The sequence below is a fragment of the Akebia trifoliata genome, chromosome 8 (assembly GCF_017979445.1).
Source record: "Akebia trifoliata isolate Shusen 1 chromosome 8, ASM1797944v1, whole genome shotgun sequence".
In the NCBI taxonomy this organism is placed as follows: domain Eukaryota; kingdom Viridiplantae; phylum Streptophyta; class Magnoliopsida; order Ranunculales; family Lardizabalaceae; genus Akebia; species Akebia trifoliata.
The window spans coordinates 37,676,813-37,820,991 of NC_141382.1; the positions used below are offsets into that span (position 1 = coordinate 37,676,813).

Sequence of the window (144,179 nt, forward strand, 5' to 3'; positions counted from 1 at the left end):
GCCACGTGTTTGCAATTGGGCTTTAGAGGCCCGTTGGCGACTTTTATTGAAATTCGGTATTTTTGGTTTCAGGAGCGAAGCGGTGAAGGTAGGGGTACACCAAGTCTTTTAGGTGGGCTCACTAGGCCCTTAGGGTGTTTTAGCATCTCCCAAATCGATCAAAATATCGCATTTCATTGATTTGGGTCTTTGAGGCCCGTTGGCGACCTTTGTTGAAAAATCGGTATTTTTGGTTTCGAGAGCGGAGCGGTGAAGGTAGGGGTACACCAAATCTTTTTGGTGGGCCCAGTAGGCCCTTAGGGGGTTTTAGTATCTCCTAAATCGATCAAAATTTCGCATTTCATTGATTTGAGCCTTTTTGTTGAAAAATTGATATTTTTGGGCCCTTTCGAGTGAGGGCCCATTTAAATTGGGGTGTGTACAGTTAGTACCATCCAACTGAATCCAATTCAATTGTTTACATAGTCAACGAGTGAATTTTGAAGTTCAACCAACTTATTTTAAAATCAAGATGAATAAGAATCATGAACAAGTGTTTCATTTCTCTATCATTATAGACAATCCAAACCGATAAACTATTCATACCAAAAGCGTCATATCCATTGATAAGTTGTGAAGACTTTAGCCATAGGTAATCCCTTTATCATCCCATTCCCATCAAATAATTAAAGTATTCATTAAATTGTGAAACATCACCTTGTCATAATGTGATGTGCTTCCAATTCCAATTAAAAAAAAACCCATCCAATGGTATTTAACATCCAGAAAACTGCCAAATAAAAAGCATCCCAAGTCGAATATTGACACATGCAATCAAACACGTGTCAACATCCGCGAGCACATTATCATCTAAATAATTTTTTATAATCCCTCACATCTAAAATCTTTAAAAGAACATATCATTAAAAAAAGAGGGAAAATTACTTAAAGGACCCTCATAGAGGGACTTCTTTCTTAATAGTCCCTAAGTTTTCGACGGTGGCTCGACAAGACATTTAGTGAACTTTTCTTTTTCTAAATGGTCCCTCAACCCCATTCCCTCCATTTTCCTTATTTGAAATACCTAAACTACCATTTTTTCATATTCTTCACATAATTAGGTTTTCCAAAGGCAATTGCGATCATTCCGACGATCTTTGATCACGAATGACGAATGACGAATGACGAATGACGAATGATATTCTTTTCATTTTGAACATCTAGATGTATTTTTTTTCGATGATTTATAAAAAATAATAATTAAAGAACGCAGTTGAGATTTGAATATTTTTTATGATTACATCGTAACTTTTGATTTGCAACCATAATTTATTCATTTTTTTTATATTTCAAGGAGATTTATCAAGTATTGAAGTTGAAAAAATGAAAAATCTTGTTCTTATTACAACGTCGAGTTCACCACTTTTTATTTAATTATTGTTGAGTTCGACAATATTTTCATAAGAAAGAACACCATCGAACTTGACGATAATTAAATAAAAAGTGTTGAACTTGATGTTGTAATGTGAACTAGATTTTTCATTTTTTCTGTTTTTTCAACTTTGATTCTTGTAAATCTCCTCGAAATACCCAACAAAGCATAAATTATTGTTGCAAATCAAAAATTACGATGTAATCATATAAAAAATCGAATCTCAATTTCATTCTTCAATTTTTTTATATTTATAAATCATCAAAATAAATTAAAAAAATATGTCTAGATGGTTCAAAATTAAAAGAATATCATTCTTCATTCATGATTCGTTGAAAATGATCACAATCGTCATTGGAAAATCTAACTATACGAAGAAGATGAGAAATAGGTAGTTTGAGTATTTCAAATACCTTTTACATGTGAGATGATTGAGGGACTCTTAAGAGAAGAAAATTTTACTAAATGGACTATTAAGAGATCCCCCAAAACTTAGGGATTAATTAAAAAAAATCCCTTCATTAGGGTCCTTTTAAGTAATTTCCCCTTTAAAAAAAAAGACAAATTGTAGGCAATTATCCTAGATTTTCCTCTCACTTATCCGGTGAAGAGGATCAATTGCATGTCCCACCAACATGACAAAGCAATCAAACCCACAGTCGAGATCAGGTTTAAATAAAAGGTAGAAGAAGAAGAAGAAGAAGAAGAAGAAGAAGAAGAAGAAGAAGAAGATTAAAATGATGATGAATTCGATCCAAACCACCCTTCATCATCACCCCCACTTTTCATTCCTTCCAAATCCATCATCTAGAAATCACACTAAACCTCTCCTTTTCAAGGTCGATCAATATGCAACAACAACAACCCTCGCAACTACCATTCTTAATAGTTGGAGGAAGAAGAAGAACAACAATGGGTTGTTCTTGTTGTGCGCTTCGAGTGAGAGTGCAGGAGTGGAAGTCGAATACAACGACAACAACCCAGAAGAGATCATTTCTGGAGAATGGCCAGAGAATTTCTCTCTTCTCAATTACGATGATTTGAGAGCTTATCTTGAACCAGAGATCTTCAAAGATAAGGTAAATAAATGAATAACCCTAAAAATCCTTTTTTTTTGTTTTGTTTTTTATATTAATTAATTTAGGGCAGATGGAACCTTCTGCACTGTTGGGGGAGGTGATGTCAACTTTGATTCGGACAGCAACTGTTGATCAAACTGTGGAAGAGATCAGTCCTCACTTTGAATTTGTTTCTGGACTTCCTGTTATTGATGGAAATTTCAAATGCATTGGGGTTGTATCTAAGAAAGACAAACTGAGAGCTCCAAATGGGGTTAGTTCTCTCACTTTCTTTATCTGTATCTTCTCTAATTGCAAAGCAATCATGCTAAGCTAGTTTGGATTCGGCAATTATTCGGCTTGCAGTCAGTTTATGTTTAATTTGGATAAATCTGGAAAAGTTTCAGAAAAATTGAGGAAATTTACAAATAATTGTTTTGGGCAGAATAGGAGATTGGGCGGGGGGGGGGGGGGGGGGGGGGGGGAGTTGTCAAGTCGCAATTAATTTGTCAATTTAATTGGCTGGTCCCTCATTCAAATAACTTCTTCAAATTTTCTGAAAAATTCACTGAACTTTGTGACAGTGATTGGAGTCCGTTTTGAATCATTTGGAAACTGCAAGATCTTTTACATGGTTTTTTTTAAATGTTAATCTTGAAATTTATCCCAAGCTGAGTTGAATTATCTTGAAATTGTTTTTGATGAGTAAGCTGGAGTTGAGCCCACTAGTCCACCACCTCATAGCTGCTTTGCAATGTGTCAAACCAACTGACTGACTGAGCTATGGTTCAAAGCCTCAAATTATCTTGAAATTTCTCCCAAGCCAAGTTGAATTGAACATAAATCTGTGAACTACATGAAAGGGATTGAGCAAGACCTGTTCCATTTCACAACTCCCCCCCCCCCCCACCACCCCTTGCCCAAGGAGGATGGAGGGAAAATGTTCCTTCCACGAGTAGCTATAGTGAGAAGCGTATTCCTTTTAGTGTGCAAGAGAGGGCTGAATAGAGTGGCATTATGGAAGCATAGTTTTCTATCTTTTTTTCTGATAAGCAAAAGATTTTATTAATAATAAAGAATAAAAGGGAAGTGGTCAAGGCATCCACCCCCACCAAGCATACAAGAAAACCAAAGAAAATAGATAACTCTGTTGAGTTTAGTCCCACATCGGAAACAAATTGCCTTGTCTCTCTCCTTATAAGCTCCTAGGCCTCTCCACTCATTGCCAATTGGTTTTGAGTGGGACCCCCAAATTTATCATGGTATCAAAGCGGGCTTTTCTCTCCTCCACGTCACCTAGTTCATATCTCCACGTGCTTTGGCCTAGTCCGGCCCACATGTGCTGGGCGTGTTGAGTTTAGTCCCACATCGGACACATATTGCCTTGTCTCTCTCCTTATAAGCTTCTGTGCCTCTTCACTCATTGCCAATTGGTTATGAGTTGGACCTCCAAATTTATCAAACTCATGCATCACAAAAAAGATTGTTCCCATTTGAATAAGTCTTCAAAAAAATACTCTTCTAAATTCCTTAAAACTCTTGCTCCAATATAACAAGAGACCTAGGATGGATATGAGAACCTCCTAAAAAGAATGCTTATTCCCTTCAAAGACCTTGCTGTTTTTCTTCAGCCAAATGCCCTAACACACAACAACGGGTATTGACCATAGGAATTTTTTTTCTTGAGAGAAATTGCTTTCAGCTGCCAGCTTTGAAATAAGGCTAATAGAGATGAAGGAAAGCACCCAGAAACTCTGAATAGTGAAAGAGTATAAATCCAAACATATCTTGAAAGGGATTATGAATAAGAATGTGGTTTTCCCACTCGGTTTGCACAGAAAACGGGAATTAACTAAAGGAATAACCCTAACCATGAAATTGTCTATTGCATTAAATTTCCCAAGGGAAGCTAACCAAATGAAAAATGAGAGCTTTGATGGAATTTTCTTATCTTGGATTGGGTACTTTTGAGGTGTATATAAATGTATTAGACCATTTTAAGTAGTGAATGAAGAATTTGGCATTTTCGTGGAAGTTCCCATCTCCTTGAATAGATTGATTTTCTTCCCTATTTCTTATCTATTTATCTTTTTGGTAGCATGGGATGTAACTCTATTTATTTTGCTGCCATACTTCTTTTTGGAGGATAGAAGACTTGTTATGTGTGCTTAAATGATTTGATGGTGTTTGCAGAAGTATTATCATGGACAAATGAGCTTTTTTTTCATCACATCCGTTATCTTGAATTTGTGACAAATCTCGCATCAAGGGTTTGAAGTTTATGTTTTGAGTGTGACTAGAGAGCATCAGATCTAGTTTACACAATTGCACAGAAAGAAACACTAAAAAAATATTAAAGTATTATCTATACAAAAACATGTTATAATATTTTAATAAATTTAGACTATGAGTTGTTGGACTATCAACAAGTTATGTAAATGACGCATGTTTCCAAACTTCATTTATTCTAACAGATTCTCTTATCAACATGTTATCCTAATAGTTGATAAACATAGGCCATGCCTAAGCCCTGATCTAAGTAATCAGTTCCTAGTCTTAAAGTGTCTCTTCTTATCTTCATCCACTTCAACAACTGGCAGTGGATATGAGAACCTCCTAAAAAGAATATTAGAGAGGTTTACCTTGGGTCTATAGACTTTGAAGTTTTGCAATGGGTTCCATTGAAGATTTTGAATATTGGAGAGGTTTACCTTGGGTCTATAGACTTTGAAGTTTTGCAATGGGTTCCATGGAAGATTTTGAATATTAGAGAAGTTTTATTGGGTCTGTCAAGGGATGGGGGAAGTACTACAGGGCATGTGGAGAAGTATGAGCTAGTAGGATACATGGTTTGTTAGGGGCTCTTCAATGTGATGGGTTTTTTGAATGGAAATTTTATGAGTACTCATGAAAGCTTGTGAGTCTGAAGCCTATGCGATGTGGTATGCAAGTTAGGATCAATTAGAGGGGTACACCTCTAAACAGGGAGGAAAATTTTTGAAACAATCCAAAGAGGTGATTGGCCTAGCTTGTAGGCAGATTTATGATGGAAAATTAGTATAAGGTAGTCGTAGAAGGGGGATCTTCAATGCGATTAGATTCTCTTATGAGAAAGAAGGGAGAAGCAAAATGACCAACATGAGAAATTTTTAGACTTTATTGATAGGAGCTTACTCATGGATCTTGGGGGTTTCAAGCCTACTTCCAAGTTCTAACCTGCAAGAAAATCCAGTGTTACGTGAATTGAACATATTCTTGTTTTTTAGTAGCTGAGAGGAGCACTTTCCCAATTTAGTTCAGGTTGCAATTCTGATACCCATATGAAACCATGTTCTTTTGATTATTGGTTGCAGGTATGCGTTTCACCTTTGTTCCCTGTTAAGATTAAAAAATATGTTGCTTCATGTACCAAAATTCTCTTGGATGATGGTGGAGTGGTGGAATTTATTTCATTTTGATGGTAGAGCTCTTACAAGTTTTGTAGAAAGCTCACAGCTGTTGGGAAGAAGCTAAAGCTTATGGGGAGATTGAAGATGTCTTTGAGCAGATGAACTCATAGACATATTAGAAAGTCTTTTTAGTTCATTCTCTTTTATATACAGAAGAATGCGTAGAGTTGTTATCTATTTTTTCAAACAAATATGTTGTACCTTCACATTTCAGTCCCGCCTAAATGTTACATTGACTTGAGTTTACCATACCCAATTTTTCACCATGAGTATGTGTGCACCCATGTAATGGGTGTGGATATTTGTTTTTCACGCATGTAATGAGTGTATAAATTTGGCTTGAAGCATTTCTTTGCTAAATTTTGTATTCTTCACACTTGTTCCATACCTTAAATGCTTATAACATGAACTAACACATTCTTCATGGTGCCGGACATGAAATATTAATTGAAATCTCAAGATTGATGCTTCAATCTGTTTCTGCCTTGCCAGTAGACAAAATGACTACTTCTGTTTCACATTTCAATTACACATTAGCACAAAGCATCTAGTGCAATCTTTCAATAAATTTCAATGGTATCATACAAAGGCTAATCTTTCTCTATATAGCTCCACAAAAGTGCACAGACACAGGCAAGTACACGGAAACTATTGCGCAAACACTGACAATAGTAATAGTAGTTTATTGTGATTTTTTTTTTATAAGCATATTTTTCTGTGATTTCACATTGTGATGTTGGACATAGAGGCTGTTCTGCGAACTAGGTGTTATTTTTCACATTCCCTTTATGGTCCAATCCCTGAATTTAATTACTAATTTAAGTGTATGTATGAGTTAATTGCAGTTGAAGTCGAAGGTGGGTGAAATCATGTCATCCCCTGCCATCACGCTGTCACCGGACAAGACAGTTTTGGGTAATGTTTTAGAATAAACATTTTTAAATATGACATCACTTGAGGCTGAATCGACATTACCAAGACTGAAGCAGAACGTTGTCGTTTTTGGGACTATTGCAGATGCTGCAGTGTTGATGCTCAAGGAGAAATTCCACAGGATCCCAATTGTGAATGAAGGTGGACAGGTTGTAGGTGAGTTTTCTCATTAGGAGTGCAACTATTTTTAGGTTAATTTTGACACACCTATTTTTGGTGTATCTTTGAGTACCCCTTCGGGTTTTCAAAATGATGACATACCCCTTTGACCAGTATCTTCTTTGGGGGGGGGGGGGGGGAATGTCAAGGGCTTTGGCATGAGGTTGAAGATGAGGGTAGTTTTCTTTAGCCCATTGCAAAGATCGTCGGTTGTTAAGTGAGGTATGCCTTCAGTTTGGAAACCCAGTTAGGTATATCAAGAATCGATAAGGTAGGTCTTTTTTGAAGGTTTAATTAGATTGGTATGGCTTATAATGAATGAATGTTGCAACAGGGATAGTAGCTCGCACCGACATTTTTAAAGCGTTGGAAGGCCTTCCATCATGAGCTCTTCTTTGTCATTCCTGTTTTGAAGGTATGCTTCTGTTTCTTAGCCTTGTAAATTAGATGGAGTTTGCGAGTAACGGTGAGGTTTAATCAGGATCAAAGATTTTCCTTTTTTTCCTTAATCAATAGTAGTTATGCTTGGGAGGGGAAGGAGGATTAACTGTTCTGCAGTTGTAAGTGTGTGAACCAACAATAAAGTGTGCTATCAACTGTTCTTGTTCCTTAATGTTACAGAGCTCGTTTGAGTTGTCTTGTGATGTTAATGAGTGTGTTAAAAACATGATGCCTATCACAGCAAGATAAAATCATTAGAACCCATTTATCAAAATAATAAAAATAAAAAAATGACTCGTTGTAGAAATGAAAAAAATGTTAAAAAACCAGAAATTGTGCCTATCACAGCAAGATAAAATCATTAGAACCCATTTATCAAAATAATAAAAATAAAAAATTGACTCATTGTAGAAATGAAAAAAAAAAATGTTTAAAAACCAGAAATTGTGTTCAGGTGGAGATGGAATGAGCTAGCAAATAATAAAAATAAATAAATAAAAAATCTTATAATGAGTTTTTCTAATTCATTATTTCATTATAAATGGAGAGTGATTTTACATATATAAAAACATATGAAAAATAAAAAACAATAGGGTTAAAAATTGGAGAAAAATCTTCAAAAACTTTTTTTTTTCTGGTTTTAAGAGAAGAATATGCAAATACTGAATCTATTTGAAAATGAATTAATTATATAATTTAATATAGGAAATTTACAAAAATGGAGAGAAAAGTGCAAAAATCACAAATACGAAACAGATAAAGTAAACAAATGAAAATGACAATAATACCCTAATTTATATTTTGATCTTAAGGATTTGAACTTAGACTAAGATAAGTAGGGATACAAATAAAAAACAGTGAAAATTGAGAAAATCTTGAAATAATGAGTATTTCATGAGTTATATAAGCAGTTAATAGATGGTAGACACTGGAATTTGTTTGTTGATCCTCTATGAAATTGTAAAATGTTTAGCCTCATATACTCTAAATTCAACCAATAAGAAGAATCCACAGATAAAGAACATTCATGTTTTGAATATTTTTAAGACTAGTGATAATCTGACGATCCCTCCCTGGCCTGCCAGTTACAGAGTCATAAATCTTTTTCTTTTGTAGCCCGAAGCAAAGGACCTATGGTTCTATGATGGGGGCGTCTAAAAAAAGAGTGTCAGATTATCACAACTCATCTTTTAATCCTCAGAAGTTTTCAAAAGAAATGTTGATGCTACAAGTTTTAAATGCTTATTGATTTTATCACTTGCGGGTTTGGATAGTTTTCATGGTTTTAGGAGAGAGAAGCATCCTAAATGGTAGTCTTGTGGCTTTCAACTCAACAAAAAAAAAAAAAAATTTGAAGAAAGAAACAAGTTATCTTTCAATATTTTGCCTAATTTTTCGTTTTTAAAGAAAATTAAAAGTTGAAGACATAAAATTTGTGTATGAGATTGGTTGATCCTGAGCTGAGGTAAATCGGATTCAATCTTAATTGACTTAATACGTTTGCAACCAAAGTTAATATTTCAATGTTAGGAGCGGGAGCATCTTTTAAATTTAGAAATTGAAATATATTATTTAAAATCGAAGAAAATCAACTATTTTGTGATTGTGAGTGTGATTGAATCGGGAGAGGGAGAGGTCTCTCAGTCTCACACACAGAGTAGAATCAACTCATTGGGAGTCATTTATGTGTATCTTGTCTTTGATCAAATTCACGTGGATTCCATCAGCCATTAATTTAAAAAAAAAAAAAAAAAAGACTGGCAAGATTCTCTCTTAATCCAAAGACTTTCCTGTTATTTTTGACTTGTAAAGATTTAGGTCGGCTGACTGAACGTTCTGTACTGGACATGGGTCTGGTTTCACTTTCACATCAAGTTCCAAGATCAATTATGCATGGGATGGACGGTTCTACTTTATGAAAATGGGCTCAAAAGCAGATTGATCCTTTTTAAAGAGTGTTTCAGAAATTTGGCCATTTTGATCTTCAAGTCAATAGGGCCATATAGATAGATAGAGGGGCTCCTACTTCACTTCACATTGGAAAGCTCACTCCATGCCTTGTGAGTCACTTTTTTTTTTTTTTTTTTTTTTACTTGCTCGAGTCACAAATCACACTCAAAATAGTCCCAATAATAAGCTATATATGGGTTTTTAGATATTTAAATCGGGCTCACCTTGACCTCCTACAACATAGACTTGGGTTTTCGTTAATAAAGTCTATAGTCCAATATTATGATATTGTGGGCTCACATTAAACAAAAATGGGTCAGCACATGATTGAGTTAACCAACCCATAAAATGAGTTACTTCAATAACTAAATAGTTTAGCATGGAGTCTACTTCCAAAGACACAAGTTTGGGTTTGATTGGGTTCATAATTTTTTTTTTCAGAAGTAGCAAGATTAAAATGGGATCAATTTGATTTTAGATCAATTAATTAAAGTTCATTAAGTTAGCAGCATCATTGGAAATTTATAAATATCAAAGCCTAGATTGTTAGTGGGGATCCTAGATTATTGTCTAAAGAATAAGCAAAGCTTCTTAACACAATACTCTTAGAGAAGATCAAACTCATAATAAGTACCCTTCAAGAGATAAAAGTGAGAAGTTGGAAGAGAAGAAAATCCACAAAAAACCACTATAGAACATCAAGTGCTGGAAATCATTCTCTATGGAAAGTATTATCATCTTCAACCTATAGAACGTGAAGTTTAGAGGGAAGAAATGCCAAAGCAAAACTTCCAGAAAAGATCTAGTATTAGAAACTTTTTTCTAGAAGTTGAAAAGTCGTCATCAACTGATAAAGTGCAAACCACATAAGGGACGAAAAGTCCACACCATCTTTTGGCAACAATGAGATCCGTTAAATCGACCCTAGTCATTTTCTTCAATATTTGATTGTTAGTCCAAAGAAAACATTCCATTGAGCAAGTATAACTGAGTACCTATAATAACAACACTACTATTTTTATCAAATCAACCAAAATCATTTATTTTCTTACCTCGTGCATTTGAAGGTACTGAATTTCACTGTGAGTAATCTTGTAATCCAATTGCACATCTTAGTCGTCTTTTTTTCGAATGTGTACGAACCAAATGAGATTCTTTTAGAAAAGCGTTTAATTCAATTAAATGTTTTTATGTCTCAGTCCTACTGCATGATCCCTGAGACATATATTCACCATGGTGAGTCACAAAGCAAGTAGACACATTTGGAGGGGAAGAGACCCACCACACAATTAGTCCCAGATAAAAGCATCATGAAGTGTTGAGAGCGGGAGTGTCATTCAAAAAAAAAAACTATTTTGTGAGATTCCAGAGCAAGAGTGGTATGATGGGTAGAAGATTCCTACTATACAAAACAAAGTAACTTGGAGCGAAAGCACGAGTATCATCCTCATCAACAATAACAACAAAATATTCCAAAAACCAAACTGCAAGGATTGGCTCTATTTGTTGTCACTTGTGGTAAATGAATATCAACCCACTCTTCTTTACATCAAAGACAAGTTTTGAAACCAAAGAACTTGGTTGAAGAGACAAACTTCTTGTATAAATACTGATAACTGATTATAATTAATTACTTGAAAGCCATTTTGGCATTAGAGGAAGATGAGTACAAGAGTGAGGATGCAGAGAAGCTAGTATTATTGCTTTGTGGATATGAGCACCGCATCATCGTGGTAGAGGAAGATGTTGGGCCATTGTTCTCTTGGCATTCGGTTGTTGGTGACCCTTTGAGGAGTGCATCCACCTTGGCATACTCCTCTCTCTCTTGCCTGATCTCTTTGAGCATGGCCGCGACATCTTTCATTGTTGGTCTGTCATCGGGGGACGGATTGACACATAGTAATGCCACACCAAGTGCTTGTCTCATCTCTTGCATTTCCGACTCTGGTCGAGCCCGAAGACTCGGATCGAGCACCTCTATTCCTCCTCTCCTCTGCCTCACCCAGTCCACTACGTGGAGCCCATTGGGTATTGTTGGATCGATCGGTTGCTTTCCTGTCAACACTTCCAATACAACAACACCATAGCTATAAACGTCGCTCTTCTCTGTGATCTTCATCATGTATCCATACTCTACAAACAACAATGACCCCAACAAACATTGAAAATGTAGTTCTATTAGTTCGTAAAATTCAAATCAAGTAAAATGATGACATGGTTTAAAGTTTTGTACTGTCTTTGAATGTCTCGGCCAAGACTTGAATGAAACATTGAATGTTTTGGATTGTCTCAAATACGTCCCAAATGTCTTGCCTCAAGACGAATCTGCTATTCTCAAGCTTAATTCTTAATCTTAAAAACACATAACATAAGTAAATAGAAAACAAACCAGGAGCAATGTATCCATAAGACCCAGCGACGGTGTTGGAGGAGCGAGCGAAATCTCCATCATCGACGAGCTTGGCCAACCCAAAATCAGCAATATAAGGCTCAAATTCAAGACCAATAAGGATGTTATTGGCCTTGATATCCCTATGAACAATGGGAGGAGCACAATCATGGTGTAGGTAAGCCAGACCTTGTGCAGCGCCAAGCACAATCTGGTACCTCAAGTCCCATTCCAAGCAACTACCACTCCTCTCATGTAGGAGACTACCCAAGCTCCCATTCGGCATGTAATCGTACATTAGGAGTCTCGTGCTCCGATTCCAACAACAACCCAAGAACCTAACGATGTTCTTGTGACGAATAGAACCAAGGGTTTTCACCTCGGCCGAAAAAGAATCACGAACACCTCCCACACCAAATTCATCGTCGCCATTGTTTGTGGTAGACATTGCTGTTGGCCATAGTTTCTTCACTGCAATTACTTCACCGTTCTCCATGTCAGCACGATAAACCATGCCAGAGCACCCTTTCCCGATCACATTAGCATCAACTAAGCATCTAAGCACATGTTCTACCGAGAAGTTTAGCTTCTGAAATGGAGTAAATTGCCAAGGCCACGAGTCCCCTCCTCCCATCTCGGAATCAGCGTCGTGTTTAATGACTCTCCGTGCTCTAATCACTGCCATTGTACCCAAAATTACCAGCGCCACCGTTAAAGTAATCAACAATGCAATTGCTAGCTTCACTTTCCGTGACCTCCTAAGGTTTTCTCTATTTTTGTTCGATAATTCCATTCCAGCAACGTCACTCAAGAAACATGATTCTTTCCCCCAAGAGCACAAATCTTTATTGCCTTCTAGCTCTCTTGCTGATAACTGATGGAACAATTTATTGTCTGGAAGATAACCAGTGAAATTGTTGTAAGAAATGTTCAAAGAGACCAAGTTATCTAAGTCAGAAAATGGTGTGAGATCTCCTTCGAGTGTGTTGTGTGAGAGGTCCAACACAGAGAGCTTGTTAAGGGAAGAAATTTGGGGTGGCATCGGTCCAGTGAGGGCATTACCACTCAAATTGAGAGCAATATCAAGAGCTTCCATCCGACACAACTCAGCTGGAATGACACCGGATAGTCCATTACTGCTTAGATCTAGCAATTGGAGACTTGAACAGAGTCCAAGCGACGTGGGTATCGATCCAGTGAAGGAATTCCCATTTAGAATAAGCTTATTCAATGATACAAGTCTGCCGAAGCTCGCTGGGATCCGACCCATGAAACGATTTGTCGAAAGATCTAAGACTTGCAATCCAGTTAGAGAAGATAGTGAATCAGGCAGAGACCCATGAAGGGTATTGTTACTGAGATTCACCATTTGTAATTCTGTGCAACTCCCAATCTCATCAGGCACCAAACCAACAAGACGATTCGATGAAATGTCAAGGAAATTAAGGTTCCTAAGACCCCCAATTTCCATTGGAATCTCTCCTCCAATCCTATTGTCACCGAGCCTCAACCGAACCAAAGAGCTACAATTTCCAACTTCTGGTGGGATTGAACCTGAGATATCGTTGGAAATCAAGAGAAGCTTTGTTAAATTTTGCAATTGAAATAATCCGGGAGGTATACTTCCTGTGAGTGAATTGTGAGACAAATCCAAAGCTTGAAGATTACTACAATCGGCTAATGTTGAAGGAATGCTTCCTTCAAGTTGGTTCTGCCAAGCGAAAAAAACTGTCAACTTCACCAACATTCCAATCTCCATTCCAATCAAACCCGAAATCTGATTAGTATCGAGCTGCAATTGTAACAAATTTGTGGCATTGTAAAGAACAGAAGGTATCGATCCGGAGATGTTATTGTTACTAAGCATTAGTCCTTCGAGCTCCGAAAGTTTTCCAAACGACCAAGGTATAGTTCCAGACAAAGAATTCAAGGAAAGATCAATCATTTTCAATTTACTACAATTCCCAATCTCCTCTGGAACAGACCCAACTAATGAATTCTCCCAAAGTAACAATTTTTCGAGGTTTCGAAGCTTACCGAGCTCGATTGGAATCTCCCCAGATAGACTATTTTCATATAGATAAAGATTCACAAGCTTTGAACAATTTCCAATCTCGTTTGGAATCTCACCTGAAATCATCGCAGTATAGATAGATAATGTCTGTAAATTACTAAGTTTACCAAATGAAGTTGGCAAAGAACCAGAAACCTTAGTATCTGCTAAACCCAACACAGTGAGTTCTCGACATTCGCCAATTTCGTCTGGGATATTTCCAACTATATCCTTATTGCCTCCGGCGCGAAGAACTTGAAGATTTGAGAGTTTACCCAATGTTGATGGCAAGTTTCCACCAAGTCGATTATCGAAGATTAAGAGATTCTTGAGGCTGATACAATTACCAAGCTCAGCTGGGATTTTTCCAGTGAGTTGGTTTGAATTAAGAATCAAATCTTGGAGATGTCCAAGGTTTCCAATACTAGTTGGAATAGTTCCAACAAGAGTATTGGAGCTAAGATTGATAATTTGAAGAGATGGGCAGTAACCAATATCAGTGGGGATAATGCCAGTAAGATTTGCATCAGAGATGATAAGTGTTTGAAGTGAGAGAAAGGAAGAAAGATTTGAAGGAAAGGGTAGAGTAAGTTGGACAGATTGAATGTTGATTTGGGTTACAAAGGCTTGAGCAGAGCAAGTTATGTAAGTCCAGTTACATGGGTTTGGGTCTAAGTGATTCCAGTTCATGAAAGAAGGAGAAGGAGAAGGAGAGGTGAGAAGCCATGAAAGAAGAGTGTGAGCTTCATGGTTTGATGGTTCAACTGGTTTGATTGATAGAAGTAAAAGAAGAAGTATGAGAGGAAAAAGAGGTAAGAGAAGGAGGTGATGAAGGTTGTAAGATTGCCTCGACATTGGTATCGAAAATTACCTCAAATCCCAACTCTCTCTTCTCGAGTTTGCATTGGGTCTCCTCCCCTTGTGTTTCTCTCTATCTCTATCTCTCTCTATTTCTCAGTGTTTCTCTCTCTTTCTCTCTCTTCTCTCCTTCCTTGGACTGCTCTAGTGCTTGCTTCATTAGTTAGCAAAAGAAAGAATAGACACAAAAGGAAGAGGGACAAATATTTTAAGGAAAAAAAAAAAAAAAACTACACCACCGCTTCTCTAACAGTGGGTTTCTGCTCTGTTTTCAAAAAAAAAAAATTTCTAACCATCAAGATTTTGTAGTCTAGGGAGTTGGATAGTTATCACACTTTAGGTCTCATTTCTCCAATTCTGTCTCCCAAGTATTAAGAACCTACTTCCAAATTTTGGAAATCGATTCTTTAGAATAATAAAAAAAATGTGAGTTCATCATAAGGGTGTCAATGGGTTCTAGATACCATGATTGCTTGATGTATCTGAAACTGATAAGTTGATTTTGGGTTTGAACTTAATTATATTTTGGTCCGGTTTTGATAGTCATTTTAGGGATCCATAAAGAATCGGGTCTCCTTCAGATACCGCCGATAGTGAATTTGTTTTACGTGTAACTTTTTATAAGGACCTTAAGTAGTCTACCTAAACATTAACTAATGAGGTAGGTAGAAGTAAATTTACTTTAGCTAAAGTTAGAATCTAAAGAGATTGTGGAGCTGATTCTACTTTCTCTTGCACAAATGTTCATTTATATTTCTTATTCATTTTCAATCTCCATTAAAAATGAAGACTCTAGATGCTAATTTGATGAGGTTTTCTTTTCAAAGATCTAATATATACTTGAAGAATTCATTGTTGGTATCATCTATAAAGTGAGGAATTACTTGTTAGTTTATATATATGAGGGACATTTGGCTCACAATCTTATTCTAATAAAAGTTTTGTTCTATGTAACTTAAAAGTTTTATATTGGACTGATTTTTTGTGAGGATGATATCTATGGTGAGAAGATCATCCTATAAAAAATCAGCTCATTCCAAAATTTCTAGCCCCATGTTTACAAGTCAAAGAATGTGGACCGTCCATTTTTTAAACCACTTTTGATGGATATAAATCATTCTCACCAAAAATCAGCACATTCCAAAACTTCTAGCCTATGTAAGACAAAACAGATAGGGCAAATAGTAAATTGTTGAACATGACCCAATGGGTAATGGATATTTATCAGGATCAATTTTGACTCCGAGAGTTTTATCGAAACCGATTTGTGGACATCCTTAGTTTGTCAACACTAGTGTGTAATAGTAAAAAAATTAAAATGTGATTGAAATTATATAATTCATTTGAAACTTCCAATATTGGTGATACTAGTTAAAATTTAGGGTAAGAGGAAGGTAACCAAAGATATGGACATGAGATGAGTAAAAATATGTGAGCTCTATTTCAATGCACAAATAAGTTAACTAAAACTAGTCTTCCTAATTTCTTAGAGTTATTGTCATTTTTAAGTCATGAAATAGATGATTTTGCCATTTCAGTAAAAGATGTTAAATAATAATGAGTAGGTAAACCAAAGAAGACAACTAATGGCCAAATAAGAAAGCTAAAAATGTATATAGGTATGTATTTAGGTCCCAAGACACTCCCAGTCAGATATTTGTTAACTTAAGAATGTCATCCGGTCATTCCTACCCAGATAACAATAACAAAGCATCATCCCAAAGATTTGGGGTGGGTTAAAGAGTCATGATAATCTAACTCCCCCATGTGACATACTTAAAAATACTCTCCTGGCTTGAGCATGTGCTAGAATCATAGATTTTATGTCTCAAGATACACATCTGTACATCCCCATACATATGTGATGTTGTGTATCCCGAGAAAAATGATCTATAATTCTAGCACATGCAACATCAGAAGAGTATTTTGAGAATGCCATGTGGGGGAGTCAAAAAATCATTACTCTTAATTGAATTAATAATTTTCTTCCATTTTACTTTGTTTAGAGTCAAGTCTTCTATTGGTCAAAGTGAATCTACAATTTTCTTCATCCATGTTGAATCTTCCTCTCTTTTAAGCGTCTTCAACTTGAATATTTTCTCTAATTCAAAGAATTTTGATAAATCGACAACAGCTAAAAAAAAAAAATTCCATTCTAAGTCCATCAAATGGTTATAAATTATTATTTAGATTTTGTAAAGTACCACTTGGGAAATAGAGTTGGATAACTACCCAAGTTCTTAATAACAGGATACAAATTATTTTATCTTTTAATATAAAATAAAATTTAGGTTGTTAGATTGCGCCACGCATAAGAGCCAGAGACACCATGTGTCCGTGCATTGTTTTCCTCAACAAATTTATTCTTACTTTATTATAGAAATCATTATCTGTTTTAATTTTAAAATATATTTTTTTCAGAGGTTCGGCTTTTGCTACCACACCCATGACCCAACACCACTGCCCCCACCCCTGTTATGGTTAAATGTATAAACTATAAAGTATTTGCACTTGTTAGGTCGCAGAACTGAGACATTATTTATTAAGAGAGCCGCTATTAGCACCCCAACTTTTACTTATTACATTCATATTAAAAGGAAAGAAAATAGGGCGTATTACCATTTCGTGTACTGAATATGACAAAATTTCAAGTTTCGTACATTATTCATATTAATTCTGAAAACATGCATGAATCTTTTTTCAACAAATTCGTTGGTAGGCATTTTTAATTTAAAGTGACGAACTCGCTAATAAATTACCAACGAATTCGTCATTAAAAAATAAGGATATTTTGTCTTTAAATTTACTTTCAAATTTGTCACTTAAAATTAAGGATATTTTAACTTTAAATTTACCAACGAATTCATCACTTTAAATTAAAAATATCTACCAATGAATTCATTGGAAAATGATTCATGCATGTTTTAGGAATTAAACTGAATAATATATTGAAATTAGATTTGGACGTAAGTTGCGCACATTTTGAAAAAAAAATCCCAAGAAAATAAATGAATAATTGAAATTAAGTAAAAGTTGGGGTGCCAATAGAAGTTCTCTCATTTTTTTCTTTTCTTTCCGTTAGATTTATATTTGTAAGGTTTAAGAGTTCAAGTGAGTCTAATCATAATTTTAAACAACAATTGAAATTGTATGAACTAAGTGTTATAATATTTTGTAATGTGGAGATTATAATTTGAGCCCAAACTACACAATTTTTGAAGAGTGTTTTAATCTTTAATTTGGGTATGATAAATAATTTAACAAATTGGAGTGTAATAAGTAAAAATTAGGGGGCCAAAACATGATGGAACCAACTCATTGATCCACTTCAGCAAATCATTTGACCAAGTCAATTCCATAATGCACTCTACCAACTTATTTGATTATGTAAAATATTCTTGTGGGAGCAAAATATAAATAATTTATTTATGTTAAAATATTAAAAATTAATTTTAAAATATTTAGAAATTTCAATTAACTCATTTGAGTTGACTCATAAGTTTTTGACATGCCATGACTCTCGTCAAGTTGAAACTTTGTCGAGATGACTTTACTTGATAGGACTCCAAGGTGACCCACCCCCACAACTCGATGAAATCAACCAATTGAATTAACTCAGCATATCTTCGAATGCAAATTGATAATACTCTTGTGAAAAAAAAAAAAATATATATATATATATATATTTTACAAAGTGGATCAACGAGTGTAATATATATTATAATATTAAAAATTAATTTTTAAACATTTTTAATTGAGTCCAAATTATTTGCATCCAAGGTGGATGATTGAAACCCTCCTCCCACACCTCAATACATGCCACACATGTAAAAATGGAAGGAAATTGTGAAAATATCTCCTCTTCACAATTTCCTTCCATTGTGGCTTGTGTGGTATGTATTGAGGTGTGGCGGGAGGGTTTCAATCCTCCACCTTGAGTGTATAGGATCTGAACTCTTTTTAAATTTAATATATTTTTATTTGATTCATAAGTTTTCGCCATGACAAGGATCCATAGATGTTTAAGTTGAATTTTAAAACTATGGTTAGAACAAAGGGTAAAAGTGTCCTGCTAATATCATAAGAAATTACAAAAATACTCTTCTATATTTTTGGGGTGGATGACATGCTTCTTGAAAATTAATGAAATCACATTTATAGCAAGTCTTTCGACTTCATCTACTATAATTCACTAATAAAAAGAATGCTGAAATTACTTTAATTTCCTTTTATGTTTTCAAATTGATGACATGCCCCTATAAAATATAATTAACTAATGAAAACTGATGAAATTCTTATGCTATGTCTCTCTTGCTTCACGCAAAGTTCATCATTCAAGTCGACGACTCAGACAAGTCAAATAAAAATATATTAAACCTTTTTTTATTAGTAAAAATATATATTAAACTTATAAATATTTAAAATATATATTTTTAGAATTAATATGTAAAAAAAAAAAATCTTTTATGTTGTCTACAAAAATACAAAATATAATTCAATAACTCATTCAAATGTTTTAATAGGCCTAGTAATTATTCGAATTGAATCGATCAATTTGATGGGTTGACTCAAAGAATTAATTCCATTAACATTCGGGATCAAATCAGCTCGAAACCCAATCGAATCAACTCGAAAAGTTATAAAACTATGGTGTCAACTTTATTAAGAGATATATTTAAGTGTGGGACCCAAGTAATACAATGGGTCTTAAGTGTGCAAGTAGGGTTTGGTTGATGGAAGAATAATTAAAGATTTGTAAGGGAGAGTGGGGTGGGGCTTTAACAACATATCCCAGATTTTGAGGCTAAACCACATGGTGAGATTCCATTTTACACATCTATTTACCTATTTTTATTAGCCAGAGCAAATCAAACCAAACCAAACCAAAACCCTTTCTTCACAATTAATTAATTTATATTTATAATGATGGTTGGGTAATATTGTATGTGTGTATTTGATTCCATGTAGATTAGATATATATAGGTCACTTCAACAACTACTTTTACCCTACAAAGCCGCAAACAAGACCAAAATCAAAAGCTAAGCGGCGCTGCCTCATAGCCCTTATTTCTAGGGTTTGTGACATTGGGAGACACACCATCCTACTGGAATCTAGTCACGTTGTGTCTGTTTCAAAAAGTCCAATTAAAACCCATTAATGTATTCTATGTGGCCTTTCTCATTTCAAATATCTGAGTATTATATGTTATTTGTGATAGTGATCCAAAGTTTATGAAAGAATGGCTATTTAATAAGGTGTCATGTGACTTCTCCATTTAAACAACTATTTGTGGAAGAAGCTCTTTGACCCCAGACCACACCCACATCTTTCTCTCTCTCCCTCTCTAAACAAACGTTTGGAAGAAGCTCTTTGACTGAAACCACAACTCATTTTTACATTAGAGTTTGGTTTTAGTCCTCCTAACTTTGAGATTAAATGGGGGGTTAAAAAAAAGATAATAAAATTAAAAAATTATTATTTAAAAAAAAATTAAAATATATATAATTGAAAAAGATATTCTAGAAAAACGAATAAAAGAGGGAAGTCAATAAAATTTAGGATTTTTTTTTTTTTTAAAGATATAATAAAATTAAAATGGTCAAACTTAAACCCGTAGCTTAGTTGGTTTGATACATTGCAAAACAACTTTGAGGGTTCAAGTCGAGTTTACCAATAAAAAAAAGTTGAAATTGTTTTCACGATGATTTTTTTTTTTTTTAATGTGGGATAAAGATTGAGACAAAGAGGATAGGAGGGAGGGAAGGTACAATTGTTCAATTTTACTACATATATATGGGTTAGACTTCGAGTGACCCATGATTTAAGAATGACTCCTGAAAAAATACATAATCCCAACCATTTAAACATAAACTCCAATGGTTAGAAATTATACTTAGGACAAGTATCATTGAGATACATATTATTAAGATACATATAAATCTTGATCAGTAGATTTCATGTTTATTGATTGGGATCACATGTTTTTGCATGAGTCATTCTTCATTAGTCATCTAATCCCCACCCTTAATGGTAAAAGTTGATGGTCCACGATTTTTCAAATTATAAATTGTCGTTACAAGTTTCATAATAGAGATCATCCTCACGAAAAATCAGCTCTTTCCAAAACTTTTAGTCCATATAAGATAAAATATTTTTACTGAGACTTTGGCAACCGAATGCTATATATATAGGGTCCCGTTCACCACCCTACGCTTTACCAAACGTGTTTTGTCCTACATAGGTTAGAAGTTTTGGAATGGGCTGATTTTTTGTGAGGATGATCTTTACCGTAGAGATCATCCTCACAAAAAATCAGCCCATTCCAAAACTTCTAACCCCATAAAAAATGATTTACAAAAAATGGACGGTCCACGAAACTTGTAAACATGACGCTAGAAATTTCGGAATGGGCTGATTTTTTATGAGGGGGATCTTCTAATCGTAGAGATCATCCTCACCAAAAATCAGCCCATTCCAAAACTTCTAACCCATATAGGACAACACGTTTGGTAAAACATAGGGTAAAGTGTAGGGTGTTGAACATTTCCCATATATATATATGGGAAATGTTCAGCAACAAACATTTTGGCAACACATTTTTCAAAACATGGGTTAGAGGTTTTGGAATGGGCAGAATTTTGGTGAGGATGATCTCTACGGTGAGGAGATCATCATCACCAAAAATCAGCCCATTCCAAAACTTCTAACCCCATCAAAAATGATTTACAAAAAATGGACGGTCCACGATTTTTCAACTTGTAAACTGAGGCTAGAAGTTTTGGAATGGGCTGATTTTTGGTGAGGATGATCTCCTCACCGTAGAGATCATCCTTACCAAAAATCAGCCCATTCCAAAACCTCTAACCCATGTTTTGAAAAATGTTTTGCCAAAATGTTTGTTGCTGAAAGGGACCCATATATATATATATATATGTATAGTTTACAAAAAATGGACGGTCCACGATTTTTCAACTTGTAAACATGGGTTAGAAGTTTTGGAATGAGCTGATTTTTGGTGAGGATGATCTCCTCACCGTAGAGATCATCCTCACCAAAAATCAGCTCATTCCAAAACTTCTAACTCATGTTTTGAAAAACGTTTTGCCAAAAAGTTGGCCCTTGAACGAGACCCATATATATATATAGGGAAATGTTCAGCAACAAACATTTTGACAAACATTTTGGCAAAACATTTTTCAAAATATGGGTTAGAGGTTTTGGAATGGGCTGATTTTTGGTGAGGATGATCTCTATGGTGAGGAGATCACCCTCTCCAAAAATCAGCCCATTCCAAAACTTCTAACTCATGTTTTGAAAAACGTTTTGCCAAAAAGTTGGCCCTTGAACGAGACCCATATATATATATAGGGAAATGTTCAGCAACAAACATTTTGACAAACATTTTGGCAAAACATTTTTCAAAATATGGGTTAGAGGTTTTGGAATGGGCTGATTTTTGGTGAGGATGATCTCTATGGTGAGGAGATCACCCTCTCCAAAAATCAGCCCATTCCAAAACTTCTAGCCCTATGTTTACAAGTTAAAAAATCGTGGACCGTCCATTTTTTGTAAACCATTTTTGATGGGTTAGAAGTTTTAGAATGGGCTGATTTTTGGTGATGATGATCTCCTCACCATAGAGATCATCCTCACCAAAAATCAGCCCATTCCAAAACCTCTAACCCATATTTTGAAAAATGTTTTGCCAAAATGTTTGTCAAAATGTTTGTTGCTGAACATTTCCCTATATATATATATGGGTCTCGTTCAAGGGCCAACTTTTTGGCAAAACGTTTTTCAAAACATGAGTTAGAAGTTTTGGAATGAGCTGATTTTTGGTGAGGATGATCTCTACGGTGAGGAGATCATCCTCACCAAAAATCAGCTCATTCCAAAACTTCTAACCCATGTTTACAAGTTGAAAAATCGTGGACCGTCCATTTTTTGTAAACTATACATATATATATATATATATATATGGGTCCCTTTCAGCAACAAACATTTTGGCAAAACATTTTTCAAAACATGGGTTAGAGGTTTTGGAATGGGCTGATTTTTGGTAAGGATGATCTCTACGGTGAGGAGATCATCCTCACCAAAAATCAGCCCATTCCAAAACTTCTAACTCATGTGTTTGAAAAATGTTTTGCCAAAAAGTTGGCCATTGAATGCCACCATATATATATATAGGGTCAGGTTCAAACGACAACCATTTCAACACACATATAGACAATGCGTTTTGTCTTATATGGGCAAAAATGTTTGGAATGGGCTGATTTTTTGTGAGGATGATCTCTGTGGTGAGGAGATCATCCTTGCCAAAAATCAGCTCATTATGAAACTTCTAGACCGTCCAATTTTTGTTGAAAAATTATAGGCCGTCCAATTTTTGTAAATCAATTTTGATGGGGTTACAAGTTTTGGAATGTGATGATTTTTTGCCAGGATGATCCCCTCATCACAGAGATCATCCTCACAAAAAATCAGCTCATTCCAAACATTTTTGCCCATATAAGACAAACACGTTGTCTATATGTGTGTCGCAATGTGTGTTGCAGGAACCCGACCCACATATATATATATGGGAAATGTTCAGCACCCTAAGTTTTACCACACACTTTAACAAACGTTTTTTGTCCTACATGGGTTAGAAGTTTTGGAATGAGCTGATTTTTGGTGAGGATGATCTCTATGATTAGAAGATCATCCTCCCCAAAAATCAGCCCATTCCGAAATGTTTAGCCCCATGTTTACACGTTGAAAAATCGTGGACCGTCCATTTTTTGTAAATCAATTTTGATGGGGTTAGAAGTTTTGGAATGAGCTGATTTTTGGTGAGGATGATCTCCTCACCATAGAGATCATCCTCCCCAAAAATTAGCTCATTTCGAAACTTCTAACCCATATAAGACAAAACGTGTTTGTTAAAGTGTGTGGTAAAACTTAGGGTGCCGAACGGGACCCTATATATATATATATATGGGTCAGGTTCAAACAACAACCATTTCAGCACACATATAGACAACGTGTTTTGTCTTATATGGACAAAAATGTTTGGAATGGGCTGATTTTTTTGTGAGGATGATCTCTGTGGTGAGGAGATCATCCTTGCCAAAAATCAGCTCATTATGAAACTTCTAGACCGTCCAATTTTTGTTGAAAAATTATAGATCGTCCAATTTTTGTAAATCAATTTTGATGGGGTTACAAGTTTCGGAATGGGATGATTTTTTGCGAGGATGATCCCCTCATCACAGAGATCATCCTTACAAAAAATCAGCCCATTCCAAATATTTTTGCCCATATAAGACAAACACGTTGTCTATATGTGTGTCGCAATGTACGTCACAGGAACCTGACCCTATATATATATATATATAGGGTCAGGTTCCTCACACACATAAAGCTACTCATAAAGCTACAATGTTTTTGTCTTATATGGTCAAAAAAGTTCGAAATGGGCTGATTTTTTGTGAGGATGATCTCTATGGTGAGGGGATCATCCATGCAAAAAATCATCCCATTCCAAAACTTCTAACCCCATCAAAAATGGTTTACAAAAATTGGATGGTTTAAAATTTTTCAACTTTTAAACATGGGGCTAGAAATTTCATAATCCGCTGATTTTTGGCAAGGATGATCTCTTCACCATAGAGATCATCCTCACAAAAAAATCAGCCCATTCCAAATATTTTTGCCCATATATATATATATATATATACATATAGGGAAATGTTCAACACCCTAAGTTTTACCACACACTTTAACAAACGTTTTTTGTCCTACATGGGTTAGAAGTTTTGGAATGAGCTGATTTTTGGTGAGGATGATCTCTATGATTAGAAGATCATCCTCCCCAAAAATCAGCCCATTCCGAAATGTTTAGCCCCATGTTTACACGTTGAAAAATCGTGGACCGTCCATTTTTTGTAAATCAATTTTGATGGGGTTAGAAGTTTTGGAATGAGCTGATTTTTGGTGAGGATGATCTCCTCACCATAGAGATCATCCTCCCCAAAAATTAGCTCATTTCGAAACTTCTAACCCATGTAAGACAAAACGTGTTTGTTAAAGTGTGTGGTAAAACTTAGGGTGCCGAACGGGACCCTATATATATATATATATATGGGTCAGGTTCAAACAACAACCATTTCAGCACACATATAGACAACGTGTTTTGTCTTATATGGACAAAAATGTTTGGAATGGGCTGATTTTTTTGTGAGGATGATCTCTGTGGTGAGGAGATCATCCTTGCCAAAAATCAGCTCATTATGAAACTTCTAGACCGTCCAATTTTTGTTGAAAAATTATAGATCGTCCAATTTTTGTAAATCAATTTTGATGGGGTTACAAGTTTCGGAATGGGATGATTTTTTGCGAGGATGATCCCCTCATCACAGAGATCATCCTTACAAAAAATCAGCCCATTCCAAATATTTTTGCCCATATAAGACAAACACGTTGTCTATATGTGTGTCGCAATGTACGTCACAGGAACCTGACCCTATATATATATATAGGGTCAGGTTCCTCACACACATAAAGCTACTCATAAAGCTACAATGTTTTTGTCTTATATGGTCAAAAAAGTTCGAAATGGGCTGATTTTTTGTGAGGATGATCTCTATGGTGAGGGGATCATCCATGCAAAAAATCATCCCATTCCAAAACTTCTAACCCCATCAAAATGGTTTACAAAAATTGGATGGTTTAAAATTTTTCAACTTTTAAACATGGGGCTAGAAATTTCATAATCCGCTGATTTTTGGCAAGGATGATCTCTTCACCATAGAGATCATCCTCACAAAAAAATCAGCCCATTCCAAATATTTTTGCCCATATATATATATATATATATATATACATATAGGGAAATGTTCAACACCCTAAGTTTTACCACACACTTTAACAAACGTTTTTTGTCCTACATGGGTTAGAAGTTTTGGAATGAGCTGATTTTTGGTGAGGATGATCTCTATGATTAGAAGATCATCCTCCCCAAAAATCAGCCCATTCCGAAATGTTTAGCCCCATGTTTACACGTTGAAAAATCGTGGACCGTCCATTTTTTGTAAATCAATTTTGATGGGGTTAGAAGTTTTGGAATGAGCTGATTTTTGGTGAGGATGATCTCCTCACCATAGAGATCATCCTCACCAAAAATCAGCTCATTTCGAAACTTCTAACCCATGTAAGACAAAACGCGTTTGTTAAAGTGTGTGGTAAAACTTAGGGTGCCGAACGGGACCCATACATATATATTGTTTGACATGCAAGGGGTCAATAGTTAATGATGGTGAAGGTAAGTTCAACAGGATTTGAACCTAAGACATAGGATCAACTCTCCTCAAGCTTTTACGAGTTAGCTAAGGGGCACCGTTTGTGTGTGTATATATACATACATGATCCCAACCCTTTAAATGTAAAATCCAATGGTAATGGTCGTCATCCTCTTAGCTAAGTGGTAAAAGCTTGAGGAGAGATGATCTTATGTCTTAGGTTCCAAATCCTGTTGAACTCACCTTCACCATCATTAACCACTGACCCCTTGTCTGCCTCCTGTTCAGCACCAAACATTTTCGCCAACATTTTAGTCAACCATTTTTGTCCTACATGGGTTAGAAGTTTTGGAATGGCCTGATTTTTGGTGAGGATGATCTCCTCACCGTAGAGATCATCTTCACCAAAAATCAGCCCATTCCAAACCTTCTAGCCCCATGTTTACAAGTTGAAAAATCGTGGTTTGTCCATTTTTTGTAAACCATTTTTGATGGGGTTAGAAGTTTTGGAATGGCCTGATTTTTGGTGATGATGATCTCCTCACTGTAGAGATCATCCTCACCAAAAATCAGTCAATTTCAAAACTTCTAACCCATGTTTTGAAAAATGTTTTGCCAAAATGTTTGATGTATATATATATATAGGATGGTGTTATTACAACCCCTATTACGACTCATATTGTGACACATCGTTTGTCTTATATGGGCAAAAATATTAGGAATGGGCTGATTTTTTGTGAGGATGATCTCTGTGATGAGGGAATCATCCTGGCAAAAAATCATCCCATTCCAAAACTTCTAACCCCATCAAAATTGATTTACAAAAATTGGACGGTCTAAAATTTTTCAACTTGTAAACATGGGGCTAGAAGTTTCATAATGAGCTGATTTTTGGCAAGAATGATCTCCTCACCATAAAGATCATCCTCACAAAAAATCAGCCCATTCCAAACATTTTTGCCCATATAAGATAAAACGGTGTGTCGCAATGTGAGTCGTAATAGGGGTATACGGAACCCGACCCATATATATATATAGGGTGTATTTGGAGGTCCTAAAGAAAGCCAAACATTTTTTCTATGCATGGGTTAGAAGTTTCATAATGGGCTGATATTTTGTGAGGGTGATCTCTATGATGAGGAGATCAATCTCACTAAAAATCAGCCCATTCCAAAGCTTCTAACCTACTCAAAAGTGATTTATAAAAATTGGACGGTCTACAATTCTTCAACTTGTAAACTAGGGTTATAAGTTTTTGAATGAGCTGATTTTGGTGAGGATGATCTCTTCATCATAGAGATTATCTTCACAAAAAATCAGCCCATTCTGAAATTTCTAACTCTTAGTTTCAAAAATATTTGGCACAATGTTTGACTCTCTTTAGGGACTCCGAACTCTTTCCTATAAAAAAAATACATGATCTCAACCCTTTAAATGCAAAATCCAATGATAATGTTCACAATCCTTGTCAATCCTTGAAGTTTCACAATCCTTGATTTTTCTAAAAATACTTTTGAAAACTATTTATTATTTTATCTTTTAGCATAAAAAGTAAATGCTAGTTCATGGAATATAGATTAAGTTAAAAAGAACATTTTTATTCTAATCAAAGGCTTTTAAAACAGATGGCCACTGGCCTCTCAAATTTTGAATCCAAATATAATGATTAGAATAATATCTTTTTTAGAGTTCTTAGAACTTCATGTTCTACATCTATGTAGCACCTTATGATGTTTTTGGGTATCACATGGACATGTACATCCATGGGCCAAAGGACCATTTATCTATATACACCACATGCCCATGTTGCCCCCAAAGGGGTGATGATGCCACATTAAAGTGGAGTATAAAATTGTAACGTCTATGAAATAAATATTAGGCGAAAGCGTGCAACAAACAAAACGAACAACGAGCAAGAAATTAAATGCAAATGACATCAAGAAAAATAGAAGACACAATTTACGTGGTTCGACAAGATGCCTACATCCATGAGTAACGATGATCAATCCACTATCTTCAATGAGATTTTTACAAAGTTCATATAAAATTATAGTCCCTTGTTATACCTCTCTCTCTCTCTCTCTGATAGCAGAAAACAGGTCGGATAAAAACCCAAATCAAATGGGTCCAAATTTTTGGCCTTGGACGCAATTAATCGGATCAAATGGGTCATTAACAGATCATTTAAGAATCTGGATTGAATTCATGAAAATTCTCTAACAATAAAGACAATTTTTACCTTTATATTTGAATTTGAATTTGATAGCTTAATAATGACCGTCCATTTTCAAAGTCTTTGATCAGGTAGAAGAGAATTTAAACTTTTTGTTTTCTTTGAATCTAATCTGGCTTAAAGTGACAGCCCACAAGACCCAAGTGACGACCTCTGTCCGAGCTCTGCATGATCCTTCAAAGTTCAGCCCATACATCAAGGATTAAATTTCAACAAATACGGAGTTTAGAACAAGTCAATTACGAAATTTTGAGATAACATTAAAATGACTGATTGAACCATCTTATAATATTTTTTGATCGGTTAGAAATATTGGAATAAACTGATCTTCTATTAGAACTAAATGTATGATAAAGGGATCATCCTCATAAGAAATATGTTCCTGAGTCGATCAATGCAAATTTCTTGTCATTGAGATAAACATGAACTAAGATGAGAAATTAAGAACATGTAGCTATGTATATTTTTGCTATGATGGCACAACTCTCTGATTTTTTTTAGTTATAATTAACCATCCAACTTCTAGAGATTAGTCCGTACATCCCTCGATCTTCGAAAGATGCTATTGCTTTTCTTTTCTTTGGACTTCATGTTTTATCACTCGAGAAGCTCTTTCTTAAGTTCATAAGTATGTAAAATGATCAATCTTTGGTTCAGAGGGCCCACAACCTATGATGATCATGGACCACTGGGATTACACCTGTTTTCACAAATCATGTAGACCCAAACATTTTTAGAGGTCCCACATACTTAACATGTTTCAGTCAAAAAGGAAAATCACTTGTACTTTGAGAGTACTTCTAAACTCCAAATAGAACTTAATGAACACTGTCACCAAATAATCAATGTCCCAATCACAATTTTTATAGAAATGATATGAAGATGAATGATTTCCATTGAAGCACTTTAGTTGAAACCAGAGCTGCACCAAACGAGCCCTAATTTCTCATAGATGACAATCCACATTGGTATAAAAAATTGTTCTGCAGTCTGCATTTGAAGTCCAAAGAAGCCACTTAGCAAAAAAACAAAAAAGTCTTAAGAAGTCTTCCAGAACTAAAAATTCTCCCCTATTTATAGAAGACATTGTGTGCATTAACTTTGGCTACTTTGAACTCATGGGTTTAACGGATTACACGATTCGCCTAAAGGCTATATAACCCAATCTCTCATTGATTGACTTTCACAATTAAACTTCTTTTCTTAAGCCTATTTATGTCATAATGCATCGAGACACGCAATAGGGCAGTTCTACTGTACACACACCACACTTCTGTAAATTCAAGCACTTTGAACTGCAATATTGACTTTCCTAACAACAGCTTTTCCTTGGAAAGGACATGTTGCATTAAAGAAAATTAAAGCAAGAATTAGAATACAACTCTGCAGCATAGCAATCTCCAGTTCAGAATATTTGTCCCTAATCCATTTACTACAAACAATAAGCATTGTGATCCTCCGTGACGATATAACATTTGGATCTTCAATTATCCATACGAGAGAAGAGAACAAGACAAGTGCTGCTCATAGAATTAGAGTTAAAATGACTAAATAGGAGGCGTGCTTCCAGAGTGCTATGTGACCAGATCAAAGGGTTATTTTATTAGTCTGCAAGGCTGGGCATGCTTAGTGAACAAGAATGTCGTGAGACTAATAAATACGTTCATAATTAGCATATCTAAGATGAAGATGTTCAGAAAGATAACTAGAAAATGAAAGAAAAAAAAAATAGAACAAAAGAACTGTGATAACAAACCCATGAGAAGATATGTGTAAATGAGGGCTCAAAAACACTAGGGAAAAGCCAAAACAGAAACGGATTGTGTTAGATAAAAAAAAACTTGAAAAGATTGGCACAATGGAAAATATGACTCTAGAGAGGATAGAATGGATGAACATAATTAATTGTCTTTGGCAATCACATATGTTTTTTTTATTGGTTTGGCAATCCCACATACTTGGTACAAAGCTGTTGACCAAATAAGAAGTGTTGGAGACTTTGTAAGAAAAGATGAATAATGTATTTTCCATGTTACAAAGCAGTTTATGTGTACATAATCAATTTTGAGCAAAACAATGACCATTTGTTGTTCAACATGCACAGTAAGACACCTAAAGGAACCAAGAGGGAAAAAGTACAATAAAAAATGAAGCACCTGTTACTGAATAATACATATTCATACACGCCGCATGAAATCCTTAGCTGCCTATGAATAGTTAAAATGAACTCAAGCTGGTAATTGGAGCTTTTCATTGTTCTTCCAGCTGCAAGTCATAACAGAGGAAAGTAAGCTAAACCATTTAGGCAAAAATTCACAAATGTTTGCATCCATTTCTATTAATACAATCACTTACCTATGGAAGTAATAATAGAAAAAATCAGCATAAAGTAATGTCTGAAGGAGCCCTGACATCCAAGCTGCAACAACAAAATAGCCATAAAATGTAGATGAAAATTATAACATGATAAAAGAATCGGAGAAAGCAAGTGATTGCTACTCAGATAGATGAGAAAATGAGTTTCCACTTAACAAAGTAGCAATGGTCCAGAAAGGATATACAAGCTGTGTCCCCCCAACCTCTCCCTGTACTGTAAGTTTCAACCAAATAACCCTCTGCCAAGGTGGCAAAAAGAATCATGTTTCTCACATGAAAGGAAGGGGCATATTTTTTATTTTTTATTTTATTGTCAACAATGTCCATGGCGCAGTCGATAATCCTGAACTAAAACTTGCCACATGGAGAGTGGGTTAAGTAATAACAGATGTTGAGTCCTTTTGGGCTGCCACCTCGTCTGAAATGTGTCAGACTGTGGAAACTTCTCTCATCTGTAAATGCCTGCAAGAGAGAGAGAGAGAGATGTACTTATCCAATGGACATAGTGCTCCTCGGTAAAGTAGCGATAAATCCAGTTGAGAATGTATACTGATCGGTACGCACTGTGTCAAACAGGGAAAAATTAATTACACTGAATTGTTAAATTTGAAACTTTGAGAAAGGAAAACAGAGAGTACATGGATAATACGTGTATAATCAACACAAAAATGAAGAAATTCTACAATGGTAAGAGAGATTGGATTTTGTGATCCGGCAAATATGGTACAAGCAAAAGAGATCATCATCCTTGCCCTTCCAGCATTATATTCTGTTAAAAGCCATCTCTATAAGCAAGAGATGAATGACAACAATTACTAATATCAGAATCTACTGAAAACAGAAGGATTCAGTTATTTATTCGCCATTCACACAGTTTCAAAAGGGCTTTAACATGCCAAGACATTAACAAATTTCCTACTGCTAACTTTGAACTTCTAAAATTTAAATTAGTATGAGATGATTTTAGACAAATCTGAATGTAGGAACATGGTTTGATCAGCAGACCCCAAACTCAGGATAAAGCTTTGAGGATGATTAAGTTTTGAGTTGAATGAGAATTAAATTTGGGCTTAGACCCATAGCTAATAAGTTGGTTTGACACTTGCAAAGCAACTTTGAGGTCATGGGTTCAAGTCCAGTTTACCCATAAAAAAAGGAATTAAATTAGTAAAAGGGAAGTTAATCTTAGTTATTGCAGATAATCACTGTTTACGAGAATAATATCAATAAACCTGGAGCAAATGCAGCTATGATGGATTCTTTGAAAGTAAAAAAATTTATAAGATGGCAGTAGGATCAACATGCTTTATGGGGCTCAACATCAGGCAATCAAAAACAAGTTCATAGATTGTGTAGCAGTGATAAGATGCTGAGAAGGATGAGAGACTAAACAACATAAAATAACGAATGAACACAATCGTGAAAGTGTAAGCAATAAACTAAGAAGCAGTCCATTGAGATGATTTTTTACTATTTTCTTAATGCCTTTAATGAAAAATCCACAAATGATTAGTAAATAGATGGTAAAAATAATCTTATTGATATACTGTGACAAAGAAAAAAAAACTCAAGAGGTACACAGTGAATATAATATGTTGAACAATAAGCACCTGCAACATGCACATTACAGAAGTGAGATCAAGGTTTAAAATTTCGTTTGGATGTAGGCATCAAAATTTGGATATTTGCAGCTATTGCAATTCTTTTCTTTACACATATACAGAACTAACTTCGGGATTGGGCACAGTGTTTTGGACTGGTCAAGACTCAGGAGAAAAAATGAAACGGTCTTAACCAAAACATTCAATCTTTTGGAGTCAATGTTTCATTCCGCTCTCGGCAGAAACATTCCAAAATGGCATGAAGCTTTGAACCAAGAGTGAGTTCAATCTCAAGACTTACCACAATATTTTTCTTTAATAAACATCATAAGTTGCTAAAAAATACAAACTAAAAGGAGACCATAAGAACAAAAATGTAGTCATAGTTTGGCAATGCAAAGAATATGAGTAGAGTTTAAGCTTAGTATGCTTATAAGTTATAACTATGCAACTTGATAGAAATTGCATATTAGATTTATGTTAACGGTCAAAAATTGTATTCTAACTAGCTTAAGAGATTAAAATCTCATAAGAATGCAACCTTTATCCTAAGGAGTAAATATCAGTAAATTTACTCAAATTCTTCATCCCCCAAAAACTATTGAAAGCGGTGTAGTCAAGGCGAGCGCCTTGGTGCACCTGAAGGTGGGGTGGACAGGAGGCACCTTAATATATTTGAGGTATACTAAGGCACACACCTTGACTGCACCTCAGTCAAGGTGCAGGGCGCACCAAGCGCACGCCTCATTAAAAATCGAATAAAATATATGTATCTTGTTTAAATAAGACATCAATTTTAGATTTGATTGCATAATCCTAACATACAAAAAAGATTTATTTGAAATATATAATTTTTTATCATTAAAAATGTAAAATATCTAGAACCCATTCTTCACTATTTTATTCTTTTAATAATGTTATAATTATATTATAATTTTATTGTGCCTTGCTTCACTCAAATGTTGATCGGTATCCAGAATATGCTTTTCTGGTACCTAATAAACCATGAAAAAGACAAGGTTTCCGATTAATAATCTGAGAATTACTGAAATGGACGTACAAACATCATCACATTTATATTTCCCGAAAACATTGTTAAAATGTTAATTTAAGAAGTAATAAATGATGTTTGTTATTTTCCATAGAACCGTAATCGAAACGAGAAGGAATGATACAAAAAGCTAGGTCAAAAAAATCAGAAAATGCAAAATTCACATTTTTTCTAAAAGCAATATTGAAGACATGGGCTTCTGCGCAGGGTTCATAAAACGAGCATAACTTTCTGCATCAATGTTGAAATTAAACAAACTTGGATTCATTTGAAACACAACGAAGATATCTACAAGTTTGATGAAGAAACCGAAATCAGAAAATGTGAGATGATATGTGTCACGCCCCAAAAACTCAACCCAAGTCCCCATGATTCCCAAGTTGGATCCAGAGGCATGATATATAACTCATATCCTGATAATCAATAAATAGACGTAAATGACAAATAAATAACTATATGTCATACTTGATCATTGCCCAACAAAACAGATATGTTTCATCAATTATCAGCATACTTGACATATACATAAAATAGTAACGACATAATAATGTGTTTGTAGTTATATAAGAAAACGATAGCGAAAAACTTAAACCTAACTCTAGTTCAAGACTCATTAGTAGCAATCATGCTCCTCTCCTAGAAGGTAGGATTGATCATCTATAAATCCATGGTATTGAACCTCTTTGGAAGGATCACCTAAACAGTGCATCTGAAATTTGTGATGTCGTAGGCGTGAATAATAGGGGAATTACCCAGAAAGGGGATCTTACAATTCTAAATAATAGTACCCTACATGCAGTTTAAACATTCTAAGTATTCGTAAATCATGCATGTTTGATATTCAGCATATAATTGAATAACTATATCATAAAACCTAGTAAAAAATTGAAACACAATTAAAAATCTAAAAACCAATTATTCATAATATAACATCAAATAATATAGTACTATAATAGAGAGTTGAGGGTCACAACTGATGTGACCATCTCAATCAAGATACAATTATTTTAATACTTCACCAGTGTGGAACCCCACCGTTAGTTCTTGATTCTATGCTCAGCCTCTGCCACAATTTGGGCAATTGTTTTCCGGCTTAGGTTGGTCGTTAATCAAGGCCTTAAGAAACGTGTCAAATCAAGTAGGTCATTCTTTCTTTACTACTTTAAACTATTAATAATCATTAACTAGCTATCTTCATCTATGCCAATCTGGTGTGCATGCGATCCTTAGTAATCTCTATCAATTATACAACTATCTACATCTTGTTCTCTATTAAAGATAGAAAGGAAATTCCCAAATTCTTGATGTGATATTGTGTTCTTATGCATCCCATAATGCATAAGAACTCAAGTAACTCAACTGTTATCCTAGAATAATACATTATTCCAAAAATGCCACAACACGTTATTTTTTATAAGTTTTCACAGTCTCTTTAATAAATCACTAAAATATTACATATAGATATTTGTTTTCTTTTCAAAATGATCTGAAAGTAAACATACACGTGTCTTAAATACCCAGTCCACTCTTAAATGTACAGCCTCATCTATCTTTTCTTTTTCTTCTTTCAATGTGTGAAGTTAAGAAAAAAAATCAGCTAAAATACAACTTTAGATATTACAAAAATATCTAGATATTACTAAAAATTCTAATTCTATTAGAATTTTCTAGCGACTTTGGTCAATTTGACTTAGTCAAAATTGGTTAACCAAACTTCGACCAGGTTGACTTAACTTGAGTCAACAATGATTGACTTGGTCAACCTTAGTTGACTTGGTTAATATATATTTTTTTGGACATTACAACCTCCCCACCTAAAACAATTGTCCTCGAAATTAAGAATATACCTTATTGATGAATAATTCTGAATATCGAGTCTGTATACCTGATTCCTTTTCCCAAATTGATTCTTCCACATTATGATGTTTCCAAAGTATTTTTACTAAAGGAATAACTCGTGATCGCAATATTTTCTCTTTTCTACTAATGATCTATACTAGCCCTTCTTCATAAGATATATCTTCCTCTACCATGTCAACTAAGATTAACCGAGTCAATCATTGTTAACTCAAGTTAAGTCAACCTGGTCAAACTTTGGTCACCCAGTTTTGACTAAGTCAAACTGACTAAAGTCCTTTTTGCTAGAAAATTATAATAAAATTAGAATTTTTAGTGATATCTAGATATTTTGGTAAATATCTAGATATTTTGATAATATCTATAATTCTGTTTTAGCTTATTTTTTTCCTCAACTTCACATATTGAAAAAAAAAATAGAAGAGAAAAGAAAGAAAAAGAAAAGAGAGACAAGGCTGTATATTTAAGAGTGGACCGAGTATTTAAGACACGTGCATGTTTTACTTTCAATACATTTTCAAAAGAAAACAAATACATATATGTAGTATTTTAGTGATTTATTAAAGAGAATGTGAAAACCTTAAAAAATAACATGTTATAACATTTCAAGAACGATGTGTTATTCTAGGATAACAGTTACGTTGTTTGAGTTCTTATGTATTATGGAATACATAAGAACATAACATCACAACAGGAATCCAAGAATTTCCTTTCTATCTTTAATAGAGAATAAAATGTAAATAGTTGTATAATTGATAGAGATTATCAAGGATCACATGCACACCAGATTGACATAGATGAAGATGGCTAGTTAATGATCATTAATAGTCTAAAGTAGTTAAGAAAGAATGACCTACTTGATTTGGCCCGTTTCTTAAGGCCTTGGTCAACGGCCAACCTGAACTGAAAAACAGTTACCCAAATTGTGGCAGAAACTAACCATAGAATCAGGAACTAACAGTAGGGTTCCACATTGGTGAAGTATTTGAATAATCGTATCTTGATTGAGATGTTCACATCAGTCGTGACCCTCAACTCTTTATTATAGTACTATATTATTTGATGTTATATTATGAATATTTGTTTTCAAATTTTTAATTGTGTTTCAATTTTCTACTAGATTTTATGATATCGATGTTCAATTATATATTGAATAACAAGTTTTACGAATTCCTAGAATGTTTAAACTACAAGTAGGGTGTTATTATTTAGAATTGTAAGATCCCCTATTGGGTAACTCCTCTATTACTCACCCCTACGACATCACAAATTTCAGGCATACCTGATTTAGGTGATATTTTTTAAGAGACTCAATATCATGGCCTTATAAATGATCAGTCAAAGCTTTCAGGAAAGGAGCATAGGTACAAATAATAAGTCTTGAACTAGAGTTAGGTTTAAGTCTTCCGCTGTCATTTTCTTATGTAACTACGAACACAGTATTATGTCGTTACTATTTTATGTATATGTCAAGTGTGTTGATGTTTGACGATACATATCTATTTTATTGGGCAATGATCAGGTATGACAAATAATTATTTATTTTTCGTTTACGTATATTTATTGATTATCATGATATGAGTTATATATCATGCTTCTGGATTCAACTTGGGAATCGTGAGGATTTTTGTTGAGTTTTTGAGGCGTGACAATATGAGATAATTGAGTCATGGCATGGCTGGACTAGATCGAGTAAAAACCTTTGGGCTATTGTATTATTGTTGTAAAAGTTCTTTAGGGCTTCATACTCATGTAACCCCAAACTCAAGTCCATTATTAAGCCCAAGGTCTAGTCAAAACCTAAGAGACCATTGACCAATGCACTCCACCCCATCCCATTTTCTCCCACCTTCTAATTCTCAAAAAAGGAGTTGGGAGAATTCCACTAGCTTAAGGAGTTGATTCCAATTCAATTCCATTCTCTAAAGGGGGGGGGAGGAATAAGGAGTTGAGCTCCAATTGTGGGAGAATGGGAGGTTGAGTTCATGTTAGTTCCATGAGGAGTTGAGCCCCATCTTCTTAGTTTTTCAGTCAAGTTGTAAAGAAGAGAAGACATCATGAAGTTGTACATTGAAGATTGAAGATTAATCAAGCTTCTTTCTCATCTCCATCTCTTCTCTCTTTTATTTTCTTTTATGGTTTACGATTAATTACAATGACCTCCGGCTAGACCCTTACTGTCTAGGAAATTGAGGAAGTCGTGAGCGAGTATCCGGTTAGCTTAGTGTTTTTAATTATGTCCTAAGATAATTCGTTGAATAATAGATTCCACTTCGTTAAATTCTTGTTGATTAAAATTATGATTAAGTAATTTTCCTTATTCCCCATAACACATCGTGATCTTTCATTCTTGGGTTAAGTCCCTTTATGATTGATGCTCGAAATGATGGAGAATCATTGAGAATTTACTTCGTTATAATAGTTTTCCTTATTCTCCGTAACACATCGTGATCTTTCATCCTTGGGTTAAATCCATGTATGATTGATGCTTGAAATGATGGAGAATCATTCAAAATGATAACTCGAGAAGAGAAGGAAATCTTGGATTTGGATTCCAGACTCACAGACTTTTGGACTTGAATTCTTTACTTTCCAGGTTAAGAGTCACTAATGCGATCTTAACCTGAGTAATAAAAGGACATAAACTAAAATACTATGCTAACTAATATTCGTCTCATGGTAGATTCAATCCCATAGACACCTTTACTTCCTGTTTTTACTTGTTTTCATTTATTGTATTTACTTTCTGTCTTCATCCGCTTATTTACTTTCTTGTCTTTAAATTCTGTATTTAATTTCTTAGTTGTAAAATTTCAAAAACACAAAAAATTGGTTTGTGACTTACTTGCTCTTTAAGTTGAAGTTTTCGCTTAAGTTTGAAACCCGCCTCCATGTGGATGATCCCTACTTGCCAAAACAAGTAGTGTTCTTAATATATTTGTCTCAATCATCAGCAATCAAAGTTGTATCTCAATATACCATGCAAGCAGGCATGCACCTCACCTGCACCTTGCGCCTCAGGCACCAGGAGGCCTTTTCGCCTTAAGTGCATCTTTCACCCTTAATTACATTGATTGAAAGCAATTCCAGGAGTGTACTATGTCATGATGCTAGATTTTCTATAAAAAAAATTTGGGTGGTTAGAAAATCTAGTATTAAGATCTTTGTCGAGGGTGAAAACTCTTGGAGACCCAATTTGAGTCTGAGCTCTATTGAATCACTCTTATCTTTTTTTATTTTCCCAAATTTACAAGAGGGACACTCCAACAACCTTCAAAAGGTGGAACCCTTTGTGTCTAGAATCCTTCTTTGGTCTAATTTTGGACAAATAAAATAAACAATTTTAAATCTTATAGATCACGAATCAAAAGGAAAAAAAAACCAATGATCTATCAGCACAATTGAGCAATGAACATAGTTCAATAATAAGGGGACAAATTATAAAATTATTGATATAACATTATAGACATATAGAGATAGAGAACAACTTTAGTGATACACATTAATATTAAAGTGCGTTGCAATACAACGAAAAGAAACAAAGGATAGATGGCCAATAAGACTATTGAATTCGCTAGGATAATGTTTAAATCAGTAAATCATGAAACAAGAATTTGAAAATAGTTGTTCACCAGAGAAGAAAAACAAATTGTCTTGTAAAGTTGCCAATATTCGTAGTCTGCTGCAAGAACACCAGTTGAGGAAGTATGGAAACAGCCTCCAAACATATATATATTGTTTTAGCGATGCACATCAATATTAAAGAGCATTACAATACCACGAGAAGAAACAAAGGACAGGGTACCAATAAGACAATTGACTTCGCTAGGATAATGCTCAAGTCAGTAAATCTATCAAACAATAATTGGAAGATAGTATCTTACCCAAGAAGGAGAACATATTGTCCTGTCAAGTTGTCAATATTCCTAGTCCGCTGCAACAATACCAGTTGAGGAAGTATGGCAACAGCCTCTAAATACAAAGAAAATGTCCACATCACCTGTTCCATCGCATTGGGAACAGGTGAGTATGATGGAGAAACAGTGGTTAAAAACAATGAGGCGAGAATTATCACGCTGATTGAGTAGCGTCAGATAAAACTGAATGACAACATTCAAAATGAATAAAACACGAGCATAAGTAGCCAGTAACGACTCAAACAGAAGACATGGACACACCTCCTTAAAAGTGAACTTTTCGTTAATTACTAGTGCCAAAAGTAGGCACGGCAGTATGAGAAAATGATGGCGAAAGGTGTCTTGTTCTTTATCATAAGATCTACGAACAATCTTGTGGCGTCTCATGTACCAAAGAATAGAGAACGAGCTTCCCAAGAATATCAACTTCATCATGGTATTATACAGTGAGACAAAATCGGTAAAAATATCCAAGTACCGCGTAGCAAAAACAAGAGCATAGAGTTCTTGAGTCTTCAAAGAAATGCCTGCTTACAATCAAGGATGCTGAATGTCACGCATTATAAACAAGTTGCATCATAAACTGCTTATTAAAGCCATGGGAAAACCACAAGAGAAAAGGAAATTACGAGTTACAATAGAATCAAAAGATATCATGCACAATGAAACAGCAACCAAAAATGAGCTTGAAAGACAATGGTACATAACATGAGATAGTTATCAAAAGAAATAGCAGTGACAAAGCTGCATGGTTTTAAAAATTCTAACCATAGGAAAGCAAGGTTTGCATTAGATCAAAGTAACCATCAATTGCCATCCATGAAAGTCTTTTACTTCCCAAAAATGGGATATTTGCTAGATTGTGATTCAAAACCTAGCCAGTGCCGTCTCCCCCGAGTTGGTTACTACTGATGCTACGGATTTTAATTCTTATAAATATTGGATCAAAAGGTGAGCTGGATATGAGGAGAAATTGTAAACTAAGTCTGGAGTGCAAACTAGTTTCAGGAAGGATGCTAAGGTCCTTTACTAAACCATTATAATGATTGTCCATTGTGGACTTTCGATACAAGGGAAGACAAGAAACTCAGGCTGGGAAGGTGCAGAGAAAGGCTAAGCAAGAGAACCCAACAAAAACTGAAGGGATGGCAAGGAATGTATGTCTCTTCATCTCATGATATGTCATTAATTATCCCACTGGTATCAGAGTCGGCCAGTTTCGATCCTAGCTTCTTTTCATTTATGTTCCATGGCATCCAATGATCAGGATTACATTTCATTTCTCTGCCAGCAGAAACATGGGATGAGATCGGATAATCCAGATTTATCTACTTTAAATAGTTCCCTGTTTTCAAGATCCAACTCCACAAAAACACTATCTGAATCACTAAAAAAAATGTGTTAGAACAAAAACCATTCCAAAAATTTAGAGAAATCCTTCAATTGTTTAATTAGCATATCTCTATACATATAGTGATCGAGGAAGATGTATCTGAAATCCTCTCACAAATCACAATGCCAAAATCCTGTCAGTACCTGTCCTGAATCAAGAAAGTCTGTAGAACCCTCTTCACAAAGGGAATGCTGTGTCATCACATTGGGCATCCCAAGGTCAAATTATTCCACTTGTCAGGATTGTAGACATAACTCATTCAAGGATGCACTCCTAAGTCCTAGAAGCAGTAAATGCCCCACTGTACAAAGAGCATGCTCTAAATGCGTCCAAATGTCTTCCTTGCACTCAATGGGAACCAACTCAATCAAATGCTGATGCTGCAGATGACGACCAAGGGATTTGACACGATCCCTAACTCGTTTAATATTTGTTTCACATGGAAGATTTGATACAAACTCCTTAATACCATCCTATAAAAATGGAAAAAAGTTTATCCCCACCAAAATAAGGTCATTTAGAATGAACCCCCACTTTTTGGTCAATATAAGAGATACCCCCCCCCATGTTTTCAAACTGATGACATGCCCCCCTTAACCTAGGTTTTGTCAGAGGCTGATAGAAAATGATCTATTTAAACCTAAAGCAAAAAAAAAAACTCTGAATTTCTTCCAAAAAATCTTTCATTGTCAAATTATTGAATTTCATCTTCAATCGCATCTTCCATTTTAAACTAATGAACCTCATCTTCAGCCCGTGTTCTTTGATATATTGTAATGACTTGAAAATCCTAAAATGTATCTCTAGGAAAGAATTTTAGATCCGTGCATTGATTTAAAAGTATAGATTCTTAATTTTAAATTTTGAGGAAAATTAACTTCACCAATAGATTTAGAAGGATCGAGAAACATACTTTAGCCTATAAGCACGCCTAAATCTGAAGTCGATTGAAAAAGTTATCAAATCCTCGAATTTCGAATTAGATATTTTCCCAATAGGTAAACGACACCTTAGAGACGTAATTTGAGGAAACTGATCATACCATTAGATTCGTGTCGAAAAATCACCTGAAATAGAGTATAAGTTTATCCAATTCAACATTTGGGAAAAACAATTGCCAAAATGACAAGTATGTCCCAACTTAAGTTATATAAATATCTAAATTCTATTAGAAAAATCAGATTTTTCTTATTCTCCTCTCCAAACAAATCTCAACCCTTTTCCTTCAATATTTGAAACTCAGATCTACGTCAAACGAGAACGATCCGAGCTTAGGCACAAGAAAGAAAGTTGTTCCTCTCGCCGAGGGTTACGCGTGGACGCAAAGAAATCCGATTTTCGCCGGAAAAAAATTTTAGAGATTGGCCGGAGGCGATTTTTAAGTCCATTCAACCGTTGAAAATAACTTGAAGTAGGTTGCCTTCTCTTCTACCTTCTAGTTATGCGATAATTTCATAGAAAATCCATATGATTGTTGATAAATCGATCGTTTCATTAAGTTTATACATATTTGAACGATTTGAATCATGTTTGCATGCTTATTTATGATTGATTTTAGTTCATTTGATGTAATATAAGCATTTTATAGTTGGTATAATATTTGGATCGATTTTGGTCAAGTTTCGACGAAAAATCAGCAATTCGGAAAAGTATCCGAATGTTGAGTTTGGTTCTAATTTTTTTTTTTCTTGCTTTCATATAGTATGTATACCCATTTCCTACCTTTATTTTATTAAAAACAATTAAGTATTACTTTAAGTTCTTTAATAAATAAATAAATAGTTCGTTTTCAATTTCGACTTTGAAAAATCATTTTTCAACACTTAGTTAAATTTTCATAGATTTTCAGCTTTTATGTCTTATGGTTTTATCTTTGTTTTCGAGTCTCTCGACTCAACCAAAACCATCAAATGGAATTTGGTTGATGCTTTATGGATTTCGAATTACTTTAAAGTAAAATTACTTTAATAGATATGTAGGAAATTAGATGATAGATGATCGATTTAATTGATGGATGGATAGAGAGAACGTATGTTTTAACTGATTGATAGGACAGTGCCTCCAGTTCTACGTAGTGGCCATGCCACGTAAAACGTGATAGATAGATGAGGGACGAGATGGTTGATGGATGGAAATGACAGATACTGTCACTGGAGGGCACTACCAGATTTTGTTTGTATTTTCGATTAAAGAAGATATATTATATATAAAATAAATTATTTTGTTTTACCAGTAAACGTTTTGTAGAAAACCCATAAAGAGTGACGCGTGCTGTGTAGCGGCGCGGAGTCAATCTAAGATAACACTAGATGTCCTATGCTCTTCGGTAGTATGGGTACCTTAGAGCATTACAGCTTATGAAATCCGAGAATTTTTCCTACTTATTTCCTGGTGAACGTTGTGTGTAAAGGCGGTCTCTGTTTAGTGTAGAGCTAGGCGGGGTTCACATGCATTGCCTCTTGATAGGCTTAGACGCGAGGGGTTTCCTGGGCTAGTTAGTGATCACTTTTAGTCTGTAGTCGTCAAACGGTCGACCTCACCGTTAGTTGAACTCAGTATTGGGTTCTTGGTCAACGGCCAGTCTGAGCCAGATAAATGGTCATCCAAATGTGGTATGCTAGACCGGCCACAAAATCAGATCTATACCGATGGGATTCCACATCGGAGGTTAAGTTTGGAATATCGTATTGCCATAGCCGAGGCGGTTGGTTATATCGGCGTGTTCCTCTGCTCTCTATCGATTACCACGCCGTGTTCTTATTATGTATCTTTTTCTTATTTTGTAATGATTGATAGATGTTTTCATTTAAAAAATGCACATTACTTAAATGATTGAAAATGATAAATTGAAAAGTTATTATAACTGTTTTACTGAGTATGCTTAACACATTTATGTATGTTACGTTATGAAAACTTGCATGTTAATTGTTCTGATGATACTCGTGCATGTATGACTCGCTGTTAAAAACAGCGTTCATCCTGCTGCGTAACATTCCCTTGTTACTCACCCTATCCTTCCCCTTTCAGATTATTCAGTTATTGAAGAGCCGTTCTTTGAGGAGTTTTTTGAGGAGGTCCTCGAGGAAGAACAAATTGATGTCTTGCCACCATCGTGTCTTTGAGGATTAGTAGGGAATCCTAGTGGTTTTTGTTTGTAGATAAGAAATATGTTAGTTTAGAAATTTTTGTAACCTGATGAATTATGAGATTTCGGATATTGACTTATATCAGTGTTTGTCGATTTCTTCCGCTTGCTCTAGACTCTCGTATAGATGTTAGTCAAATGTTTATTCTGCTGCGTATATTTTCTTTTCATAAGTATTATTGTTTGTGAATGTTCTATCAGGTTGTGCGATTGACTATCTCACACCTCGAAATTCTGACTAATGAATCATAGGGATTCGTGTTGGGATACTTAAACGAGATCATCCTTCTGCTCCTATCTTGTTCTTGGGGTTTGAAGGTTAAAGGAGATAGAACCTCAAGGTCAAAGGAAGAAGGTAAAAAATATTCAATCTTCAAGTTTTTAAACTATAGGCTAACTATTTCTTACCTATTCAATCTCTTCTTCAATGTCATGTACAAACCCTAGATTTTTAAACCCAAATTTCCTTCGTTCTTCAAAATACCCTATGTTGTTCTTGCAAGTTGGAGGTTGAGAAAGATAGGATCTTAAGCTTGAAGAAGAGGGTAAAAAAACTTGTTGAAGATGATAGGTTTTGGAGAGAAAATTCATATGGTATGGGGAGAAAATCATGCATCATCCTAGCCAAAATTTGCCCAATCTAAAACTTCTCAACCCATAAACATTGGATTACACTTTGAAGCATGTTCTGCACCTTCTATTTCAACATCACAACATCACAGACCCATGTACAAACTTTGGTTCAACGAAAGTGTTGACCGGGCTGGTATCTCATAGCAGATGTGGGTCAAAGGGGGCATGTCATAAGTTTGAAAAAACTGGGGGGTATCTCTAATATTGACCAAAAGGTTTGGGGGGGGGGGGGGGGGGTAATGTCTAAATCACCAAAAACAAAAAATAAAATTCCTACTCCAATCCTCCCATCCAATGCGACTTTCCATGGCCTGGTCCTCTAAGGAGATCCAAAGGGGAGAGCTAATGACGCCTCTAAAGTTAAACCTGAGTAAAAAATCTGACTCATCATTTTTTAAATTTTTTTATAGGCAAAATCGGATTTTATTGGGAGAAAAAGGGAGAATAGTGGCCAAGTAGGCCACTCTCCAAGTTTACAAAAAATATTTACAAAAAGGAAAAAACAAAAACAAGAGCACCAAATAACAGAAGGCCACAAGGATGGCGAGTCACATTACCACTACTGTCAAGCTCTCTCCACTGTGAAATTTTCAAACATAGAATAATGGAGCTAAAGGCCCCGCTACAAGATTATATTTTTCCAACAAGAAAGAAAAAAGTTCCTCTAAAATCCTTGTAGATCCTGGTCCAATAGAAAATCAGCCCCATGATGGATGTCAAGACTTCATGCAAAGGATGTCCCTTCCTTTAAAGATCCTGCTATTCAGCTCCAACAAATACCCCCAACATGCAACAAACAGGATTAGAGGCGATAGGATTCTCTTCTTGAGCAACTTTTCATTCAAATGTCAACATTGGAATAATGCCAGACTTGAAGATGGAAACACCAAGACATTTGGAATAAAGAAAGAAAATGTGACCACACCTCTTGAGAAAAAGAACAATGGATGAGGATGTCGTTGGCCGATTCACCGCTTGAAGATGGCACACAGGAAAGTGCCTCAATATCAGCAGCAGCATAGGAAATCCCATATCCAAATCTTGGGGAAAAAAAACAGGAGGCTCGTCACCTATCATGTAGAGCAATGGTGCGAATTCTGCCGAAGGAAGCAGCACCAGTGACAATCCCTACAGATCTATAAGAACATCAGAAGTACCATCTCCAATCATCTATCAACAATGTACCCCCTCAAATCCAAGGTGACAACAATGGCTAAGAGAATTCTCATAGCCAACTCTCCATGAGATCCGAGAAAGGATTGGCAGTTGGCACACTAGGGAAACTATCTTAATCAATACAAAGTGGTGAACAAAAGCTCAACTTTTCAACACTATTTCCTTCTAGCCAAGACATTCTTTCTCATCTAAAATGCTCATGATAAGCTTCCCGTAGATTCTCAAATTGAAGTTGTAGCACATCAAAAAAGATGCTAACCTACACAAATCCAAAGCTTTTGAATCTTTAACCACATAACAACAATAACCTTGTAAGAAAATAGAGCATAAAAACTGTTCCAATTAACAGATCTGGAACAAATAAATTAATAATCAGCATTGCAAAAGCAGGATACCAGTTAACGTAACTGTAAAATTCGTTTTCCATAATTAATACTAATTCACGGAAACACGATTGGTGTCCGTATTTCAATCTAGGGTTTAAATTTCAAGACAATGCAGCTGAGGATCAATCAAGAACAACCAGTAATTTGAGAAACAAAGCATCCATTAAAAATTTAAAATTAAAAAATCAAAAAATAAAATAAAATAAACCTATAATTCATGAAGAATTAAGTACCAGCGCAGGATTTGATGGTGTGGATCTTGAGAAGCAAGACGAGAACACTGGCGAGATGGGTCATATCTCCTGCTAATCTGAAAATATTCATCTTTGATTGATAGATAGATCGATCGATCAGAAATGTAAATGTTTCTCGGAAACAGATAGATTTCCTCTCCAATCGATCTGATCAACAAAGGGGGAAGATAATGTTTTTTATTATTATTATTCAAAATTTCAGGTTTTCTTTTTCTTCTTATTTCCAGAACGAGACGTAATTACCACTAACCAGGTTCCGTTCTTGCCTCTGCGATCAGAGTTTTGCTGTTTAATAACACTCCGTTCTAAGCAGTTGATCCAATGGAACGACGCCACGTATAATAAAATAGAATTGGATCTACATCTCTACACACGTGTCGTATTAATGGAAAACATCTTATTTCGGATTTTTGTTTGCTTTTTGCCATGTCGGATGGGATCATGGCTTCATGGAATTACTTACTTCGTGTAATGAGGATTCAGGAATAGGGCAACCTGACAGGTGGTGTGAACTGTCAAGCACGTGATTTAACCGAGATGACTCGGGCGAGATATTTTATATGGATCGTTCATCACATTGAGTCGTCCCCAATGACTCGGAAGAAATATTTGAAAAAAAAATGGGTCTAACATATGAAAACATGGTCCATCAAATATGTTATGGGTTTTTAGTGAACCCTTACATCTTATCCAAAGATTGAAATATCCTTCAATTTTGTCAGGTTAGTAACAAACAATGGCATTTTTTTTAATGAAAAAACGCATTTATAACCCATCTTGCATTCTGATGATTAAAAAACGTGATTTTTTTCATTTGAAACAAAAAGCACCATTTTATTCCTATTTACTTCACATTTTCAAAAAAAAATAAATTAAACAATTTTCTTATTTTTTTCAATGTGAGATTTAATACATAATAGAATGTGGTGACTCATAATGTAAAATATGGGATTTGATGAAAATAACTTGATTTTATGGATCAAATGACATATGAAAAAAACATATGTAAAAATTACTTCACATTTTCAAAAAAAAAATAAATTAAACAATTTCTTATTTTTTTCAATGTGAGATTTAATACATAATAGAATTTGGTGACTCATAAATGTAAAAATATGGGATTTGATGAAAATAACTTGATTTATGGATCAAATGACATATGAAAAAACATATGTAAAAACAATGCAACATTAATAAATTTTCAAAATATGGGTTAGAAGTTTCAGATTGAGCTGATTTTTTGTGAGGATGATCTCTATGATGGGAAGATCATCTGGAAAAAAAAAAATCAATCCAATCTGAAACTTCTAACCCCATTAAAAGTGATTTAGAATATGAATCGTCAATTTTTTACCAATAATTTGTAAATCACTTTTGATGGATTTAGAAGTTTCAGATTGAACTGCTTTTTTGTGAGGATGATCTTCTCATCATAATGACCATCCTTGCAAAAAATCAGTTCAATCCAAAACCTCTAACCCATATTTTGAAAACGCATTGTTTTTAAATATGTCTCATGAACTGCCTCCTATATATATCATTATTTTTATATATTTTTTATCTTTTATTTTTATCAATTTTTTTCCCATTTTCAATGTTTTTTTTTCGAATTTTTTCCTTGTCATATTAAACTTGTACTCCGACTTTACGAATATGATTGTTACCTAGGCCTAAAATCTAGTACGTAGCAGATGGTACAAACAGTTTTAAACAAAACTTCTCATTAAAGCTTACTTCATTGTTTTTACACATGTCATGTTTTTCTCTTTTTTTTTTTTTTGATAAGTTAAATTTTATTGAAAATAGGACAAGATGTCCACAAAGGAGAATACAACTAACAAGCAAAGAGAACAACAAAAAGATTAACTTCGAATTACATACTCCCATCTAAATAGAAAATCTTCAAAAAACATACCCTTAAACTCCTTAAATTGCTTACACCATAGGAATAACAACCCAAGAATACTATATATAAACTTTTGCACGATTACTCCTTTCCCTTCAAAAGTCCGCACGTTCATTTCTTTCTACAAATCCCAAAAAATTGCAAAGGGAGTAAACTTCCACAAAATCTTCTATCTGCCAAAATAAGAAGGGGCCTTCCAACTAAAAATGAGAGAGATAACCGAACTCAAAAGACACCACTATACCTTAAACAAGGATAGGAAATGAGACCAAATGTCAAAGGAAATCTCGCAATGAATAAGAATATGATCCACAGACTCACTACTCGATTTGCACAAGCAACAAAAATCAATTAAGATGAGACTTTTACGCCTAAAAGAGTTAATCGTTAGAAGTTTATTCAAAATAACCTACCATATGAAAAAGGACACATTAGTGGGAACCTTGGAGTTCCAAATCAAAGAAGAGGGAAAACAAACTTTGTTGTTATGTTCAAGAATTGAATAGAAAGACTTGATAGACAAACAGTCATCTTTATTGTCTTTCTAAATTCGACGACCCTCCTTATCCAGTAAAGTACCCATGGAGGCAAACAATTATGACATAGAGATAGCGTCCTCAAATTTTCAATCATTTAATCTTTTTCTAAGACCAAGATCCCATGGTATACTCTCCAAAAAAAAATCCCATGGTTCACCCCTCTAGTTAAGAACCAAGAAGGTAGAGACATGCATTATATGGGTTAAACCTTTCAGAATAAGTTCATTTTTGGTGAGAATGATCTCTATAATAAGTAGATCATCCTCACCAAAAATCAGCCCATTTCGCATCGTCTAACCCCATCAAAACAAGTTCAAAAATCATAAATAATCCATCTTTTGTAAACTAGTTTTGAGGGAGTTAGAGTTTTAGAATGGACTGATTTTTGGTCAGGATGATCAATTCATCATAGAGATCATCCTCACAAAAAATTAGCTTATTCTGAAACTTTTAACCCATATAAGACAAAATAAATTGACTATGTGTGGGTTGTCCTTATTATTTCGTGGGGTGCTTTTATAAGTAACCTTAAACAAATCTAGCATGTAAAGAGAAGATTTGAAATGGGTTAATACCATCAAAAAATGGGTTTAATGGAGTTTTCGAAAATAAATAAAAAATTTACAAGTTTCATGGCGGGTTATGAAAATCTGAAATGGATCTAATGAGTTGCAAGGAGAGTTCTAAAATTTGAAATATTGCAAGTTTTGCGGTGGTTATGAACACAATAGAGATGAGAATTGTGAGTTCTGACTTACTTCTAGTTTCAGCAATAGAGAAGAATGTAGGAAAGTGATTAGAGTTGTTGAAATCAAAGGTTGGAGAAGACGTTGATTCTTGATTGAAGTGACACTGGTTCTTGATCAAAGTTCAACCTGAACTCTCAAGTTTCAAATTTGTGCCAACAATAGAGAAAACGACTAATTCAAGTTTAATTTTCAATGGGGATAAGTCATGTAAATTATCAAAATATTGTGGGGCAAAATGGTACATGCACAAAGCCAGCCATTCTCCATGATTGTAGAAGTATAAAACTTTAGTAGTAGGAAATAAATAATTCAATAACATTCAAAGCTAATAAACAAATTAGTGTTATAAAAATTTCCAACAAATTCATTTGATCGTTCTTTGCACTAATTTAGTACTCCCATGTTATATGAATTTGGAACAGATTTAGATGCCTTCACGCCTAAATCAGAGGCATAATAATTATCTCTTTGGTTTTCATCCATCCATTTGTTTATATTTTGTCATTTTTCTTCTTTTAATTTGATAGTAGTATATGGTCTAAGTAGTTGTATTCTGAGATATGTAAGGTCATTATATGACTTAAATTGTAGATAGGCGACTCAGATTAAGAGTATAAATGTAATAAAAATATGGAAAAATTATAAAAAAAAAATTTATTTCACATAAAAAAGTTATTTCACAAAAAAAATCAAATTTATTTGAAATTAACAAAAGGATAATAAATCGGCCATTGAATAGCTGGTTGTTGTCTCTCTCCTTTTTCAATTATTTAAAAAAAAATCGAATTTAAAAAAAAAAATTAGGTCATTGAATAACCAGTTGTCTTTTTCTCTCCTTTTCTCTCTCTTAATTATTTAAAAAAATTGATTTGTTTAAAAAAAGGTCATTGAATGACCGGTTGTTTTCTCTCTCCTATTTTTCTCTCTCCACTTTCTCTCTCTTGATTATTTTTAAAAAAATCAAGTTAAAAAAAAAATTCATTAAACAGTCGATTTTTTTTCTCTCTTGAAAAGAGTAATTACAAATAAACCATTAAAAAACTTATGCCGTTCCACATGCCACCTTTTAGTTAATTAAAATTAATATTGTACTTCTAGGATTAGACATAAACACAGTTCAAAGAGCAATTATAATAGTTATAATCGCTACATAGGTTTTTATGATTCATTCTAAATCAATGTTATTGGAATATCTGAGACGACTAAGATAATAAGCTCTCTATATATCAAGAAATATTTAACAAGATTTACATATTTGGGAGAGGTGTTTAACATGAATAAGTAGGTGGAACATGTAAAACATGTCTTATATATTTAGGTTGCATTCTAAACCTTGATACGTTTACTCCTATAATTTAAAGTAAATAACGATAACATTAAACCAAGCAAATACTTAATATAAAATCATAGAAATTTTATTGGCACATCAACTTTTACTTACAACACACCAATCATTTTGAAATTATACAATTATTTACCTTAGATTGGTGTGAAATAAATAAAAGTTGGTGTGTTAATATAATCTATCTAATATAATATGATGCATCGAGGTCAAAACACAATGTTCTTACAATATATCAAATGGGTCTTAGAAAATCTATTAATGAACCATTTAAATGGTATATTTTATCTTAGATTTCATTCTCCTTTTAACTCATACTAAATTTATTAATATGGAATAACAGACATGTCTCCCTACCTTAATAGTTAGATTTTGCCTTTAACATTTAAATCGACATTTTTTTTGTCATAAATGATTATGAGGGCATAATTATGTTTGACAACAAGGACCAATAAGATGCATCCACGTAACCACTAAAGCAAGGCAAGACTGAGTCGGAAGTGACATGTGTCTCATCCTTAAATCAATAGAATCATTCGATGGGTGAGTAGTTTAGCAACTAAAAAATTCATCAATCATCTTAGATAATTCTTTGAGAGGACTTAGCCTGAGTGACAAGTCTAAGAATTTGAAGCACTCAATTTAACATGACTTAGAGCTTTTGTGCAAATTACATAATTAGTAATAGAATAAAGACAGACCTTAAACGAAAAGTTTTCTACGATCTACATGATCTGTATTAGAGTGAAATTCTCAAACCAAATTAGAAGAAGATTAGCAAAATAAATAAAAAATAGAAATTCATCACGAAATCAATAATATAAAGACCACAAGATCCGAATCCAAGTAGAATTTTAGAATATGTGCAAGATTTTCAAAAAATGAGTTACTAGGACTCTAGGAATTTATAAATACATGTACCAACACACAGGAAAAAGGCTTTTGTCTCATGCCCTAATTCAGTCTTTCTAATTTTTTTTCCTACCAATTTGATTGTTATAGGGTCTTAATCTTAAAAATTCTCACATATTTGAATTATAATCCAAGAAGGAGATCGTCCTCGAGAAATGAGTCTGGGAGTGAGATAATTTATTTTTACCTATAGTGAAGAAATCACTTTTTTAAGTGATTAAAATTTTAAAGATAAGATATAATGAAATTAAAAATTTTACAATTCAATAATAGAAAAAAAATATTATGCGGGTACATTGAAATAAACTTTTATTTTTGGTATCATACTCTAAATGATTCCCATAAGGGGATCCATAACTCTAGAGGTGGGATGGATTGTCTCCAAAGCGAAGTCGTGGTTTGTTTTACATGAAGACATGAACAAGTGCATAAACCAATGACTTAAGAATTGTCAAATCAACAAATTCATAAACCAAAAAGTTTTTCCAAGGGCCCAATTCCAAATCACATTGGATACTAAGGGGTTTCGCTTCTTTCTTTTTTCTCTATTAGGTAGGAAAAAAAAATTGAATGGTTCAAATCAAAAATTCATAAGATCCAATTCCAACCACTTGGACACTAAGGGGTTTCTCTTCTTTCTTTTTTTCTCTATTTATGTAGGAGAAAAAAAATTGAATGGTCAAATCAACAAGTTCATAAAGATCCAATTCCAAACCACGTTGGACACTGATGGGTTTCTCTTCTTTCTTTTTTTCTCTATTTATGTAGGAAAAAGAAACTGAATGGTCAAATCAATAATACATAGACCAAAGAGTTTTTCCAATAGTCCAACTCCAAACCACGTTGGACACTAAGATGTTTCTTTTTTTTAATTTTTTCTCTATTTATGTAGGAGAAGAGAAACTGAATGGTCAAATCAACAAGTGCATAGACCAAAGGGTTTTTCCAAGGGTCCAACTCCAAACCACATTAGACATTAAAATGTTTCTCTTCTTTAATTTTTTTTTTCTATTTATGTAATATAATAAAAGAATTGTCAACTCAATACTAAGTTAAAAAATCAAAGGGTTTTTCTAAGGATCCAATCCAAACACGTTAGACTAAGATGTTTCTCTTAATAAAAGAATTGTCAACTCAATACTAAGTTAAAAAATCAAAGGGTTTTTCTAAGGATCCAATTCCAAACCACGTTAGACTAAGATGTTTCTCTTCTTTAATTTTTTCTCTATTTATGTAATAGAAAAAAAAAATTGTCAAATCAATATTAAGTTAAAAGATCAAAGGATTTTTCCAAGGGTCCAACTCCAAATCACGTTGGACACTAAGATGTTTCTCTTCTTTAAAATTTTCAATTTGACTATTACGTAGCCGTTTTTTAGTCATTTTTTTACCGTTATACTATATATATATATATATCTCATTATTTTACTTCGGGATTTTTCTTTTTTACTCTTTTGATTCTCTAATAATTCTTCATATTTTTATTCTCTTACAATTTACATCGAATATGATCAAGAGCAATTATTTATCGATATGACAGTTCTGTTGAAAGTATCACACATATTGGTGGAAATACACAATTTTATCAACTTCATCAAAAATTACATATGCGGAATTAAAGGCTCTTATTATTTCAATCTGCAATATTCAACGATAATTTTCAATAAGGTCAGTTATCAATTTAGATAATAAAATTTTTTTAATTGATATTTTTGGTTAAGGAACTTGAAAATATATATTAAATTATAATCAAAATTCCCAAATACAATTATTTTTGTGATACAACATGAAAATTTTGTAATGTATCAATTAAATTATGGTCAAGGTGAGCCTATTTCTTTAAATCAATATCAAAATACTGATATTGACCATAATATTACATACAATACAATTCAATGTAATGTTGTAACACAAAATAATTTTGAGAGTGATGTAGATGAATTTTTTGATAACAATTTGAGTTCGTCATCCGACGATGATGAAAATATATTAAATATTTATATTGGTAAAATTTTTAATAATGTAATTGAATTAAGAAAACATATAATTTCTTTAGCTATTACTCATAATTTTAGAATAAAATATGTTATTAATAATAAATAAAAAGTTATAGTTAGTATTGATTTGACCACTTTTTTCTTCTATTACATAAATAGAAAAAAAAACATCTTAGTGGCCAACGTGATTTGGAGTTGGACCCTTAGAAAAACCCTTTGGTCTTTTAACTTAGTATTGATTCGACCATTCTTTTCTTCTATTATATAAATAGAAAAAAATTAAAGAAAAGAAACATCTTAGTGTCCAACGTGGTTTGGAGTTGGACCCTTGGAAAAATCCTTTAATATTTTAACTTAATATTGATTTGACAATTCTTTTCTTCTATTACATAAATAAAGAAAAAATTAAAAAAGAGAAACATCTTATTCCGTGGTTTGGAGTTGGACCATTAGAAAAACCCTTTGATTTTTAACTTAGTATTGATTTGACAATTTTTTTTTCTATTACATAAATAGAGAAAAAATTAAATAAGATAAACATCTTAGTGTCCAACGTGGTTTGGAGTTGGACCCTTAGAAAAATCCTTTGGTCTATGCACTTATTGCTTTGACCATTCAGTTTCTCTTCTTTTACATAAATAGAGAAAAAATTAAAGAAGAGAAATATCTTAGTATCCAACGTGGTTTGGAGTTGGACCTTTGAAAAAATCTTTTGGTCTATGCACTTATTGATTTGACCATTCAGTTTTTATTTTTCTACATAAATAAAGAAAAAAAATAAAAGAAACCCCTCAGTATCCAACGTGGTTTGGAGTTAGACCTTTAGAAAACCCTTTTGGTCTATGAATTTGTTGATTTGATCATTCAGTTTCTCTTCTCTTACATAAATAGAGAAAAAAAAGAAGAGAAACCCCTTAGTGTCCAATGTGATTGGAGTTAAATCCTTGGAAAAATCCTTTGGCCTATGAACTTGTTGATTTGACAATTCTTACATTTTTCCTAATATTTTAATCACATATGCTTGACCTCATCGAAACGATTTTCAATATAAATTTTGCCCTCCTTTATTTTTGTTATATCACACTCATTTTTCTTTTGGAGACAACTCATTTTATTGGTCTATGCACTTGTTCATGTCTTTGTAGAAGTTATTGGTCTATACACTTGTTCATGTCTTCATGTAAAACAAACCACGACTCCGCTTTGAAGACAACTCATCTCACCTCTAAAGTTATGGATCCTCTTATGGGAATCATCTAGAGTATGATACCAAAAGTAGAAGTTCATTTCAATGTACCCGCACAATATTTTTTTTCTAGTATTGAATTGTAAAATTTTTAATTTCATTATATCTTATCTTTGAAATTTTAATCACTTAAAAAATTGATTTCTTCACTATAGGTAAAATAAATTATCTCACCCTAGACTCATTTCTCGAGGACGATCTCCTTCTTATTTTCTGATTCAAATATGTGAAATTTTTTAAGATTAAGACTCTATAACAATCAAATTGGTAGGAAAAAAAATTAGAGAGACTGAATTAGGGCATGAGATAAAAGCCTTTTTCCTGTGTGTTGGTATATGTATTTATAGATTCCTAGAGTCTTAATAACTCATTTTTTGAAAATCTTGCACATATTCCAAAATTTTACTTGGATTAGGATCTTGTGGTCTTTATATTATTGATTTCGTGATGAATTTCTATTTTTTATTTATTTTGCTAATCTTCGTCTAATTTAGTTTGATAATTTAACTCTAATACAGATCATGTAGATCCTAGGAAACTTTTCGTTTAAGGTCTGTCTTTATTCTTTTACTAATTATGTAATTTGCACAAAAACTTTAGGTCATGTTAAATCGAATGTTTCAAATTCTTACACTTGTCACTTAGGCTAAGTCCTCTCAAAGAATTATCTAAGATGATTGATGAATGTTTTAGTTGCTAAACTACTCACCCATCGAATGATTCTACTGACTTTAAGGATGAGACACATGTCACTTCTGACTCAATCTTGCATTGCTTTAGTGGTTACGTGGATGCATCTTATTGGTCTTCGTCATCAAACATAATTATGCCCTTGTAATCACTTATGATCAAAAAGTGTCGATTAAAATGTTAAAGGCAAAATCTAACTATCAAGGTAGAGAAACATGTCTGTTATTCCATATTAATAAATTTAGTATGAGTTAAAAGGAGAATGAAATACAAGACAAAACACAACATTTAAATGGTTCATTAATAGATTTTCTAAGACCCATTTGATATATTTTAAGAACATTGTGTTTTGACCTCGATGCATCATATTATATTAGATAGATTATATTAACACACTAACTTTTACTTATTTCACACTAATCTAAGGTAAACAATTGTATAATTTCAAAATGATTGGTGTGTTGTAAGTAAAAGTTGATGTGCCAATAAAATTTCTTTGATTTTATATTAAGTATTTGCTTGGTTTAAAGTTAGCGTTATTTACTTTAAATTATAGGAGTAAACGTATCAAGATTTAGAATGCAACCTAAATATATAAGACATGTTTTACATGTTCCACGTGTTTATTCATGTTAAGCACTTCTCCCAAACATGTAACTCTCGTTAAATGTTTCTTGATATATAGAGAGTTTGTTATCTTTGTTGTCTCAGGTGTTCCAATAACATTGATGTAGGATGAATCATAAAAACCTATATAGCGATTATAGCTATTATAAATGCTCTTTGACTGTGTTTATATCACAAATTAATCTTATAAGTACAATATTAATTTTAATTAACTAGAAGGTGGCATGTGGAACAGCATAAGTTTTTTAAGAGTTTATTTGTAATTATTCTTTTCAAGAGAGAGAAAAAATTAGCTACTTCATGATTTTTTTTTTTAAATTCGATTTTTTTTTAAATTCGATTTTTTTTAAATAATCTAGAGAGAGAAAGTGGAGAAAGAGAAAAAGGAGAAGAGAAAACAACCGGTCATTCAATGATATTTAAAAAAAATCAATTTTTTTAAAATAATTAAGAGAGAGAAAGTAGAGAGAGAAAGAGGAGAGAGAAACACAACCATTCAATGACCTGTTTTTTTAAAAAAATAGATTTTTTTTAAATAATTAAAAGAAGAGAGGGACAACAACTGACCATTCAATGGCCGATTTATTATCATTTTGCTAATTTCAAATAAATTTGATTTTTTTTGTGAAATAACTTTTTTATTCAGTTTTTTTTTATAATTTTTCCTAAAAATATTGTTGCAATAGCAACGACGACAAATGCGGTAGCTGCAACTATTATTGCTATCAAACAATTACTAGATATGCATATAAAATCACATATTAACAGAAAAGAAGATATCAAAATGTATATGGATTTGATATTGTATAATGAACACAACTGTCGAGTTAACCTATGAATAGTTATTGAGTCATTACAACGTCTATGTGCTTTGATTAGATCTCAAGATATCATGAGTGGTGCCAAAAATTGTAGGGTAGAGAAGATGATGTTGATGTTTTTACACTTGATTGGTTATAATATACATCATAGGGTGTTGGAGGCTTGATTCAACTGATCTCGAGAGATAATTGGTCGTCAATTCAATCAAATTTTAAATTGTGTACTTAAATTGTATAAGTTTCTTATGGAAGATCATGAAAGCGCATTGTATAAAGATGACAACCCGATAGAAATTAGTAGTGACCCTCGATATGTGTCATATTTCAAGGTAAGTTTTTATAGGGCATTTTTATAATCTTATCAAATTAAGAATATTCTTATACATATTCCAATTTTTTTTAGAATTGTGGTGGGGGGGCATTAGATGAAACACACATTGTTGCTATCATTCTAGAAGAAGATCTAGATAGATTTCGGGGTAGGAAGGGTCAGACAACACAAAATGTCTTGGCGCCATGCTCATTCGACTTAAAATTTACATACATCATTATTGGATGGGAAGGATCTACACATGATCAACGGACATTAAATGATTCTCGTATGCAAAGAAAATCATTCACATTTCCTTTTTATTAGTTTGAATATTTCAATAAAAAAAATTAGAAGTTTTTAACTTTACACATTAAAACTTAAAAGCTAAAAATGATGCATGCATTCTAGTAGAAAAATATTATCTCATTGATGTGTGTTGTACCAACAAACTAGAATTTCTTGTCTCGAATCATAACACACATGATCACATTAGCGAGTATAGAAGATGCACTCAAACAAATTATAAAAAATTGTTTAACAAAAGACATGCACAACATAAAAAAATAATTGAAAGAGTATTCAAAATTGTCAAGAAGAGGTAGTTGCTGTTATCTTCACAATCTTATTACCCATTACGAATGCAAGTGAAGATAACAATTGTTTGTTTCATACTGAGCAATCACATAATGGGGCCGAATGATCCACTTCTATCAAAAGTAGATAAAGAGATTCAAAACTCGGTTAATAATGCAACAGTCAAATCGAGTATTGAAATCTACCTCAAAAATTTGTGTGCAGAACATGGATCCTGATTCTTGTTTTGGAGTTGCCATCTAGTTTAGGTCTAGGAACCATAAAATGATTCCGAATGAAATTCGTATCGATTTATGATAGAGATAATTGGTAAGGAGTCAAGTTACGAGCATCGGAAGGTGTTAGGCACCGAGCCCGTCCAATCAAGATGATAGGTCTCAACTACGATCCAAGACTATCTTATGGTCAATGGAAGAAGACTAAAAGTTAAGCTTAAAGTCAAATTAAGGAGACTAAAGTCAAAGTCAAACCTAAGGTCAACTAGAGAGACTATGGTCAAAATCAAACCTAAAGTCATCTAGGAGAAACTAGAGTCAAGTCAAGACTTAAAAAAATCAAATTAAATTAAAGAAAAACTACGAAAAAGAATAACAAAAGCAAAGAAAAATTTTTGTTTTTATTGCGGTCGGGCCTAAGATAATTTCTCAAGTTGTCTATGTACCCCAGATTCTCAAGATTAGACCAAACGTAATTCAAAAAAATGCTCAATCTGAGAATTTTATGAAAAATTGCCGAACTCTTTGAGTTGACTCGGCATCTTTGAATTTTGACAAAAAATTAACTTCTTTTTGAAAAAAATATTTTAATTTTTTTATTTCTTTTCTAATTTATTTTTATTTTTTTGAAATCTGTGATGCATCGAGTTGAATCAATTAAATTTTTTAATTTTTTTTTTTAAATAAATGAAAAAATGTATCTTGAAAGTTCGATTGCTACGATTCCTTCAGAAAATTTGTCAATTGATTCGGGCTTGAATGAGCATGAAAATCGTTGCTGAATATCAAAATTTACCTCAACTTCACGGAAATTGAATGTGAGATATGCCATTGGAAAGCTATGCGTGTCTAGTTTCTAATAGCAAAGGCGTTTGTGAACCGAAATTTTGTAAAAGAAAATATACGCTTTAATTAAAAGGTATCGGATTGCCTTAGATTTCATTTTGAATTTTACCTTAACTTTACAGAAAAATCTGTACCAATTGTTGAAGAGTTGAGAGCCTTGTGATTTATTGTTGAAAATATCGTCATGTCTAGTTTCTAACGCAAAAAATGACTTGTGGGTTCAATTTTTTTAGAGAAAATTACTCACATTTGACTAAAATGCATCGAACTGTCAAGAAAAGCGTGAACGGATGTAACGCTACTTTGGCTCAATTATGGGGATTATATGGCTATTGTAAAACCTATGTGAATGATCTGTTTCAATTCGTTAAAAATGTGAGATGAATAGGGTATTGGGGCTGCGAAAAGACAAATGGAAATAAGGATTTTGGGTTGCAAGAAAATGTGGATAAAGCTCTAACAGTGAAGAGAAAAATGATGTGAGGTTTTTAATGGAATGGGAGTGTGTGAGGTCTAGTTCATAATAATGAAGTGGATAAGGTGTTATTATAGTAAAGATGGTGATAATGAGAGCGAGAAGAAGACGAGGGTGAAGAGGATGAAGTCGAAAGGGGCTATTGTGGGTTAATGAAGAAGAAAGTGAAGGTCAAAAGGGGAGGTGCGTGATAACTGAACCAGTGAGGGAAAATTTATTATTTTGTGGGTACAAAATTGAATGGGGAAGTGCTATTTTGAGAGCAAAATGAAGGTGATGGTGGTGGGTGCTAAATTGAAGTAAACTTGATAAAGATGGTGAAAAAACAATGATGATTGTAGGACAATTGAAAACGAGATTATAGGAATGTCGTCACCGCATCTAATGTTTGTTGGGGTGCTTTATTACAATCCAAGGTTAGTATTAAGTACTTTTACATATGTTAGTGAGATTATTACCCAAATAATTATTCGAATCAATTTGTACTTTATGCGTGATATTTCATAATGGAAAGAAAAAATTCAAACAATTTCGAGAGTGTGGGTTGAGGTGGGACTTTGATAAACTTTTCATTATCATGGGCAATCATAAAGCAAGTGGAGGTTCAACCATTGATGAGATAGATATAGATAAATATGATGGATTTGATGAATTGCCTAATATTAATATATCTTTCGAGGATCTGGACTTGAATGATATTGAAGAAAGTGTTATCATGTCCACTAGTTATGAAAACAAAAAAGCTCCGTCTTCTATACAAAAGATGAAGCATGAAAAAAAAAATAAAGAACATTAAAGAAGTAAGAGTTATCATCATCAATCTAACTGTATGCCTCAAAGAGATTAGGGAGACAGTTGATCTTCTTATCATTGGTAAGAAACTCTATCTTGTGATACAGTGAGGCATACCTTAGGAAGGCATACTATATTATTAGGAAGGATCAATATGAAATTGAAGTGTTTATGGTGGAGAATATGGGGTATAGACTACAAAAATTAGATGAATTATGAGAATAAATAAGAGATATTTAGTTGGTTTATGATGAAGATTTGTTTTTTTGTTGTTGAATTCATGTGTGTTGAACTTAAAACAATTATTGAATATGTGTGTTAAACTTGTGGTTGGTTGGTTACTTTGATTATAATCAATGCTATATATTTGTTGAAACACTTGAATGAGTAGACTAATGTTATTTACGTTTTATAATATTGTGAATGATTTATATATTCTTCGAAACACGAGAAAAAAATTATAATTTTTTAGGGGATATGCTGCTGAATTTTTATTTTTTTAATATTAATAATTTTGTAACTTATATGTTATATTTTGACAACAAAAATTAAATAAACATGATAATAATGAAAACAATTATATATTGACTTTTTTTGTGGGTTTTAGGTGTTAGATTATTGGATAAATTTAAAAAAAAAAATTATGTTTTCTTTTTTAAATTATGTTTTTTTGTTTTTGCCTTCAATGTGCAACCAAACAACTACACAATTTAAGATGTTATAAAAATGAGTCTACCAAGTATTGCAATCACAAACAATCATGAAACACATGAAATGCAAAAGACATGAAATACAAAGTTTTGTGTGTTTTCCTACTTTTAGTGGGATACCAAACCGAGCCTTAATGTAAAAAACATTGAACTTGTAATTTCTTGATTGAGATTTAAGATCAACAATGAATTCTTCTAGCAAATCAAAGTTTTGAGAAGAAAATCTTAGAAAATTAGAGCGTGGAACATTTATTTGTAGTTGAAATTGAATAAGAATGTAGAATATGAATGAAATTTCACTTAGATGGAATGTAAAAAAAAAAAAAATTAAGGACTTTACATTCTATTTATATTTTAATTTTAATTTTAATTAAAAATATTTACTTCAAGATACCTTTTGATCAATATTTTATTTGTTATATTAAATAGTTTATTAGTAAGATGGCCTTTACTCAATCTTATTGCGTCCCTAATATGACTAGGCAGAATCAGATCTTAAATGATCAAGTTCATGATCAATTTCGGTTACATTGGATAATTTTATGGGCGTTTGGTTGCACAATGCAAACGAAAAATTCGCATGGACTACCTAAGTTCTTAAGAAATTTCAACAAATGATTGGCGGCACAAAATGTGTGACTCCAACTTATGCATATGGAAATTATAAAAATAACCCTTATAAAATTAATTAATCAAATTATAAAAACACTCTTAGTATTTATTATAACAAAATGCACATAAATTTACAAAAATACCCCTCGTAAAAATATATTAAATTATATATTAAAATTATAAAAATACCCCCTCATAAATGGAAATTACAAATAATCCCTTTGAAGAACATCCTTGATTTTTTTTTCTATCCAAAACTCTCCTATCTTTGACTTTCCTAAAATCTATTCTTATGTCGAGTTTTGAATTTTATTTTTAGAATTGATGCATTTGAGCCTCTTAGAGTACTTGCTAATCCTCATGGCACTTGTAGTCCCCTCCCTCACACATACCAGGTAGGACTGCAACTTGGGCAGATTGGACTGGTGGGGATCAACCCATGCCCAACCCAAATTTGACAAACACCAACCAGTGCACTTGCCCAACCTGACCTCGGGTATGAAATGCTCAACCCGAACCCTACTCAAGTCGGATTAATATTTTTCTTATTAATACTAGGTAATTTAGTATTGGTAAGAGTTTATATAAAGATAAATGGCACGTAAAAGAACTTAAAATTTACAATTATTTTTTCCTAAAAATGTGTTTCAGAAGTTTATAAACATAAAATTATAAGTAAATTTAAAGAGAGAAGAAAAATGATAACATTAGTTAAAATAATTATTATTTTTATACTAATAATCATGATTTTTAATAAAAGAAAAACAATTAAAATTATAATATAATCATTGTATGACAATATAGAATTACACTTAAAATAAAGCATTAATAACAAAGATTGATTATTTATCTAATAAAAATAATCACACATTAGTTTTGATACATATTGAAATATGAATTATGAGTGAAAGAAACCAAGATAAGAAATATTTTTAAATTATAATCATATTAAGTTCGGGTTCGGGTAAATTGGGTTGGCCAATATCCATGCCGCGCCCAACCTGGTTTGGGTCGGGTATTTTTGTTGCTGCCCGAACCCAAGGCCGAACCCAAGCTAATTATGCCCATACATGACCCAAGATCGGGTTCAACTCAACGGGTTTGGATTTGGCCTGCTCAAATCCAACCCTTGGGGGCTCAGGATTTGAAAGTTGAAGTGGATAAAATCTTAAGGTTGAAGATGAAAGTGAGAACTTTTATTAAAGGGATTAAAGATGATCGGTTCAGGTAGAAAAATCAAGGGTTTTTAATAAGTGGTTGAAGCTAAGAGCATTTAGGTTAGAGAATTTACCAATGAATCGTGATAAAATGACTCCTCCACATGGCATACTCCATCAACCCCTCCTGATGTGACATGTACTAGAATCCTAGATCTATACTCCTTCGGATACACAATTGCACTTTTTATGGGGATGTGCAGTTGTGTATCCCAAAGAGTACAGATCAACACTTCTCACACGTGGTCACCTCAGGGGAGTCGATTGAGTATGCCACGTGGGGAGTCATTTTATCATTATGCTTCACCAATTAATGGGCAACTTCTATATAAAATGAGTCATGATAATCTGACCACCCCACGTGGCAACTCAATCGACTACCTGACGTGTAATTTTATCATATTTGGCCCATTTGTGGACCGGGCCAAACCCATTTTAACTATTTTTATTGTATCAAAAGCATACCAAATAATAATAAATTAATCAAAATGATATTTTATTATTAGATTTGACAAAATTAATAGCATTCTATACAATAATATTTTATGGACACCATTATTAATTTATAAAAAAAATTATTATGTAATATATTTTAATATGATATAACAGGTCAGGCCGTCCAATGGGTCTACATTTAGAATCCAAAACCCTCCCTATAATAAAATGGGCTCAGCTTGGCTTGATAACTAAATGGACTAAATTACTAAATTCAAACTTGGTCCATGACGGAAGGACCAGATCGGGTCAAAACCCAGTCCATTGATAGCCCTAACATTGGTGTTCAAACAACCATGTTTATTCTCGAGATACAAATCTTATACAATCGAGGAAAATAAATAGTTTGGGTCATTGTAATCCGTTTCGTAGAGTAGAAAAGAAGGGTAGTGTTAAAGGCACCCCAATTATTACTAAGAGCACTACACACCGTAGTCAAATTTTTTTTTTTTTTGGTCTTATATAAGGTAAAAGTTTCTAACCCCGTCAAAACAAGTTGAAGAATCTTAAATCGTCAATTTCTTTTGTAAATCACTTTTAATGGGATTATAAAATTTGGAATGAGCTGATTTTTGGTGAGGATGGTTTCCTCACTACATATAGATCAGCCTCACGAAAAATCATATATTATGAAACTTTTAAGTCGTCATATAAGAAAAAAAAATTGGTTAGGATGTGTGGGTGTCCTTGGTAATAATTGGGGTGCCTTTAACATTAAAAAAAAAAAAAAAAAAGGCTGATTCAGTAATATTTGCAAAATAAATAACTATTTTAGTAATTTCGTCTTTTATGTTCCCAAGACAAACAATATTTCGTATGGAGGCTAACGAACTGAAACCGCCACTGACGCCCATTATGTTCGAATACGGAATCGAATATTCCTTACTTCTGCAAGAATATTTTTTCTTGTAAAATCCTACTCATTTTCTTTCTCTCTCCATTTGTCGAACAACTTTGGAAACTCTAGAGCTCCAGTAGATTTCTCCACAAATGGCGAATTTGTTCTCTAATTGTGCTTTATTGGGAATAATTTGTGCTTGGATAAGCTTCTTCTGGATCGTTAATGGCGACATTCAAACAACGCTTGATGGACCATTCGATCCTGTAACTGTTCCTTTCGATGATAGCTTTCGTGGACACGCTGTTGATTTGCCAGAAACCGATTCTCGAGTACGAAGGAGAGTTAAAGGTTTTGAGCCAGAGCAAATCTCCGTTACTCTCTCCGTCTCTCACGATTCTGTTTGGATCTCTTGGATTACAGGTCTTCTTCTCTTCTTCTTTTAAGCTCTTTTTTTTAATTTTTTTAATTTTTTATTAGAGTTTTTTTTTTTTAATTTCTTCCTTTTCTTTGAATTTGGATATTATTAAATGAGAATAGCGTTCCATCAAGATCCATTTCATGATCTTATCTAGCTAACTAGTTGGACTTTTAGAAGATCAAAAATACATGGAATGACAATTGGAGGAATTTTTTTGGGGGTGGGGGTTTACCAAAACGGATATGAACTTTGTAAAAATTACAGAATCGGTATGAAAATAATCATAAAAACGGGTATATACCTGTTTTGTAAACAGTTTGTTTATTCTAGGGTACGCTATACCCGTCATGGTTTTTAAACTCGGTATCACGTCTGGTCTCATTCAGCTCCGATACCAAGTTACTCGGACGATAAGTCTCGTCTCGTTAGACATTGAGACAATGGTTTTTAACCATTAAAAAATCTGAAAAATTCTGAAAAAATTCATAAATAATTCCTACAAAAAAATATATAATTAAAAAAAATCGATTTCGGAGTGAAAGAATTGAGGGTTGAGGCTTTAACTCGTTTGTATCGATTAACTCGGACGAGATTTTCAAAATCTCGTCCAATACGTCTCGTTTAATTCGCGAGTTAAACCATTACTGCACTGTCTCGTTTGTATTCCCAAGATAATCGAAAATATCGTCGTCTTATCTCACGATACGCGGTCGTCTCATAACTCTTTGTGAGTTGGTCTCATTGGGCTCAAATACCGAGTTAACTCGGTATTAGAGCTGAACGAGACCAACTCACAAAGTCATTTTTTTTACCGAGTTTTATGACTCACGTGTAATTTTTTGATTTGTCTCACAAGATGTCTCAAACGTATCGGAAAACTCGTCCGAGACGACTCGGTATCAGAGCTGAACGAGACGGGACGAGATACCGAGTTTAAAAACCATGCCGTGTATAAATGCTTGTTACACTGGAAAATGTGGAAAGTGAAATCCCACGACACCACTGGGATTCCACTTTCCGAAATCCATTCTCACTCATCCCTTATTCCCCTGTCATTTTAGTTCCATGCTTATCTTCCTCTCTATTAAATATCTTTTTACCACATTTGACTACCCTTACTACTTAGTAAGATTTGAAATCCTACTAAGAGTCTTTGGGCCTACGTGGATAACCACATCGACAATCCAACACAACAGCCTTCTAGAAGATATCATGGAAATTTTCAGATTAATTTTATTTTAGAGAATCATATTTATTTTAGCTTGATCCAAGGTGTTGAAAATGGATGACTACCGGATTCAAAAACTTAAAATTAAAATTGAACATTGAAAAACAACTTTTTTCTGAATGGTTTTTCAAAGTTCTTAGAATTTTGGTATTGGATCATGCCTTTGGATGCCATAAGGTGATGCAGCCAATAAACTTTTCTTACTAAGCAAGGAACGTATTTTTCTTTCTCTCTCATATCTAGCAAACTTAGAGATCTTTGCCTTCCTCAGTTATGAACTCTTTCTCTCTCCCCCATGAATAACTCCATTAATCTCTCTTAAATATATTTTTATCCTTTGTTTTTCTTCTTTTTTTTTTTTCACTTTCTTTTGCAAAGATTTATTTGGTCTACTTTTGAATGACATAACAACAAAGGAAATTGAATTGGAAACACAATGATGTGATTCTAGGTTGGAGGGATTTTTATGTTTTTTTTTTTGGTAATTTCGAAAGTATTGAAATCACATTTTTGTATTTGTTCCAAATAGTTTAAAGAATATATCATAGTTTAAGAAGCTACATAGTACATCATACTTACGGCTACTGTTACTTAAATCAAATTTGAGTTTACAAGGTCAACCAATTTTTTTTTTTTTAAATTCAAAAAATGCTTTTTACCTTTTATTTCATTTATTTGTTTTCAATTTTTTTATTTATTATCCATATTCTATTTTGATTTTTCTATAATTATTATACACAAGAACAATTACTTTGTAACGTAAAGTTGCAATATCTAAATATCTAAACAGATCTTTTATGGGATCCATTTTATTTTATACTACAAAACAAATTTTTATTTACGTTTTTGTACTAAGATAGTTTTTAGATATTTATTTTGGGATTTAGTATCTTGGATTTGAAATATTGATAAAAAAACAGACTTGCATCAGTGTTAGACAAACAACGTGAAACCTAAACCCATCTTAAGATTAATGTCAAACAAACAACATACAAACTAATCTGGCTCAGGGTTTACCACCACAGGATCATCAGTAATCCAGGTGAAAAAAAAAACTCTGTTTTTCGATTAGTTAACATTTGAAAATAGTATTAGTGCAAAACTACCTAATTTTTTCTTGCTTTTCTAAACATTTGACCTTTATCTGTGGGGTTGAATTTGCAGGAGAGTTCCAAATAGGGGATGACATAAAGCCATTAAATCCTGAAACTGTCAACAGTGTTGTTCGTTATGGGAAGTTAAGATATCCATTAAATCATGAAGCTAAGGGATATTCTCTTGTTTACAACCAACTATATCCTTTCAAAGGTCTACAGAATTACACTTCGGGCATTATACACCATGTTCGTCTCACAGGTATGTTTAGTTGGCTTTATAGTACATCTTCTATGCAGCATAGTATTTGCAAAAAATTTAGACTTTCTTTATAATAGTTGTAGTGTTCTGTTAGAGGTTTTAAATTGCAGGGAAAATTTTCAAAAGAAAATCTGATTTGGGGTCGGCTATATAAATCTTGTTCCTCCATTCCAGTATGTCCAAAGCCAAGTCTTATGTTATTGAGAGTGAGTTCATATCTTCTTTCACTATCTCCATTCACTTTTTTTTGTCTTCCACTCTCTATTGAAGTTGAAGGACCTAAAAGAGCAAGCGGAAGATCCAAAAGAAAGTGGTCAGAGATAGTGAAAGTAAATAAGAACTCACTCTCAAAAACATAAGTTGTTGTTGCGATTTGAAATGGTTACAGATCTTATCATTTTGAAAAATTTAGAATGATTTAGTTTTTTTTATTAGAGTGAACATATGCCAAATATTGGTCCTTGGTGGCTATAACCCCAATTTATATTTGATGTGGACCTACAGTTGCTCATGGCCAAGTTATAAGAGAACAACACAAAATCCGAAAGAATTACGAAGATACTTAGGGTTCTGGTAATTGAGACAAGACCAAACGGAAAACAGCCCCAAAATCTCAAAATGATGATCCATCTCATCAAACAATAGCAAGTGGAACATACAGTGGATTTCTTTCAAAATGAATAAATACCAGTTTCTCCCTCTTTGTTTTTCAATCTTTTAGTTCATTTATGGCTTACATTTGACTTCTATATCTGTTGGTTGAAATGTATCTTGAAGTGTTTACGTTGTATTCAAAAATCAAAAATTAGGTCTTCTAGATATATCCCCTTAGTGATGCTAAGGTATTATTTGGAGTTTTGAGTTGTTATCTTGACATTTTGATCCAGGATGTTGATCCTGTCTGACCATAAACTAAGAGCAGTTAGTTCTTTTGACAATGGTGCAGCACTTCATTCAGGACAAAGACATCTATAACTAGATTTTTTTTAAGTTGCTAATAGCAACTTCTCTCTCATGTAACTATTGGGTAGATGGCATTTGACTTTGACTTGGGTCGGCATTTCAGAACTTAGTTACTTAAAATTACAAATAAATGTTAACTCGCTATAGTATTAATCAATAAGTTCCTATATTCAAGCAGTTCTTATCTACCCAAGAGTTACTAGAATTTCTCTTTTAATGTGAGAACTTAACTACCTGAAGTTGGAATTTATCTTCAAGAAGGAATAAGGATCCCTATGAAAGTAAGAACGGCGGATATACACCCTCCACTAATCAAACAAAATAAGTAAATTTAATGACGTGAGACTTTTATAATAGCTAGAATGTAGACCTCTTGGATTCAATGAAACGCGGTAACCTAGACATCTAGTTTAGAGTAAGAATCTTGTTGTGCCATCGTACATAAATTCTTCTTCATAGTGCAAGGTAAATTCATAAGATAGGGTTGACAAAATGCGGGGAGACACATATAGATTGCTTAGCAAATAAAGATGACTGAATTTATGTTTTTACAATGCTTCTATGAACGACAGCTTTGTATCATTATTTACGAAGAAGTTCTATTTATACCACTTCTAGCTGATGAGTCTACAACATGAGTTACACTTCTCTATGTTTCAGCCCCTAATTAACTCTCTTATGTCATGTGGTAGTCTCCAAAGGACTTTATGTAGCCATGCACAAGCACAATTCTGTTCAAAGAATCACCCACAACCTCTGTTGGTTAATATAAGTTAACTATGAGAAGGATATTTCTCTCTTAGACCTGTTGGTTAATCAGTCTTAAGTTTTTTAGATTTTAGTTAATTATTTGTCTCCTCACTTGTATGAACTTGTAGATTTGAAGCCTAAAACACTGTATTACTATCGTTGTGGAGATCCTGCTATACCAGCCATGAGCAATATCCATTATTTCAAGACCATGCCGGTTTCTGGTCCAGGGAGCTATCCCAAAAGAATTGCAGTGGTAGGAGATCTGGGTCTTACATACAACATGACTTCAACAATTAATCACTTGATTTGTAACAAACCGGATCTTATTCTATTGATTGGTGATGTAACTTACGCGAATCTGTATCTCACTAATGGAACTGGGTCCGACTGCTATTCTTGCTCCTTTTCAGAAACTCCTATTCATGAAACCTACCAGCCTCGTTGGGATTACTGGGGAAGGTGAAAACGACACTCCTTGGCACTCTTTTTTTTTTTTTTTTTTTTGTATGGTCGTCTTTTCTTTTGATGACGGATAATTGTCTCAGGTTTATGGAGCCTTTGGTGTCAAAAGTTCCAATAATGGTGGTAGAAGGGAACCATGAGATAGAACCACAGGCTGAAAACCAGACATTTGTAGCGTATAGTTCACGATTTGCATTCCCAGCTGAAGAAAGTGGGTCTTCATCTACCTTCTATTATTCCTTCAATGCAGGGGGAATACATTTCATAATGCTTGGTGCCTACATTTCCTACTACAAATCAGGTAATTTCATGAGATCTTACTTTCTTACTTTTCAATTTCTCTATCTTCTTGTCCTTGTTCAGTGAACAATGTTCTATCAACCCTAACCGTCATATTATCAGTATGCCATTTATTTATGGTAACAGGAATTTTTAAAAGTATCTTAATGAACTCCCATTACAAGGTTGTTGTAGATGGTGCAAAATGAATCTGTCCTGTATGCCACATGGATTGATAATGAATGAGTTGGTGAAAACACAATCAGCATGGGGAGACAGAGTATGTAGGCTTGGAGGCTAAGGGATGATCACAATCCATCTAATCGTGCATTCTACATCCTTTATCTAAGAATGGGTCACTGAATAAGAGGGGCATTTTAATAATTTCAATCTATTTGCCAGTACAAGAGAATGTTAGGGCACCAAACAAAGAGGGAGCTCATTTTCTAACCCTAACCCTCATGTCCTCTCTCACATGGGAGACCCTCCTCTCTCTCTCTCTCTCTTCCTCTCATGGAGCTTCTCTTCCATGCCCATTGTTTCACTCCCCTTGACTAGTGAGAAAGGCCACAAACAGCAATTTCTTGGTTAAGCTGGATCCACCTCACCCTTACTCTCTTCACACACTTAGTTAAAGCCTTTTCTACTTTCTACCAAAAATAGTAATGTTGGATGCAACTGCTCAAATTTGTACTTTCAGGAATTTTGGGGAGCAGATATTTCAGCAAAGAAAAACATTTAACGCTTGTTAAAATCCCATACCATAGTCACTTCAACTCATTGATCCCCAGATACTTTATCACATCAACTCATTGATCCCCTAAATCATATCGGAGTCCTAACCATCTCATTGATAGTTATAACTGACATGGATAAAAACCGAATGTTTGAAAGTGGGGCAAGGGTCCATACATGAGGTCAGCCCTGATCCAGGGTGATGTTTCATTGACCAGATGGTACTGATGGATGAGCAATGGGGAATGCATAAGCTTTGGCTTTAGGCACATAATCTTTAATGCTTGATGGATGTCATAGTATCCTCACAGGATATAATTAGCTGGAGATGTTCAAGTACAATTTCATTACTCTAGTCCATTGCTAGAACAACCATAGATCTGTTTCATAATTATAATTGACACTTATAACTGACAGTGTGATTAATAAATACCTGTAACATCATCTCATCATCATACTTGATAGGAATATAGGGGATTGAGGTTCGCGGGATTCAAATATTACAAGTAAAGATTATATGGGGATTTTAGTTGCTGAACCATGGGTAAATTTCCCGTCACAGGAGATCAGTACAAGTGGCTCGAGCAAGACTTGGCTAATGTGGACAGATCGGTAACTCCATGGCTGGTAGCAACTTGGCACCCACCTTGGTACAACTCCTACAATGCCCATTATAGAGAAGCAGAGTGTATGAGGGTGGAGGTGGAAGAGTTACTCTATTCTTATGGTGTTGACATAGTCTTCAATGGACATGTAAGTGAACAACACTACTAATAAGATGTTCATCGTTTTTTCTTTTCTAATCAATATTTAATAATAACATGATCCAGTTTCAATGATTTATTTTGATTTCTGGAATTTCATGTCATTTTCACGTAACTGGAGTTACTTTGATCAAGTTCTTATTCTCCATTGTCTCAAACTCCTCATCAATGGGATATCTGTCAAAGACACTTCGATGTTCAAGTTAGAGGCAAAACTATATTATTTCTTTATAAATCTTCAATGAATCAAATTCTTTCTTAGGTCTGTTGCCATTTCAATCTGACTACTGTTTATCTTGGCCAGTTCCCTTTTCTCAATGTCCACTCTTAGGAACCGTCATCCACCTCGGGGTCTTTGATATTGGGCCTTGATTTTCTCAATCTATATATCTGTATAAATCATACTAATCTTGTGATAACATGTGTCAGACAATATTGTTTACAAGTGTACATGTAATTATGGTCTATGGAACTTCACTAATACTGCAAATTATCTATTCTACATGTATTTAAAGTTGGTTGTTGTGTTCATTTGGAAACATATTATCAGGTTCATGCCTATGAGAGGTCGAATAGAGTTTATAACTACTCGTTGGATCCCTGTGGTCCTGTTTATATAACGGTTGGAGATGGAGGTAACCGAGAGAAGATGGCAATTAAACATGCTGATGAACCGGGCAACTGTCCTGAACCAGGGACCACACCGGATGAATACATGGGTGGCTTCTGCGCAACGAATTTTACGTCAGGCCCAGCTGCGGGTAAGTTCTGTTGGGACCGACAACCTGATTACAGTGCATACAGAGAAAGTAGCTTTGGCCATGGCATCCTGGAGGTACTCTCATCCTCTCCCCATCTTTCTATTATTGATTGGCCCAATAATTGTCAAATTGATTGGACGCTGCTTCAATTCAGTTGGACCGATTAAATCTATTAAAAAAATCTGAAGATAATAATGTGATTTCTTCTAAATCACTTTCTTCTATTTAAAATATATATATATATATTTGCTTTTATCTACTAATTACTAACCATTAACTTTTGCTTTTAAAAAAGAAAAGGAAAAAGAAAAAGAAAGTTCGTTAGTAAGTGCACTTTCCATAAAATTGAAATTATAGCCTTGCCAAAAGATGAAATTATTAAAATAGGTAGGTAGGTATTTTACTGAAATCACTTAACCAACCATTTTTTAGTGTTTACAAAAATTGGCTATATAGCTGATTTTGTAATTTTTTATTTATGAGAACGGTTATATGATATCAATTTGATGAATTTACCTTTATGCCCTTGAGTTGAGTATTGGTTTATAGGAAGAGTAAATAAGTAAATAGCAAATGTGACCATACAATATATGTAATATTTTGGTAAAAAATAAATAATCACAAAATCGGGTATATGACAATTTATGTAGCAATCTTCTCAAAATTCTAATCTTTGGAACAAATTTTTTATTTTTTTAATTTTGTATTATAAAACTGTTCACAAAACAAGCACTGGTTCTATAAAAACAAGCAGTTTCTTTTAAAGACCCCAGTATGATTTGAACCAAACCGACTTTATTACAAAATCGGTCTGCCTGTTGGACCATCAGTTAGGTCAGATTCCTAGAACAATGATTTAGGCTGCAACAGCTCAAGAAAACTAATAGGATTACAAAACTTATGGTTTATATTTGAAATGCAGGTGAAGAATGAGACATATGCCCTATGGACATGGCACAGGAATCAGGACCTGTACAATAGCCCTGGAGATCAGATTTACATAGTGAGGCAACCAGATAGATGCCCAACCCAGCCAAAGGTGATTAAGCCTTGGAAAGTACGACGAAGACGAAGCCCAATAATTTTCTAAGGGCTAATGTAAATAATACTTCATAACATTTAGAAATGAATATCATTGGAAAGATTTCAACACGACCTTTCTAATTGAAACGTTTCTCTTAAGTATTGCCACAGAGACCGTTGATTGGAAGTTATAGTGTTCATAAAAATTGAAATCATATATATTATTTTTTATTGTTGTAAATTTAGACGACTTAAGGAAAACCTAATTCATCAAAGACTTGGTACAATCTATTTTACGCACCATAGTTACTCTTTTTTTAGCATCGACAGTTGGGTTTGGCTATTTTCATGGACACTGATATTACTTTTGGGTCAGGCTTGGTATGTAGCAAATCATCTGTATTAACAACTCATTTGCACTACAAATGTTTTACGGTGCTACTTGTTGGTCATTGGAAAATTTTCTGCAAATTCCTTCCATCTGCTTGATTGGATTTTGCAATGCAACAATTTTTATGGTGAATTCTTGTTAAAATGAAGCACAGGAAAATTTTTAACTGATACAACCTCGTATTGTCAAAAATTCGTTCTCTTAACTTTTCATATCTTGCTTTTTAAGGTTTGAAGGTTGAAAGAGGTAGATTCTTGCGGTTGAAGAAGAGAGAGTACAAATATTTGCCATAAGCTTGAGGGGGAAAAAAAAAAAAGACTTTTGGAGGGGGAAAAATCAAAGGGTCTCTTTGGCAAAGAGGTTTCAATGAGGGAAAATAGTTCATTTTTAACGATTTGTATGTCAAAATTCAATATTGAGTTGCATCACTCATAGGTCATAGCCCTTCGATCCTCCATCGAATGAGACCAAAGTTAGTGTTTTTGAAGAAAATTGTAGAGATGGGAGAGTCGGATCATCTCGTTGAAGAACTAAAGGCAGGCATATTGAATGTTAATTCGCTCATGTACTGGCCAACGTAGGAACCCAACAATTTCAATTTGATGAATTTTGTCATGAGAGTTGATGAACCAAATAGTGATATATAACATATTTTTTGAGAAATTCAACTATGCCTTTCATATTTCTTCTTCTTCCCATCAACCAAATTTTCTTCTCAAAGACATCTTCAAATACTTGTTCCTCCTATTAAAAAAAGAAAAAAAACATTATATTTGTAATTGTAATTTGCATACTTGAATTATATGAATTTGGTTGTATGTTGTTAAATCTTCTATGAAAGAACCAAATCAAGAACAATGTCATCAATTTGAAAACTTTGGGGGTATCTCTAATTTTCACCAAAACCACAAGAAACAAATTCAAATTACCTAAAAATATAATCAAAGAGAAACATAAGAATATTGTTTTGAGAATTTAGAAAATATCAAGAATTTGTAAAATAAAGCCATTGCAGAGAGGACAGTTCTTCCTACTAACCCAAAGCTCTCTAGAACAAATCCTACAGAAAGTGTGCCCACACGGAACGAACGCAGCTCCCTTGTGTCTCACCATACACACGCAACACACGTACTCCTCTTTCCGTCGTCCTCCTACTCCTACCCCATTATTCCTGTCCTCCCCATCCTCTGTCTCCACCAATGTGGGACCCACCACTACTCTTTCCTGACTCCTGTCAGTCTCCTCCAACAACGCCATTAACGATACTCTCATCGGCTCCACCACCTCCGCTGCCGTTGTAGAAGAAATCGAATTTAACGACGACGACCCGTCTGGCTCGGCTGCTAATGCGGCTGAGAGTGAGAGCCGCATCACGACCGGTTCGACCAGGTTTTCTGCTGTTGCTACACCTGAATCGGAATCGGGTTCGGGTTCTGGTTCAAGAATTTCCTCAACATTTGCAGTGGAAATTGAGTCTGAATTCGTGATTATTGGTTCGGAATTTCGATTGGAGGGACCAGCAAGGAATGGGCGAGAGATCTGGACTCTATGACGGAGGAGATCCTTCAAGGATTTCCAGCTTTTCTTGTTGTTTTGGGCGCTAGATTCTTCATCGTTGATGATGTCAATTAGGGTTCTGCTGGTTTGAATTGGTGGTGTCCTTGTGCTTTCGCAACTAAGGATCGCACCTAGGGTTAATCCCGCTAGGGTTTCTCGACCTCGATCGTCTTCTTCTCTGATTCTCAAAAGATCGCGAAGGTTCGTTGCGTTAATAAGTGAGATCTGATCCGCTAGAGTCAACCTCCGATGACCAGCTTCCATGCTTAGGCAGGCAAAATCTTTAACAAAATCGGAGAAACAGGAACCGATTTCAAGAATCCAACATGAAATTACAGCACAAATCTTCAAATTAACAGAGGGAAATTGACGAAAACCTCCCGAAATCGTGTAAGAGAACGGTTTCTTAGGTTTTCTCACCAGATCTGACTTATTTCAGCCATAAATTTGCAGATTATTGTCAGATCGACAGAGAAAGATTCAAATTTCAAAGAGAAAGATCTAACCTCTCTCTCACCCTTGGTTTTTGTTCGAAGAGAGAGAAATTGAGAGAATTTCCTGGTTTTGAAATCGGATCGAATCGATTGGGGTATCGATCCATAAGCCGACAAACGAGAGAATCTTTAGGAGACCTTGGTGAAACATAAGTAACAAGGGTTTCCTACTTGCCTTGCCTTGAATTTTTATTAAGAAAGAAAATAAAACAAAAGATTAAGCTTTCAATTACTTACCTTAATCTGAAAGTTAACTCCTTAATCAACATCAACATTACAAGTGTCCAATAAATTACTACTATATGTATATTCCGACAGGAATCCTATGTCCTCTTCACCAATCATAATTTTTTTATTGTTAATAATTATATATTTTTAAATAAATAATGATAATAATATATATATATATATATATATATATTATATTTTACACTTTTGTTTCCCATCGATGATGTTAAGAGGGTTCTTTTATTTAATAAGAATAAAAATAAGAAAAAACCTGCAAACGATTTTGGAACTAATCGAACGTTCCATTATCCAAGTGATCACTTTTTAACCAAATAAATTTGCTATTATGTGTTCATCTGCTTTGGTTATTGTTGCATCTATATAAATAGAAATGTTTGTTTCAATATGAAAATGATCTTGATAGCATTGTACTGATCACTGCATCATATATCATTGTATCACTAATTTCCAATTGATTATCATAACCAAGGGTAGGAGGGAAAGGAGGCAGGTGTAGCATCGTAGTGACCAATGCATATTGTAACTATAGTATTGTAGTGGTAGCTTAATGTGTATCATATATTGTCGAAGATCACTAATTTTCAATCGTCATCGTAACATTACTGTACTACCATTATTGGAAACATGATTGTTTTCACCATTGACTTAGCTTTAATTCCCATTAAAAGTAGGCTTACCCACTGGCAACACAAAAACATAATTAGCGGGTGCTAGCTACCTTATTTTGGCAATGTCTTTAGGTGGTGATGTGATAGACCTAGGTTCAATTCCCTCCAACACCGACTTACTAAATTATTAAAAACATACTTAAAGATAAAATAAATTAGAGAAAATGAAAAAGAAAAAAATAATGGTACGGCGCTTATGATAAGATGTTTTGTCTACTCTTCTAAGAGACATGGCCATGACTACTCATTCACCTAACATCCATTCAAGTACAAGTGCTCATAACATGTTGACATGGATGACTTCTCTTCGCAGGATGATTACTTCCATCATTGTTTTTGTGTTCTTCTCATCAAGATCCCAAGCTTTCTCCTCCTTATTTTACAATCATTATTAGACACCATTAACTCATTTCAGGTGGCCTATGGTGAGAACATCTCTTACTTGGCATCTTCTTATCCTACTTGACAATCAATGTGAGCAAATTCCTTATTTGCACTATTACATTTTGGTGACTCCATTGGAGAGATGATTTATAGTAAGGATGAAAACAACTGAAAGAACTTGATTTTTAGGTGGTATCAGAGAAATTGAGGAGCACCATAGAAGCAATGTTCCTATAGTCATCTAGGGGACTTTAAACTCAAATGGCACTATCATCTTTGTGAGTCGAGGATACCACATGAAAATTCACGCAAAGCAACAAGCAAATCCTTGTGTTCTTGGAAGTAGTATAGCCTATAGTCTATATACCCAAGCAACACCTTTGCAACCAACAATAGAAGAGAGACTTAACCACAATGGGCGTAGAATGTCTCTGTGACTCATATATGGCACGTGAACAAACAACCCTAGAATGAGCTACAATATTCGATTTGGTGCATCATCTTTGCCCAAAAACTTGCAAGAAAGTGTGGTCAAACAAACTCTAGCATAACCATTGTTCACCTTACCCATTTGAGCTACAATGACTATCATACACAAAAGGGTAAAATTTTCACCAAGAGTCATGATAAATTGACATTCTTTGTATGCTCTATGATGTGGCAGATGTTAGAATTCAATATCATGTGCCCCATTGACCTTATGGTTTGGTGTTTTAATTGCACAAGGATTCTATAATAATAATATATGTCAATATTGAAAAGGATTCACAATATCGTTGGACTTAGAAAGTATTATTTTAAAGTTAGTAGGAAACCTTGATGGATAGGAATCTTACTAAAAGGAAAACTCTAGGCCCTAAATCTTTATCTATAAAAGAGGATCGGCAACCCCATAATGTTGAGTGAAAAATGCACATAAGAAAGAGAATTTTGAAATCGTGACATCCATCAATCACTAAACCCTAGTGATCCATATAGAGAGGGAGAATGTGAGTCTAGAACTAAAGGAATTAAACGATAGGGGTTCGAGCACTTTGTCAAACACGTGGATTGTAAAGGCACACCTCCAACGTTTATTAATCAATGATTTGATTATGGCACAAGATAAGTACCCTAACTTAATTCTTAATTACATGAATAGTATTCTTAAGATATATGATTGATTTTAGATCCTATTAGAAATTATAGTTGAAAAGTTATGTTAAAGATTTGTATGCTTGAAATTTTACATGTGGTATTAGAGTCTTATGTTTCTTGAATCTACATATCTTGGTTATAGACTATTTATGCATGATGGTTACCATGAGTTAAATTATTTTTTCATTTTTTTTCTCTTTGATTCTATTATATATATAACTATGATTGCGTTTCGATTTTAATGATCGATCTCAGATTTTTGTTTATGAGTTCATAATATTGATCTATGATTTTTTATTTTGAGTTTATAATAGTGATCTCAGATTATCGATTTTGAGTTCATAATATTGATCTAAGATTTTTTATTTTAAGTTCATAAAATTGATGTCAACTTCTCGATTTTGAGTTCATAGTATTAATATAAGATTTTTGTTTTTGAGTTCGTAATATTGAACTAAGATTTTCGATTTTGAATTCATAATATTGATCTTAGATTTTTGGTTTTGGGTTTATAATATTGATTTAAGATTTTTGAGTTCATAATATGAATCTAAGATTTTCGATTTTGACTTCATAACATTGATCTCAGATTTTTGGTTTTGGGATCATAATATTGATCTAAGATTTTCAATTATGAGTTCAAAACATTGATTTCAGATTTTCAATTTTGGGTTCATAATATTGATCTAATATTTTCAACTTGGAGTTCATAATATTAATTCAAAATTTTAGTTTTGAGTTCATCATATTGATATCAAATTTTCGACTTTGAGTTCATCATATTGATCTCGATTTTCGATTTATTAAACATACTTTCAATTTCAGATTTTCGATTATGAGTTTATCATATTGATATCAGATTTTCAATTTTGAGTTCATCATATTGATCTCAGATTTTCAATTTTGAATTCATCACATTGATCTCGATTTTCAGTCTAATAGTTCATACTATTGGTTTCAATTTTTTGGTTTATAGTTTATACTATTAATTTCTAGATTTTTGTTTTTGATGGTTTCCTATTAGATTCCAGATTTTGCTTTGAAATCATGCCTAATAGATAACATATTACGATTATGTTGTTTTGAATAAGTTAATTGTAAGAATGTTAATTATTGTTAATTGTCATTGTGGAATGTTTCTTGATCAATAAGTTTTCATAATAAAAGTTTTGTGCAATGTTATTGTTTTTGGAACTTTTGAAAATAATCCAAAGATCTAGTTAGATGTATATAAATTCTATTAATTTTGTAATCATCAAAGTAACCTGAATTAGTAAAATTTATGAAATGTCTAATTACATTGGATTTGGTTGTCGGGACGACATTAAAGAACAATAATATTTATAATTGGAGACTCAATTAGGTAAATAGGATTAATTCAAAGGAAAATTTCATTTAACTAATTGAAATCTAGGTAAGGTAATATAATTTATATGAATTTAATAGAACAACAATTGGATATCCAAAGATAACAAAACTGACTGAATAAATTATGTAAATTATATTAATCTTATAGGATAAATAAATTAATCATTACCCTAAAACGAGTGAACAATAAATATGTTTAGTTTAACCCAAAGGGTAAATTTATGTGATATTAATGAGTTCATCATTATTAAATAAAACTCAAAGCACTTCTTAAAGCATTATCATTATTCTATTTCAGTTTTCAGTTTATTGTATTTTTATGCATTTACCGTTCTAATATTTACCTAATCCAATTCTTCGATATGAACATATCCAATTTACTCTAGGTGTTCATGATCTTGACCTAACATTCATTTCTACAAAACCTGTAGACCTCACTAAGAGCAGTACGATAGAGCAAGAGAACTTGTTTTTCACTTGGAAAATATCAAATATGTTTAGATTGATGTTTATAAAGGTGGTGATCGCTAACAACATCAAGACATCCCTACCTCCGATTGACAGTGCATAGGAGTATTTGAAGAATATAGAAGAAAAATTTAAGTTTGTTGATAAATTATTTACAAGCACTCTGATAGTTGAGTTGATGACTATGAAGTACAATGGGACGCGAGGAATACAAGATCATATCCTCAACATAACAAATAAAACTGTAAAACTTAAATAATTTTGAAGTATTCATAGAGGTCAAGTACTTGATGGTTAAAGAAAGAGTCCAAAAACAGTTAGTGTTAGTAGAGAACATTAGTACCACTCAAATGATAGCTGATCCATTGACAAATAGAATATCACCTAGGGATTACAAAGAATATGTTATCACGATGGGTCTTTTGGAAATTTTTTTATGTATTTAGAATAGATTATTCTGAAGTGGTTATGTAATTGACATTAATATTAGTAGTAAATAAAGTTTGTTTCTGCTTATTTTTCATTTTCATTTATATTATACATATTTTGTTTGAATTTAAGTAACACAGAAAATGTCTTGATAAGACAAATGAAATGGACACAATTAAAGGCTATATCAGAAAAGGTATGATGGTGTAGTATATGGAAGGAAGTGTAGTTTAAATGACATACAACCGCCATTACTCACATTAGTATATAATCGAAATATGACATTATAGAATCTAATTTAATATTAGGAATATTGACAAATTTTTAAATTCGTGATCACATGTAAAAATATTTTTTTTTTATACAATTCCAAATTGAGTCTTTTCAAAATGTTTTAAAAATTCACTTTAGCACAATTAGTCTAATGGCACAAATGGAAAATATTAGAATTCAATATCGTGTGGCCCTTGCACACAAATTCTATAATAATAATAATAGATATCAATATTAAAAGGGATTCCCAATATTGTTGGAATTAAAAAGTACTCTTTTAAGATTAATAGGAAATCTTGATGGATATAAATCTTACTAAAAGGGGAACTCTAAGCCCTCAATCTCCATCTATAAAAGAGGATTGGTAACCCCATAATGTTGAGTGGAAAACACACATAAAAGAGAGAGTTCTGAAATAGTGATATCCATCAATCATTAGAACCCTAGCCGATCCATATAGAGAAATGAAGAAGGTGAGTCTAGAACTAAGGAATTAAATGATTGGGATTCGAGTAATTAGTCAAAAACGTGGATTGCAAAGGCATACCTCCAACGTTTCTTGAATTAACGATTGGATTATGGCATAAGGTAAGTACCCTAACTTAATTCTCAATTACATGAATAATATTCTTGAGATATGTAATTGATTTTAGATCTTATTGAAAATTATAGTTGAAAGGTTATGTTAAAGATTTGTATGCTTAAAATCTTACAATAATACATAGAACCATAGATATTTTTTATCAGAATACACAAGGAAAAGATCTATGGTTCTGTTCACATGCCATGTTAGAGAGTGTACAAAGAGCATCAATTTATCAATAGTCTTTCACCAATTCCCCTAAATGAGAACATGTCTCCCAAGGACCTAGGGACTTTCAAAGGTGTGATTTCATTCTATGCCTGGGGAAATTTGTAAGACACTCATCAACTGTGTTATTCGAGTAATTTAGTTGGATCTAAGACACCTTTCTCAATACAAAAGCGAACTCGTTACGAATACATGAGAATATTATTAGAGTAGTCATGAAAAATACCACATGCAACTGGTTGAATTTTGTCTTATAGAAATATTCATTTATTATGCCAAAGTATTTCATCCTATTGGAGAATTTATAAAGGGTCGGGATCCTTGACTCCTAAGAATGACTCATGAAAAAAACACATGATCCCAACTCTTCAAATACAAAATCTAATGGTTGAGATTTATTATTGGGATAAGTATCTCCAAGATTTGTGTTATCAAGATACTCATAAGTCTCAACCATTGGATTTTGTGTTTAAAGGGTTGGGGTCGTGAGTCATTCTTCGAAGTCAATGGATCCCAACCCATTTATAAAATCACAATATTCACCAAACTCTATATATGTCTCCTTAAAGAAGGTAATTGACTCATTCTTGTAGCACTTTTGTTGATGTTTCGTAGCTCACTTGACTCGTGCTTGGTGCCACGGACATGAAGCAATTCTAACTAAATAATTACACCCCCCAACATCAACTTCGTAAAGGCTTCCATGACACCCTTTGGTGCTTTTCATCATTTAACATTAGGAAAACACTAAAGTAATTGTGCATGACATTGCGTTAGACACTGAGTTGGTGTGGAGGCATGCATGGAACCATAGATGTTTTTCCTCGAAATACTAGTGAAAAGCATACACGACAATGGACACCCAATTTTGTTAAGTGTCCTACGCAGTCACTCCAGGACGACTCCTAACATTATCGAGCATGTACCAAAACACTACCAATCATGCCTTTGCGAAGCTATTTATTGTATATAATTCACCCCATTTCCATATAACTTGGGGACTTAGCTTCATTGGAAATTGTTCCTATACTATTTATAATTCACTTCGCTGTCAATGGATCAGATCAGATCCAAAATCCAATCATTTTCGATTTGATAACTTAAGGTCTAGATCTATGTTTTGGATTCTAGTAAGGATCCAATCCGATATGTTTTGGGTCGGATCTAGATCAATCACGTTCCAATTCTTTAATATGTCAGAAATTATATAAATTATATTATATATTTGTTAAGATACATAAAATTTATATATAAAATCAGCTTTAGCCCGATTCGGATCCAACCCGATTGTTAATGGATCAAATTTAATATTGAGATCCGATAAAACAATCCGATCTAATAAGGGCTCGATCCAATACTTATTGGATCAATCCTGAATTCGATCTGACCTTTATTGGATCGGTACCAAATTGACCTTGATCCGATCCATTGACAGCCCAACACCCCATTTCACAAAGAGTCAACATCATGCAGACCTAATTTACTCAAAGAACTTGGTGTGGGATAATTAAATGTTCAAGGAAACATCACCAAATGAGTATTAATTTTTTTTTAGGTCGGGGGCCCCACTCCCACATCATAATTATTTTGATTTTATGCCTAAACAGCTTTATTAAAAGGGGAAAAATACTGAATCAGTTCTACTCTTGTAATATTTATGAAAATGGCTATATACTGGATTTTAAAATTACTATTTGAAAATTACCTTTATACCCTTGAGCTGAATGTAAGTTCACAAGAAAGGTAATTAAATAAGCAAATGTGACCCTTCATCAGGCAATCATTTTCGTAAAATAATAATTACAAAAAGGGGTATGTACCCATTTCGGTAAATATTAAAAATGACTGGTTCAATAATTTTTGCAAAATAGTAAAACCGTTTTGATAAAAAACCCTTTCTTAAATGATACATAAAAATTATATATAATTTACAAATGTTGAATAGTAAACAAACATCAACATTAATTTACAATATAAAAACAATGGAGAACTTTTTTGATATCAAATGAAATATACAAGTACAATTTCTAGTTTCCATGACCTTCCTCTGAAAAATACCCAACTTTATAAACTACACAAACTCCAAGAACTACCATTAAAATAATTCCAAGTGCAACATTCACAGCCACCTTTCTTGTCTTCTTCAACCCATTAAGCTTCCCTACAACAATGGGCTTTTCATTTTTCTCCAACTTTGTCTCATGAGTTCCAATTTTTTGAGCTTCTTGTGGTGGTTGATTTTGAGTGATTGTCTTTGGTAATCTAATGTACAAAACTCCACTGATGAACTTCGCATGAATTTCATTGATTTTCGTGTTGTTTGGAATCCGAAAACTTAAGCAGAAACGGCTCCATTGATTATCCTTTAGTGGTCTTTCTCCCCTTATCTTCATGTTACAAAGATTGTCAATTTGAACCTTGAGTTGTTCCTTACTGAATTCTACACAAAATAATAAGAATTTGATGAAAATGATGGGCTATAGATGTTTCACTACACCAATGGTATTAAAATTAACTCGAAAATTCATGAGCCAGTTCAAATGAGTTAAATAAAATTATAAATTTATTATATATCTCTGAATAACTCGGCCGAGTTCCTGTTCTGTCTCAGTGCATTTTTTTAACTGACTAGATGAGTTTGAAGCCAATGCACTCTAAATTTAATTGATCCGAATCGACTCGATCAAGTTTCAATCCGACTCAACATGTTAACCCATGGTTTAAAACTCATGGTCAAGTTGACTTGACTAGATTGAATTTTGATTTGACTCAACCATAAAACTCTTTTGAGCCAACTCTAAAACTTGGAATAGTCAACTCGCTACCGCACCGAGAGGGAATAGGAATATAATGGTTTTTTTTATTTTATAAAATAAATAAATAATTTGAGTTATGGAACCAATTGTTACCAAATTCCTTCTTACTAGATCAAACCGCGAAGAGGAAATAAACTAATAAGTTTGTGATACGGGTCATATTGGGTTCGTGGAATATAACTAACTCATACTAAACAATTTACGATCCCATCCATTCCAATTCACACCCATATATTCCAAATCATTGATATTTTTTCATTGCATGGGACTATGGGCTCCTCTTAATCTTCCTCATTCTTCATGTATATTCATAAAATAGAAGCAAATCTAGAATTTTCTATCGTCATGGTTGATCTTACAATTTGCATGTTTGAATTATATACCAACCATGCAAAACTCAAGTAAATTAAGAAACAAGTTATTTCTTTCCATCTCTACGAATTGGGTTCGTTCTAACTTCTGCGTTGGAGCACCGCAAACATCAAACCCAAATTTAAACCAACGAACCACTATGATTTCACTCATAACATGGACAATTTTGTTGTCGATAATGATATTATGTCATTAGTTTGAAACTCCGGGTATCTCTAATTTTCATCAAAACCTTGAGGAATACCTCAAAATTATTCAAAAAAATTTAAAAACAAAAGAAAAATAGAAATAGGAACGTACCAGGGAGATGGACCTCTAGAGTATTTGCTTCCTCCTTTACCCAGTTGGCTGAGGGTTGGAAATCTTCGTAAGAACGTTCAAGAGCTGTTCCAATCATCGAATCCATACGAAAGAAAAGGGGGCGAAAATCTCTTTGTTTCCTTCTTTTTAAGTCACAAGTTTTCAGTCCAAAATCTTAGAATGGATATGAAGATGGCATCTGATGGTTATGTATATGTAAGGGTATGTGCAAACATGTTGAAGAGCGTATTATGTGTTATCTTTTTTGAGAATTATTCCTTTGTAATAACTTAGAGTTTGAGACTTTGAGTTGCTTTCCATCCTGAGATATTCCTTCTCACATAACAGCGATCACCCCTTCATGAAGCAAACTCATTGATCCTATTTTGATTAGTAATTTGATTTTATTTAATCTTTGAGAGCTTTTATTGCCACCTTAATTTTTTTTACTAATAACACTTCGATGTAGTAAAAAAAATTTCAGATTGAGATAATCAGCCATCCATCAATTATCGGTTGATAGGCCTCCATATAACATACCAGACCCTAAAGGGGAAGACAAATTTTTATTATGAAAACAAATTATTTTTAGTAGTAAGTCTTTAATAACTAACATTTAATTATATATCAAACCATTTGTTTGAGTTGTTTTATATCATTGGGTACCCCACCCCGACAAAGATCTTTATCATTTGTCGATAAAAATAGTCAATGTTATAGTAATTGTCGCCGAAAATCTCAGGTAAGGAAAGAGAAACAGTTGTACAAGGGACGTATTTTGGGTCATCAATGATATATTATATTATTTTTTCCAAATCAGAGCATTTAGTTGAAAAAAGTTTACAAAGATTAGGAGTCATTTAACATTAGCCAGAAAACCCTAAATGGGTGGGGTCTATTATGCAGTTTTCCCATATATTTATGGGCATCATAGTATACATTAATTGACATTTTATTTTTTACTTAAAAAAATATTTAATTAATGAAATTAAACAGCATGCTTGATATGTAAATAAAGTGATACCATCTTTCTTTACCTTCTAGGCTTTAATTAGTAGAAGCCATTGATCAAAGATAATTGTATGTTTGTAGGTATAGAAAAAGCCCACCCATGGAGTTTGTGGGCCCAAAAAGTGTTTCAAAGGTAACATCAATCTTTTGGTATTTAGGGGATTAGCAAAACCATTGAGGAACACATGAAATTGTTAATGATATATGAAAAAAAAAATGGGTATAACTCACAACCCATAATACAGATTCTACCTTCAAAACTTAAGGTATTTTCAGAAAAAGATTAAATGATAAAAAAGAAAAATAAATAAAAAATAAGAAACCCCTCTTTCTCAACAGAGGATGGGGGGAGTGGAACTCACCTCAGTTTTACATCTTTGACAGATAAAACTGGCTTTGAATCATCCTCTAAACAATTACACACTAACTCTTCTACTCATCCCCTGCTCTTTCTCTTCTTCTTTGTGAACCTCAAATTAAGCATCACTAAAAGGGTCATAATAAAGCTAAAAGATTTCTAAATTTTTTCATAAAATAAGATGTATGCCTCACACCGGAGAACTTCTGCGAGAGAAACCTCATGCACATGGGCGTCGCTAGCGTAGAACCAAGTGGATTCGTTCTCGGTCTTCCCTCTGCTTTTCTCCCCTCTCACATATGCAACATAGTGACCTCCTCTCATGGTTCCTGAGTGCTCCACAACCCCAACTAGACGATACTCATATTTATCTTTCTCAATAGACCTGCAAAAGACCAAATCATATAACCTGTAAGTTGCCGACATAAGAGATATTTCATGCAGCCAGGCAGGAAAGCACACATGCATGGGATATCAAGGAATTGGACACACCATTCGACAGGTACTGACGAAGGGATATCCCTGTCAAAACTCGTCAAAATTAAGAAAGTTTGGGGTGTGTATATCAATTTCTTACAAAATGCTCCTGAGGAAATGAATTTCCTCGTAAGATGTTTGTAGATGTTAGATTGCACTAAGGAAATTGTCAAAAGAAGAGTTGGCTTTTATTTTCGAGGGTGGAGATTTCCCACCGAGGGGAAAAAAATCATTTTCCTAGGGAGTTGGGTTGGAAAATACTTTCCTGTCAAGATGGGAAAATATTTTTCTTGTGGGAAAATGATTTTCCGGTGAAAATGCACTATCGTACACCTACAAATCGCATTTTCCCAAGAAAACCATTTTCCTACTGATTTTCCCACGCAATCTTACCAACCCTTCATCCATGGAATGGTCGCAATCATCTCGTCAATTGATTCTTGATCTGAGATGTCCTAAGGAAGGACCCAAGAAATGTGGTTCGCTCTTCTGCATGCTTACCAGGAATTAAGATATTATGTTTATTGACGATAAATTATGTTCAAAATCCAACTATAGATCACTATAATATTTCCAAATGTAACATGAGCAATATACCAAATGTGGAACACAAATCAAGCCAACACTAATTTGTAATTATTTAGGTTGCAATTTGTTGGGTGTGGAGTTATTTTTGTTATCACATGTGGTCTTGACTTCCAATACCATCTCTAGGTGTCACTCTATTCCAGGTTTGTCCTTGATACCAAAACCACAGTAGAACAACCTTAGAATTGAATAAATCTAGGCTGTCCTACATTAAGACCCAATCATATCCTGACATGCAATATCAAGTCCATTTTACAGAATTAAAAAAGTTCTAACAACCAGCACAATTTGCTTTACAAAATGAGCTATATCCAGGTGAGCTATCTGGAACTAGTTAGAAAGGTAATCAGATAAGTTTCTTGACAGAACTAAATGGAGGCGTTAGAGGCTTCTCAAAAGGGTACACAGTCACAAAATAAAATAAGTATCGAGTGACTCCTGCTGCAAAAAATTAGTAATATAATTTCAGCATTAAAAAGTCAAGATTTCCAATCACATCAAATGTCTTATTTATATAGCATAAAATTGTCGTCTATAGAGAGATCTTGTCCAACATCAATTTAGGTATCAATGTGAACAATTTTGTTATCACTGCAAAAACCTGAGTTTCTAAATTGTGCAACAATGGTGAAGAACAAGGAGTCCATGAAGCTATAAGTAGCATTGATCAATTTGTAGTTTATATGGCTTATCTTCAACAGAAGATGAATCAATTAGTTTCTCCTCAAGAGAAGCTGCATCACTAGCTTCCCAATTGAGTGTCTTGATGAAATCTTTTATAGACCAAGAAAGCATACTTATTCTTTCTTCTTCTTTTTTTTCTTTCGATAACCAGAAAGCATACCAATTCTAACCCCTTCAAAAGAAAAATTGGAGGTTGAACATTTCTCACAGGTTTTTGAAGATACTCTTATCAGTTGTCAGAGGCGGAATTTACACTTGGGACTGTGGGGGCACTTGCCCCCACAAAAATTTTCAAAGTCTATTAATTAGTGAGCTATTGCGACAGATTTCAGCTGCGGATAAAAAAATCTGCCACTATTGCCCCCATAAATTTTTTTTTCCACTCTTAGTTGCCCCCCACAACTATTTTTTTTTTCACTCTTACCCCCCCCCCCCCAAAAAAAAAAAAAAAAAAAAAAAAAAAATTCTACTCTCAGTGGCCCCCACATGGGCAAAATCCTGGCTCCGCTCCTGTCAGTTGTTGAAATCAAGATCACTCCATTGATATTGAAGGACTTAAACTTAAAAGGCTGAGGATGATCAAGGCTCTTCGATGAATCTGATTATTTAATGCACCTTACTATGTCTTCATTAAAATAAACAGTCCAAACATTATTGGAGTTCATGGTGTTGTGAGGATGGTCATGCAACCAATTGAGAACTCTTGGCGGCTTTGAGTTCAACCAATTGTCCACAACTAGAGGATTGTCTTGAAAGGCCATTTGAAGAAGAGGGAGATATGAAAAAGGTCTTGAATGATTTGGTATAAGACAGGAATCCTTGCCTATTGGAACATTTTAGGGGAAGAAATCTTCAAGTTGGAGGTAATTAATGAGTTCCATCAAGGTAATTCTTGGCTTGGAGAAACACAACCCCTTTCATTATATTTTTTTTGATAAGTAACCCCTTTCATTATATTGATCCAAGAAAAAAAAAAAGTGTGGTTTCTTTGAGAAATTTCAGACTTACAAACTTAGTAGAAAGTGTTGACAAGGTCATTGCTAAGATCTAGGGGTCCATAATAAGGACTATATTGTCTTCAATGATTTCCATCCCAAATGAATATTTGTTCAAGATAGATAGATTTTGGAACTCAACTTAATGGCTAATGCAAGACAAGAGGGTTTCAATTTGAAGCAACTATTCCAAGGGTCATACAAGAAAATAATTCTAATTGCAAGGGTATGGGATATCCCCTACAGTTGTACTTGAACAAATCAGCTTTCTAATTGAAAAAAAAAAATGGAAATTCCTAACCGTTTAAAATACTTAAATTCTGAGACTTATTAATTAATAAAATCATCTTTAAAATAAAAACTCTAAATTTGAGACATGGCATGATAAATCAATAAAAGCAGAAACTTAAAATAAATAGAACTAACTACTAAACTTACATGACAAACTAGAGGACCAATATCTGAGCTTCATTCAAACAGCATAAAAACACATAATTTGTACAGAAGAACAGTGCAAAAACTCCTCCAATTAGAGGTTCTGAGCAACACCAGCAACCCCATAACAGGATAAACTTTTTTGGGCCTTGTTCTATCAGGCTTTAAATTGGGATGGACTATAGGCCTGAAAAATAGATTTCGTATGAGTCAAGGACTTGATCATAAGGTCCGAAAGAGCCCACTAAAGACCGGATTTCAACCTAGGATGTTTGTGAACAGCTCCTGTGTCAAGACTTCTGATTGACTGCTATGCTGTTGTGTTTCAACAATGATGGGACTTCTTTGCACCAATTGGTGCGACTCCAATCAATTGGAAATCGGGATAAAGGGGAGACTTCAATCAATTAATTATTGAGTATTATGCTGTTTTCCATTCCAATTTCAGACTGTTTATAGCCATTTTTTAACCCAATTGGCAACCACTTTGCCCCTAATATCATCTCTTTTAATATTTCAACCAAGTTAAACAGCCCACCTTTAACACTGGATCTATTACCAGAGTCCAGCTCATACAACACTAAAGCCAGGTTCATGAAGTAACCTTTTTGATTTCAGAGCAATAACAATTAACAAGCCCATACAAAACACTTTTAGGCAGATTAACCCACCACTGATCCTCCCTGAAGAGAATCCCATCTCATCTCCTACATATGAAACACGCATTCCTTCTGAAATTGAATCACATTTTAAAAATGCCTCTAGAAACACAACAACAAGATGAAAAAATCTAATTGATTGGTATCACTGCAGACAAAAATATGATTTTGTCCTCTAGTTCAATGGCTAGATGTGCATGACACTGAGCCATTAGAGAGGTCACAGGATGAATCCTAAAAAAGAGTTGCTGACAGATGCGTTAGACAATTTGTAATATAAAAAGAGTCAGATTAGTTACCAGGAATAGAAAGTAACTAATAAAGACTCAAACAGTCCCAAGAAAGAAGGAATTCAAGTATGATCTCAAGAAGCAAAGAGAGACTTGCTTGAAGTCAAATAATGAGAATCCCAAACACAAAAAAGCAAATGGTTAAAAGATTACAAATAAAAGAGCAGCAACCTAGTAGAGTATTCAATTCTTGTTGGTTGAAGACTATTAGAATATTACTTGACTTGAGTGTTACAATGTCTTTGGTAGGTCAATCACTAGGCACCAGCAAGGAGTTCCAGTTAAGGAAGGAGATTAAGATACAAGTGTTTCGTGAGAAGGATCTCAAAATGTGCAAATTATGAAGAAATACATCATAGTACCCAACCCAACTACAATCTTCCTTATACCACTATGGTATCTCCATAACCCTAATGTCCTTGAAAACAAGGGACTGATTCCTTCTGCTATCACTCTTCCTCACAAAGTTCACTTCTGAGTCGCCATCCTTCAAGCTCAGCAAATGAGACTCTACCAGCTTTGCCATCTTGATACCATTTTAAATAGTATTTGACAACATGATTTAAAGCTCCCACGAAGAACTGTAAAAGGACAAACTCCACTAAAAGCTAAAAACCATAGATTTGCAGAACATCTTAAAATACATCTTCGTAAGGACAGAATCCTGAGTTTGTATGACTTTGAAGGGTACTTAAGTGAATGAGAACAGAAGTAGGGTTGCAAAAACATGTGATTGAAGAGACTTCAAATCGATTAACAAATATAGTAGAGACATCACTTTATTTTATTTTATTTTATTATTGTGAGGGGGGGGGGGGAGTTCTCTGTGATCTATGGGGCATACTTTTACTTAAAACTCAAGATATCCTTGTTTCATGGCTCCTTTTAGATGATTTTCTATGTTGTAAGTGGTTGAAATGTGTTTATAGACTATTAATATTTTGTTCTTGCTGAAGAAATCTACATCTGGACTTTAAGTCAAAAGATGGTGTGTGGCCTTTGTCTTGTGTAGTTTAGTACCGATCAAATAAATAAAAAAAGACATGTCTAGTTTGGCCAGGCTTGGATTGAGTGGTCTCAATCTACCGAAGATGCTTCCTAATATTGATATCATGAGTTTCAAGCAATGCAAAGACATAAATGGGTAAAGTATCAACCAAAGATAAAACAAAAATAATAATTGTTTAAGAGATACATGCAAGGATATATAGCTTCCAAAGAAGGGAGTGTAATAGCTAGCAATAACTATAGAAACATGAAAGGGTGCAATGCAAAACTATAAAGTATCTTTCATAAAAAAAAAAAAAACACTATGAAAGTAAATGGTAATAAAACTAGGAAAGAGTGAAAGTGCACCTGGGGTCCATATATGGCCTAAGATTAGTGGTATCTTGGAAACTAACATGACCACTCAATTTACTTGAGCGACCACGAGCATCTTGGCTGAATCTCTTCAGATGAATTGTCAGAATCGGTGGTGCCCTATTGATAAGAATCCTTTTTGTTGCATCCCTCTTGACCTTAACACGTTCAGAGTCCACTTCCTCGCAATCATCCGATTCGTGTACCCTGGCCGACATCTGGAAATGTCTACACTGCACTTGATCAACATTGCTTCCACTACTGTCTTGCTCATTTGCACTACACGAATCACAGGCCCCATGAAAACTCCCTTGGTTGTTGGATTTATAGTGACCCATATCACTTTCAAGAATACCCTTATCTAAGTTTCTGATTTCACCATTGTTGTATTTTGGGTTTGAATCATCAACTCTCTCAGTGTGTGATACAAAGCTGTCTGCAGCAACGGAGGAACCAATATCACTTTCAAGATTACCCTTATCTAAGTTTCTGAGTTCAGTAGTAGAACTCGGAAGTTCCTCATCTAAATTCACTATCTGGCCCCGCAAAATCTTGAAACAATTCTCACAATGCCAGGCATGCTCATTAGAGAGAAGAAGCTCGGGTTTCGTGAAATAAGCCAGACACCTATCTATAGAAACAGGAGCATCAGTGTCATCAACTTCATCAGGATCAGACTCACTGCTGTTTCCAGCTAAAAAACCTGTTTCTGTCGTCTCATTTGATTGGAAGTTCTTGTCCCCTGACGAGGATTCTGGATTGTGTACGGAAACCATCTCAGGCTCATTAAATAGATCTCCAAAGCCCTCAAAGTCTACTATGTCTTGGCTGCAACCCACAAAAGAGGACGACGCCTCACCTACCTCGGTAGTTGAATTGTCTTCTTTATAGGGAAGTAACAGGACTTCAGAACTTTGAACCTGTAAAGGATGTTCATCATCTCCCCAAGGAGAATCCGAATCAGGTTTGGTTTCCCTATTTGGGGAACAAACCTGACTCTCAGATTCCGTATTATCATGTAACATATTGTAACTTTGAATATTTGAGATGCCATCATTTTGAGATACCGAATCAGGGCCGTTGGATGTTGCATCTGGTTCAGGTTCAATGTAATCCAACCATGAAAAATCATCCAATGAAGCCATTTTTTCTTCCTTAACAGGCACATTAGACAATTCTAGGCAAGAAGAGTCCTTGCTTTCTGATGGACCAGTCGCACATGAAGCCAATATGGGAGTCGTATTGGTTTTTCCCCTTCCCCGAATCTTTCCACCTTTCTTTACTTCCTTCTTCATAGGTAGCTTCATTTTCTTCGTTCGAGAAGCCGGTAGGGCCTTTTTAGATGGAGACTTCTTCATTGGAACCGGAAGCGAGAGATCTAAAAAGGGCTCGTACACAACTGAGGAGTGCCTACATTCCACACAACACACAGTACTAGATAGTTGCCCACCAAAGATCGCGTCCACAAAAGTGGGACCTGGATTTGAAGTGAGCCCATCTTCCCCAGAAGAACTCATTAATTTTTTCGCACCTAACTCTTCAGTACATAATCCATCAAGTAAGTATCGGAGCAATTCGTGGCTGTCCTGTTGTTGGTATCCCCTAAACTGGGGGCACTTACTACAAATGCACCCAAATAATGATTTGGGGTTCATAGCATTTCTCGATTCTGCTTCAAGGACTGTTTCATTGAAAAGTTTTTTCAACGCCATCGTCAAAGGCCCAATGGAACAATCCAAATTTAATAAGTAATCCCGCAAAGGATCCATCGCAAGGAGGTTCTGCATGACCGAATTGAAGAAACAAGTATTGCCAAGGTTAACCAAGCCGCGTACCACATAACCACCCATTCTATCCAAAACCCTCGACTCATCAGTTCCAAACTTTGTCGCATCCCCGACATTACCATTCCCAAACCAGACATCCTCAACATCTTTTGAACCCCCTCCCGACAATCGCCCCTTGATCAAATTAATGGTGTCCACTAAGATATCCTTATACTCACCATTCTCTTCAGATTTTTCGACGGGTATTAGTGAATTACAAGGGAAGCACCACCGAAGATGAGGATTTTCAAATTGAATCACACAAGGGTGACGGGTTTGTCTTGTATGACGGAGAGCATGGCTTTGAGGGTTTGTCGGTAAACCAACACCTCCACAAGAAAAATGCCCGCATTCCAAACAAACCCATATGGATTTCGATTCCTTCTTTGTATCCATTGAACTTGTTCCCTTCTTCTTTCCATGTTTGCTCCTTCCCTTACTTTCCCTTCGATCCAAAGCACCTTCTCTACAATCTTCACACCTAACAGATTCTTGTGATCCGATTTTCGAAGAGATCTTATCCAAATCAACACTTTTTTCAAAATGGGTACAAGGTTTTCTCTCTTTTATTACTGAAACTCCATCACCCACAACCTCAATCGGTGGATTTGATGGTGTCGAAGTGGTTACATGAGAAATAGAGGAAACCTGCTTCTCCTTATGTGTATTTCGGGTCTTCTTCTTAACCTTTTTCCCCATTATTGCCTAAATCAATCCAAATACACCATTCAAGCCAAAACCTTCATACCCAAATTGCCAAAAAATACAAAATCATTAAACAAACTTTTGAAAAAAAAAAATTCCCAAAAATAACTAATCCAGACAATCAAGATTTTATTAGAAAAAAATAGCAGATACTAAGTTGATTCTGAGCAATCTATCAAGTAAAGAAATAGCAAATACTAAAGAAAAAAAACAAAGAGTTGGCTTACCTAGGAAATAGGAGGAAATTAGATTGCTTTAGAGATGCTTAAATCGATTTGAATCTGTGTTGGGAGAGAGAGAGATTTGAAAATAGGGAGAGTGGTATGCGCAGATTAAGGCTTGTGCGCACCCACCCCACCCTCTCTAAGAGAAGAGAGACTGAGCTGGAACCTGGAAGTGGAGGTAAAATATCGTGGTAGGACCCTAATTGGGTAAAACTGTAATAATGTGAAAAACAGATCCTCGGAGTTAATATTGGATATGTTTAAGGACTGATTTCTCCTATTTAAACTTTTAGTTCTGATCCGAGGATCCTAACTGCCTACTCACATTGAGTTCTTAACAAAATACAATTAGCACAAACAATGGATCGGATTATTGTCCGATACTTTTGGTTTGGGATTGAGGATTTGGATTTCCATAAGGATCTGATCCGATATTTTATTTGATTGGTTCTTCATCAATTATGTCCCCATTTGATAGGTACCTAATACATTAAAATGTGAAAATGTATATGATTATATTAAAATTTTATTTAAATGTGTGAAGTTTATGAAAATTTGGATTTCAAGTCATGTTTGGTCCATTTTGAACCCAATCCGATTGTTAATGCATCCATTTTTTTTATCCTACTATTGAGATAAAAACCCAATCCAATAAGAATCCAACCTGATGCTTATCAGATCAATTCTATATCCAACCTGATTTAGATGACTACGAGATCGACTTGATCTGATCAGGACCGTCCATTGATAGCTCTAGGCAACATGCATTCATTTCTCAAGGCTTAAGCCACATGGCACTTTCTATGATTAAGATTACGGTATTTTAGAAACACCCCTCTTAAAATTGGTGATTTTAAGTTTACCCCTTATAAAATGCAAGATTAGGTTTACCCACATGATCGTAAGTCAACATTGCTTTTTCTTGATGATTTAATAGTAAAATTTTGATATTTTTCAAATTTTAATTTAGTAATGACTAATGATTTTAAACTCAACCTAATAGTTGGACTTAAAAACTCACTAGTGTGTCATGTGCAAAGAACCATAAACTCTTTCGCTCAGGATACACAACTATACCCTCAAGATACACAATTGTAATGGAAGGTCGGTCAGGTTGGTTATGTATCCTGAGGGACAAAATTTATAATTCTTTACCCATGCCACGTCATTGAGTTTTTGAGTCTCCCTATTAGATTGAGTTCAAAAATCATCACTCTTTAGTAATTTCAGTATTTAAAGAGTATTTTGAAACAAAAATCAACATTAAATCATCAAGAAAACACAACATTGACTTATAGTCAATGGGAGTAAGCCTAATCTTGCATTTTGCAAGCGGATAAATCAAATATAACCAATTTTATAGGGGGGTGCTTCTAAGATACCTTTAAGATTAAGAATTGTGAACCTCAAGGTTGATTGATTGTAGCATTGTAAGTTATTACATATTGCCTCAACCCTTTTCCCATTGCTACTTATTAATAAAATCCCATCTAATTCTAATGAAATTATATAGAGTCGTGATAATCTGCCTTGAAAAAACATACTCAATCTATACATGGTTGACATGGCAAGTGCACAGAACCATAAATCTTTTTCTTCGGGATATACAAGGAAAAAGATCTAATGTTCCGTGCACTTACCATGTCAACCACATCCAGACCACATGTGTTTTTGGCCAGACATCCTTTAGTCTCTTAATATCTATTATCAAGGGAGTTATTTTTGCATTACCTATTAATTAATGCCCTTGTACTCTTGCCTTCACTTTTTTTTTTTTTTTTTCATTTTTAATCTTTAAAAAAAAAAAAAAAAAAAAGTATGTTCATTTTTATTAATTGAGTTATCATCAGCAACCCTTGAATCCTCAGTGGGACCCTTCCTGAACAACCATTTCTTTTGCTTTGATAACCACATGCATGTACAAGTTTCTTGATTAGCAAAATAAGTCAATCAAGCAACTTTTGACTATCTTTTGATAGAACTATCAAACTTTTGTTATCATTGGGGAGAATATACTTTAAATTTATTTCATTATAAATAGTCTCAATTACTCTTCCTTAAATGTGTCACCAGGGGTGGAGGCAGGAATTCTTTTTATAGAGGGGGCAAACTATGGTTAGTGCTAGTTGAAGAACTTGAAGAAGAATGGTTTGAGGGAGAATTCAAGAGGTTTTTAATGGGATGTTGAAGAAAAATGATATTTAGGTCATTTTCAATGAATGAATGAAAGAAGGCTCGGCCAAAAGACAATGTCATTTTCAAAAAATTGAAAGGGGGACGGGGGAGGGATTAGAGGGAGGTGAGGGAGTGGGGCAAATGGGGTACGTAATTAGTTGAAAATACAGTGTGGGGCAATTTCCCTATTTACTAGCTCCGCCCTTATGTATCACTGTAGCTAAGGTTCTCCAAATGACCATGAAATCGTTGTCTGTTCATGGTGTAGAATGACATTTCTTTAGAGACAGATGAAGAAACAATTGACAAGTAATTTACCTTTTTGGAAATGAGATATTTTTATTTCTTTCTGGAAGACTAAATCTTCAAAATAATAAATACATTTTTCATTGTTACAAATTGTTGAAGTATTGCCAAGCAAACAACTATAAATCTTAGACAAGCTAATAGAGATTCGTTGGTATGAGCAAAATCTTTATGGGAAGTTAAACTGACACGACACTAACTCCTAAGGGTGGGTCAAAGTTTAAAATAAAAAAATTAATAAATTAAAAGTGTTGATTTTAAGGGCACCCCACGAACTAACCCCTCACTATATGTGTTCTTCATCTACACGTACATTATCTTTTCTAGTGAACCAACATGTCGAAAATTTCAAGACTCAATAGTGATAATCAAAATCTCATCGAAAATGTATGTTTTCGATCTCTACTCTTCCTTGGAGGGTGACAGGAGTGCAAGGGGTTATAATAGAGGTTTCCTTTGACATGAAATGCCCAAAATAATTTTTTATTTTTTTAGAGGTGCCCCTAAGTGTATGAGGGTTCTAAGAGTCTCTCGATGTGTTAATAAAATTTCCCAAACTTTATTAATTCAATTATTACCACAAAAAATTAAAAGATACTTAATAAGAAGTTATGTTCACATATAATCTTTGATTGTCCCCTCTTTTCAAGTCCACGACTAGCATATATATAATGATGTAGCAATATTTAGAATATAAATTGGCTCGAGTCGCTTAAACTAACTTTGAAGACATCTCTCTCTCTCTCTCTCTCTCTCTCCAATTCTCCGCCTTCACTATGCTTGCTCTCCGTTCCCTCTACTCTCTTTTTTTTTCTTTTTCTATCCTCATTTGGTTTCCCTTCACAATGTTTTAGGTGTTCATAGGAGACACTAAAACTGGTTAGCACATGAAATTGTTGAATGGTGTTTCTTTGTTCCTTATAGTTTGTACGTTACTTACGGTTGAAATAGACAGCCAAAGCAAAACACTTTTATCCTTAATAACATTTACTATTTATGGCAAAAAATAGTAGAATATAAAATTGTTGAAGAAGAATTAAATAACTTCGTAAAAAATAAACAACTTCAATCCATTATATCTCATTAATGCATAAAATGGTGACTTTTTATCTCAAAGATCTTCTCTTGCACCGTATTGGAGCAATCCGAGAAGTATGATTAGGGTAACCATATTCCATCCTTCATACAATGCCCATAAACGAAGTGCTACATTTCAAATCAATTCTTCATTGCAATTGCTTCAATCCACCTTTCAATGAACAATATGCCCTAAGGAATTCCTCCCAACAAACTTTATGTATTCAAAGTTTATTATCTAAGTGATCTCCCTTGTAGGCTTTTTGTCTCATTGTGTATCTCATAATCATTCAATGAAGTCCAATCCAACTCTAGCTCTCCCCTACTCCTTCAAGATCATTTTTTATTATTTTATTTTTTTTCTTTTGACAAAACATTATCAATCGTGTTGAGGGTATGCCACATCACCAATAAAGGGGTTAAGATATGGACATATCCTCTATAGCTCATTTCTTCTGTAGCTATCAATGGTTGAGGGTGTGCCACAACATCAAAGTTGTTTCATCCAATAGTTTAACTTTATAAGTTTAGTGACCATCCATTTTCAAATATGATTTGATTGATCCATCTTTAGGGTTCTTCAATTTAAGTTGAAGGAAAGAGTTTTGAACATGGTGAGAGAGAGGTTGTTCAGTTGATCCAACTTTGTTACGAGTAACGAATCGATTCTTCGATTGCCCGTGAATTGAACGAGAACTCCCACAAGGGTTTTGAACACAGACACACAAAGAAAGAGAGTATGAGAGATGTTACAAACAATTTTAATGTTCTTTGATTGTGAAAGAGTAGGAGAAAACATAGAAGGGTTTAGCATTCTTCAGTTGAGAGAGAGTAAGAGAAAAAGAGAACACATAAATAGAGTAAGAGTGCAATTATTGCTTCTAAAAATGAGAGGGGTGTGTTGTAAATACCAAAAGGTTAAGTTGTAAAAATTCAAATTTTGTTTTTCAATCAATCATAAGTGTTTTACAATTGTAAAAAGTATATCTTGGTCGTCCAATTTGTTAAGATCCAATGAAGAAAGTGTTTTGTCATGAATTTTTCTTTCTAACATGTCCCTCGAACCGTTCCCTATATATATACTAGAATTCGCCCATGCCTATGACATGGGCATCCTTTTTTAGGGTTAAGGAGGTAAAAAATAAAATTGGAGGGTATTATTAAAAAATCTTTAGAGTTGAAGGGGTAAGAAGGGAAAGATAGTAAAGTTAGATTGGTATTATTGAAAAAGGGAAAAGAGTGAAGGAGGTGGAGAGTAAAGACAATAAATTTAAAGGGATGAGAAAAGCAATAGTGTGACAATTGCAAATGATGAGACGTTTATCTACCACAAATGAGTTATACCGTTGTGTTTTACTATATATTAAATCTGATTTATATTCTAAACCATGAATCCAAAAGGGTTGGGTTATTATTTTTCTTCAATTTGTTGTTTTATGAATTGTATACCAAGAACTATATGAGAGATGCACTCCAGAGGATTCGTTCTCTGGCTTAAGGGCTCTAGCCAATTTCAATTCTAGATCATTATATATGTTAATTGTTGGATTAAAAAGAATAGACAATGAAGATGGTGATTTTACGAGTCTTTTCATGTTAGCTTATAGGTTTCGATAGTTTATATATCAAGATCTCTAAGACTTACAGAAAGGAGCTTATATGTTCACTTACAATCTCAATTGTATAAGCACGAAATCCAAAGCACGAAATCCAACGATAGAGATAAAGGACCTATCTCGAGAATACGTCTATGTCTCTAAGATAAATCACCATCATTTGATTTTCACGTTTATAAGGTCGGGATCATAGTTAGTAAATTCGCGAATTAGACAAACAATACTCTTCCCGATCAAAATTGTTGTTAGTTTCAAATATTCAGATTAATTCGCGTATCTTTGAATCCCAACGAATAGATCGCAATTTGTACGTATATTCCATAAATATTTTAATAAAATACTTTGTATTTCTTTGCTCTCAATTCTCACTTAAAATTCAAGAGAAGGGAAAAATCATAGGATCCACAATCATTTCACGCCAAAAAATCCATAAATCACACAAACTAATACTTTCATTGAATTCCTTACAAAAAACTAATTTCAAAATATCAAAAAATGACCTCGAAACGCAAAAGCCCTCTTGAGGGCAAAACGATAATTTTCTAACCCTAAAAATTTAAAATTTCAAAATTAATAATTAAAAAATTATTTAACGTAAAGTGAAATCTTAATAAATTGAATTAAAATTTGTAAATAATTAAAACCAAGTAAAGTGAAATCTTAATAAATTGAATTAAAAATTTGTAAATAATTAAAACCAAGTCCACGGGCCAAATTTTAAGTGGTGGCTCACTTATTCAAGTGAGGCCCACCTGATATTTATTAGAAGGCCCCTCAATTTGAGGTCCCAAAGAATTAAAAATATAATTAGGGGGTTCTCCAAAAAAATTAAAAAATATTTTTTCATTGTATGTAAAATTGAAACCCTAATTAACCTTATCTTTAAAAATCTAGTCAAACTGAAAAACTTCCAAACAACTCTATAAATAGGAGCCTCCACAACTTAATCTCGCAGGTCAAGAAAAACCTTAGGAAAGAGGTCAAAAATTCTCTCTAACCTATCCAAAACCCTAAATCTGAAGCCACAAGTCCTTATCTATCATCCAAACCCTAGTTTTTGCTCAAAAAACACTTAGAAACCTTCCAAAAAATATTTAAAAATTCAGATCTAAGAGAAAGACACCTCATCTTGGAGATCAGAAGCGGATCCAGTGATGGAGAAAAAGTAGGAAAACTCACAAAAGGATGTTTTCTGCCAGCTCTAAAGGAACAAATTATCGCAATCATCTAGGTAATTTTTTATATTTATTTATTCATTTTTAGGTTTGTTTAACAATGTAATTGTTTTTGGGAAAAGTAGAGACCAGCATTTGCTCGACGGGATTGGTGCCTAACACCTTCTAATCCCGTAACATGATCCCCAGACCCGTAGTTTCTTTTTTGTAGATTAGTGTTATTTATCTGTTTAGAATCATGATTCGGTTCCTAGACTGTAAAACTAGGTGGCGACTCAACAAAAAAAAATGGATCCACAACTCGCGGATCGAGGACGCTTTCACTAAGCAATCCTTATAAAAAAAAAAACTTTAGTTCAACCACTCACAAGATCTAGATCCACAAAAAATAGATCCAACAGAATAATACTTTATTTCGACACAAGTTAAACAGAAATAATTGAAATTTCAAATAACAAACAAAACATCATCAAACAATTAGCACACATCTTAATAACTAAGCAAAAAAATCTTGGTGACTACAAAACTAATGATTTTCTTCTCCTCTGCAACAATTAAACTTGTAAACAAATAACAAAGGATTAAAAAAAATCAAATTCCAATCAAGACTTTTGGGTTCATATAATTAAAAATTAAGTAAATTAAGATCAAGAAAATTAAAATAAATTAAATTTATAAATACTTATACTTACTTGATATTTTATAGATCTAGTGTTACAAATTCATTCTCATCATCAGGATCTTCTTGAACAATGAGACCATAATTTTCATTCAAATGGACTTCATCAATAGCTTTGACCACAATTTCAAGTGCATAGTTGTCTTTGACAATTTCCTTCATCTAACACAAAATAACATATAGAAAAAATCATAATTTATAAGTAATTTAATAATATAGCAAATTGATTCACAAATAAATTAAAATTTTACCTTCTTACTTTTTTCTAATCCAATCTTGCACACATATCAATGCTTCAACTGTCTTTAGATGCATAGTAGATCGATATCAATCAATTACTCTCCCACTAGTTCTAAAGGTTGATTCTGAAGCAATGGTTAATGCAAAATCACTAGATATCACGTGCCATTTTTCCCATAATAGGAAATTTATGTGCAGTATACTTCCACCAACCTAAGATGTTAAATGTCTCGTCATCCAAACATTTTTCTTTTTTTTATTGAGTACGTAGTTTCTTCCAAATAAGATTCCAAATTTGTCTTCACTTGAACATTTTTTGAATTCTCTTCAAAGTATGTTTCAAAACTCCTTAACATTGATACGGTGGTATTACGTGAAAGCATGTTACTAATTTCAATAGTATCCCCTAATGAGAAACTTTCACTAGTACTACTATCAACACCTCCATTCCATGGAAACGTCTGATTTGACATAGATGAGTGGGCTACATATTCATTGTAAATACTTTTAATGTTTCATGAATTTTTGTTACTCTCTTACTGGATTTGTTTTCATAGGAAATATGCGGCATATGTTTCATATGTGTATTATCCATTTCATTTCAAAAATAAAAATTTGGTCGTATGATAGTGATGGTGATGATAAAATTGGTGATGGTTTCTTCCAAATTTTGAAGCATGGCTACTTCAAAGTCGACTTCACGTCACAACTTACAAGTTTACACTTTGCAACATGCAAACAAGTTATAAAGTATTTTTTTTTCCACCGAAGTTTTATAAATATTGTAAAAAGTGTGTTTTATTATTTTCAAACTTAAAATCCATGAATTATTCAAAATAGTTCAATAATAGTCGGAGAATAATACTTTCCTTGAAAAAAATGAAAAATTCGTGAAATTTTCTAGATTTAAACGAGTGATTGTCTAACAAGGGACATGACTTGACATCACGTTGATGAAGCCTTCATCCTATATGGAAAAGTGATGAAATATCACATGACTGACTGCCAATAAAATATCACAATGACATACGACGAGTAGCTGGACACCTAGGAAACATACATACATACATATTACATTGAGGGTTGTACATTGCCCTAATACACAAAAAAGAATTCACGTAAAGAGTAAACTCCTAAATTCATAGGTGATATTAGTTTTGAAACTATGAAACTGTCTTAGGGTCGACACAAATAAGCACTTTATTACCTTCATAATTCATTATTAGTGATATCAATAAATAAATGTGACAATTAAGGATTATCTAAATTATTTTGAACAATTGATTTTCAAAAGAGTGCACTCGATTATTCAAAATATAACAATCTAAATAGTCGTTTAAAGAAAAAGGTATATGTGAATGCTAAGTGGGAGATTGTTGGATTATTATATATTTATTATTTTATAATTAAAACAAGTTTGTGGCCTTTTCACATATACAATCTTATAAATATTGAATTGTCATTGTTCAAAACATAAGAATAAAATTGGGAATCATGCATGTGATCTGGTATTGACTTACAACATCAAATTTGATAGGTTAGTGAACATCGTATTTAATTTAAATGGTATCCACTAAATACTAGAAACTCATGCATGTGGATCTGGTATTGACTTACAACATCAAATTTGATAGGTTAGTGAACATCGTATTTAATTTAAATGGTATCCACTAAATACTAGAACTCTATTATGGGTAGAAAACCTAGTATCCTTCTTTATATATAGGTGGTCATTCTCCTACTCTACGTATAATTTTATTCTTGAGATAGAGGCTCCATTCTCCAAGGTATAGGCAGAGTCAGGATAGTACGCCTATTCTTCGTAGACCGAGATTGAAGCATCGTTTGTGGATTATTAGAAAAATGATTCCTAGTTTTTTATATTTATCATTTATTTTTTGGTTTATAATTTTGTTCAAAGTCAAATCCTAGATTCATGCTTATTTAGATGAACTTTACAAGAAATACATCTTTTATACAATATTTTTTTAAAACACCTCTTGGAAATCATCCATTTTTTCTATATTTTTTTACAGCACCGCCAAATCTAGAATCTTGTAAAATGTACGGCATTCAGACGGTGGAAAAATGTTGTATAAAAATTGTATCCATTGTTATATATATATATATTATATATATATATATATACGGGTTGATAAGGGTTCATGATATTGAAAGTTTATTGGTTTCATGGTTTGTTTGCTCATAATCCTAGTCATGTAAATACAAAATCCGACAATCGATATAAAAGATGACTCCAACCAATCTAATTAACTTAGTAAAGGAAACATGTCTTACTAAGGCTTATCCACCGTCAAAATAAAACCTTAAGATTTATTCTGGAATCTCAAGACTTGTCTAATATCTTGAAGTTTTGTTTCAATGGTGGATGAGTTTTAATAAGGCCTTTTTTTCCTTGTTAAGTTGGTCGGGAAAGTGCTAATCATTCTTTTATATATGAGAAACCCTTTCCTTACTAAGATAGTGAGGTAAAAAAGCCTTACTAAACCTCATCCTCTGTCAAAAAGATCTCGAGATAATAAATCTGGATGAATTGCTTTACGAATCACAAGGTCTTTTTTACGGTGAATAAGACTTAGGCAGTGTTTGTTTGCGCTATTTTTTAGCGTTTATTGCTGGAAAAAAATAAATTCAGTACTTTTTGTCAAAATAGTGCGTTTGTTTACTTTATATTTTCAATGCTTATTGTTGAAAAAAAGCATTTCGCTTTTTTCGATACGGACAAGTATGCCCTTATACTTAAAAGGATATTACCTCTTATATCCCATGGATAAGTATATAAACACCCCACAAATTAATAAACCCACACCATGGCTAAATTATTTTGTCTTATATGGGATAAAAGTTTTGGAATGAGATTTTTGGTGAGGATGATCTCCTCATTAGTATATAAGCACTCCACAAATTAATAAACTCACACTATGACTAAATTATTTTGTCTTATAAGGGATAAAAGTTTTTGAATGAGATTTTTGGTGAGGATGATCTCCTCATTAGAATATAAACACTCCACAAATTAATAAACCCACACCATGACTAAATTATTTTATCTTATATGGGTTAAATTTTTTGGAATAAGTTGAGTTTTGATGAGGATGATTTTTACAATGAGGAGATCATCCTCACCAAAAATCAGCCCATCCTGAAACTTCTAACTCTATCAGAACAAGTTTAAGAATCATAAATTGTCCCTTTTTTAAAAAAAATTATTTTTGACGGGTTAGAAGTTTCAAAATTGACTAATTTTTGATGAGGATGATCTCTATATAGACCATCCTCACTAAAAATTTGCTAATTCCAAAAATTTTAACCCATATAAAACAAAAAAATTGGCTATGATGTGGGTTGTCCTTATTAATTCATAGGGTGCTTTTATAATTACACATCCTTCATTTCCATCGAACATTATTCATCCAAAATTAAGTTATTTTAATGTTGATTTCAAATTTTGGTGATTTGTATGACATTATTATTTATAATTTGAAATTTATGAGCTTTTATAAATAAAAATTATTATTTAGAAATTGAAGATTTGAGTATTATTTATTATTTAAAAATGAATTGTATTTTAATTTTATAAGAAATAATATATTTTATTCTGTTTGATAAGAAATAGACATTTGAAACATGCAAATAATGTGTAATATGATTATAAGGGTAACAAAGACAATTTATCAGCTTTAACAATGTGTAATAAACATGATTCAACATTTAAGCAAATAACTTTTTTAGCACTTAAATTCATCGCTTAATGCTATTCAACACTTATTTTTTTCAGTTTAACAAACAGCACCTTAGTAAGGTCTGTTTTTTTCCTCGGTACATTAGTAAGGTTAGTGGGGCGGTTTCGTTGACTTTTCATAAAATGATTGATGTATAAACACATGATCCCAACCGTGTAAATGTACAATCCAATGGTCAAAATTTATTCTTATCTTGATGATTCTTTTATTGGGGATAAATCCAAGGTAGTGGGTCAAAGTCTCAACATGTCTATTTATCTCCATCTCTAGCCTTTGTATCCTAAATTAGTGTAATAGAGAACAAAGAGAGCTCTCCACGACTCACCTACCCACTCAAATTAGGTTTTTTTTTTTACTCTCATTTTCTTTCTTTTTTCGAAAAAAAGATCTGTTTGTTCTTATCTACTAATTGGGAATTAATTTCGTAGAATTTGTAGGGTTTCTTCGGCACGAATCTCTTGGTGCTGTTCGACAATGACTCATATCCTTTGGTCTCGTATTTCAATTATTTGCGTTCTATTTTTTTTATTTTATTTTATTTAAATTTTTATGCTAGTTTTTAGGGTTTCTTTCATTATTCTGTGGAAATCTCCAATTTTTTTGTTGAATTTATGATCTGGTTTTGGTGCATATATGTTCTTTTTTTAATTTTTGCTACTTTTTAGGTTTTCTTTGATTTTCCCGTTGAAAACTAACTTTTTTATGTCAAGAAAATTTTGGTTGAGTACGATTTTTATTTTTATCTTTGGATTTGTGATCTGATTTTGGTGCATAAATGTTCTAATTTTTTTTTTTAAAGATTCTTTTTGTTGCTAGTTTTTAGGGTTTCTTTGATTTTTCTGTGGAAATCTCCATTTTTTATATCAAATTTTGATTGAATTCAGTAATTTTTATTATGGTTGAATTTATGATTTGATTTTGTTGCAAATCTTGGAAATTAAATCCTCCTCCATGGTTTAATTTTGTTTGGATTTAATTCGAACTAACGCGGGAGCCAGAGAGACCGTGATCGAGAGAGGGCTCAGGCCAGGACAGGGGGAAAGAATAAGAACAAAGAAGATGGATTAACCCCCGAACAACGCAGAGAGAGGTCACTATCTTCTCTTATGTTTTATGGTAAAATTGTATTTTTTGGGCTTGATTTCTTTATAAATTCTAAATTAGATTTCATATGTTTATTCAGGGATGCAAAAGCACTTCAGGAGAAGCAAGCAAAGAAAGCAGGACAACCATCCTCTGGAGGAGGGAGTGATGGAAATAAAAGCACCAAGAAATAAAAGAATCAGATTGTTAATGGGAATTTAGGTATTAATTCTGATCTGGGTTTTTTTTTGTTTTTTTAAATGGATAATTTGAAGGGAATTGTATTTGTGTGTGCTTGAAGATTCGTGGTATTTTAGTCTCTATGTTGGCAATTGTCATGTTTATGTTCTTGTCTGCTTCGTTAACTCTAAATTCCCATTTAATATATTTTCAGGTTTTCTTTTATGAAGATTAGAATGTCAATCATGTTACCAACTATAATGAAAAATTATGTTTATCCAGCTTTTCAATGTTGATATTTTTATGAGTTTTGCACTACGAATGTTTATGCATACAGATTTTTACTCGAGAAAAAAGTGGTTATTTTAAGGGAAAGTCAATTGAGATGTTTTGGTTGTATGTGATAATAAAGATTAAATGACTATAACAGTCCATCACACGTTGAAGGAACGTGCATATTGAAGGTTCCAAAAGAGCGAGAAGAAGACCAACATGGATATGGATTGACATAGTGAGAGCAGATTTTTCGTTTGAGAACATCTAGATTAGTAGAAGACGTGGGTAAATATAACTGCCTGGAGGATTCTAATCCATTCGGTTGCCCATCAATATTTGGGATGACTATACTTTTAGACCTTAAATCTATTTATAGATTTTATTTTCCTATATTGGGACATATAAATCTAGGACACTTTATTGATCAGTGAGAACTGATTTGAAGACATTTAGATTAACAGAAGACATGGTTTTAGATATAATTGAATGGAGGAATAGGGTTCACTCATTTGTACTCAAATTTTTGGTATACAGGTGATGATGAACTTGCTAATACTTTTAGACCTTAGATTTTTTTTTTTCAAAATTGTTCCAAGCCAACAGGAAAATCCAGCAAACATTATTGATCAGTGAGAGCAGATTTGAAGACATTTAGATTAACAAAAGACATGGTTTTAGATATTATTGAATGGGGGATTGGGGTTCATTCGTTTAACTCAAATATTTGGGATAAATCTTTGATGATGATGAACTTTCAATACTTTTAGACCTTAGATCTATTTATATCTATGGTGTTTTCATAGATACAAATTAATCCACCAAACATTATGGGTCATTATGTGAAAATTTTAATGCACAAAAACTTTCCTTTTGCATCAGCTTTTTTATCTCAACAATTACAAAGGTAGTGGTTTGTTTAGTTTTCCTAGAGTAGGTTTGCAGATTTATTGGAATGTAGGATTTTGAGTGCATGTCCATGATTGTACTTTCTTTTATCAACACCAATCATACTAAATCTTTGGTGGTTGGCCACTGCGCCCATTAATTTAGTTACTTATCAAAATAAGGAGATATTAGTTAATTTGTGCAAGACATGGTGAAAGGGGTGAGATAAAATGGATTGGATGATTTACATATGGTGCTTTTGGTATTATTTTTCTAATTTTTGAGTAACTTCTGCACAACAAAAAAAAACACATTGGTGAATGGCTATTTATGATATTATGCAATTTGTGCCACCAGATGTACATGCATGATGCTGGTCAGATTATTTTGGTGTCATAGTTTACATTAGATCTATATTTAAAACAACATTCAAGTGTGTGAAAACATGAAAAAACTCTCTTCAAAGAAAAAAAAAGAGAGAAAAGTAATCCGACAATGAAGATATTGTACACTCTAATGATTTAATTGGCGAAACTAATTTTTTTATTAAATTCATTGACTATGAAATATTGCATGCCAAATAATCATGCTCCATATTTGGGCAATGTCTTGTTTATTGTGAATTTATTGGAAATGCTAAAGTAAATGGACATATATTTGGGGTCACCCACCCACACACACACACACATATATATATATATATATATATGGAAATGTTCAACACCCTACACTTTACCAATCGTGTTTTGTCCTACATGGGTTAGAAGTTTTGGAATGGGCTGATTTTTGGTGAGGATGATCTCTACGATTAGAAGATCATCCTCACCAAAAATCAGCCCATTCCAAAATTTCTAGCCCCATGTTTACAAGTTGAAAAATCGAGGACCGTTCATTTTTTGTAAATCATTTTTTATGGGGTTAAATTGATTTTTAATCTTCCATTGAACACAACCTATTGAATCTATTGATTCACATGCTTCCGTTATGTCAAACATAGAGGGATTTACCAAAAAAACAGCCATCCCTACTTATAGATTTCCTTATCTATCTTCGACAAACAGAGAATTGTGAATTCCACATATGTCTGAAAGTAATCTAGATAGGTGATGCAGTTCAGTCATTGAGATTTCTTCTAAATCGAATCATACAGGTAGGCATAACAGTTATTGAAAGTTCCCGTGTGTCGCCAATGCTGTGTTGGGGGCCTACCAGTTATTGAAAGTCAGTTATTGAAAGTTCCCGTGTGTCGCCAATGCTGTGTTGGGGGCATTTTGATGTGTCATTAAGATATGAAATTCAATGTGGGCAATGCCAAATGGGGTTGTTAATTAATACAGTTTGGATCCGATTGGGTTGATCTGGATTCTGGACCACTTTGATAAATTGGTTTGGATCAGATCGGATTTGAATTGCATCAAATCCAATTTGATAATATTTATATATATAAAATATAGAGAGGTATCATCTATCTAAACAAAGTATACATTATAATTCATTTATTTTCTTATATTTATTTGAATTGGGTCTCTGTTGGTTCAGGTCATGGTTGATCCTGCATCGATCTGATAAATTATCAAATCCTTCAGTCCAGAACCAATCAGCTTTTGAGTTTGATCCAATCCATTGACATCCCCAATACCAAACAAAAGGAGTCCAAACCACTATTTTTTTTTTTTTTTCCAATTCAACAACAAAAAATTGAGGACATCTCTGGAAGGACGACACACTTGCAATAATAAATTGTTAATGTCTATTAATAAGGCTCCCTGAAAACAATGTCTGATTGCAATGAGAAGTAAGCAAACATAACAAATAAGAAGCTAAAACATATTGACTTTCCCCCCTACTAAATTCCTATATGGATATATATGATCTCGCGATCTACACGCCCATTCAAGAATCCCATGTCTTTCAACCATTATGTATATATTATGTTTGTAACATAGAATCATATAAAAATGTGTTGAAAGAGTATAATGTCATCGTCATCACATGGCATACTTGCGAGTCCATGCCCTGGCTGTCTTGTTATACTGCTTTGGATCATTCCTGTAAATATTTGCAATAGGATTGTGAGGGTCCTCAGGGTTGGGATCCACAAGGAAAGAACATATGGAGAGTAAGAGGTTGGGGATGGTCAGCGCCGGGGTCCAGTTATGCTTCAGAATGTCTACATTTATGTTTCCATCGCCATCTATGTTTGGATGGTACACCTGCACCACCTCACAACACAAAAACCTTTATGATGTTAGAATATATTGGGAAATTTCAATGATGAACTCTTAAGAGGAGTTTGTTTTCTCACATTCAGATTGTAGAAGAAGAAGAGAAAGATCTACTTAAAGGATAAAACATTTTAAGAGTAAAATTATCGTTATAGATTAAGGCACGAGCTTTGATTGTTGTCCTAAACGTGATGCGATCAGAGGATGATACCGGTGATCTAAGCAGAAGTGCCTCATGCCGCCTATATGGTGTGTCCGACACGTTTCAATGTGCTAGTTTTGATTTAGTTATATCTATACTTAGAATCAAAAACTAAATGAAACATAGTTTCTGGTTTTTATTGGTTTAGCTTCCGAGTGTGAGTCCTTGAAACCAGAACCGACCTTAGAAATACCCAATTTGCTAAACAAATTGAAATACAATACATATTTTTTAAGAAGAAATCTTTTCAAAATAATATTTTTATTTGATCAGAAAGTCTATAGTATTCCCATAAATGATATACTTTAAATAATCAAACCATAGTAGTTTTAGATTTTAAGTTTCCATGAAAATAAAATAATACAAACTGGAGAAAGTCCTTAGTCTTCATGTGAATGATCTAAGTTTATCTGTTTCGATCAAGTAATTATTATACATTTTCTTCTGGAACTCTTTAATTAATACAAATCGGTCTGACTCTGATCAAATAGATCCAGGGTCTGAGCGCTCTCAGACCAATTTGTCAATCTTGGGTTAAATAATTGGATTGGTTCTTAAAACATCGTCAACATATAATGTTGTACATATGAAAAAGGCAACATGGACTGAAAGAATACATAGAGTTTGAACCGAGGTCCTCATTTGGTTCATATGACCTGCCCACATTACCTTGAATTACACTATTGTTTAGATTAGGTTTAAAATCAATATTCAAATAATTTTTTTAATTGATCAAAGACTTCGAAAATGGACTAAATTAAAATTGTGTTGACCAACAGTTCAAACATTTCCATTTTTAGAATTTTTAGAAATTTGTTCTCTACATCCACATCACTCGATCATGTTTTTAAGTACCACGTGGAGGTGCGCTCCATGCAATTAGATGGTCCTTCGGTCTAACCCAATCTCTTTAAGGAAAAAGGTTACATGGAGTAAAGGATCGTAAAGAGCCTGAACCGAGGTCCTCAATTAGGCAAAGTAAACTTTTTTTTTTTTTAGTTCTTGATTTTGTGGGGAATTGTTGATACACAAGTTGCATGTATCTTCATTAAATCTTATATCTAACCCCAAAAAAAAAAAAAAAAAAAAAATCATTATCAAAGATATCTAAAACATTGTTCCTATAATTCTAATTAGTTTGATCTAAAGGAAGAAGACACATAGATTTAACATACCTTGGTTTCAAATTTGATCTTAGGAGGCCTAAACGGGTAATCGTCAGGAATTCGAACAGAAACATAAAACACACCACCCTCGAACGGAGACTCAGACGGTCCTAAGATCGCTCCCCTCCAATTAAAAATGTCCTTGCCAACAGGCCCACCACTGCAATGACTTGGAGGGTCTCTATTTGTAATTAACACCTCCTTCTCAAGTCTCTTCTTTGCCATTGGAACCTCTACTTTCCGAGTCGATGAAAACCCATTACAACAAGAAGAAGAGGAAACAAAGAGACGAGAGAAGATGTCCATTAGAAGAAGAAAAGCTTGCAATGGAGGGTGCACCAAAAAGATGAACAAATTAATGAGAGAAAATTTTCAAGTCTTTTATCCTTATGAGGAGTGTTTAATTCACTTGTGGAGGGAAACTGAAAAATGGGACTAACCGAAAACAGAAAAAAGAGAATTAAATTGGAACTATAAGCCCCACCAATACTTTTTGGTGGTGCCCCCATTATTGGGAAATTTTAGTATGGTGCAAGGTAGTACCATATTTTATGCTTCACAATATAAGTTTTATAAAAAAAAATTAATGGTTGAGATGTTTTATCAGAAATATTCTGATTTTAGTTGAGATCGAAATGAAACATTCACGCTCGAGCTCACGATTAGAGGTTTGTAAATATTTTTTATGGTTGATGAAAGCATTGCTCAAATTTCCTATAGCTTTGGGTTGTTTTGTCTGAGATATTTTAATTTTGGTTGATACTAAAATGAAATATTGACCTTGAAATATAAATTTGAATTTTTAAAAGCCGATCGAATTGAATTAGTACGTGGTCTGATTGATAATGAATTTTGGTGGCATGATCATCTTTTTTCTTCACTTAAGAAGTTATCTTGAAATATTTTAATTTAATCATTTTTCTTTATGACTCAAGTTTGTAGCATAAGAGTTACTTTTCTTTATAAGTCGTGATAATCTTATTAGAGCAACTCGAACGCAGTACACCCTTCCCTATACCCATGAGCTCCCAATTGTCGAAATAGGTAATGGATTCTGAAAATTTCAATTCCAATGCAAGATCCTTTTTTTTTTTAATTTGGGTCTGAACAGATTTGATACTAAAAATTAGTACTCCCCTCAACTTACTCATTTTTTGGAGGAAAACTTTTTTGTACTATTGTCTAGGTAGGTTGTCGAACGTTGGTGTAGGAAGAGTAGACTTCCCGCCGTTGAGTCTATTTTCTTTAAATTAAAATCTTAAATATCATAAATCTCTATTTTTATTCTTCATTGAGCTCCAAAACATCGATTGGAATCATGGATTCGGATTCTCAGGCATCTCTCTCTCTCTCTCTCTCTACTGGTTTTGCATTTTCTTGGTGAAGAAATCGAAAATGACTTAAAATCGTTGGGTTTATTTTATTGACACCCCAATTTTTACTTATTTATATCCTAAATTAAATTAAAAAAATATTTAAAAATTTATAAATAATACTTTAAGAGTAGCATGGTTGGAGTTACCACCCCATAAATACTCATAATTGCAACCTATTCTGCTCATAAAGCTGATTTATGGGTATGGGTACTGGGTGTTGGGTTGGAATTGCTATTATTCCACGTGGCACACCCAGTGATCTGTACGTCTCGGGATAAACTGTTTCATTGGGATGCATTTTTATGGGAAAGTGCAGTTGTGTATCCCGAGACACATAATCTACAGCTCCCAAGGGATATAGATCTACGGCTCCAAAATTGTCACATCAGGAAAGATGATTGAGTGTGCCAAGTCAGATTATCACATTCTTTTTTTATATAATATATTTATTTATAAGCATAATGATGATAATCTATAAATAAAAAAAAGTGCAAAATTAGAAAGACGCGTCAGTACGATCGTGGAACAGCTAAGCTCTTCAGAATTCTGTTTCTAACGAGCATTGATCTGATACAGCATCTTGCAACTTAAAGGATCTGCAACCTACAGCCATGCACGTTTTAAAACTCGTCAACTCAGACTTGGAACTCGGCGAGTGAGATAGGAAATTTTCCGAGTCAAACTGAACAACTCTGCTGAGTTGTGTATTATATTTAATGTCCATATAATATATATATATATATATACAGGAGTTCGCCTGTAATGGGTATGGGCATCTTCTTTGAGGGTTAAGGAAGGAAGAAGGGGGGGAGAGGGTAAAAGTGTAAAAATGATCTAGTTGAATGGATATTATTAAAAAAAAATTAAGATTAAAAGGTAAAAAATGAAAATTAATAAAGTGAGTTAAAGAGATATATAATACACTTAAAGAGAGTAAAAAGAAAAGATAAAAAAAAATGTCGTGTAGGTAAATGACACATTTGTCCATCCACAATATTGTACCTAAGGTAACATTTATCCTCACTTCAAAAAATACAAAACTGTAGCAACTCAATTATGTTTATTACAGTTTTGTATTTTATAATATAGATTAGAGTTTGCCAGTGCCTACTGTATGAACATCATTTCTTAGGTTAAGGGGTTGAAAGTGAAATAAATTGGAGATGTATTATTAAAAAATTAGATGAAAGAGATAAGAGATGAAAATCAATAAAGTGGATTAAAGGGTTAAAGAAGAAATATAACAAAGTTAGAGGGCAAAAAAATAAAGTGAGCCACATAACAATTGTAGTTAGATGAGATATTAGTCCCCAACAAAACTATAACAGGGACGTTTGCCCTCGTACTATTATAACAACTAGGTTCCAATGTTGTGTTTTATTATATAAACTAGAATTCATCCATGCCAATGGGATAGACATCCTCTTTGGGATTAAAATGATAAAAGCAAAAAAAAAAAATAAAGTTGGAAAGGTATTGAAACAAAATTTTGAAGTTAAAAGAAGTTAAATATGAAAAACAATAAAATAAATTAAAGGGATAAAAGAGAAAAAATATAGTCAAGTAAGAGGGATGAAAAAAAAAAAATAATAACAAAATAAGCCCCAAAAATAATAGTTCTGGGATTTTTATCCTCCCGAACTCTATCGTTTTTATTATAAAATTAGAGTTCGCCCATGCCTATGGGACATCATCTTGTTTGAGGTTAAAGGGGTAAAAGTGAAAAAAAAAAAAAAGTTGGAGAAGCATTAAAACAAATTTTTGAGATTAAATATGAAAAATAATAAAGTTGATTAAAGTAAGAGTATCAAAATTTTTAGGTTAAATATGAAAAATAATAAAGTGAATTAAAGTAGGAGTGTTCCTATGAAAATTAGAACCATTCTTATCAATTCCAATTTTAAAATAAATGAAATCTGAACCACCAAAAATAACAGGTACCCGTTCCGATTCTCAAGAATTGAATGAGAAAAAATATATCAAAATCATTATAAAAAAAATTCCTTCTAAAAATAATATATTATTTGTAAAGTATCAACTTTATAATAATTTCTTCCACTAAAAAGATGATTTAATGACTTATTTTAAAAAATTAAAATTCAACTCCTTTACAAGTAATATATTTAAGAAGAAATGACCAATTTTAATCTCCAATATTTAGTTTATGTGAAATTTGAATAACTTTACATAATATATGTTAATTTTAAAATACAAGAAAATCTTCAATCATATAATTAATGTAAAATTAAAATCAGTTCTGGGTACCCATCAGATGGAACCTAATGGCTCAGATTCCTATCAATTTGATTCCATATTAGACCTGCAACAAGATATAACATAAACAAAAAATATAACCATTAAATAGAAGAAAAAAAATCCATAAATGTCAATGAGATTCAAGATTACAATTCATCAATCCCAGTTTTCCACCTAAAACAGTCACAAGTCTAAACCAAAATTTTAGTCCCGCCCAATAAGAAGCATCATTTGTAAATATAACCCACTTTCTTTACATGTAAAAGAGCACAGAAGAAAGAACAAAGATCCATTTAATTTTGTAAATCAGTAATTATGCTCAAATGAATGATCATGACGATTGATCACCTCGCTTTAGAATTTAATTCCCATCATTAGATACCAACTCTTCTTTGTTTATCGAATCTGCCACATTTCCCACGCTTGAAACATCAATCTTTTCTCCATTCTGATCCTTTTCTCCCACGGCCCCAAAATCATCGACCACCTTGTTAGATTCATCATTTTTGACACCCCCCACAGATGCATCCGTTTCTAAATCCTTACGGGCAATCTTGTCAACGTCTAACTTTTCATCACTGTTAACCATTACCTCCTCAGTGTCTTCAGTTTCAACGTTGCCAGATTCCACACCATTGCAACCACTTGCCACAGACATCTCCATTACTAAATCCTTACCTCCCACAGTCGTCTTGTCATCATCCAAATCGGTTTCGTCCAAACTATTTCCGTCAACTTCTTTGGCTTCTACCTTTTCCTCTACTTCTACCATCTCAACATCAGATTCTAACGCTTGTAAATTTTCATTTTCTACCGCCACCATCACCTCTACCTTGCCCGATTCAGCACCATTGCCACTTCCCAGAGAAATCTCCATTTCTGAATCCTTGTCCACAGTCGTCTTCTCGTCATCGGAATCACATGCACCCGAACTACCTCCATCAACGGCTTCATTGTCATCACCCTCGACCATCACAGTCTCATCTTCTTCGGCTTCCACCTTTTCATCTCCTTCAGTCTCAGCTTCTTCAGATTGTAACTTTTCATTTTCTTCATCCTTTACCATCTCCGGCACTGCAAGGCGCTGCTGGATTGGCACAGCGTCACTGATAATGAGACCAGTGTTTAGCTTCTCTCGATACAACTCCATCTCTGATTTGTATCTCTCTTTGTCTTTCAGCCCTTTGTCTTGATACACCTGAAACCCACCAAAAGAAAATACAACACAAGAATTCAACTTGTATGGATTAATATTTGAAGTAAAACATTCAGCAATTATCTTAGATTTTATATAAGAGAAATTTTTACATGCCCCTCTTAGTTTTGTGTGTGCATATTTGAGATTAACCCTGAATTTTCAAATCTCTCCTTTTCAGTTCAGATTTCTTTCTTCGGCGGCGGCGGTGCGGACCCGAAGCAGTATCGTCCTTGCTAGAATATGGTGGCACTAGGCTAGTTGGTTGTTCAGAAATATGATACACCACGCCTCGTAATGTCTCGGTGCCAGCCATAACAGTAAGAAAATAGCCATGCTCAAATTTTCCATCAATGAATCCCGACACTGGGACCGGGCAGTTCACCGAAGGACTCATTGCAACTGGAGAAAGAAAATGATTACTTTTTAGTAACAAACCATAAAATAACAAATGGGTATGAAAAGACTAACAACGTTTTTATTAGAAGATAACCAGAACCATTATTTTTTTACAATATATATATATATATATATATAGAAGCAAAACATTCTATGTTTCAGAATCAATGTTTAGTTCCATTCTCAATTGAAACCAGCATGTTACAAGATAGTCCAAAACATGTTTACAAGTAAAATGACGAGACCCTAGCTACCAAGTAGTTCACAATTGGAAAGTTCTCTTATAAATAAGCCTTTGAAAAAGAAATCAAAGCTTTTTAAGGTAAACTAGGTCTTGGAAAAAAATATGATGGGAAGACTCCCAAACATGTTTACAAGTAAAATGACGAGACCCTAGCTACCAAGTAGTTCACAATTGGAAAGTTCTCTTATAAATAAGCCTTTGAAAAAGAAATCAAAGTTTTTTAAGGTAAACTAGGTCTTGGAAAAAAATATGATGGGAAGACTCCCAACTACCACGTTGTTAACATATACCCAATTTCCTTCCAAAGTAGCCATTCAAATTTGTTAAAGAAAGTATAACTTGTATAGATAATTGCTCTTTTTCTAAAGTTCTTACATTTGGATCTCACAAAAGCTCCCACCTTTACATTTAAACTTAATAATCAGGGTCATTTTAGTCAAAAACCAAGAAAATTGCAACATGTCGGTTGGTTTTTAAAATTACAAAAATATCCTCTCTTTTTTTGATAAGTTTTTATTTTTCTGAAAAAAAAATATATATCCTTTTTACTAATGTAATACATGTTTGTTTGCACATGCCACCTTCTAGTATCTTTTTAATGAAAAATTAGACAAGGGAACAACAAAGGAACACCTTGATTTCCCTCTTGATATCTTACTTTCAAAACTCGACCTAGTGTTTTGTAGGAAACCAAGTTCTATAAGAATTAATGAGACACTCTCGAAAACATTGAATGTTTCAGGGTCAACATTCCATTCCAAGATAGTATGGAAATTTAACATTTAAACCTTGGTCAATGCACTTGTCATCTACTATCTCCCTTGATAAGAGTGAACTAAAGAATAAACATCCACATAAGTACTCCACAATACCTCTACTCCTTTTGTGGGGAACAGCCACATGGCCTTCTTGTGATGGACGCACTCGTTCAACCACCCCTTTGGCTGAAATTGGTGTTGGAGAGGGACTTGCAAAAGGTTCTACAAAAATATCTCTGATATATTAGAAATAGAGAGGCCACAGAAGTTACAAAGATATAAAAAACATGCAAAGAATGTACCAGCTGAAGAGGTCCAACCCTTCGCTCGAAAGTAATATATCTGCTCGTAGTGATGAAGCAAGGAAAAATAGTACTTTCGCAGAACAAATGAAGCATTTGTGGCCGTAGAGGGAAAATGGAAAACAGCAGTTATCTCTCTCCATCTTCTCTCATTAACTACCTGCACCATATTGGACACAGGACTCAAGTGAGCACGGCTGAAAACATATCCACAGCTTGTAAAACATAGAAAATTCTACTCTATTTATCAGAAAACCGTATGTTTGGAAAACCTCCAAGCAGCATCAACCATTAAAACAACTTCTGTTTCTTTTTTTATGAGATATTATATGATAAAAAAATTTATTAGAAAAGGAGGTTGAGAAGACCTACCACAATACAAACAGAAGACTAAAATTAAGATGATAGCTAACACATTAACTATACAAAAAGTAGCCCTTTAAACTCATCACAGAGTTTACACCAAACAAAAAAGCAAAACAACTATATTAATAATCACTTTCTGATGGGATTCCTCCGTTCTTGCAAAATTTCTCATGTTTATACAAGAACACACATTTCAATCTTTAAGGCTTATAAAGGCAGGATGTCAGAAACCTCGTAAAGGTGCAGAGACCATCATGTGTCCATGTCCTTGTTACATAGGTACTAAATTGTTTTTTTAACAAAGCACACACTAAATATAAATCATCCAGTTGTCCATCAGCGCAATCCTTTCGTCCGTGTGTATGTGCATGTGTGGGTGGGGGTGGCATTTAATGGGCATGTATGCTAAGAAGCTTATGACATAGCTCAACTGATGCTTAAGAATTGTTAATTAGGGAGATCAAACATTGTCATGAATAGTTGCCCTAGTTCGAGTCCATGTTCTGAGCACACCATAACTCAGGTATCTGCCATAGAGAAGTTTTATGCTCAAAAGTTCAGTGGGTTACTGATATGCACTCCTAAAATCAATTGAATTAGATTATGATCTAGGTAAAATAGAAATAAGGTCCTACAAAATCGGAATCAAGAAGGGGGTCTTGGAAAATCCTAGGCAAACAAAAGGATCTGAAAATATTTCATTTTGATAGCTTCTTAACAATGTCGACTAAACAATTAAAACAACATGACCTCAAAGTAGCTTTGCAAGTGTCAAACCAACTGAGCTATGGGTTAAGCCCATGAGTACCTCTCTCTTGAACGGCAATATTTTACTTTTCATGGTAAGAAGAACTATTTTATTTAAATTAAACTAAAGTAATATATAATAATACATGCATAAGAACTTTCTTGTGTTTAGGGTCTCAAAGCCAAAGAAAACCTCGACTTATAGTTTTGATCATTACTAATTATCCTTACATAAAAACAAGTGAAAAAGAACTATAAGACACCAAGAAATCTTATATCCACGACAAACCTTTATGAACATCATGAAACATACATATATTCTATTCACTACTCCCTTGAAAACATAAAACTCTTTCCTCGAACAACCAAATTTATGAATTTTTTAAAACGGAAGCTACAGTGTCTAGTATACCAAATACACAATAAAACCCTAGACAAAGAGGGCCAAAAAGAAGACTAAAACACAATTAAAGGGTTTTAAAATGACATATATCAAGAGAATCCACCGAGTGTCAACACATTAAGATATGCCCGGAGCATGCGAAGCTTTTAGGGCAAAGGCATGAAATGAAATACTTCAAAAAGGAACACAGTTTATCACTAAAACAACACCATGTTGGCAATACCACTATTTGCATTTATCTAAAAGCCTACAGTTGTGCCAACTAGAACCCAAATGTCAAACTTGTGCCATGATTAAAAAAAAAGTAAACTGGTCCAAGTAGTGGAGGATTGAAATGCTGGCATGGAAGCCATCTTCAAACTCTTCCTTGTGCAAAGCACAGTAGTATATAAACCAGAAATAAATTCGGTAAATTCTCAAACAAAATAGGTTGTATTTGTGACAAATGATATAATAAGAATATGAAAGTTGACGTATGAGATAAAAAAAATAGGTTGTATTTCCGTAAATCTATGAAAAGAAAAGGCTGGTGCTAGGTACCCTTTTTTCGACAGCAAATCACCACAATATATATTTTTTTTATTGCACATCTAGGAAACCCTTAAGAAATTGGGCAAAACTTTGTTGTCCAAAAAACCAGTGGAAAAGACAGCAAAAAAATAACTTTACAAATTTAAAGTGACTTACAGGCATACCAAGCAGAGCCTAAGATATGTATTTTCAGTAATTTATTTAAATATTTAAATAATGTTACATAATAAAAAACTAACAAATGTAATTAATTTTATTTAACAGTAAGGATAACAACGGTAAAATGTAATTATTATATACACATATATCTATAGAAAAAAGAAAAGATACATGTTATATGTGCTACATAGAAGATTTCAACTACAATAGTTAGAACCACAATATGTAGTAAATGTTAAGTAATATTTTGCTAGTAAGGAAAGAAAAATACAAGTAAAATCCAAAACCATCGCACTGCAAGAATGCAAATACATCATCTATACCTTATTCCAAAAAAATTCCTTTGGTTAGAAAATAAGAATGCTATTAATCTATATTATCAAACATATGATTTAATGCTAGGCTAGTTAAATGACCACGCTAACCCACTTGGCCCTAACCTTTTCAACCGATTTTTATACTTTTCATTAAATATGTGTTCAATTAACTTTAAGTTCTAAACATAAGTAAGAATTGAATGGATAGTGAATTAATTGCAATTTCTTTTTTACTAATGATTATTAACAATCAATTTAGGGAAAATTATCAAAAAAAACCTATTTAAAAAAATATTTTAAAAAAAGTACCAATTTTTTTGAATTTGTCAAAACGAATCAAAATCGACCCTTTAAGGGTTGATTTTTTTAAAAAAAGACAAATTTCGCCTGCTCAAATGCAAGCTCAGCCAATGTGGTCAGCGGCTTATTTAACACAAGTGGGGTACCCTTGATTTGTACTCCAAATCACTTCTAAGTCCTTGATTTGGACCAATGCTTGTCACGAACTAATGCTTGGTTGAGGCGACAATTGCCATTAAGGACCTCAACAACTAATTAACTTGGTTTTCAAGGCCAAGGAGGAGGTCGAGGTTTCGAAGACCTGCATCGAATGAGAAGCTCTCACGACATATTCTTGGAGATCTTGGGCTTATTATATCTTTGGGCGAAACAGAACATCGATTTCAAGGGGATCACTTTTGATGATTTCGTTTTTAGATGGAATTCTTTATGTAGTTTTTGATGTTTTGTTTTCTTTTTAGCTTGTTGCTCTCTTAGAGGCTTCCTCGGCCTCTTTGTACTTTTTTCCTTCATTTAATATATTACACTTATCAAAAAAAAAAAAAAGACCTGCATCGGCATCAATGGCGACAATCGGAAAGCCGAGGCGGGGTGAGGGAGAGACCCATATTGGCAGTTGTGGTGGTTTTGCCAACACCACCTTTGCCAGAAGTAATGACGACAACACAAGGGGTGTCTCCTGCTAATTGGGGTTTCCAATTCCATTGGAGGACTAAAACAATGGAGTAGGGTTTGATTTTGTAGTTGGGATTTTTTAGAAGATTTCTGTTGAAGGGTTTTGGAGAAGTGAAAATGGAAGGAGAGGAGGTGTGCAGAGAAGATGAGTTAGGGTTTATTGTGGGTAGTTGTTACAGAGAAATCATGGTTGTAGTTGAGATTCTAAGAGAAGGGTTTAAGAGGTGAAGACCATTTCCTCTCTCACAGTCGCAGAACAGAAAAAGAGTTGACTTCTTCAAGGCCTCCCAACTCATCTTCTGAGTTTTGAATCGCTCATTAGATAAAAGCAATAGGTTTTCTACAACAGTTGAGCGGCATAGGTGGTGCAAATGAAATCTTGAGTTGGATACTTGTTCAACTCCCTGAGATACAATATCATAATCCTTGTTTAATGAGTTGCCTTGAAAGCTCTTGAACCTTCAAGAACCAGAATCTCTTCCCTCAACATTAAGACTAAAACTTGCATAGTTGTTCGGTTGTTCCTTTCAATTTGTTTGCTTCAAAGCTAGAAGAGAGGTATGAGACTTTCTTGTGTCCTCTTTTTTTTTTTTTATTAATTTAATGTTAAAAAAAGAAAAAATGGGCACCGAAATTTTTGACTTAAAAAAAAAACAAATCGACCCCTTAAAGGGCCGATTTTGGTTCGTTTTGACAGATTTGAAAAAATTGTTACTTTTTTTAAAAAATAGTTTTTGAAATAGTTTTTTTTTTTTGTAAATAATTTTCCCGTCAATTTATAACACTTGGAAAATTTGCCATAATTCATACATCAGATGCTTTAAACTTCAAGTTAGGCTAGCTTGGACGACTGACTTACTAAGATTTAAATCTTACTAAGGGTCATTGGGCCCACAAAGACTGCTATGTTGGCAATCCAAGACCACAGCTTCCTAGATTTCATGGCGTAGACCAAATTTTAAAAAATTATGAATAAAACTTTTTCTAGCTTCATCCAAGGCTTCAAAAATGTATGGCCACTAAGATCCCAAATTTAAAAATAAAATGTGAGATGACTCAACTCAGCAGTCAAGATATTTTGACAGGTCAACAAATTTCCATTTTATATGATTACATTTTATGAATGAGCATTATAACATTTTGATTAAATTTTATTTCATACAAAAAACTTTGGTGCAAAATGCTTTGAACTTTAAATTAGGCTAGCTTGAGCACTTGACTAAGTAAGATTTAACATCTTACTAAGAGTCATTGGGCCCACATGGATTGCCACTTTGGTAATCCAAGACCACAACTCTCTAGATTTCATGGTGTAGACCATATTTAAAAAATAAAAAATAAAAAAATAACTTTTTCCGACTTCATCCAAGGCTTTGAAAATGTCTGACCACCAAGATCCCAAATTTAAAATTAGAATGTGAGGAGACTCAACTAAGTAGTCAAAATATTTTGAAAGGTCAACAAATTTAAATTGATATGATTACATTTTATGAATGGGCATTATAACATTTTGCTTAAATTTTATTTTATATGAAAACTTCAAGCAAAATGAACATTGATTTCTAAAAATAGTTGGTAAAATGATAGAAATTTGATATCGTCAAAAATAGTTTGGAAGCTTGACAAATGTATTGTGTTAAATGTAATACTACTAGAAACAATTATGAATAATAAATACCATACATAAACAAGACACCCTATTTTCCAAGAAATAACTATCTTGGACACCATGTCAAACACAAGACACATTTAACATTCAAAAACAATCCTCAACTTTACCCACCTAGCATAATTTTATGGGTTTGATCTCACCAATTTACCCATCTTTATATCTGATGTAATCTGCGAATAGGGGTACCTGAGAAATATCTAGATAAGTTTATCCTTTTTCAATTTACCCATCTTTATGTATAATTGAACCTAATCTCATTTGCCAATCTTTCTAACTGATGTTCCACTGCAACTATTCTCTTTTGGTATTATTTATCCCAAATTCTTAATTTTTTTAAATGCACACCTCCCTCTGCATTTTTTTATTTTTAATTTTATGCCTCTTCCACAATTTCATAGTGTGACTCATTAATCTTATAAGACAACTGAAATAATTTGGCACATTGACCATATTCATATAATCGTATAATTTCCCTCCAACCAGCTAGCATTCTCTAAGACATTTGCTTGTGTCTTGGATAAAGTATTGCCAATCCTAGACCTAGATAAAGACGGGCTATGTCAAGGTAGGCAGTCAATGTAAAAACTTAGCCATCTCATAAGTCATAACATGAATCACAATCCTTCAGTTCATTTGATTTTAGACAAAATTGAACAGAGAAACAAGATTCTTTACATTTACATCAAATTTTTGGAATGCAGCCCAAGTGGTGAATAGTTTCCAAATTCTTATTGAACAAATTAGTTACCCAACACAGCCAATTTCTTCCATGAACTTCCAAGCCTCTATATAGATAAATAAAGTTTTTCTTATCTTCACCTAAGGTAAAGCTGCTTTCAATTCTATGAATACTTTTATCTTATAAGTAAGCCATGAGAACAGGAATCATTCTCACTCTCTCAATCAAGGTGACCTTATAGTTTTTGCATAGAAATGTCCTTTCTTTCCAAGAAGAAAAAAGTTGATCTGACTTCTACTTGTTCAGATGTTAATAGGTCGACTCTCGTCTTTCAAGTAGCATTTGTTAATATCAGAATATGGCATGAAAAGGTTAGGAATTGTAAAACCAATATCGCTTCTTGCTCAAAAATTGTATCCTCCATAAACCTTTTCATGTCCTCGATTATCTTTTATTGCATGCCCATTTAAACCTCCTCGTATAAATATCATTTCTCCTCTAAAAGTCTCCCAGAATTCGCTTCTAATCCCAAGAAAGCATAAATTTAATTGTGTTCTCCTAGTTTAACTGACACATCTTTCACTTACTAGCATGACAATTTCAACACAAGCCCAATAGTTCCAAGTAACTAAAAGAATCCTATTTTCTAGATAACTAACTTCTTTACCCACACTCGTACAACCTAGTGAAGGAACCCTTGCCTACTATCCAACACAATTGAATGTCATTATGATGCATCATTTTGAGAGGACTCCCTAAGCAACCCTTGTCACTTAAGGTCATAACCGGGTTTGCAATTCTTAGAACACCCAAACATGAGTTCAAGTGAACAAGTTCAGATCCATCGTTAAGTTTTGAAATCATTATGTTAGGTGTCAAACTAATGCAACCCTGTTATATGCAAAGCTCGGGACCACCAATGCAAGACAACCTACCATATGCAATGTGCAAGCACGCACATGTTTAGAACCAGCACAAGTATGTATACACATCTTCACGTCAGTTTTGACTATCAAATTAAATTGAGTTCAATTACCAAAATAGTGAATCCATATAATGAAGTTCCAATGGTTCTGGTTTTAATACTAAAATGGTGTTCTGGAACAACAGCTAAGGTCACATTCAATATTTGGATTACCTTTTCAAAATTTGGTAATCCAAATCCCAGGCAACCTTATTAATAGAATGAAAAGGTAAAACTCCTGAAACAAATCAAGCTTTAGTTTTGGCAAAACTCTTCTACACCCAAAAGAAATAATAGCAATTAGTCTTCTACTCCATTAGGAATCTCACAATAAATCAATTGTGGGAATAATATAAATGCTCACGTTTTTCACTCATTTTTGGGTAGAAAAATGTCAAAGGTACTCCCAACGGGCATAAACCTTCAAGTTTAGGGTCATAAGTAACATAATCAAAGCCTCATACCAAAAATTTGGGGTTGGTTGAATAAATAGAGTTTCCTCCATTTAATTCTGTCAGAAGTAAATAAATACATGCACACAAAAAAGAGCAAAAAAAAGAAATCTACTTCATGAAATCATCGTAGGCAAACCAAAAAGAACATTTATCTTTACACTTGAAAAGATTCAAACGAATGCGATGTTCTCCCACACACACACTATATATAAATGTGTGTATGTGTGTGTATGAGAGGCATTAAAATGCAATAAAAATGAAAATTACCCAGTCTAGAGCATAGCATGGATTCAAATCCTACCTAGTATGGTCACATACGTATATAATTCAAAGCAACAGCAATCTTGGAATAATTACGTATGCCATTCATCTTAAATATGAGGGGGGAATGCACAAAGTCAAACTAATCATGAGAATAGACAATGTGAAACTACTAATTAGTCAATTATATCATCTCACCTGATCAATACCACCTCGAGAAGTAACCTCCACAAACAGCCGATGCAAGTCTAATTCCTTTCCACCAATAATGGGGATCCTATAATCAAATGCCCAAAGTCAAAACACCATGAAAAAATAATGGTGAAAAAGAAAAGTCAACACCATGCAAACATGACTACATAAATAAACCATAGATTCTCAAGAAAATTCATGGCAGATCATGAATAAAAAAGCATCTAGAAGGAACAAACTACTGATGTTAGATGAATTATCAATTAACCATGTATCATAAGCTCTTTGGGTATTATATCAGTTGTGAATTGAATATTTGGAAGTACACCAAGTTAGTTGGAACAATCTGAATTACCAAAGTATACTCATTAAGTAAAACCTTCTTTGTTACACACATTTTAAGAGCATTGAGGTTATTTAGTACATTTATCTCCATATAAGGAATCAACCATCCCATTAAAGTTAAGTTGAGAACCACATCGGGATTCTTCTTTTTTTTTACAATATCCTCTATGCCTCTACTCCACCTCCATCCTCCCAAACTCTTTTTATTCAATGGTTATGACAAACATTGGCTGCCAAAATTTGTAAACTCTATTACTTTCGTCTTAAAGAACGCCATAAGACGAAAACATCAAGTGATAGATAAGTGGGCAAATTTGAGTTTAATATGTTTAATCAACACTCAAATCAAATGCATACACATACGTATCACACATGATGCAAAATGGACTACATGGTAATAGAAGAACAAAATTGGGACTATAAAAACTTCCCTTCAAGATCTCCCAAATATGTCCAAATCTTTTTATTATTTTTTGAAAAATATAATCACGCAAATTAGGTAAGATCTATCACAGATAAAGGACGTTCTTAAACTTTATACAAATAAAAATGTGAGTTGTATTGGTAAGAGTTTCTTGAAAATATAAACTGTTGAGGCTGTTTAAGAGGTTCTTCCCAATTTTTTGAAAATTTCATGTGTTTTAAAACTTGTTTTTACCTAAAAGGGTATGTTTTAAATGAAGGATTGGCTAACTATTGAACATTACAGTTTGATGCACTTTCTATGGGGTTGATTGGGTGGGGAATTCAGTACTGGAATGAAATAAATCTACCTCTCCCAACCAATAATATGAGCAAGTAACTAATTTCTATGAAGAAATTTAAATGGTTGCATGTGATTAAAAGGACAACAATGTCTAAATCAGAGTAAAATACCTATACATGATCAAACAGTGTCCTCAACATGAACACATTTCTATAAAGAAATGTAAATGCACACACACTTTTGTCACCCTTTTCACAATATGTGATCAAACAAACAGTCCTCAACAAGTAACTCATTTCTATGAAGAAATTTAAATATACATGTGAGTAGAAGAAAAAAAAAATTGTAAATACGGTCAAATGTGATCAAATAAAGAGGCCTCAACATGTAAACTAAGCATTCTACCTATGTTAAACATTTGTTATTCTGGGTCTTATTTCAGTATTGAAATTTTTCACAAAGTTAAGAAGGGAGACTGAACTAAGATTAAAAATGAATCGATCTTACATGAACTTTGTGCTCATAGAAGCATGAAGCTTCTCCAAGGTGGCCATAAATATGGTTTTGTTTGCTGAGACCTCCTCATATTTAGCTAAAGGAGGTGGGTATGGATAGTATTTTGGGGGTGCTTCCTTCATTCCAGTAGCAGCACCACCACTATCATCATCTTTCCCCATTATTATTTAGCCCTTCTCTGCCAAATGCAAAGTCACAGAATGAGAAACCCATACAGATATCTGCATCATAACATCTATATACAAGCAAGCATATGTGGAGAAGTTCTAGAATAAATCAAAACAAACATACAAAGAAGAAAATGACGATGAAGACCTATCATTAAAAGGAGAGGTGGGTACTTGGGCATTCTCAAATAACAGGAGAAATGATACCAAATCCCAAAGAAAAATGAAAAATCATAACATGTAGAGCACTTAAATCATGAAAAAAATCGAAATGGGTCCTTAAATAACATTAAAAGAGAAATGGGTAGTAACATCTTAAACAACAAGAAATAGAAGCCAAAAATCCCAAAAAAAAAAAAAATTAAAATTAAAAGAATATATATATATAAATAAAAATACCATATGATTCAGCTAGCACATCCATGAAACTCTCAAACCCTCTATATCTTTTAAAGCAAAGAAGAGAAGAGATGACCCCTTTGGGCACTATAGGTTCATAGGGGTCTTCTCTCCTAAGGACCATAGGCAGATAGTTTTCTCTAATACAGGGCTAATGAATTAGCTGATGTTACTCTTCTTACCTATCATGTCACTGACACTATATATATCAAATAGTAACCATGAATCTATTTGTCTCATCTATGGGACACTGTTCAAAAATATTCAACAGTACCCATCGTCAATTAAAATACTGTTCAAGAATATTGAATGGTACCCATCATTTTAAAAGTCCATGACATTCCTTCAAATGGAGAAAAAGAGTAGAATCAGAAAGGAGATTTTTAAATTTTTTTTCCTTCTCTCTCTGACTTCTGCTCACCCATCACCTCAAAATCTCGAAATAATTCTTTTTTAAAGAAAAATAAGAACAACCCTTTAATAATATAAAGTCTAAAAAGTATATAAAATGATATTTTTCAATGTCCCAACAAAAGATTTTACAGAAATAATGCACTTAAAATAAACAAAGCAAAACCTTCCCACTTACCCATATAAGAAGGCCTTTAATGAAGGAAGAAGATATGAGATGATGACTTTGTAAAAATACCAACCTCTCTCTCTCTCTCTCTCACAAACACACTTTTTTTTATTTTTATTTTTATATTATTTAAAAAAATAAGAAGAAAATGGAACAAAGACTTTGATGTTGTTCTCCTGTTAATGATGAAAGAAGAGAAAAAAAAAAAAATTTATTAAAAATTATTTTATTTTATTAAAGAGATTTATATTAGAAGGAAAGGTGGCATAGAAGAGATCTCTTTTTATCTTGGAAAAAATCTTTTTTTTATTATTATTGGGAAAGAAGGTTTGATGAGAAAGAGAGATTTGGAAAAAAACGTGTCAGATTGACTGACTCCTGGTAACCGTCACACAACGCATTAAAGGATAAGAATAGGTAGTGGAAGAGGTGCTGCCGTAACAGTAGCTCACGGAATTAATACGGCATTTACATTTGGAATAAAACATAGAAATACTGGCTACCGGTTTAGTCCTTTTTCCTTAATTTCAGCTTTTTTTTAATATTAAATATTAAAATTATAAATAAAAATATTGTTTTAAAAAATAATCTTTCCATCAAAACTAAACTAAACTAAAAATAAATATACTGTTTTGGCAAAATTATTGAATGCAAAACTGACTTTGGCCTTTACTAAGAGACAAACTTAAATTATCCAAAATGCCCTTGTATTTGAATTTTTGGTAAAATCTTTTGATTTTCTTAGAGGTTGGCATATATAGAAAAGTGAAAAAAACTAAATAAAGAACTCGTTTAAACACAAAATCTAACAATCAAGATTTATCATAAGATCAGTATATATTTTATCCTAATTTTTGGATTTCATAATTTACACAATAGGGTATTTTGTGTTTTTTATGAGTCTTAGCATATAGTTCTTATCTAAGATTTCAGATTTTCAACCTATATAATAAATAAAACATCATCAACCACTTAGAACTCAAATTATCCTAAAATATCAATTAAAGTGTTGGATGATAATACTATAGAGTAGAGACTTGGGTTTCCATCACCAAGTTACTCATCTCACAGATTGATAAAAAATAAAAATAAAAAGTTACCCCTAAAGTTTTGTATCATTTTTATAAAAATGATGGGTTATATATAATTTTTTTAGAGATTTTAATCTATCAAACATTGAACAAAATTTAACAATAATTTTAATCAATTAGAATAATTAAATACTTTAACAAAATTTTACTATAATTTTTTTTGTAAGAGCAACCTAAGAATCTGACCATAGACATTCTATAGAGAGAGAGAGAGACAGAAAGTGAGAGAGAGAGAGAGAGAGAGAGAGAGAGAGCATATAGTCATATTGATCCTTTACACCAACTGCTTATATATTTTTGAATAGTGGAGCCCACACTAGATTTCATAGTACTGATGGTTACTTGTCTCCAAAAAGGCCTAAACTTTCTCCCATAATTCAGGTCAACATGGCCCCCCCTATGCCTGACTCCAACATAAACCCCATGAGAATTGTTTGATGCGATCATCACACATAGAACAATGATGTAAAGTCAGTAGAACCTGACATGTAACTCAAGCCATCAATTTCTTTTATTTATTTTTTCGATTTACATGACAAATTTTATGTTGTATACTTGAAAATGCACCATGGCACACTCCTTTGGCCCATAAACCAATGGAACACATTCAAATTATCTAAAATAAATAAATAAATAATAATAATAACTAATGACTAGGAATCATCCCCTAACAATGCTCAAATAAAAAATTATCTATATTAAATCTAATAAATGGTCATCATATTACAAGGTTAGTAAGGGCAAAAAGTATTCTACAAACATTTGAATAGTATAACATCAAACTTCTGTACCTAGAAGAGCAGGTTTAAAGAAAATAGTCATCCATTTTTCTAGTTTTTGTTCCCCTTTCTCTTACAATGATAAAAGAAATCAAAAGGATGAGAGATCTTTTGGCTTATTTTAGATCTTTTGGTTTCCCCACTCAATCAATAGATTCTCTAACATCTTTCTTAGCCCAAGTCATGTGCAATTGATTTCAATAGAAGGACATCAACTTAGAGCAACTTAAAGAAAAATGAAATGAAGTTCTTTTCGAACTATACTGGAGAATTTTGAAGGGAGTTACCCTAGATTAACATTTGCATTGATCTCAAAACTATCGCCGACTTTAGAAGGGTCTTCCCACTAGCTCGAGCTATATGAATTTCTAGTTTAGTGTGGGTCGAAAATAAAGTAAGAACCCCTCTTTTGGATGGATAAGTACTTGAATTGACATGAATAAAAGAATGTTGACTCGTTGTTCAATATGAAAAATAAGGAAAATAAAATCTCTTTGAAACTACACTCGAAGGCTTTAAAGTGAGTTACTATAAATCGATATTTGCAACAATCACATGGTTATTATTGCCTTCCAAAGGGTATATCCATGAGCTCGAAAGAATGAGCCGCAAGTTAAGAATAGAGTAGAAAAAATTGAAGATCACCTCATAAAGGCAAAAGAGTTTTTAAAATAAAAAAAATCAAAGATTTTTAGATCATTTTTCATTAGCCTATGAGAGAAAATGGAGGTCAATGGCATGTCACCAATTTTAGAATACACGGGTATCTCAAATACTCACCTTAATGTGGAGAGGCCATTTGTTCTATGAATATGAAGAATATGATTTTTTCAAAGCTTTTAAAGTAGCATTTCAGGCATTTTGTCAATAGATGTTTTCAAAAGATCCTTCTAAAGATATCTCTATCATGATTCATGAAGATTATTCTAAATTTAGTTGTAAAATTCCTATAACTTTTATAAAACAAACAATACAAAATTGTTTCAAGATTTAGTCTATTTTTAATAAGCATATGGAGTTTTCATTTGAATAATCGTTGTGAGGAGGAGAAGTCCTTTAAAAAAATCAGCAATTAAGTTCATGTGCATGTTATCCATAAAATGAATATAAAAAAATTATGCAATAAAATCAAAAAATAATTTCAAAGAACCACCTAAAAACATAAAACCAAAACTATTTTATCCCAATTTCTCATATTGTTCATATACCCATCAAAACCTACTCCATATTTTAAAATAAAAATAACATAGAGAAAATGGCAAATGTAATAATTGTAATTTTTGGGATTGCTCCATTTTTAAAAAATTAATGTCAGGCTATTATAAGCTAATTTCAATGTTTGTAATAATCATTTCTATGAAACACATAAATATTATGGCTTATTTACAATATAGTGTAGTCAGGATTTTTGTTTGCTCCATAATTTGGTTGGAATGGGTGTCATTATCCCAGTCCAGATCCAGCAGGTTCTCTTGATCATGTCCCCTTCCCAACAATCGTACCTTATCTTGAGGCTAACATAATTATTTTAATCAAATTTAAAATAAAGGGTGTTATTTCATATTATTTTTAGTTTTTTGATTTCATATTCTAAATTTTAATTTTATCTTTCAAAATCGATTTTATATTTTATTCCAAACTTTGGTTGAAACACGTTGACGATCTACTTTAAACCTTGACTTATTTTAAGACTAATTTCTTAAAATCATAATTATAAAGTTATCAATATAAAAAGTGAGATAAAGAAACGAGAAAAATCTTATGCATAACAATCAATAGAACTAATCATTTTTTTGAAAATAGAAAACATTAATCAAAATACTAAATATCTATCAAATATTTATTCCATTAATATTTTATAATAATTATATGTATAAGTTTATGAAGAAATGATTATGAGTAATTGGTAGAAGGAAGAATAAGAGTTGAAGTATCCCCTTCTCATAAAAGTGAGACGTTGAATTAATTGTGACATAAAGTTCATTTATTATATTTAGAATTTAAAATATAAGGATATTTCATAAAGAAAAATTAAAGGCTATTGATGCTGAAAAGAATAAGCATATTTACAACTCTCTTAGGTTCTAAAATGAATTATCTTTTATGTGAGTGAGAGCTAAATATTTAACGTGCTCATTAAACTAAGGAAAAATAGTTAAATCTTCTTCATTAAACACAAAACCTAAAAAAAATTTACATATCCTACCAAAATACCCTCATTTTCAACATCTTGCCCAAAACCATTGATTCCCCCTCCCTTCCCCCCTCCGTATATATATATATCAACCTTGTGTTCTGCAAATATATTTGTCATTATTATTATAAATAGTCCAATTCATACTAAATTTATTTACTTTATCGCCTTTAAGTCATTGAGAAGAAAATAAAAATAACTTAATCGTATATAATTTCGTTAAAAAATAAGCAGTTGAAGATAACAATTTTTTTTTATTGTTGTTATGGTAATCAAGAGTTTTGGAAAAAGAAAATCAAAGGTTACCAATCAATAAACGTTTCTACTCTAAAGGTTGAAAAAATTAAAAAAATATGAATTATTACGCCTCCATTCCTTGTAAAATTTTGTGTATGGCTAAAACCTAATCCATGAGTCCTAACATCTTGAAATATAATTGAGAAATAAATTAATATAATATATGATATCAAAAAAGTTGGATCTGTGTTGCTAACGACCAGTATTGTGTGAACATTCATATAAATCCATGAAAAATTATAGATTAAACACATAAAGATTAAGATGGAAGACTTACAGACTTGTTAAAAAAGAAGATTCAATTTCGTTGCGATTGCTTTTGAGTTTTTTACTCAAAATGTTTGTTCTATTGTTTGCACTTCGTTTTCATCGTCAAAGAAAAAAAAAGATTTATAAAAAGAAATAATGACAAGAAAGGAAAGTTCTTCGAAAATAGAATAAAGTGTACACGTGCTCAAATACGATAAGAAGTAACAACTTTTCATAAAAATACATTTATTAAGATGAAGGGTTGATATTCATTTTGACATTAAAAACTCAAAAAATCTTGACCATTGAAACACGAAATCTAACTATTGAGATAAAATGTGTATCACGAGGATACATAATGTGCCCCTAAACAAATCTTGAGCATTTTTTTTTTGTATTGTAATAATTGAGATTTCATAATTTATTGAATCATGGTCCTTAATTAAATGACCTAAATGTCCTTAGCACATTTATTTTTAAATAAGGGCGTCTAGCAAGAAATAGGCAAATATTGTTTGTGTGGATATGAATTTGAGTTGTATCTATCTAAATTTCTTAAAAATACAAGTATTTTTAGATGTAACTAAGCATTCAATAGATTTAAGGGATTTTAAATATAATTAGATATCAAATAAAGATAATTTAAGAAAAACATTGTAAAAACTATTGATACAATTTAGAAAAAAGAGTTATACCTCCCTCCTTCAACTCCTCATATTGAAGTCATTTTTATACTGTATGAATGAGAGTTAAAGTCTAAAAATTAAATGTCATTTTCTAGTATATACAATAGTAAGGTCTAGCACACATGTTTTCTCCTAATAATTCTAATCATTTCAATAATGATATGAAAATACTTACAAACTTTATAATTACAATCATATAGAAAAAATTAAACTCACAATCCATTCTCCAATTATAATTTTTTTCCATATAAGATAAGGTTTACAAGCTATTTTTCTAAAGCAAAGTGTCATTTTCAATTGATGAAATGTGTAGCATATACTTATCATCTCTTGATATTTAAAAGGATTCACTAAGTCAATCTCTGTATTTTACCTAAGATTTTGACTATAGTTATATGAAAATGCTCATATTAATAAGTTTAACAAATATTTGTCTTATTACTATTATTTTTATTAATACAAATAATTTGTCATCTTATTTCATGCATCCAGAGGTAATGATATAGATCAATGTGTGAACAAAAATATTTCATAAAATGATTAATCTAGTAATACAAATAAGAGACCCTTATAGTATGTAGTTGGAAAATAAACACAGTATTCAAGATATTACACATTTGAAACACTTAAGACCTCTGAAAAGAAAAAAAAGATTTAACTTATTATAATGAATTCCTAATATCGTAATTACATACAAAAAAATATCTTAACCGACCTAAGAAATCTAAGAATTACAAAAAGAAAAGAATAATCGAAGAAGTACAGACTTTATACAAGACAAAGAAAATAGAAAGTCTGCTTACTACTCCAAACATATTTTACCGAAAAAAAGTAAAAAAAAAAAGAAAAAAATTTAATCTTCTATAATCCAAGCATATATTTTGTTATCATGTTATCCTATGTTTGACATGGTAGATTATTGATTGTTAAAACTTATGTTTTAAAATTGAACTTGACTATTCTCGAATAGGTCAAGACAATTTGGTAACTTGTAAATCGACTTAGTTGAGTTGTATATATATATTCAATTACTAAATATTCAAAAAAATATTTTCTGATATTTTAAAATTAATTGAACAAATTTTTATTTTTTATTTTCTTAAAAAAAAAAACATCTAATACAATAACATAATTCGATCAAGTTTTCGTAAAGTCTCGATACATTTCAAAGTTGACTTGAAAATTAGAAACGATACAGTTAGAAATTATCCTATTTAAGAAAATATCGAAACAACTCTAAAGAGAAAATTGATTAAAATAATTTGTATTGGCACGTTTAGTGAAGAGTATAGACATAGTTACAAGGAATATACAAGTTGAATATTTTAAGAGAGAAGAATGTCTAAAGGAATGTGAATTGGATGATGAAAGCAGATAAGAATAAACTTTTAATAACAAAATACACAAATCTAGATAGAATAAAATGGTGAACAATCTCCGTTTAACCCATCCCATAATCCTTGGGTAAGACTTTAAATATGATTTGCAACCACCATTGTATTATTTAGAATTTCGAATTATTTTCTTAATTTGATTAGACTAACATTGTCATCTACTTGAATTAGTAATCTTTTATTTTTTGTAGATATGACTATCATTTTAAAATTGTTACAAGAACAGACACATCAAACTAAATAAAGAAAAGTGAAATCAAGTATGTATTACACAAAATTTTGTCGAATGATTTTGTAATTTTTTTTTTTTTTGAAAGAATTGCATTCACTATATTCTAGAAAATATTTTCAATGAACAAATTAAAATCATAAAAGTAAAAAAAAAAAAAATTATCCTAATTTCTCATATTTTTTCAAATAATCACCAAAATCTAGTCTATGTATTAAAACAAATATAATATAAAAAATGTGAAAAACTATAATTGTAATTTTGGGAATCACTCCATTCTTTTTTAAATCAATGTCAAATACATCATAAGTTATTTTATCATTTATAATTATCAATTTTATGGAACACAAAATGTTATAGTGCTAGCTAATATAATTATTTTAATTAAGTTTTAATTAGAGATTGATATTTCATATTATTTCTAGTGTTTGTTTTAAATTTAACTTCATATTATAAATTTTAATTTTAATTTTAAATTTCAAAATTGATTTTACATTTTAATTCAAATGCTGAAACACATTATACTAAATGCTTTTAATTATTATTCAATGAGTTCATATATATATTACATAATTTTATCATTATAATGATCATAATGAAAAAATCGTATAATTATTATACATTTATGAAAATATACTTTAAACTTTGATTTATTTCATGATAAATTTTTTTAAATCTTAGTTGTGATAATTATCGATATAAAAAATTAAGATAAAGAAACAAGAAAATTATATTTGTAGACACCCGAATTTAGACGGGCACTCCATGCAAAGTGCAAAAGTCCACAAAAATTGGAATGGGCCTTAAGGTCCAAATCCTTCAAAAAATCACTTATCTTTCCAATAAATAGTTTAGGACCTCCTTTGCTTGACCCATAGGATAGAAACTCACCCTCTCCTAAACCATCATCACACACCCCTGAATCCAACCCTAATCAAATGCAACTCAATCAAATCTTAACCCAAATACATATTCAACCCACCACCCAAGTCTATTAGACTTAAAACCCAACCCTATACACATACAACCCACCACCAAACCCATTAGACTCAAAATCCAACCACTATTCCAAACCCAAGTCTCAACCCAATAATCACAATCAATCACCACAATAACTCAGGATCATCACAAATGGATACATGTCATCACATCTTTCACCATCCCAAAAAAATATACAACCACTCCTTTACACCCCCATTATTTTAATCAAAATCCTCTTCATTCAACTCACCTAACACTCAACCCAAATATATTGAAAGATCCAACTCATTTGGATCATAAACAACTCACTTACACTTCTTCCACATATACCTTTCCATCACCTTCAATTTGCACACATCCTCTCTTATAAATCTTACATCAGTCTACCTCTTTTCACCCTTTCATCCCATTTACCCCTAAAATTTACTTTTAAAATCTTATAAAACCCCTATTTCTCAATATAATTTTTCTAAGACTTGAATTTCTTTATTAAGTCTCAACTCCCTCAATTCTCTCGCAACTCCCTTAACTCTTCTTTCTTTTTTACAATCTTCATATTCACATCCACCAACTACTAAAAGTTTAATACTTATAATACATCAAAACTAAAATTAAGGCTCATCAATTAGAAATCAATAAGAAATATTAAAGAAGAAGAAGAACAAGGTAGGGTATGGATAAAGAGAAAGAAAAATCTTCCCCCCTTTATTTCCTCTTCAAATTTTTCCCTTCAACTCTCACTTTCTTTTTTATTTTATTTTTCTTTTAGTTTTAAGATAGGATAAAAAAAAAAAAAAAAACCTTATCGTCCTCTGATAGATTAGGCTTTGATTCGGTTGAAAGGGTAGAGGTTGAAATTTTTTTCAAAATAAAATATTTCTAAAATCCTTATACTAATGCATACATCACAAAATATTTGAAACAAAAGCCTTAGACCTTCTCCCTATGCATACGAAAAGTACTTATCGGGTGATCATTCACACCATTTTCTAAAAGAAATGGTGACAACTCCAAACCCAAGTAGGAAAGATCTTCGGATTCGAAAATCTCAGATCTACAATATTAATCATTTAAAAAAATATTAATTAAAATATTAAATATCTATAAAATATTTATTTAATTAAATATTTATTCCATTAAATTTTTTATAATAATTATATGTGATTTTTTAAAGAAATGGCTATAAGTAATTAGTGCAAGGAATGACAAGACTGATTGGATTTGCTCTCCAAGTCATGATTTCAAATCTCTACATGCCCCTCCACGAAAAAGATGGTTATTTAACTGTTATACATGTGATAGATCTGATGGTACATGTGGCTCGTCAAACTAAAAAAAAAAATTGGTGCAAGGAAACATAATTGTTGAGGTACCCTTCTCGTAAAAATGAGACGTTGAATTAATTATGAAAGAAAGCTCATTTATTATAGTTAAGAATTTAAAATATAAATTTAAAAGATAATGGTATTTTAGAAAGAAAAATTCAAGACTACTAATGCGAAAAAAAGAAGAAGAATTTCAACTCCCTTAACTTATAAAATAAATAATCTTTTATGTAAGTAAGAGTTGAATATTTAAAATTCTCATTAAAATTAAGAAAGAAAATATAGTGAAATCTCTTTTACTAAAAATATAAAATCTAAACAAAATTTAGATACCAACCCCTCCATATTTTTGTGTGTGAGACTAATAGGAAATAACCAAAACACCCTCATCTTCAACTTCTTATCCCAAACCCTTGATTCTCCTATATATATCTACCTTGTATTTTGAAAATAGGTTTAATACTACAAATAATTTGGTTTATACTAAATTTCTCTATTATCTTGTCACTAAGACATTGAGAAGAAAATAAAAATAATGTAATTGTATATTACTTCGTCAAAATAAACAATGGATTGAAGATAACGTGGTTTTTTTTTTTTTAGTGATAATTAAAATTTTTGGGAAAAATCAAAGGTCATCAATCAATAACTGTGTTTAATATGAAGATTATTAAAGAAACTGAAAACGACGAATTTAAAAAAAAAAAAAAAATTAAGGATTTTGACTATACGTTAAAGACAAGGGTATTTCAATAATTTTTTATTAGTCTTTTGTAAAAGAATATGATCAAGGGGATGCATTATTAATTTGAAAATACAAAGAAATATCTTTAATATTTTTTCTCAAACCCACAATATTATACCTAAATTATCAAAATTAAACTATTGTGACTCCAATCCACATAAAATTTTACATACGACTAAAACTTAATCTACGAGTCATAACATCTTGAAATATAATTGAGAAATAAACTAATACAATATATGACATCAAAAAGTTAGATCTGTATTCTAATGATCAGTATTGTATAAACATTTATACAAATCAATGAAAAATTATATATTAATGCACAAAGATTAAGATGGAAGACTTACAAACTTTGAAAAAGAAGATTCAATTTCGTTGCGATTGCTTTTGAGTTTTTTACTCAATACCTGATCTGTTGTTTGCTCTTCGTTTTCATCGTTGAAGAAAGAAAATAAGAGATTTATAAAAGAAAATAATGACAAAAAAAGAAATTTCTTCGAGAGTAGAATTACACGTGCTCAAATATGATAAAAAGTAACAGATTTTCATAAATATACACTAACTCCAACTATTGGGATAGAATGTGTATCACGAGGATGCATCACGTGTCCCTAGATAAATCATAACCGTTTGATTTTATTTGTTGTAGCAGTTGAGATTTCATATTTTTCATGGTTCATTGAATTTCAAATCTTAATTAAATGATCTAACAACTTTTCATAAATATACAAATATTAAGATGAAAGATTGATATTTAGTGATCTATGAAAAGTACAAAAAGTCTTGATCATTGAAAAATGAAATTCAACTATTGGAATAGAACGTGTATTACGAAGAAGCATTACATGTTCTTAGATAAATCTTAACCTTTTGATTTTATGTTTAAATAGTTGAAATTTCATATTTTTCATGATTCATTGAATTCTGATTCTTAATTAAATGACTTAACATCTTTTCATAAAGATACATGTACTAAGATGAAGGGTTGATATTCATTAATGCATGAAAAACACGAAAAATCTTAACCATCAAAATTTGAAATCTAACTATTGAGATGGAATACGTATCACAATGATATATCACGTGTCCTTAGATAAATCCTAATTGTTTGATTTTGTGTTGTAATAGTTGAAATTTCATGGTTTTCATGATTTATTGGATTTCGATCCTTAATTGAATGATCTAAATATCCTTTGCACGTTTATTTTAAATGTAATATTATAATATTTTTAAGATAATTTATTTAAAAATAAGGACATCTAATAAGAAATAGGTAGATATTGTCATTATGGGTATGAATTTGAGTTGTACCCACCTAAACTTATTAATAGAAGAAAAAATATTTTTAAGTATAAATAAGAGCTCGTTTAATAGATTTTGAATATAATTTATTCAACAAATAAGATCATTTAAAAAAAAATTGTAGAAGCTATTGACGCAATTAAACAGAAGAGTTGTAACCCTCCTTCCTGTAAAAGAAAAATCCTTATATTGGACTTATTTTTTGGGTGTATAAATGAGTGTTAAAGTCTCAAAATAATAAAAATATTAATAAACTAATTTAATTTTCGCATACAAAATAATGCAAGAACATTGAGCATAAACTATTCTAATTTCACTTTTCATAGTATTCAACACCCCATCCAAACCTAGTACATGATTTAATCAATAGCAAAATACAAAATAACAATCGTTATCATAATACCATATAATTATTTTACTTCTTTTAAAATTAATAATGAAGTATTATGTTGTAACTTATTTTTCATATCCACAAATTTTACACACGTAAATTAGAGTAGCATAATGAAATAAGAAATTGATAAAAAAAAAAAATTAATTTTTCGGGTCAACTAAAAGAATATAGTACAATTTTTTGTTTCAAGTTATCGATGAATTTGATGGTCATGTAACACATTCTGAAAAATGCTTAATTGATCAAACTAATGGCATGAAAAAATGTGTAATAGGTACTCATCATCCCTTGATAGTTAAAATGATATGTTAAGTTAGTCGTCCATGTTTTCTACCTAACCTTTTGATCATTGGTTATACGAGAATGCTAATATGAATAAGCTTAACTGATATTTGTTTCATTACTATAGGAATAAAAACTAATCAAAAAATATTTTGTTTATTGGGATTAAAAAAAAGAAACAAATCGATATAATCTGAACCAGTTTAACCCGATCTGAACTAGTTCAACCTAGTCCAAAAAAATAAAAATAAATAACCAACTCATAGTGGGTTGTTCGACTATCATGATGCAATTGAACCAACTTACCCCTTAATAGTTGGTTCAACCACTACAAGACAGTCAAACCAACCTATCCCCTCGATAGGTAGTTCAGCCCTCTTAGGGAAATTGTCTTCTCCCCTACTTCGATACATAGGGCTCGACCCTTTGAGTTTCAAAACCCTTTTATCTCCATCATATAGGTTTGCAAACACCCTCATTCTCTTATCATGAAAAACATAGTAATCTCTTACTAATCATTTCTTAGGATTATTATCAATTGATCACGTGAAGAGTGACATGCTAAGAAAAATATATAAAGCTACCTAAGTAACGATGCATCACATAAGGTGTTATTACCAATTCAATCACCATCACAAGAAAGACTACCCGAGTAGTGATACAAAGAGGATGTGTTACTACTATGAATTTAATAGTCAAGGTATAACGTGAGTGACGGAAGCATAGTTTTATTGAGTTAACTCAAGGAATTTAGTAGTCACCGAGTTTGAGCAGTTACGTAATAAAGATCAATTCTCATGTAAGTTACAAGAACCATGGGAAGTGGGTCTTTAAGATCATCTATGCATCATGGTTCCTTAAAGATAAAAATGCAAGGCAACATGGGGAGTTGTAACAACTGAGTTTAATGCTCTATATTGAATAAACATACTTTATAAATATGAAGACTTCTCACTCAAGCCCCAATGTATAAACCACACAATAATTATCTAGTTCCAATTTTCTCCTACTTTGTGCTTTTATCAAGTATTAACTTGTACGTCTGAGGCTCTTTGATCAGTACCACACCGTTGTTTTTTCAGGTGAAGACAAATAAAGAAAATGATCAGAAACAAAGAGGCTCATTAAAGAAGACATCAAGAGTAAAACATTAAGTACAATACAAATCTCAAGGAATGGAAGATCTAAAAAATCTCATACAATTACTGTTATTTTATCCATACAAACCATTTGTCATCTTATTTCATACATCTTGAGGTAATGCCATAATTTTTTTTAAAAGAAGAGTTAACTTTGAATAAAACTTCTATCTATATTCAACAAAAAATGAAAATGACCCAATCATTCTTAATCATATGTAGTAGCAAAATATAGATCATCGTCTGAACAAAAATATTTTATCAAATTACCAAAAAATAATCTAATAACACAAATAGGATGCCTTTTTTACTATGTAGTTGAAAAAATAAACATAGTATTTAAGAGATAAACATTTAGAACACTTAAAATCTTTGAAAAAAAAATGTGTAACTTATTAGTATGGATTCTTGACACAGGGTCAGACACAAAAGTACATCCTAACATACCCAAGAATTACAAGATGATGAAAGTGATTGAATAAGCTTAGATTTTGGTAGAAGAGCATGACACTAAGGGATTATTTGCGCTTATTATCAGTACTTAATGCCGAAAAAAAAATAATTCAACACTTTTGATCAAATTAGTATGTTTGTTTACTCCAAATTTTTAGCATTTACGACTAAAAAATAAGTGAAAAAAAATTAAATGAAGTTGGGTCACTTAATTTTTCGCTGAAGCAGTAAGCACCGGTCTTTTACGGCACGGATAAGTATGCCCTTATACTTAAAAAGATATTACCTTTTATGTCCCATGGATAATTATATAAGCACCCCACAAATTAATAAGACAACTCACACCATAACCGAATTATTTTGTCTTATATGGGTTAAAAATTTCAAAATGAGCTGATTTTTAATGAGGATGATCTCTACAATGAGGAGATCATCTGTAATACCTTGAATTTTTTATTCGTATCTCGAGAAAAAATAAATAGTGAAATTTTGAAAAGATTCTGAAAGTGGGACTTAGGGTAAAATTTTACGATTTTTTTCTAGTCATTTTTAATAAAATTTGACATTACCATTGGATTCAAAATGGTTGAAAAATATACTTTAGCTTATAAGCATGCTCAAATACGAGTCCGAATAGAAAAGTTGTAAAATCATCGATTTTTCGATCGGACAGACTAAAAAAATAAATTTTTGCTAGAGTAAGAATTTTTAAAATTCAATCTTACCATTAGGTCTGCAATAAAAAATTATAGAAAATAGAGTATTTATTCATCAGTTTAAAGTCCACATAGTCAAGTTATCATCAAACGAACAACGTCGAAAGTATCGATTTCGTCCCGCCAACTTATATAGAAAATTTTTAAATGAAAATTATTATTCATTATATCTAAAATCGTTTAAAAATCAGCAAGATAAAAAATTTTAAATCATTGATTTCAATCAACTTTCAATTCAAGATTCGTCGTGAACAGGTTGCCGTAGATGTTCGGCAAAGAAAGAAAAAATGTCCTTCAATGTCGAACTCTATAAATCCTGCCCATTTTTCTTATTTTTCTCTTCTCTTTCTCTGTATTTTTATCAAAAATCAATTGGATGAGATACGGGGGTTTCGACTCTTCAACCTCAGATTTCATTTACTTCGAGTCCAAATCGTCATTTATTGCAAAAGAAAAAAGGACGGTGTCGTCGAGATCTTCAAAGCCATCGAGCCTGATTAAAAAATCTACATCAGATCTGCCTCAATTTTTGTGTTGATCACTTCGATTTCTTCAGACATTCTTCAATTATAAGGTTCATAGAGTGCGCAATACCCTGAGTTTTTAACTCATATCTCGAAGAAATCAAATAGTGATATTTTGAGGAAAATTTTGAAAGAGGAATTTAGAGTAAAACACTCGGATATTAGTCCAATCATTTTTAATGAAAATCGACTCTGCCATTATATTTAAAGAGGTTGATATATATACTTTAGCCTGTAAGCAGGTTCAAATTTTGAGGAAATCAAATAGTGATATTTTGAGAAAAATTTTGAAAGAGGAATTTAGAGTAAAACACTCGGATATTAGTCCAATCATTTTTAATGAAAATCGACTCTGCCATTAGATTTAAAGAGGTTGATATATATATTTTAGCCTGTAAGCAGGTTCGAATTTGAGTTTGGATAAAAAAGTTATAAAATTCTCGAATTTCATGTTGAATGGGACCAAAAATAGTAAATTTTCATTAGAGCGAGAATCATAAAAATTTGACGGTACCATTGGTTCCGCAACGAAAAATTATTTGAAATGAAATACTTATTTGTCATTTTCCGAGCCCGAATGGTCAGGTTACCATCGAAAATAGAAACTAAAGGAAAATACCAAAAATACCCTCCAACTTTTGTTATAAAAGAACCAAACCTTTCATTTATTTCATTTGCCTCTTTCTAACTCATAAAGAACTAGCTCTTTTTTCTAAATGAAGGGTTTCAACCCATTTTCGACAAGATCCCTCGCAATCAAGTCCGAGTTGAACCTCGACGAAGAAGGCACAGTCGTTGACGTTGTTGAGCTCCACGTTCTCACCCCATCCAACCTTCATCTCCTTTACGTTCTCTTGGGTTCTCACCAAAAATTAGCAAAGGAGTTTTGATTCTACCCACTTAGAGACTTACCCATTTAGAATAAGGGTTGTCTATCGTCGTAAGAGGAGGAAGAACACCTCTATCGAGGGTTTCTCAATCAACCCGATTCGTTTGGCACTCAAGTTTAATCAAATTCGAAGTTTCGGACCGTTGACCTTTGATTTCCAATCTAGCTTATCTTGTCCAACAACCACAAAAGTAAGGGACTCTCGATTCTTATTGATAACCGTAGATTTTGAAAACTTGTTGTATATTTTAAAATTATAGAATATCGTTTTAATTGTTCAAATTCATGCTAAAACTAATGTATTTGATGTATTTTATCATGATTTAAATATTGGATCCGTGGGTGGGTTAGTAGAATGGAAAACAAGTGAAAAACTCGAAGAAACAACAAAAAAATGAAAAATTTTGCGAGTTTTAGTGTTCTGACGGTTCCACCGTGAACAGTCACGGTGCCATTGTGGACAAGCCACTGTGAGC

The 144,179-nt window shown here is 32.9% G+C and overlaps 9 protein-coding genes, 1 long non-coding RNA gene and 1 pseudogene across 16 annotated transcripts; 3 read left to right on the top strand and 8 right to left on the bottom strand.

Annotated features, from left to right (window-relative positions):
- The first annotated feature begins 2,035 nt into the window (after positions 1-2,035).
- On the top strand, positions 2,036-7,660 carry LOC147396689 (uncharacterized). Of its 2 annotated transcripts, XM_086451738.1 has the most exons (5): positions 2,043-2,490; positions 2,561-2,743; positions 6,764-6,833; positions 6,936-7,007; positions 7,345-7,660. In XM_086451738.1, the coding sequence occupies exons 1-5, from the start codon at positions 2,149-2,151 to the stop codon at positions 7,395-7,397; spliced, it is 720 nt and encodes a 239-aa protein (XP_086307864.1). In that variant the 5' UTR covers positions 2,043-2,148; the 3' UTR covers positions 7,398-7,660. The 2 variants fall into 2 exon arrangements, with proteins under 2 accessions (XP_086307865.1, XP_086307864.1); XM_086451739.1 differs by lacking the exons at positions 6,764-6,833; positions 6,936-7,007; positions 7,345-7,660 and adding an exon at positions 5,823-6,265 and having other exon boundaries at positions 2,036-2,490.
- Positions 7,661-10,915: 3,255 nt separating this feature from the next.
- LOC147396690 (Leucine-rich repeat receptor-like protein kinase family protein) lies at positions 10,916-14,898 on the bottom strand. Its single transcript, XM_086451737.1, has 2 exons — positions 11,791-14,898; positions 10,916-11,534 (listed from the first exon to the last, which is right to left on the bottom strand). The coding sequence occupies exons 1-2, from the start codon at positions 14,696-14,698 to the stop codon at positions 11,032-11,034; spliced, it is 3,411 nt and encodes a 1,136-aa protein (XP_086307863.1). The 5' UTR covers positions 14,699-14,898; the 3' UTR covers positions 10,916-11,031.
- Positions 14,899-28,585: 13,687 nt separating this feature from the next.
- On the bottom strand, positions 28,586-46,259 carry LOC147396691 (ER lumen protein-retaining receptor). 3 transcript variants are annotated; one of them, XM_086451741.1, is made up of 8 exons: positions 45,986-46,259; positions 45,116-45,625; positions 44,748-44,946; positions 39,281-39,546; positions 38,987-39,102; positions 31,083-31,156; positions 30,573-30,636; positions 30,190-30,482 (listed from the first exon to the last, which is right to left on the bottom strand). In XM_086451741.1, the coding sequence occupies exons 4-8, from the start codon at positions 39,452-39,454 to the stop codon at positions 30,446-30,448; spliced, it is 465 nt and encodes a 154-aa protein (XP_086307867.1). In that variant the 5' UTR covers positions 39,455-39,546; positions 44,748-44,946; positions 45,116-45,625; positions 45,986-46,259; the 3' UTR covers positions 30,190-30,445. The 3 variants fall into 3 exon arrangements, 2 of the variants coding, with proteins under 2 accessions (XP_086307867.1, XP_086307866.1); XR_015180891.1 differs by lacking the exons at positions 44,748-44,946; positions 45,116-45,625 and adding an exon at positions 28,586-29,207 and having other exon boundaries at positions 30,374-30,482; positions 45,986-46,258; XM_086451740.1 differs by lacking the exons at positions 44,748-44,946; positions 45,116-45,625 and having other exon boundaries at positions 45,986-46,258.
- On the bottom strand, positions 37,814-38,978 carry LOC147396692 (uncharacterized). Its single transcript, XR_015180893.1, has 2 exons — positions 38,106-38,978; positions 37,814-38,006 (listed from the first exon to the last, which is right to left on the bottom strand). It is a non-coding gene; the product is annotated as an uncharacterized LOC147396692 (long non-coding RNA).
- Positions 46,260-63,964: 17,705 nt separating the features above from the next.
- On the top strand, positions 63,965-72,816 carry LOC147396693 (purple acid phosphatase 15-like). Its single transcript, XM_086451742.1, has 7 exons — positions 63,965-64,365; positions 66,756-66,947; positions 68,789-69,122; positions 69,209-69,426; positions 70,702-70,892; positions 71,454-71,738; positions 72,587-72,816. Exons 1-7 carry the CDS (start codon positions 64,095-64,097, stop codon positions 72,752-72,754), a joined length of 1,659 nt encoding a protein of 552 aa, XP_086307868.1. The 5' UTR covers positions 63,965-64,094; the 3' UTR covers positions 72,755-72,816.
- Positions 72,817-73,675: 859 nt separating this feature from the next.
- On the bottom strand, positions 73,676-75,292 carry LOC147396694 (uncharacterized). The gene is made up of 2 exons (XM_086451743.1): positions 74,117-75,292; positions 73,676-73,822 (listed from the first exon to the last, which is right to left on the bottom strand). The coding sequence occupies exons 1-2, from the start codon at positions 74,897-74,899 to the stop codon at positions 73,691-73,693; spliced, it is 915 nt and encodes a 304-aa protein (XP_086307869.1). The 5' UTR covers positions 74,900-75,292; the 3' UTR covers positions 73,676-73,690.
- A 7,651-nt stretch (positions 75,293-82,943) lies between these two features.
- On the bottom strand, positions 82,944-84,501 carry LOC147396695 (inactive protein RESTRICTED TEV MOVEMENT 2-like). The gene is made up of 2 exons (XM_086450159.1): positions 84,405-84,501; positions 82,944-83,356 (listed from the first exon to the last, which is right to left on the bottom strand). Exons 1-2 carry the CDS (start codon positions 84,499-84,501, stop codon positions 82,944-82,946), a joined length of 510 nt encoding a protein of 169 aa, XP_086306285.1.
- Positions 84,502-85,589: 1,088 nt separating this feature from the next.
- LOC147396696 (ubiquitin carboxyl-terminal hydrolase 2-like) lies at positions 85,590-94,179 on the bottom strand. Of its 2 annotated transcripts, none has more exons than XM_086451744.1 (3): positions 94,022-94,177; positions 91,258-93,829; positions 85,590-86,158 (listed from the first exon to the last, which is right to left on the bottom strand). In XM_086451744.1, exons 2-3 carry the CDS (start codon positions 93,786-93,788, stop codon positions 85,933-85,935), a joined length of 2,757 nt encoding a protein of 918 aa, XP_086307870.1. In that variant the 5' UTR covers positions 93,789-93,829; positions 94,022-94,177; the 3' UTR covers positions 85,590-85,932. The 2 variants fall into 2 exon arrangements, with proteins under 2 accessions (XP_086307870.1, XP_086307871.1); XM_086451745.1 differs by lacking the exon at positions 85,590-86,158 and adding an exon at positions 88,022-90,482 and having other exon boundaries at positions 94,022-94,179.
- Positions 94,180-105,277: 11,098 nt separating this feature from the next.
- LOC147396697 (uncharacterized) lies at positions 105,278-106,542 on the top strand. Of its 2 annotated transcripts, none has more exons than XM_086451747.1 (4): positions 105,278-105,392; positions 105,488-105,530; positions 106,037-106,140; positions 106,234-106,542. In XM_086451747.1, exons 2-4 carry the CDS (start codon positions 105,525-105,527, stop codon positions 106,325-106,327), a joined length of 204 nt encoding a protein of 67 aa, XP_086307873.1. In that variant the 5' UTR covers positions 105,278-105,392; positions 105,488-105,524; the 3' UTR covers positions 106,328-106,542. The 2 variants fall into 2 exon arrangements, with proteins under 2 accessions (XP_086307873.1, XP_086307874.1); XM_086451748.1 differs by having other exon boundaries at positions 105,310-105,392; positions 105,479-105,530.
- A 2,715-nt stretch (positions 106,543-109,257) lies between these two features.
- Positions 109,258-111,421, bottom strand: LOC147396698 (uncharacterized). Its single transcript, XM_086451746.1, has 2 exons — positions 111,077-111,421; positions 109,258-109,687 (listed from the first exon to the last, which is right to left on the bottom strand). The coding sequence occupies exons 1-2, from the start codon at positions 111,371-111,373 to the stop codon at positions 109,463-109,465; spliced, it is 522 nt and encodes a 173-aa protein (XP_086307872.1). The 5' UTR covers positions 111,374-111,421; the 3' UTR covers positions 109,258-109,462.
- A 3,379-nt stretch (positions 111,422-114,800) lies between these two features.
- Positions 114,801-127,972, bottom strand: LOC147396699 (high mobility group B protein 9-like; annotated as a pseudogene). Its single transcript, XR_015180896.1, has 6 exons — positions 127,634-127,972; positions 126,877-127,063; positions 125,325-125,403; positions 117,598-117,757; positions 117,410-117,517; positions 114,801-116,296 (listed from the first exon to the last, which is right to left on the bottom strand). The product of XR_015180896.1 is annotated as a high mobility group B protein 9-like (transcript).
- Between the last annotated feature and the right edge of the window lie 16,207 nt (positions 127,973-144,179).

What these genes read in the sequence shown, in the direction of transcription:
- LOC147396697 (XM_086451747.1), top strand. An exon ending in CCCGAACAACGCAGAGAGAG is followed by an intron (nt 106,141 to 106,233) that starts GTCACTATCTTC and finishes ATGTTTATTCAG; the next exon opens with GGATGCAAAAGCACTTCAGG.
- LOC147396695 (XM_086450159.1), bottom strand. Translation starts at nt 84,501, where the DNA reads ATGATTGGAACAGCTCTTGAACGTTCTTACGAAGATTTCCAACCCTCA. An exon ending in TCTAGAGGTCCATCTCCCTG is followed by an intron (nt 83,357 to 84,404) that starts GTACGTTCCTAT and finishes TATTTTGTGTAG; the next exon opens with AATTCAGTAAGGAACAACTC.
- LOC147396691 (XM_086451740.1), bottom strand. Translation starts at nt 46,076, where the DNA reads ATGAATATTTTCAGATTAGCAGGAGATATGACCCATCTCGCCAGTGTT. An exon ending in AAAAGTTCACTTTTAAGGAG is followed by an intron (nt 39,103 to 39,280) that starts GTGTGTCCATGT and finishes GCGATGGAACAG; the next exon opens with GTGATGTGGACATTTTCTTT. An exon ending in GCACTATGTCCATTGGATAA is followed by an intron (nt 30,637 to 31,082) that starts GTACATCTCTCT and finishes TTGTTGTTGCAG; the next exon opens with CTTGGATGTCAGGGCTCCTT.
- LOC147396696 (XM_086451744.1), bottom strand. Translation starts at nt 93,788, where the DNA reads ATGGGGAAAAAGGTTAAGAAGAAGACCCGAAATACACATAAGGAGAAG. An exon ending in AGGCCATATATGGACCCCAG is followed by an intron (nt 86,159 to 91,257) that starts GTGCACTTTCAC and finishes GGTCTTTTGCAG; the next exon opens with GTCTATTGAGAAAGATAAAT.
- LOC147396698 (XM_086451746.1), bottom strand. Translation starts at nt 111,373, where the DNA reads ATGGACATCTTCTCTCGTCTCTTTGTTTCCTCTTCTTCTTGTTGTAAT. An exon ending in AGATCAAATTTGAAACCAAG is followed by an intron (nt 109,688 to 111,076) that starts GTATGTTAAATC and finishes GAGGTGGTGCAG; the next exon opens with GTGTACCATCCAAACATAGA.
- LOC147396694 (XM_086451743.1), bottom strand. Translation starts at nt 74,899, where the DNA reads ATGGAAGCTGGTCATCGGAGGTTGACTCTAGCGGATCAGATCTCACTT. An exon ending in TTTGTTCTAGAGAGCTTTGG is followed by an intron (nt 73,823 to 74,116) that starts GTTAGTAGGAAG and finishes TTTTTTTAATAG; the next exon opens with GAGGAACAAGTATTTGAAGA.
- LOC147396690 (XM_086451737.1), bottom strand. Translation starts at nt 14,698, where the DNA reads ATGTCGAGGCAATCTTACAACCTTCATCACCTCCTTCTCTTACCTCTT. An exon ending in TTATGGATACATTGCTCCTG is followed by an intron (nt 11,535 to 11,790) that starts GTTTGTTTTCTA and finishes TGTTGTTTGTAG; the next exon opens with AGTATGGATACATGATGAAG.
- LOC147396689 (XM_086451738.1), top strand. Translation starts at nt 2,149, where the DNA reads ATGATGATGAATTCGATCCAAACCACCCTTCATCATCACCCCCACTTT. An exon ending in ACCGGACAAGACAGTTTTGG is followed by an intron (nt 6,834 to 6,935) that starts GTAATGTTTTAG and finishes GGACTATTGCAG; the next exon opens with ATGCTGCAGTGTTGATGCTC. An exon ending in TGAAGGTGGACAGGTTGTAG is followed by an intron (nt 7,008 to 7,344) that starts GTGAGTTTTCTC and finishes ATGTTGCAACAG; the next exon opens with GGATAGTAGCTCGCACCGAC.
- LOC147396693 (XM_086451742.1), top strand. Translation starts at nt 64,095, where the DNA reads ATGGCGAATTTGTTCTCTAATTGTGCTTTATTGGGAATAATTTGTGCT. An exon ending in CATTTCCTACTACAAATCAG is followed by an intron (nt 69,427 to 70,701) that starts GTAATTTCATGA and finishes TTCCCGTCACAG; the next exon opens with GAGATCAGTACAAGTGGCTC. An exon ending in ACATAGTCTTCAATGGACAT is followed by an intron (nt 70,893 to 71,453) that starts GTAAGTGAACAA and finishes ACATATTATCAG; the next exon opens with GTTCATGCCTATGAGAGGTC.